Here is a 122,157-nt window from a genome sequence, read left to right as displayed (position 1 = left end):
GGGGGGGGGGCGGGGGGAGTCACAGATGAGCGCTGCAATTGGTTCCCAGCCTAAAGAAAGATGCTTAATCCTTAAAGAAATGCCAAAGTTGGGAGGGGGAGGGAAGTCAGTTACAGGAGGTTACCAGACTAGCACAATAAAATGCAGATTTAAGTCCTTGCCTTTGGTATGGATTAAGAGTTTCTGGAGAGAAGGTCATCTCCTTTCTTCTTCGTGGTACAGAGAGGGAGGCACCTTTTACAGATAGAGATTTACCTTACAAATGTAAACGTGTCCTGACAAAGGGCAAGTTGCATTCCTCAGAGCCTCCTTCCCTGTCCCAGTTTATCAAAAGCAATCAACCTCAAATAATCCTGATGCCAAAGAGACATATCTTGGGGTGGCCAATTCCAGGTCCCCACACATGTAATACTTTCATTATATCTGGCATTGTTCAAATCATTACTGCGAGAGGAAAGTGAATTCAGAATTGCTGGCCACCAGTCCACCAATTACTGCACTAAGCAAAGCAGTTTTTAAAAAAATAGTCCTAGTAGGCATTTATTGTTCCTTTTTTTACAGATGGGAAAGTTAAGGATCACAGGGATTCAATGGCTACAGCCACACAGATAATTGGTTAGTAAGAGAGCTAAGACTGGAGCTCAGCCTCCTGACTCTACATTCAGGGCACTTGTTGCTCCATCACTGATGTAGACACTCCAGGATGGCTCTGGGCCATAGATCAGATGTGTCTGTCCCTAGCATCATGAAATGGCATGTTATTTGTTAAGCCCTCACAGGCTTGAGATGCCAGGAAATGGATACTTTTCCTTGATGTCATAGACTGTCCATCAAGCAATATTTTTAAACTCTTTACTATTGTGCTAGTACTGATTTTAGATCTTAAGGTCCAAGCTTATTTCATTATAAACATACACTGTCCAAGTGCTATGTATTCATTAGCAAATAAAATGCCTCCACTTTCATGGATCTTATGGTCTTACCACTTACAATCTATCTGATATTTTCCCCTTGGTTACCAATTTATTGCTTAATTATGGCTTTAGACTATTGCATTAATGAAAAGCAATAAGATGCCTTAAGACTCAATTACTTAACCTTTGAACTTTTGTAAGGTTTCCTTTCTTATTTTTTAAAGTTAGATCCCCAGATGGATGAGTAATTAGATCAAGGTTCAGAATTACATAGAGAGATAAGGTAATTGCAAACAATATCTCCCCCCTTTGAAAGAGATTTTATTTTGATCTTTCTCCTAATGTGACTTCTTTCTACTGAAAGAGGTTTGACTGAAGTAGCTGGCTAAGCTAATGGAGGAAAAATCAACCATGAAATATAGGAGTTTCATAAGATTGTGACATAACCCAATTTATACAGCCATTATATAATCAATGGCAAAACAGCAGGGCATCCAACATAATTTATACTTCACTTTAGGAATGAAATGAACTTGCTATTTTGCTGTCTTTGCAGATTTAAGGTCCCAATTATTGACCATTTTGTTTTGATGACTTCAATTAGTTTTCATTTCTTCCACACTGACTAATTGAAAGTGGTAAGAAAGGATGGTCAGAGGCATGCTATATGGCAAAAAGAAGTCACTCCAGACTTTAGAAATTTGCTCCAGGAAGCTCATCAGAAAGATAAACAGTATCATAGAAAGGCCACAGGAGAATATATGAGAATTAGCGTATAAACAAACTTATTTTTCAAGGAAAGAGTGACAATGGCAAAAAGTTCCAAAGGCTGTTTCACTGACAATAGATCAGGAAGGAGTCATGTTTTTGAGATGTTTGGAAGGTGTAAGGGTTGAGTAGGGTGGAATGGGGAATGGAGGAAACCTGGGAAAAGATTTATCCATTTATGCACATAACAGCGCTTTCTGAGCACTTACATGTGAGTCACTGGCTGGGCTCTGGGCCACAAGTATGAAATAGACATGGTACTTGCCCTCAAGGCACTTACAGTTTAGTTTAGTCAGAGAAACAGAAAGGGCAAAGGAACTGAGGGTAATCAGGGTAAATGAAGGACCAAATCATGAGCCTTCCTGGGAGGGCTCACTAACTCATATTGATAAGTCAGAGAAGATTTCCTGGAAGATTTCCCTAAAGCTGAGATTTGAAGGATGAGAGAGACCAAAAAAGAGGAGAAAAGTGTGTTCCTAAGGGAAAACTGTATGGGTAAAAATCTCAGAGGCAGGAGAGAGTAAGCATGAAGTATTTAAGGAAAAGAAAATAGTCAGTGTACAGGTAGGGGGTTGGGGGATAGTGATGGGAAGTAAGGGGTAGGGATCCTCTGAATCTGGTTAAGAACTTTGAGCTTTAACCCGAGGGCAAGGGAGTGGTGTGATCAATCTTTATATTAAAAAGAAAACCGGCTACGGAGTTGTGGGAAGCTGTTGTCATCCAGGTGGCAGAAAATGGTGGGCTGGACTCAGAAAGTTGCAGTGAGGATGGAGAGAATTAAGAGAGAGTCAATAGATCTTTAAGAGAAAGAAGCAGAGGAGGGGATTTGATTATTGATGGGTATGGGACACGCTGACAAAGGAGGAGAAACAGTTTCTGGTTTTGGCAACTAAATGAGCCAACTCACTGAGACAGGAGACACTGAGATAGGAGCAGGTTGATTGGAGGTGGTGGAAGATTGAGTTCAAGATGGCTGGAGGATATGTTGACTTGAATCTCAGGAGGAGACGAGGCTTAGAGATTTGGGAGTCATCTGCAGAGAAGGGAGAAGAGAAGAAGATTCAAGACAGAACCCTGGGAGAGGCCCACAACAAAGAGAAAGAAGATTTAGATGGAAATTTGAGAGAGGAAAGAGAAAAATCATAAAGAAATGGTATCAGGGAAACCCAGGAACATGACTTTCTAGAAGGAAGGAGTGATCAACAATGTTCAACTTTATTGGGAACCAGGTGGAAGCAACAGACAAACTCAAACTGAGGGACAGTCTACAAAATAACTGACTTGTACTCTTCAAAAATGTCACTGCCAAGAAATACACAGAAAGATTGAGAAATGGGGATGAAAGGGAACCAAGGAGATAAGAAAACTGAGAATGCAATGCATGATCTGGTATTTTCTTTTGCTATATCTTTTATCATTTTTATTAGTTGCATAATAATCCAGATAATTTTATTCAATTATATTTGAGTTTGTCATTTTCTGAAACAAATAGGAAAGTAACTTAATGTCATTCTAGACTTTTTCTAATCAGAATCTATCAAATTACTCTGAAAGAGTGTTTTTATGAGATATATGACATGAAAAAAGGTGAAAATCAAAATTATACACTTTGATAAGCAATGCACAATGCTGGAAGAGAAAACGAAACTTACAGTTGCTGTGTTAGGTTTGTCTGAATGTGAAAGAAAGTTAGTTTTACTTCTAATTGTACCTTTAAATTGGCCTCCAAAAGGTCACTACATCTCCCAGGGTGTCTTAAGCTCACAGTATCTGGCATGTAGTTGGCCAAACCTCAGCTAGTATTATTTAAAATATTCATCTCAAGTCCAGAACTCCTAATTTATAGGGACCTCTCCCAATCCTCCTCATAGGTGGCTGTGAGTGTATGAGACTCTTTCAAGAAGACAGAGAGATGGGACAATAACCCTCAGTCTCTTTTCTTTGGACCTGCAATTCTGGCAGTTGTGTACAGCTACCTGCACGCAACACAGTAAAATATTGTCATTCTTTCTGTTAATATATCTGTCTACTTTCTATGGTTTTTTAAATGTAGACATTTACATTTAAAAAAATTTTTTCAATATTTTTCCTGTTTCAGTTAGTGTCCACCAAGCGCATTTTCCCACAGGCCTCCTGTAGGAATCGCCCAAACTAGCCATGTGCGAAAAGCTTCGACGGCCGCGCAAATGCCCTCAGTCAACATGGCCGCGACTACCTTCCATTGCCCTTGCCTGACCTCAGCAAAGATGGTTCCGATGACTTCTTTTCATACCTCGCCTTTCCCATAACAAATATGGCACTTGCGCTTCCGCTTCCGGATTCCGGGGCGCTGCTTTCGCGGGGCGGTGAGTGTAATTGGCAGCTGCCGAGTTTTCTCGGCCAGTTGTCTCTGTCGACTCAGGAGTGCCTTTGGTTTGGAAGTAGGGAGGGCATTTCAGCAACGTATCAGATCGTTGTCTCACAGTTGGGAAGTTATGGAGGCTTCCCCTGGTGCATTCCCACTTTCCCGCCCTCATACCCCCTTCCCTTCCCCCACCCCCCCAATATATGGCCTTGGCTGCCTCAGCAGCCTCTGCTTTGGGGAATCCTTGGAATTTGCAGGCAGTATGTCTGAATGAGCTTCGAATCTTTTTCTTCCATTTAAACAGCTCTGGTGAGATATAATTCACATACCATAATATTCATCTATTTAAAATGTAAAACTCAGTGGCTTTTCATATATTCCCAGAATTGTGCATTCATCTCCGTAGTCTAGTTATCATCACCCCAAAGAAAAACCCTGTACCCATTAGCAGTCGCTCTCCATTCACCATGACCTCCCAGTCCTAGGCAATTACTGGTTTACTTATCTAGTCTACTAATCTACTATAGATCTGTCAATTTGGACATTTGATATAAATGGAGTCATAAAATATGTGGTCTGTCTTGACTGGTGTTAAAAGATAAAGTGAGATATATTAAAAGTTTTAGGAGTTTATTTTAGCAAAAATCCCTTCTAATCAGGTAGCATCCAGTCTAGTAGACAGAAAGGAGCTCAGAGGCACTGTACAAATGAAAGATTTTTATAGGCAGAAAGGAGCAGGAACAAAGAAGTTATACTAGGCCAAAAATTGGGTTGGTTATTGCGAGGTTACTTTCCTTTAGTGAATAGCAGGGGTCTGTCAGGCGGGTTACCTAACTAGTTCTAATCAGGTGATTGTTGATTGATTGGTTTAAGATTCTGTTTCTGGGAGAGCCCAAACTGTGATTAAGTTAGGTCTCAGTTGTGGGGTTTGGTATAAGCAACTCCATTTGGGGCCTGTTGTTTTGTTTTTTAGCACCAGCTTCTTTCACTAAGTATAATGTTTTCAAAGTTTATCCTTGTTGTAGCATGTATTAGAACTTCTTTCCTTTATTGCTGAAAAATATTCCGTGTATGTATATATCACATTTTATTCATCCATTCAGCAGTTGATGGACATTTGGATTGTTTCCATTTTTTGTCTATTATGAATAAAGCTGCTATGAGCATTTGTGTAAAGTTTGTGTGGACATATGTTTTTATTTCTCTTGAGCATATATGCCTAGGAGTGGATTGCCTGGTCAAAGTGTAACTGTGTTTAACCTTTTGGGTAACTGCCAAACTGTTTTCCAGTGTGCCTGCACCATTTTACATTTTTGAATGTGGATGTCCAGTTGTCTCAGAGTTGAAAAGACTGTCTTTCCTCTGTGCAATTGTCTTGGCACCCTGTGGAAAATCAATTGATCATAAATGTAAGGTTTTACTTCTGGCCTCTCAGTTCTATTCCATTGATCTATGTGTCTATCCTTTTGCCAGTACTACAGAGTCTTGATTACTGTGGCTTTGTAGGAAGTTTTGAATTTGGAAAGTATAAGTGTTCTATCTTTTGTTCTTTTTCAACATTGTTTTGGCTACTCTGGGTCCCTCGCATTTCCATATGAATTTTGGAAACAGTTTAGTCGAGTATCTGCAAAAAAAGAAAAGCCAATTGAGATTTTGATAAGAATTACAATGATCTGTAGATCAATATTGCCATCTTAAAAAATTGTCTTCCATTCTGTGAACATAGGATGTGTTTCCATTCCTTTAGATCTTCAGTTTCTTTCAACATTTTTTTTGTAGTTTTCAGTGTCCACGCCCTACGCTTTTTTTTTTTTTTTGCTGAGGACAGTTCGCCCTGAGCTAACATCTGTGCCAGTCTTCCCCTATTTTGTATGTGGGTTGCTGCCACAGCATAGCCACCAACAAGTGGTGTAAGTTCATGTCCAGGAACTAAACCCAGGCCACAGAAGCAGAGCACATTGAACTTAACCTCTAGGCCATGGGGCTGGCCCCCTACACATTTTTTATTAAATGTATTCCTAAGCATTTTATTCTTTTTGATGCTATTATAAATGGCATTATGTTCCTAATTTCAATTTAAGTATTTATTGCTAGTGTATATAAATATTTACACAATATTTATAAATACTATTTGTAAATGTGTATAATATATTTATTATTATATAATATACATAAATATTTATTGCTAGTGTAAAATCATTTCTATATGGTTTTACTTATTGATCTTGTATTCTGCAACCTTGTTTAACTTGTTTAATTGTTCTACTGGTTTTTTAAGTGGATTCCTTAGGATTTTCTATACATGAAATCATGTCTTCTGCTAATAGAAATAGTTTTACTTGTCTCTTTCCAATATGGAAGCCTTTTATTTTATTTTCTTGCCTAAATTGTGCTGACTAAAACCTCCAGCACGATGTCGAATCGAAGTGGTTAGAGCAGATGTCATTATCTTGTCCTGATCTTAGGGGGAAAGCCTTCAGTCTTTCACCTCAAATATGATGCTAGCTATAGGTTTTAAAAAAAATGCCCTTTATCAAAGTGAGGAAGTTCCTTTCTATTCCTAGTTTGTTGTGTGTTTTGATTATAAATGAATGTTTGACTTTGTCAAATGCTTGTGTGTGTATGTGTGTGTGTGTGTGTGTTGTTTTTGTCCTTTGTTCTAATATAGCGTATTACATTGATTGATTTTCTGACGTTAAGACCACTTTGCATTCCTGGGATAAGTTCCACTTGGTCATGAAGTATAATCCTTTTTATATGTTGCTGGGTTCAGTTTGCTAGTATTTTGTCAAGGATTTCTGTATTCATAATATTGGTCTGTAGTTTTCTTGTGATGTCTTTTTCTGGTTTTAATGTCAGAATAATACTGGGCTCATAGAGCAAATTGGGAAGTGTTCCCTCCCCTTCCATTTTTTTAGAAGAGTTATCCAAGAGAGGGAAAGACAAGTGCAGTGGGAGGCAGCAGGGCTTTTTGGAGAACCTGAAGGAAAACCATTATGCCTGAAGCATGGAAAGCAAGGGGACCTGATGTTGGGAGATTTGGGCTAGACAGGAATTTCTGGGCAATAATTGATGTCGCAGAGGAGGAAAGAAGAGGAGAGAGCCTTGGGCTAAGCCTTGAGGAAGTCCATTTGGAGATGGAGGGCGAGCAGCAGGCAGGAAGGAACAAAGGCAAAAAGATGGGAGGACAAGCAGGAGAGTGACTTCCCGAAAAGCGAAGAAAGAATGTCAGAAGAAGGAGTTTTTAGAAGTTCTATGGTAGGGTGATGGAGCTGGTGGAGCTGAGGAAATGTTTGTAGAGGGAACTGGAGACTGGCCGTGAGGAGGGAAGGTGTTAAAGGTTTTCCTTTTGCTTTTTTTTTTTTCTTTATTGAGAAATTTTATATTGATATAATTTTATACCTTCAAAAAATTACGAGACTAGTACAAGAAACTCCCAAATAACATTTTCCATATTCACCAATTGTCTACCCTTGCCTCATACATTTACTTTAACATTCTCTCATGTGTGTGTATATATATATATATATATATGTTTTCTGTATAATGTGTGTGTATACACATATATATATACACACACATTTTTAGTATGTTGCAGACATCATATCCCCCTACCACTAAATATTTGAGTAGCATTTACAGAGAACAAAGACATTCTCTTACACACCAAGTTTTGTTGAAAAATGGGAGCAATTTGGGCATATTGAAAAGCCTAAGTGAAGGTCTGGTGGAGCAGAAGCGAGAGAAGCTGAAGGCTTCCAGAAAGGTCCAGAGAGTGGGATCTAAAGCCCAGGTGGAGGGTTTGGCCTTTGCCGCAGGAGCGACAACTCCTCTGTTGTAAGGAGAGGTGAAGAGAGGTGAACCAGTGTGCAGATGTGGGAGCCTTTGCTATGTTTGATAGGGGAGTTGGAGAAGTTTCTCTCTGCTGGATTCTGTTTCCTTTGTCCATTAGCAAGTGAGATGATGTGTTGGAAAGAGGAAGGTGTGTGAGTGATGGGGTGGGTCTGAGTTGAAGAAGAGTGGATAAAACATGAAAGAGTCAAGGGGAGGGGGAGAGGGAGTTATGATATAGACATCTCAGGATTCATTTGGTCAGATAGCCCATTCTAGGCTGGTGCTCATTCATTTAGAGTGAAACAGTTTGCTGTTATGTGACTCTCATGTCCAGCACATGGAGAGTGGATAGATAGTTGAGTTCATCCAGGCTGGGGTTTTGCCAAAGGGGTGTGATAAAAAGACAGAATGGGCAGGGAAGGGTATTAACAAGATTGTGAACTAGGTAGGGATGAACGAAGCAAGATGGCTACCAGATGGGAAATAGAGAGGCACATGTACTGGAGGTAGGCTGGGAAGATAGGAGCCCGTAATGTGTTTTTTATTTCTTACTATTTTACTTATTGGAGCTTGACATTATCGAGCATGGATCCTGGAGTAAGTATTTTATTTGCATTAATTTCATATAATTCCTATGACAACCCTGTGAGGTAAGTACTGTTATCAAGCCATTTTTATAGATGAGGAAACTGAGGTTAAGTGACTTGCCCAAGGTGACACAACTAAAAAGTGATAGCAGGGGTTCAAACCTGGGTCTCTCCAACTCCAGAGACCCTGCACCTCTCCAGACATTTCTGTCGAGCTTCCTGGCTGTGTTCCCTGCTTCGTGGTTAACCTCCTCTGCCTCATGCTTCATTCGCCTAACAGAGTGAGTGTTTGAAAAGGCAAACTGATCTTATCACACCCCAGCTCAGGAGGTTTCATTAAATTAAAATTTAAATGGAAATATGTATAAAAATAAGATAAATTGATAGATGGGTAGAGAGTTGGATAGATGGTTATCTGATAAAATCATAGTAAAATGTTAATTATGAAATCTAGGCAGTAGCTATATGGATGTTTATTATATAATTCTTTCCACTTTTCTTTTCTTTTCATTTTTTTTGGTGAGGAAGATTCATCCTGAGTTAACATCTGTGTATCTCCCTCTATTTTTTGTATGTGGGATGCCTCCACAGCATGGCTGATGAGTGGAGCAGGTCCATGCCCAGGATCTAAACCTCTGAACTCGGGCAGCTGAAGTGGAGAACTTTAGCCACTCAGCCACGGGGCCGGCCCTCCACTTTTCTTTATGTTTGAAATTTTTCATGTAAAATATTGGAAGGAAAGAGATTTAATTGAAAAAAAGTAAATGAAGTTAAACTACTTCTTTGACATGGACCCTGAGTGCTTGTATGTGTAGGTCTGTAAGACTGTGGGGTAGAGGAATGGCTGCTTCTCTTGGTACGCAGGTGTCTGTGTACTTAGAGACTTGTGCCTGCAACCCCAGGGCATCCTGTACTCTCCGGTCTTGGAAAACAATCTTTAGATTGTGTCATTAAACCAGTTCTGGAGAAGGAAGTTGAACCACATATCGAAAGTTTTGGGGCAAGGGATAACGTTTGCATTCCACTTGCCAGCCGAGGTGGTTTCAGACCATGAGAAGGGTCTCATCTGTCCCTAGTACTCTCTTTCTCCTGTACACACTTGCTGGATCCCAAATAATGTGTTTCACACGCACAGATACTTATTTTATAATATAAAGGAATCTGCCTTTCAGTAGGCATTTTTTCCCTTTTAGGTCGAATGCCTGGTTTGGAATGGATTTGTCACTTAATATAAGTGATCCTAAAAGAAGGGACAGATAGCAGATCAATGTGCTATTTGTTTTCAAAAAGGATTCCTTTCATTTTGGATCACTAAGGACACCCTTGATTGATGGTTGATTTCAAGGCACCTTTCCAGGCAGGCAGGATATGCCAGTGTCATTTGCTGACCTGTGTGTTCCCTTCCAGAAGCCTCCGAGCAGTGTGTGGTAACAGGATGGGAGGAGAAACGGCAGATGCCTGCGGTGGAGGTGGTTGCTGAAACCCCAGGCTTGGTTGGCTAATATAGCATGTGTGAAAAGACAGGATGTTCTTGCTTCTTTGGGAACCTTGATCACTCCACTCCTTTCAGAAGCAATCATCTGACATCTTGGCTGACTCTGAGCAAATGTCCGCAAGAGCGTGTGACTGGGTGTCCTCAAACAAGAAGGATCTCACCAGGCCTCTCTGTTGATTTGTTTTTATACACTTCCTGTCTTTGCCTGATCAGGTAGTTTGGGCGGCAGCATGGAGGCTGTGCAGATGCGGGAGGCTGGGAAGTCTTGGAGCTGGGTTCGTCCCAGCTTGGTACTTTCTAGATGGCTTTCCTTGGGCAAGTTACGCTACGTCTCTGTGTCTAAGTCTGACTGTCTGACTGTAAATGAGGGTAATAGTAGGATTCCCTGCCTCCTAGGGCTGTTGCAGATGAAGCTCTTAGCACAAGGCCTGGCGTCCAACAAGCACTCAATAAATGTTAATTACTCTTATTATTATATTGATCATTTTATTCTGAAATTGCCTCTTTCATTCAAACATATGTCTTTGAGATCTTTCAAGTTCTAATTGTCATTTTAACAGCTAGAAGTATGCCATAATTTGAAATACTTCCTCCTTCCAACCCTATTCCTTCTTCTGTCTTTTCTAACAGTGAGTAATACAGCCAACCGCTGAAGCTGCCGCTCCTCGACTCTCAGTTCCTCTTTAACCCCTTTGTCTATTCACTTAAGTTCTACTCTCATTTCCCTCCTAAGTATGTTCTTAATCTGCCCCCTACTTTTGACCCATAGTGCCATGCTCTCATTCACAAGCTCTTCCTCTCTCACCTGGACCACTGCAGTGAATGAATTCCTGTTGCTTCTGAGATTGCCTGCCACCAGGCTCAGGCCCTACAAACCTACATGCTATCCAGCTGCCACATCTGAAGATCTGACCATGTAACTCCTCTGCATGGTGTGTGGTGGCCCATGGCACACATGACATGTGGCGTTGGCTATAATAAGATTTATTGATGACAACACCTTATGAAGCAGAGAGTAGCAGAGGATCCAGGGTCTCCCCAGGTCCACAGTTATTTTGTAGAGAGGTGGGCAGGGCTGGGTGCATTGCAGAGAGCCCTCTGGTAGAGAACTTAGGCCCCGCAGGTAGACAGAGACCCAGGAGGGGTGAGGAACGCCCCTGCTTTTTAACAGGAAATGTCCAAACCCTGAACCCAGTAAGCCACGTCGCAGTCTCCAGAGCTCAGCTAGAGAGTTTGTGTATCAAGTTGCTGATAGCAGCCAGGCCCTGCTGTCCTTCCCAGAGCTTGCGCAGGAAGAGGAGAGGGCCCCACGGCCATCCAGCCAAGACTCCAGGGTTTGTCCCTCCCCACTTACCCAGTGTGTGACAGTTCCTTGGCTCTCACTTCAAACTCCTGACACCCCATGCCACTTGTGGTTGCCCAAACTGGTTCTTCTGGTCTTCATGCTGGCCCTGGGCCATGGCCTGGCCTGCCCCGTGCTTGGGGATAACCTCCTCCAGAAAGCCCACTGCCCCTGTCTGGGCTCCTTGCTGCCTTGTCATTGTGTTAACAGGATAGGTCTCTGTGTTTGGATCACCCCAAACGGTGAGCAATGTCGGGGAAAGGTCTCTCATGTTCACCTTTGTATCCCCAGCACCTGGCATGGGGCCTGGCATGTTACATAACTGACTGAGTGCATGTTTGAGTATGCAAGGAGGACAATGCAAATCACCTGTCATCTCACTACCCACATAACCCCTGAAATTGATTTTGGGATCTAGCCTTCCAGACTGGTTTTTTCTAGCTATAGATCCATCTATTTCACGTACACACACATCCCACACATGTTTTATTTTATGAAATGTGGATCAAACTCGACTTATGATTTTAAAATATTTTTCTATTTAATATTGTCATGAATAGATTCCTTTCTCACTGAATATTCTTGTAGCCCTGGAATTCTAATGCTGCATTTTTCATCGAGTGGGAGTTCTATGATTGAACCTTTCTCATGTCAGACATGTAGCTTTTTTTTGAGGAAGACTGGCCCTGAGCTAACATCTGTGCCCATCTTCCTCTGCTTTATATGTGGCTTGACAAGCAGTGCATAGGTCCACACCCAGGATCCAAACTGGCGAACTCTGGGCCGCCAAAGCAGAACGTGTGAACTTACCCGCTGCGCCGCTGGGCTGGCTCCCCTCCCCCGCCCCGCCGATGTGGAGCTTTTTTCCCAGCTGAAATCAGTAATGGTTTCTTTCTGTGCTGAGAGTATTTGTTTCTCATGATAAAGAAACACAGTAAACAAATACTAGTTCTGAAGGAAGGACAAGGAAGACCGACAATAACAGGGGAAGGGAAATGATTGTTTCTACTGTTTGGTCCTTAAGATGCTGGGACTTCAGTCTTTCAAGTGGTGACTCTGATGGAGGCTCCTCTTAGGCAGAGCCTCTTGTATTGAATTGTTTTTTTTTTTTTTTCCTGTGGCAGGACTATGGCGGCCGGCGAAGCCACTCCAGGCAGCCTGTCAGAGGAGAGCAGTGCTTTGGACCTGCCGTCAGCTTGTGACTTAAGAGATTACGTGCTGCAGAGACCTGGCCAAGAGCCCAACAGCGAGGCTTTTAGTTCTGTGGAAGCCCTTTCTACTCCTTGCTCTTCTGATGTGGATCCAGGTAAGAAGCAAAGTTTAAAACTAACTAATATTAAAAAAAATCCCCTAACATAGACAGGTATGTGATAGTTTGTTTCTCTTTCTTCTAATAGCAGACCTCTAAGGAGTGATTCATTGTCTCAGGTAGACAAACGTCTTATTTGCAGTGTGGGGAGAGACATCAAAGGACAGCTTCGCTGGTGTGACCACAACAAGGAGCTGTTTCCTGGAGGCCTTTTTTGTCTGAGTCCCTTTCTGATCTCCATCCAAATGCATTCAGAGACAGGGAAACGATTGGTTCAGCAGGGAGAGAGTGGAATTGGTATGTTTTATGTTTTTAAAACTTGGGAAAATAACCATGTGGGCCTGTTATGTGTTACAGGTAATAGTAATAGGGACTTTAGTATTCCTCTTGTGAAGTACACTCTGCATTCAGGTAAGAGCTTTTCTACAAGTTTCCCTGACTGAGTTGCCAAACAGTCTATTATTTGAGCTTAATGATAACTCCTTGACATGGTTAGTGACCATCTCTGGTTCTAAAGCCCACCTGTTCCCTGTCATTGTCCAGTCCAGACCTAGAGGTCCACGGACCTGACTCACAGCTCTCCCACTTACTGGTTGTGTGACTCGGGGCTTGTCTCTTAAGCTCTCTGAGCTCCAGAATCGTCTACAAAGTGATGATTGGAATGCTTGCCTCATGGAGTTAGAGTTAACTCAGGGAACAATGTAAAGTACCTGTTGTGGTGTTTGCCATACATGGGCGCTCAGCCAGTTATTTTTGTGTGTATTATTTGTGTTGTTGTATTTGTGTTGTTTTTATTACTAATATTAAAAAATCCAAATATGTATTTTTTAAATTAATTAATTATTTTTTTTGAGGAAGATTAGCCCTGAGCTATCATCCATGCCCATCTTCCTCTACTTTATATGTGGGACGCCTACTACGGCATGGCTTTTGCCAAGTGGTGCCATGTCTGCACCTGGGATCCGAACTGGTGAACCCTGGGCCGGCGAGAAGCGGAATGTGCGAACTTAACCGCTGCATCACTGGGCCGGCCCCCAAATATGTATTTTTAGAGAACTCAAGTACTAAGAAATGTAGGCCTTAATGATGATGAATGCAGTGTTGGCAGTAAGTAGGGTGTGTCCCAGTCATTGTCTTTGAGAATTCTATGAAACAAAATACTTCTAAATGCCCTTATGATTCTGTTCTCATTTTCAGGACACAGAGTAATCAGATCAGTCAACCTCCTGTTTAATTTAGTTCCTGACCAAGAATTAGATCCTTCTTTATCCTTTTCCTTTCTAGACTCAAAATCTTAGTTTGTTTAACCTTCCATCTTCCCCCTCCTGTCCTGCTGCCTCTGCATTACTTTCCACCCCTCAGACTGATTTGGGTCCTTGTCTCTGGTTATCGCAGCATTTGCTGGAACAAGTGAATGGGTGAACAGGACTTTAGAAGTGTCAGCCTGTTGAAATACTTCAGGGCGATGGTTCTGTTCTTCCAGAGAATTCAGTGTGGACTCAGTTTTTATTTTTTCTTGCCTATTGGGTGAATAGTCCATAGGACAGCAGCTGTCGTTAATTTGAATTGAGTTGACAGTTGTAAAAACAAGAAGCAAGTTGAAATATTTATGTTGGAGTATTTGTTAAAAATCTAGAGATTTCATGCAAAAAAAGTTCTTTTGGAAAGCCTTATAAATATCTCAACATGAGAAGGAGCACTCAAATGCTAAGACAACCATTTTGCATGGTATTGGCAGTGTTGCTGCTGGGCCAGACTGTGGTTTGAATTCTGGTTCTGCTTCTTTTAGTGGTTTGACCTTGGGCGAGTCACTTCGCCTCTCTGCGTTGGTTTTCTCATTTGTAAAATGGAGATAGTAACACCCACCTTGTTGTGGGGGAGTGATAACGAGGATGAATGTGTATGAGGCACAGTGCCTGGCACATGGTTGGCTCTTGGAAATCCACCTCTTCATGGGTCGGTCCACCTGGGCCACTCAACACACCAACGCACTGACCAGGCTCCCTTTAAATTCACGAGCTCCCTCCTCTAGTGAACCCTTCGTGCTGCCCATCCATCGCACAGCATTTTCCTAGTGCATTCACTCTCCCTCCCTCCTGGATGACTGTGTTGTATCTTCTCTCTTTGCAAACCTCCATTACCTCCTTGGCAACCTCTGTCTCAGCTGATAATCTTGTCTCCTCTTCCATCAAGAAAACAAAAACAATCAGAAGAGAATGATGACGCACTCACACTCCACATCCAGCAGCTTCCTTCCCTCCTGGTTCCTTCACTCCCACGCCACATCCCATCTGCTCTCCCCTACTCAAGGTCATCACTCTGGCAATCTCCTGCATCATTGATTCCGCCTCTATTGGCCATTCTCATGATTGTATAAACACACTGTAATATCTCCTATCTTGAAAAAATGCCCACCCTGGACCCCAAATCCCCCTCTAGTTACAGTCTCATTTCTCTGTTTTCTTCTACAGAATCATCCACACCTACTGTCTCCAATTCCTTTCCTCCAAGTTCCTCCTAAAACCCTCCAACCTGGCTTCTATCTCCATCACTCCATGGAAATAGCTGTTGTCAAGATCACTGATCACCTCCACATTGTTAAATCCAGTGGTCACATCTTAAGCCTTATCCTTCTTGGTCCATCGGCAGCATTTACACAGTTGAATTTCTCCCTGAATTCTTTCTTCACTGGGCTTTCTGGGAAATAGCCTCTCTTGGTTCTCTTCTCACTTTGCTGTCTATTTGTTCTCAGTCTCCTTTGCTGGTTCCTTCTGGCCTCTCTAGCTTTTTAATGTTGGAGAGCCCCAGGGCTGAGTCATCACATCTCTTCTCTGTTATCACTCGCTTCCTAAGTGATCACATCCAGTCTTGGAGCCTTAAATGCCCTCAGTATGCCGTTCAGTCCCAAATTTCTCTCTCCAGCTTGGATCTCTAGCTTGACATTTAGAGCATCTGTGTACTTGACGTCATCACTTACATTTCTATTAGACTTCTTAAATTTCATATATCCTAAACCAAAGTCCTAATTCTTCTACCCCCCCAGTCCCTCCCCCTTCATATACACACATATACCTGTTCTTTGAGGCTTTCTCGTCTCAAAAAATGTTTCCATCCTTCTGTTCAGTTCAGCAAAAACCTAGGTGTCATCCTCAACTTCTCTCTTTCTCTTAAACCCCACATCCAGTCCATCAGCAAATCCTGTCAACTCTACCTTCAGAATAAGTCTAGAACCTAAACAGTTTCTGCCATCTCCACTGCCACCACCCTGGGCTAAACCACTATCATCTGTCTTCTGGATTATTGTTACAGTGTCCTAACTAGTTTTTTCAGCATCAGCCCTTATCCTCCTACAATCCCTTCTCACCACAGCCACGAGAAGGATTCTTTTAAAATATAAATCAGATCATGTTCTTGGTGCAAAACTCCTATGACTTCTCATCTGACTCAGAGCAAAAGCCAAAGTCCTTACTAGCCCCTCTGGGCTCTGGGCCTGCTGTCTCTCTGACCTCATCTCCTACCGTTCTCCCTGCCCCCACTGGACTGGGCCTTTCCCACACCAGGCGTGGGCCTCTACCCTAGATCCTCACCCTTAAAGGTTTGCCTTGCCTCCTTTGTCTAAGAGCCAGCTCCTGCTAACACTGCCTCGTATCCTTCCCAGAGTTATTCTTCTCCACAGCACTGCTGTATCAGGCACTCTGTGTATTTGATTTATTTATTTGTCTTCCCCCACTGGAATATAAATTCCAGGAGAGCAGGTACTCAATAAATACTTGTATGACGAATGAATGAGTGAATGTTAACTTCTTTTATTATGTCATTAAGAGACATGCCTGTATGGATTTAGGGCTGAAATTGATAGCAACATAGAACATCTCCATTTTCCTCCTCCTTCCCCATGCACACACATAGCTTAAGGCTGCTTATGGATAACTGGAAAGTTCCATGTTTAAGGAGTAGAAGCCTGAATTTAGCCCCATAGCATGATCAGTGTTGGAAGAGGAGATTGGCAGATTTCCTCTGCCTCCTCTGTCACCATGTGTAACTGATGGAGACATGGCGGAACTGTCAGCCATTGAACGTGTGCAGAGTCAGTTGTAAACTGCTGTTCAGTGGCATAAACTCTGGGTCATTTCTGTCAAGATAGAACACAAGAGGTGTGTAATGTGCGCCCCACACACAGGTGAGTCACTCCTGTGTCCTTTGGAGCCCAAGTTCTTCTCACTTTCTCTTCTTCTCTCTGCTTGGGCCTCTGCCCTATCCCTGGGTGCCCAGGTCCTTCATGTGTCATGCATCAAGATCCCTCCAAAAACAATTTGAAACTTACTCAGACTAAAAGATAAATGACTGATTGTAGCTTCAAATGTTAACTTTTCCAGGAAGGTCTTCATTTAAGAATACATAGCCTTAACCTAAAAGAGTGGTTTAATTTCAGGAATCAAGAGCAGGTAGAAGAGAGATTTGGGGGAGGTGCCTCCGTGATGTCCCTCAAAGGCATCCTGTCTCTGTTACCCACCCCGACACATCCTGACACTCTCCTCTCCACCCCGGCCCCCACTTGGCCTTTCCAGATGGAGCCATTCCTCAGTGTCCAGCCTCCTCTCCCATTTCTTCTCTGTGGCCATGTCTGATTGTCCTCCGCAACACGTGTTTAAAACACTCACATTGATTTGCACATGCTACCCCAAAGAGGGTTTGGTGTGTGGCCATTTTTCTCCGCATAACTAGATGCGGGAATGTCTTAGAATACATTAGTAATGATCACTCCTATTTATGGAGGGCTGGCTGCCTGTCAGGTTTGGTGGTGTTGGGCTCCATGATAAGTGTTTCCACTTTTACAAACATTGCCACTTTTAATTCTTAACAAAACCTGAGAAGTGGGAATCAGCCCTCTTTTATCAGTGAGAAAATGGAGGCTTGGAGAAGTTAGGAAACTTACCCAGTGTCACTTAATAAATGGCAGAGCAGGGCTGAATCCAAAGGCAGTGTTTTAAATCATATTTTTATTGGAAAAAAATTACTTTTCCTTACCTGGAAAATAGCCAAGTGGATGATACCAGTGAGACAAGCAACTGCTGGAAATAAATTTCAGCAAGTTTGTTAGCTTGATAGAGCAAACAACTCAGTTTGGGAGGGTGTAATTTTAGGAAGGATATATATTAAGTTTTTGATACTATTTTATTCAGGCTTAAATATTTAAAAACATTTATTTTGCTGGACACTCTGTCATTCTATGGTACTTTTGTATGTTGTGGCATTTATTACTCGTAATACTCATTATGACTATTTTAAAAATGAACCAGGGTCCAGCCTGGTGGCATAGTGGTTAAGTTTGTGCTCTCTGCTTCAGCGGCCCAGGGTTCACAGGCCCGGATCCTGGGCACAGACCTATATACCATTCATCAAGCCATGCTGTGGCAGCATCCCATATACAAAATAGAGGAAGATTGGCACAGATGTTAGCTCAGCAATAATATTCCTCAAGCAAAAAGAGGAAGATTGGCAGCAGATGTTAGCTCAGGGCCAGTCTTCCTCACATACACACACACAAAACATGAATCAGATCCCCCAGAACTTCCCAAGAACTAAGTGAAATGATAACCTCCAGCCATGATGGGAGCAAGGATTACACTGGGATCAAGTGGAGGACAGCCCTCCTGTTTTTTTAATAGCCCTGTATCTGATAGTTTATGTAAGCGCAAGTAAATCGCTCAGGTGTATCCACCACAAAGGGAACTTCGTTCTGATATCACTAGGAGGAATTTACACAGCACGGAAGGCTATTTCTTTTCTTGTAAACATTCCAGAGCTGCCTTTTGTGGGAAAGAGATTTTCTACAAAGTAAATTTACGAAAGGTTGTCACTGGCAGTCTGGCCATTACTGAGCATCCAGCTTGAGGTGGCCCACCCTACGCTCTGAGGGAAATCCCTGCCCCATCTGCCCAGCCTGATTTGCTCTGGTCTGACCATCTTCCACCTCGGAGTTCTCAAAGCTGTCCAGGAGCTCGAGTTTTTCATTTTCTACTTTGAGTTATGTCGCTTCCTTCCCTTCGCTGCACATTTGTAGTTGGCTGTCGTTATGGGGTCTCTCCCCACAGCCCTGCAGCAGACTTCCCCTGCATTTTAATCTAGTTCTGATAACTCTGGATCTGTTGTTTGCTCAGAGACACAGTCTGCCGTTACATTGATCTCTGTTGGTGTTCTGATGGCTACCGTTCTATCTCAGTTCCTTAACACATCCAGTTCCCAAGGCAACTTGCGTTCTTGGTTTGCTTGTTTGCTTGGGTGTTGTTAGGAATTGATCTCCGAGGGATTGGTGAATTACAATCAAAGGTTTCCAGTTGGATAGTCATCCAAGGTAACTTGGCATTAGACTGTATCCACCCTCATACTCACTCACTGTTGGCTGCACTCATGTAGCTTGTGCTTGGCTCAAAATACAGTTGACTATTTCAAGAACTGGCAGAGTATGGCAGGTTGCTTACAGTGGAATGGAGGTCTAAGCGTGAACCTAGGACCTGGCTTCCCCAGCTGCTGGCTGAAATAGGAGCCACGACCTAACCATTAGGATTCAGTCAAATGACCCCAGTGTTAAAACCTCCAGTCAAAATCCAGACACATAATTGGCAGGGGAAGGGGGCGCCAAGTGGTGGCATGGAATAACCAATGGATGATACCCCTGCCCTGCAACAGGTAATGCAGAGAGAGTACTCAGAAATCCAGGCTGGGGCAGGCAGTGTACAGCTGGCTTATCAGTGGGTGGCAAGGTCCCAGCTTCAAGGTTGCAGTCAGCATCACAGTTCTAATCCTGGAAGAGTGGCAGGCAAGATTGTCTCTTGACAATCTGTTTTAGGCAGGGACTACTGCAAAAGCCAGGTTACAAGGACGTGGACCCAGGCTTAAGCCTAACTTTTGTAAAGGATTCCCCGTTTCACTTTGTAGCTGCCTCTGGCTCGGAGCCTATCACTGACCTGCTCTGCCCAGCCAGGCTTTTTGAAGGACTTGTTGTGCCTCATTCTCGGGCACATGACCTCTGCCCCCATTACTCACTTGACTAAGCCTGTCCTGGTTCAGATGCGAGTGAGTGTCCCCAGGAGCTAAACCTAGTGGACACTTCTCTCCCTTATCTTATATGTGCAACAGCCTTATCACTGTTCATGCCCTGGAGGAGGATATTAGGGCCTAGGGACATGAGACTTAAGAGCACTTCCCAAGAAATGAATGGGTTGATAAGAATCTGAGAGTATTAGTCAGAAAAACCTCAAAGCCTTGGTCATTTCAGTCTGGGTACCCAAAAGCAGATGAGGCTGGGCTATATCTGTCTAAATAAACAGAGTTCATCTGTCCTGAAGTGACCGACTAGCCACTTCTCATGAAGTGCTGGTGGAGCAAACAACTTGTCACCTAAGCCAGGCACAGCATTACGAAACTCCCTCCCTCTGCTCTTCCTGGTCGGATCAGGCAGAAGACACACACTGCCACAAAGGTCTTCCCGAAACACCGTTTCCACCACTTTCTCTGTTTCTGTCCCTTTGAGATGTCATCGTACGCTTCCGCTTTCCTGCCAACGCCAGTCAACGCTCCCGTGCCTCATTTTCAGGACTGTGCAATCTGATGTTCAGGGTATTTGTTCAAAATATTTAACAACCAATTCAGCAGTATTGCAATATTTTACCAACTGGCAAGGCTGTACAGGTGCATGCCAGCTGAATACAGGCCCCTGCTGGTATCTAACTATTCATTAACACGGGCCTGCCACTCCTGTTGAGCCTGCTTTTGTGCTGAGTCAGGCCGTAATGCCTCAGCTGCATTGTTCCCCTTCTTGAAACGTGCTCCCTCCTCCCTGGTCAACTCCAATCCACTCCAGAAACTGCTGAATTGAATCCATCAATTAGTCCCGAGTACAGCTTGTTGATGGATAGCAACAATTTGTTGTTAGATACTTGTTTCCTTTCTCCTTTGTTACTGGGCTCAAGGAAAGCATAGTGTAAGCAGAATGGAAGCGCCTGGTGAAGTGGCAAATGGTGTTGGTTAAACCTCTCAATGGCAAAGTCACAAAGGTTTGCTGGAGGCGCAGTCCTGTGTGCACTGCTATGGCTTGATAAACTCTGGGTAGCTTGTGTGGCACAGCTCATTAGCCACCTTTGTCCTGCAGAGCCCCCGAGATGCATTCTAAGGCCAGACAGAGAGTTTCTCTAAAGGTGTTGCTTAGACGTTACAATATGGAGGTGGGAAACCTCAGCCCTGTCCTCAAACTTGAACTTCTCGGTGCAGTTGTTGGGGAAATTGGTTGAATGTGTACAGCAAGTTGGGTGTTAAACACAATAAGTCTTTGATGATTAAAGGCCCTAGCTTACAGGCAGCCCTAAGTTTAAAGTAAATAGTAGCTTAATACTCCCTATTCTTTTGGAGTCTGTCAACATCCCAGTTTCAAAGGCCTGCATATAACCTGTGTATTTAGGCTTTTCATCCAAGGAATTTAATATTTAAGAGTAGATAAATATGTCTTTTTTTCTTTCTGTGATTCATATAGTATCTATTTGTAATTGTAGAAAATTTTATTTCCATAAGAAATTATAAGCTGTTAAATCCAAAATCTCAAAATAGAATTCTATAATAATTATGGAATTCTTTACGTGTTGTTGTCACTTTAAATAGGATTCAAGGCATATTTTAGACGTGTAAATGATGTTTAAGACATTTTCTTTATAGATGCATTGAGTGATATCCAACCTAGTAGCTAATGACCTAGCACCTTCTAAACTGGACCTAAGACACAGTGAGGAAGGGAAAGAAGGAGATTGATGAACCAGTTCTCTGACAAATCGTAGAACAAAATCTAGAACTTCATATCACGTATTCAACTTGATGGGTTTTATTTGGAAAGTTTGAGTATTCTGCATGGCAATGTATCTCTGTATTTGTTACCACTTCCGGGATTGAGTTCTGTAGATTCAGCCGCCTAGACTCAATTTTCAGGTCCAGAACAGGATTTTGAACTCTTTGCTTGCCAGTGTGGGAAGGCAGCAACGTGTCCTAATTGTGTGGCCCAAGCAGTGAAGGATAAAACATGAGTGTATATGGCTAAGGCCCATAGAGTTAGAGAATGTTACAGCCTCTGGGCCTGTGGTTTTCAAACTGTGCTCCAGGCAGCCCTTTAGGAGCTACAAGGTCAAGATGGGGAGGAGGTAGTGAGCTTACGGGGACCCTGGACTCACTCTCCGCTCTTGCTCATCTGTATCAGCTTATTTACCTTGTGGGCTTCCAGATAAGCATTCATTGGAAGAAAGGATTTCAGGGCCCAAAATCGGTTTGAAAACCACCAAGCTCACCTAGTTGTCTCATTTTCTACAAGGGGAAGTCGAACCGCAGCATAATGAAGGAAATCACCCAAAGTCACATAGACACTTGGCAACTCCTATTTCCTTGGTGGCCGTCTGTACAGACAACTTCTAACTGTGACTTTTCTCTCCCTTTTTAAAAAAAATAACAAAATACAATTCTCTATTTTAGACTGCTAAAGTGTAGATAACTTTAAATGGCCATTAGAGATGGCAGTAGTTTAAGAGTAGAATTATAAAGGCTCAAGAATGTTATTTGCCATCTGTGTCATCTCTCATTGCTCCTCGCTTTGGAGTTCCAAGGACACTTGCTCTGGAAGAAGAGACTTGTTTACCTCTGTGTACTCTGCCTGCAGTTACTGCTTTGAAAAGATATCCCAACTGAGTTGAAAAACAGGCTGTGTTCCTGTCTGGAGCCACACCTACAGCCTTTATCTTTTCAGCCCAGCTGCACAGCCGTGACCCCAGAGCTCTCTCAAGGGCTTCTCCAACTGGACATTCACTCATGACTCATCGCTCAGCTGTGTCTTCTTAAAGTATGAGAAAATAACTTGATTAAAATAGGTAAACATACACCATCACTAGTGTCATTCATTGTTATATGTTTGTAGGACAAAGAACACTATACATAATTAAGGGAACATGGAAGGATGAATAGTTTATCATTTATCATACACTTACATTCCAGGCACTGTGCTATACATGTTACACACATTGTTCCTTCTGATTCTCACAACCATCCCAAGGAAGAAATACTATTATGTTCTCCGTGTTACCCATGAGGAAATAGAGCCTTAGATTACCTATTCATATGTTACACAAAGAATGGTGGAAAGCTGAGACAAATCTGAGTCAGGCTGACTTCAAAGGCAGAACTCTAAAGAAATGCAGACATCCAGGTATGAGTAAGTAGTAAGTATTAAGTGTTAATTATTTGCAGTCACCTCCTTCGGTCTCTGCCAGCTTCTTCCTGCCAACTTTGCTGACTCTGACCATCTTCAATATCAGCACCCTCTTGGGGGCGACCAGGACTCTGGTCATTTGACCAGCATTGTGTCCACTGCCTACTGAGCTCCCCTTCCAACCTCTCGTCTTCCCATCGTTGAAGAACTCTAACTACCTGCTGACTAATCCGAGAAAAGGCATTGCCTTCTCAGTTAAATTTCTCCCACCAGGCAGGATCCAGCTTCTTATGTTAAAACCAAAGGAAGAAAAGTCAGGAATTTTAACTTCGTTTGCTGGAATAAATGAAACCCTTGATAACTTTTTCTATCCAGAAGAAATTTTCTCATTTGGCCCAGGAACTCTCCTTATTCTTGGTTCTTTGCCTTTGAAATTGTAAATCATGCTCTTTGTCTGCTGAGTGGCTGCCCTCTACCAACTTGCAGGCTCCCTGGAGTTTTTGATAGAGCTGAGCTTTGCTAACATGCTTGAAATTACAAAAACCCAGCTTATTGGAACGTAACTTTTAAGGGTACGTGCTTTTGAATTCATTCCTGGCTCCCTGAGGCTTGCCTGTCAGGGTTCACGTTTTGCCCTCTCCCTAGTCTAATCACGATGCCTGCGGCTGCCGCCCTCTAAACCCAGGCTCTGCTGTGTGAGCAGAGGATAAGGTGACAGTGCCTGGCACTGAGTAGGTGCTCCGTAAAGGCTAGTTGAATGAATAAATGAAAAACATATATAAGTGAAATTTGTAATATTTGAAAATAGATCACCAGTCTATAGCTTTATCATCAAATTTATACGGGGATTGATTTTATGCATACAGTCATGCATCGCTTAACAATTGGGATACATTCTGAGAAATGCATGGTTAGGTGATTTTGTCATTGTATGAACATCATAGAGTGCACTTACACAAACCTAGATGGGACAGCCTATTACACACCTAGGCTGTATGGTACTAATCTTACAGGACCACCATCATATATGTGATCTGTCATTGACTGAAATGTTATGTGGCACATGACTGCTATAGGACAAGAAAATTTCTAAGTTGAATAGCATATACTTTTACATGAGCCTTGCAGATTTGTTTGACTCTCGTTTAGAAAGCCTTCAGACTAGCCCAAATTCTAAAGCCCCCTGGCTTTTTTCCTTGATAAGAAAGCAGCAGAGAAATGAACATCTGTGAGGAGATATAATGTTACCGAGAGCAGAAAGGCATCACTGCATTTCTCCATCATGAATAAAGTACGTTTCTGGTAGACCCGTTTCTTTATCTTTTTCGGCAAATATCTCTGTAATTACAGTGCATGAGATTATGGTTATGGTTTTAAAGACTTCTTTTTAAAGCTATTTTCTTAAGAAAACCGTATTCCTATCACATTTTATAGCACTGTGAGTTTTTTCCCTGCCTACAAAAAGAATACAAGTGAGTAGAAAATTTAAATAAATTCTAAAAACTAACAAGCAAGCAAAGAGATTTAGCCCCAGTTCTTCACAATATAGTCAATAATTGTCTAGAATTTTCTTTTACAAAGAAATCTTGGAAAATACTAGGGAATGTTAGGCACAATATAAATTAAAAATGAGAAAGTTACCCATGGGCCAATGCCATTTTAGAAGTAAAGTTTGGGGGAGAATGGGTGAAAATAATATCCCATGTTTTTATCCAGTAATACCTAAGCAGCTGCTCTGGCTCTGGAGCCCGGCTGTGCCCGGCAAGCTCTCGCTATGGGGCAGGGTTTGAGTCTACTGCCCTCTAGTGACTACTTTTTGCATATTCCTCAGCCTCGCCAAGAAAAAGAAATTAAATGTACAGGATATGTTAAGCCTTTGTAATTCACTCTTTGCAGAGTTTTGCACCTACTAGACATAAAACTTCAAGTTGTTAGAGATTATTTTACTCAGCTAAAATCTGAGAAGCTAACTTGTCCTAAGGCCACTAATCTTCGGTCTAGTTATTGCACATGCATTATCTAATTTGAGGACATCTTTTCATTTATCTTGCTTGATTGATTGCAGACTAGAATACAAACGTAAAGACTGATGTCTAATTTTTCTTTGCATGTTTGCCAAGTTAAATTGCACTTTTTTCCCCTAAAGATAAGACTAAAGGATTTAAAGGTGGTTTATTTGATGGAATTATAGTAGCTAGTTTGTCCTCCAGAAAAGGGGTGAAAATCACTCTTCCAAGACTCTTCTCAACACTAGCATTGTAATTCTTAAAACTTTGCTAATTATAGGCCCCCAACAAAGGGTTTTTTATTTTAATTTGCATTTATCTGATTACAGTATAAAGAAATGTTTTCTTGAATATTTTTTCTCAATGAATTGGCTGTTTTCTATTAGAATTTTCATCTTTTCTTAGTAATTTTTAAGAGTTCTTTATACATCAAGAAAACTAACTCTTTAGCTTTTTTTGCAATTATTTTTCCCAGTTTTGCCTTTTAATTTTTATACATTCTCTGATTAAAATTTATTGTCTCTAAAGTGACCAAAGTAATATGTACTGTAAAAAAAACGTAAAACAGACCAAAAAGAAGCAAAAAGAGAATGTTCTCTAGTCTCACCCTCCACTTTCTGTTTCCTCATGGTAACCAATAGTGTTATGTGTGTTTGTTGGGGGGGGGGGTCTACCCATAAATGTATCCCAGAATGGGTAAATCTGTGCATGTAAGTGTATGTATTTTAGTACAGTTGTTCATGCATAGCGTTTAACCTGTCAAAAGGTCAAAAAAAAGAAAAACAGAAGTAAAACCAATGAATCACTGAAGGAGTAATTAGTAAAAACTTATTGTGCACACACCAAAAAGTTTGCAAACCAGGAGGACTCAAACCAAAACATGGAACGAGGCTCAGAGGAATATTGTTATAAAGCAGTTTATGCAGTGAGGAGGCAGTGACTGTTAATTCTTCACAGGGATTGGTTACAGGATTAGAATTTTCTTAAATGAAAGGGAACTGGTTAGTGGTTACCTTGTATCAATTTTGGGCAACAATTTAAGTTTTGCTATGATTTTCAGAGCAAGAAGTGACCCATGTCAAGTTAGTGTAGCTTGTCTTGCAAAATAAGCTAAATTAAGCTTTCCTTGTATGACCAAACTGGTTTTGTCTGCTTGGGGAATTTTCAAGTCTGGTCTCTGTTTGTGTTTGATTGTAACAAACCAAAAAATCTCTAGCAAAAACGTGTTGTTCTGCAACTTGCCTTTTAAAATTCTACAGTCGATCACATCATCCTTTAGTTGTTTGTGCCTCAGTCCTTTTAAGGTCTGCGTAGTTTTCTGCAGTACAAATACACTATAATCTTTAAAACTATCCCCCTATTAATCGTTATTAGTTTGTCTCCAGTTTTAGTGGTTACAAGTACATATGTTGGTTTTTTGATGTGTAGAGATTTTAGAGTCTTATATAGTCAATTTTTATTAATCAGTGCTTCTGCTTTGGTGTAATATTTAGAAAATCATTCTCACTCCCAAGATTATATAAATAGGCACCTCCCAGTATTTTTAAAGTTTAGTTTTTTTACTTTGAAATCTTTATTTTGATGTAAGGTACGAGGTGGGGTGATAGCTTTATTGTATTCCAATGGGAGCCAGTTGTCTTTATGCTGTTTATTTAATTGTTTTATTTTTCCCTCTGGTTTTCAATATTCCCATCACTTTTTTAAAGATCATATTCTGCATTCTTACTTTTGGTTTTGGAGCCAGACTAATTTGAGTTTGGCCTTGATTCCATACCTGTTAGCTTTCTGGCCTTGGGCAAGTTGCTACCCTTCACCTTGCTCGGTTTCCACATCTCTAGAATGAGAATGATGATATTGCTGCTTCTGAGGCTGTCATGAGGACTGAGTGAAGTCCCTGGAGCTTAGTACCCTTAGCAAAGGTAGGTGTCATTGCTACCGCTGCTGCTGTAACTAGTAGTGTCCCTGGGGTTGTTTCTAGACTTCCACTTCTTCCTTGTTGAATTCCTTTCAGGAAGAGATCAAGCCTTCTAATTCTTTCTGTTGCTCAGTACTGGCCAAAAATTACTTTGTACTGGGGCAGAGCCTTACAGAGAAGTTATGCTAATGAACACTGACCCAAAGCATCTGTGGAATTATTTCCTAGCATTTTCTATTAGTATATATATTTTCTGCTAACTTTGGGTATAATTATAGGCAAATTATATGATTCTATTCTCATATAATCTCTTCATTGCAAATGTTGTATTTGTCAATGGATGCCTTCTCATTTGCAAAATGCTTTGATTTGTATTTGAAGATGCTCCTATGCAGCATCTACAAATAATTGTATGATGAAGGATCCCAGTTAATTTGAGCTGGCTCTAAGCAGAACGGCGTGTGTGAGGACATGTTATGTGGCGTGTTTGTTCGAGGTCTAACCAGTCAAATGAAACAGTTTTTTATTGTCTTCTTCGTATCAAGCACTATGCTATAGATTGACGGTGATATAGAACAGTGGGAACACGTGAATCCTGTGTGCAAGGAGTTGATGGTCTAGTTGGGAGAATAAGACATGCAAACAAAATAGGAGGGGACAAAATCAGGCAGTGTGAGTTTCAGAGCTGCCCAGAACAAATAGAAATGGACAAACTCATTCAAGAAAAGACCATCTATTCAGGAAGGAGCAGGTGTCTTCTTATTTTCCCATGTTGGAATCCTCTAAGAAAAGAGTAGCTGTTGAAGCTATTGCATTCTGAGTGGTGCTAAAAAATATTCCTTAAGGAATAGAAATTAGCATGTTATTTTACATTTACCAAAGCAGACAAGCCATAATGCAAACTGTAATCGATCTTGAGGAAATATTTTTATAACTGTTTATCCTAGACTTCAGAGTTTTCTTATTGTGAGTACTTTCAAATTACCTGTAGACTTTAAAATTATTTTTTAAAATTGCCCTGTTGGCCCTAGTTATTATTAACATTCTTAAGGTATAGGGAAATAGGCATAATAAAACAGGTAGCCATTAAATTATGATTTAAGGTGATTCCAGTGGAGTTTTTCTTTCGTGGTACATCTGAGAAGTACCCTACACTTTCCCACTGCTTTCTCTTTACTTGTAAACTCTCAGCTATTCCCCAAATTTGAATTTGAGTTACTTTGTAAAGATGAAGAGACCATTGATCTTTGTCGCCAGGTCTAGGGCTAATCGTGATTTCTTCCTTCAAAGAACAGGTGGTTTGAAATGTGATGTCTGCCTCTCAAACTGGGACCTCATGAATATGGATTATGTGATAATTTCCTACAACCGTCTAAGACAATAACAGCCTGAGCAAAAATAGGAATTAGCAGAATTCAGAAATCGGTAAAAGCAAATTTGGAATTGGCTACATGCCGTAAATGAGAATTTTTTTTATACATTCAAGTGAATTTTGTGGGTCAGTATGAACTAATAATATCAGATAATCATACTTTACTTATTCTGTACAGTGAACACAGTTGCCTTACGTTATTTCCACGCATGCACATTGCTGTCTCTGTAATGCTTTTTATTCATCCAGTAAACACTGCATAAGTGCATGCTCTATATTGACTACTATGCCTGGTGTTGAATATCCAGGAACTCTACAGAATGGTGGAAAGTAAATGTCTTTCCTACTACTAGATTGTGGCCACAAGCCTTGCCATTATTGGAAGCTGTTTGTATCTGTCCGGATAGAATCTTCCCACTTGTGATCTGTTTCTAGATTTCGTCTACTGAGGAGGTGACATGGTGTTTCCCCATATGGCAGGCGCTCAGTAAACATTTGCAGGGTGAGTTAGAACCTGGGAGGGGAGTTGAAGGATACTTGATCTCTCCCAATCTTAGACTGTAAACCTGCATATCACTTTTCAGGTATTATCTCAGCCTTCAAAGGCATGAGAAGTTTGAAGTTGTTTACAACCAGCCAGGAAACTAAGAAGGATTATTTAGTGTCTTTCAGCATATTAAGCCCTGGGAAGAAAAACATAAACAGAGCTCTAGATTCTATTTTTGCTCAAAGTAATGACAGGAAGCTTTCTCTCATCTAACAGTGTATTGATGCGATTTAAAAAAATTTTAAACTGCCCTTCTTGATGAAAGAAGGAAGCAGGAAGAGTGGGGAAGGAAAGAGGGTAGGGGGAAAGAGAGACAAGGATGCTTATCTTCCAAGACTTCATCGAGCATGAAGGATAATGTATATAAAGCACAGTATTCACACATAACTAGACACACGGTCAATAGTATCTGCCATGATGATGTTCATGTAAAATTGTGTGTTACAGGGACTAATGTTTGACTGAAGACATGTCTACATTTGTTTGTCACATTGTAATGACTTTGCTACTCGTGAATATCCAATCACTTGATTTCACTGACATCTCTGGGATATTCAGGAATTTCACAGTCCTGGCCATGCAATCCTAGACTCTGTGATTGTCACAGGCCTCTCTGCTCACTATTTTCGCTACATGTCTGTCTTGCGTATACATATGACCCTTCTACTCTCTGTCACCAAGAGAAGTTGTATCTGAGGTCATATTTTGGTTATCTGCTGCTGCCCAACTTCTCCCAAACTTCATGGTGTGAAACAACAACCATTTTGTTAGCTCACAATTTGGTGAGTTGACTTGATTCAGTTGAGTGGTTCTTATGCTCCGTGTGATGTTGGCTGGGAGCTTGAATGGTCTGGAATGTTCAAGATCGCTCATTCGTATGACTGACAGTTGGTGCTAGCCATCAGCTGGGAGCTCAGCTGGCCTGTCAACTGGCGCACGTACACATGGCCTCTCCAATCCCGTGTGGCTCTGGCTTCTCACAACATGGTGGCTGAGTCCCAATAGGGAGAATCCCAAGAATGAACCTTCCAAGAGAGGAAAAGCAGAAACTATCAATCCTCTTAAGGGCTTGCCTTATCTCTCTTGTTTTCTATCCATCAAAGCAGTCACAGACCAGCTCAGATTCAAGGGGATGAAGGAGTTGACTCCACTCTTGATGCAGGAATGGCATGTGCACACTGGGAGGGAAAGTGTTGATTAGTGGCCATCTTACTGTAGGATAAACACCACATTCCTTTAAATTTACCTGACCTGAGTCTAAATCTTCTAAAAGGACACTCACAGGCTCAAGGTTCATGCCCCAGAAGTAATTCTGAAAAAGGTGGTGAGACGTCATTGGTCTAAACATCAGAGCCTGCACTGATTTGTCTTGGATCCAGTTGTGTGGCACTGGAACAACACTTGTGTCAGTACATAAACATGATACCGTCTAATCTCTCGTGAAAGAAAATTGTTATCCAAGTCTATTGGTGATTATAGCTAGAGCAGCAGTTCTCAACTGAAGATGATTTTGTCCCCCAGGGGATGTTTGGCAATGCTGGGGACATTTTTGACTGTCAAAACTGGGGAGATGGGCAGAGCTACTGACATCTATTGGGTAGAGGCCAGAGATGATGCTAAACATCCTACAATGCACAAGACAGCCCTTCCCACAACAAAGAATTTTCTGGGCCAAAATGTCAATAGTTCAGAGGTCGAGAAACCCTGAGCTAGAGCAAAGATTCTTCCCATACTGTCTTGTAAGTTCATATAGAGCATATTGCTTTTTATACTCCAAGACATCATTTGTGTCTCTCATCTCATAGATTTAAAAAAAATCCTTTCATTTGTATATTTCCAGATTTAAATTGTGAGATTTCTCTAAGGTATCTTGAAGCTGCAGCTTCTATTTACTTTTGTATTTAAATAATTTATATACAGAGATTGGATCAGGATGGCTGGTAGGGGACACATTCCATCCTCTTCCTCCCACCTCAAACTCTAAGAAATTACTAGAAAAATTATATCTGTGTCTCTATGTGTCCCTATCTCTATCTAACTCGAGCTGTAGCTCTGTCCCTATGTCTCTGTCTCTATCTCTATCTATCTCCTGGAAAAGAGGAAGTGATCACTGTACATCAGAGATCTTGAGCCTCACTAAAAGACTGTGTCAGTCAGAAGAGGCTAAGTTACACTATGGCAACAAACACCCCCAAATCTAAGCAATTTAAAACTATGCAGTTTTGCCGCCAGCCCAGTGGTACGGTGGTTAAGTGCGCACGTTCCACTTCGGTGGCCTGGGGTTCGCCAGTTCAGATCCCGGGTGCGGACATGGCACCGCTTGACAAGCCATGCTGTGGTAGGCGTCCCACACATAAAGTAGAGGAAGATGGGCACGGATGTTAGCTCAAGGCCAGTCTTCCTCAGCAAAAAGAGGAGGATTGGCAGCAGATGTTAGCTCAAGGCTAGTCTTCCTCAAAAAAACAAACAAACAAAACAAACTGTGCAGTTTATTTCTCACCCACTCTACATGTTAATTTTGGGCTGTTAGCATGGGACCCAGGGACCATCTCAAATATTGCCATTGCCCCGTAGGGGGAAAAAGAGGACTCTGGAGGGCCTCGCATTGGCAGTTCAATGATCCCTCCTGAAAGTGACAAGCATCAAGAATCCCTTTTACTCACATTCCATTGCCCGCGACTATAGACATGACCCCATTTCCACGAAGGAGCCAGGAAGAACAATCCTGGCCTGGAGAGGAGAGAATTGGAAATATTTGGCATATAGCTTTACTGACTCCTTCAAAGGTCAAAGTAGGGGGAATCTGATGGAAGGAAGAAGCCACAGCTAGAAGTGAGCACAGGGAAGAACTGTGGAAGGTATGAGTGACTCTTGAAGATATAGGGAGGAGGAGGGGACCCTGTACAAAAAACCAGTAATGTACTGGAGAACTGTGGTGGGAATAGCCTGGGAAGTTGATACCCACTCGTATTTCAGAGATGGAAGAATTAGGAGTGCTCAATTATAAAATTTAGACTTTTTTTAATGTTTAAAAAATATTCAATGTGCTATGGAAATTACATAAAGTCTTCTGTATAGCCCCTGTGTTCAAAACCATTGTGCCTAGTACAGTGCGTGGTAGATAGTATGTGCTCTGGAAATATTAATTGATTGAATGATGGCTCTAAATTTAACCACAGGAAGAACTGTTTAAAATTATTATTAGTAGTATTATTATCATCATCCCATTATCCTATCTCACAGATAAGGTTGGTTTTGGAAACAAGGTTATGTCTTGAAACAAGTAGATGTCTTGTAAGGTCACTTTAAGGAATTTCTCCTGCTCAGCAAGCTGCCAGAATCCAAATAAAAGGCAGGGGGATTTAGATTCCGACTTCCCTTGTTTTCTGGCTGAGTCCTCGTTTCTCCCTGCAACTTCTTTGGCTCACCCCCATGCCTGCTCGTCTCACCCTCTCAGCTTTGTGAAAGGATGTCCCTGGTCCTCCAGGCCCAGCTCTCCTGTGGGTGGCCTCTGTCTGCGCTGAGTCTCTGGAGACACTAGAAGTTAGGAGCTCTGGAGTCAGACTGCCTGGGTCCAAATCTGCCACGCACACACTCGAGGACTTTGGACAAGTTACTTCATCTTTCTGGACCTCATTTGCAAAATTTGAATAATAGTAGTACCTACGTCATAAGGCATTGTGATGAGTATTAAATGAGATGATGCTGAGAATGTTCTTAGAATGGTGCCTGGCAGTTTTTAAGTACCCGATCTATGGTCTCCATCATCATCATTGCTGTCAGCACCACTGCCCCTCCGAGCTCCATCCACATCCAGCTCCCAGGACTTCTCCCGAAAGAGGCCCCGTCTGTCTGCCCCAGCTTTGCTGACCTGGATGGTGGTTTCTTTGAGTTGGTTTCTTTTGTTTTAAGTCAATGTCCCAATACTCCAGAGTCCCAGGATGTCGTGTTTAGGGCTGGCTTGGGCTCAGGTTATTTCTAGCTTTTAACCTGCATAGCTTCAAAAAGCGTTTAGTGGCTCTGTGCCCTGGTTCCCTTCTCTGGGAAGCAGGAATAATACCTTTTTCTTCCCAATGCCCAGGGATTTGGGGTTTCTTTCTTCCTTGTTCTTCTTCCTCGGCTCTCTATTTTATGCCATCTTGCTTTCGTTTGTGTGTCCTTAAAGCCACCTTCAGCCCTTGATGGGAAAAGGTAGGGGTATAAATAAAGAAAGAAACGCACAAATAAAATAAAGAGTAGTTATGAAAGCACTGGAAGAGGTTCAGAGCATCCTGAATAGACAGACAGTTTTATCCAGGAAGTGTTGTCAGTGGAGAGTTTGGAAAATCCACCTTGTCGTTATGTCTTTTGAGCTTAGAAATGTTCAAATGCTTGTAGACTTCACGTGATATCTGTAGAAAATAGGATATAAGAAAAATGTGGAGGGATAACTTGCTTTGGTCCTTTGAAGATAGAAGTTCTGAAATAGTTAAGTAGCAAAGCTAAGCATAAACTTTTAACACACGTGGCCACAAGTTCTTAAATGGAAGAATTAACACAGGGATCGTGATAAATCTCTCACCCTCAGGAAGTGCTCACTGTAAAGGTCACACCAAAAAATGATTTTAAAGGGAGTATAAAGTCACCTACCGATAGTAGTCATGATAGCTGACATTTATTGAGTGATTACTTGGCCTTATCCCAGTAAGTAAGTGGAGAGATACTGTTTTCATTCTCATTTTACAGTTGAGAAGACTGAGGCCCAGCTAGGTCATTTAACTGAGGCCACACAGGATGGTAGAACTAGGCAGTATAACCAGGTCTTTGTCAGTGACTGCCATTTGCAATGCTGCCCCGTAACCAAGTGGCTCCTTCATTCCGCACCCTGTAAAGCAGCAGTGCTTCTTGAGGTTTCTTCTAATGGTTACACCGTAGAATTCTCTGTCACACACACAACAGGGCCTGGGCCAGTGCCAGGACAAAGTGAAGTGGGTTCCATTTTGCTCTGGCTCCCATCTGGCTTGATGACCAGCCCTGGCCTTCCCTTCTCCCTGTCCTCAGCATATAGTCAAGAAGCCCACACCACACCCCTCAAGAGGGCTGTATTTAAGTAGAAACATTCCTGAAGACTGGACAGCCTTGAAGACATTTGCGCTTCCCCTTGTTTGATTGCAGATCCCTTTGAGAATCTGATAGAAAGAATGAAAGCCTTCCTCAGAAAAAAATGGGCTTCAAATGAGTTATGTGGTTTCAGGGGAAGCACCGAGAAGCCTTGACTTGAACATTTAAAGGAATGAAACAAGAATAACAAAAGGAGGTGGTGGTGGGCTTGCTGTTTGGGAGCTGGGAGCCTGCCTCCTGCCTCTGTAATCAAAAGAGGAAGCTGTCTGTTCCTATGGCTGGATCAATAAAATTAATGCAAAACATTAGTCTAGAGCAAGAAAAAAATAATCTAGCTTACACTGTCTCCTGTGTGTTTTTTACGTGACTTTATGGTCCCTGCAGGCCAGTTTTGTTTGCTCGAGGTCTGTCACATCCTGTAATCTTCCACTATCTTACAGCTGATCTGTGACTCTACAAGGGCGTTTCACTTACAGCCTAACATATCCCAGGAATTCCATGGCAGAAATTGCACTTGGTGAAGGTGTCTGCCTGGAAACACGTACTGGTGCATCCAACAGAAATTTGTGTTGAGAAGCAAGATCTTGGGGCCGGCCCTGTGGCCAAGTGGTTAAGTTCACACACTCTGCTTTGGTGGCCCAGGGTTTCGCCGGTTCGGATCCTGGGCGCAGACATGGCACCGCTCATCAGGTCACTTTGAGGCGGCGTCCCACATGGGACAACCAGAAGGACCTACAGCTAGAATATACCACTATGTACTGGGGGGGGCTTTGGGGAGAAGAAGAAGAAAAAAAGAAAGAAAAAAGAAGATTGGCAACAGATATTAGCTCAGGGGCCAATCTGAAAAAAAGAAAAAGTGAGATCTTATCCAATTTTGCAGGAGATAATTCTTATTGACTTGGAAAACTTGAAGTGTTTGAAGGCAGGGCAAAAAAACCTAATAAACAACCCAAGAGATTCTGCGTGTTGAAAGACTCCTTGTCATTTGTTTACCGCAGAGAGGGCTGTGTGCTGGTGTTGAAATCAAGCCTTTGCCCTGCCTGGGAAATCTTGGTGGAGTCCAGGCAGCAGGAGCCCTGGCAACCTTCCACAGTGGCCAGCTGAGGGAAAAACAGAAATCTGGCAACACTAACCCAAATGCCCTTTCGCCCTCCCAGAAGATAGTGTTGTCTCGACCTGGGAAAGCTGTACCTTAACGCCCAACTCTTGGTCTCACAGTCTTGAAGCTGCGGTAAGACGATTGTGTTTCCCTCTTACTCTCCTTTGTCAGTCAGTGCCCTGATCCCCCTTTTGTTTTCCCCAAATTAAGAAATTCGGTCTTTCTACAGGTGGTACATTTTTCAATTTCTTGAAAAGGGCTGAAAGGTAGATTATTTGGGGCAGACAACAAAGTAAGCATATAAATGCTTGAACTCTGCTAAATTTGTGATCAGACAGACATGGGCCTAACATGGTAGGACTGACGGTGGCTCCTGGTGACCTCTGTTTCTGTGTTGAATGGGGAGAGTACAGCCTTTGGGGTCTGAAGGACTTCATCACTTTTTCCTTGGTGTCTTTAGGCAAGTTAAAGAACTTCGCTGAGCCTCGGGTTTTTCGTCTGTTTTATGGGGGCAATAATACCTACCCAATGGAGTTGGACACACAATAGGTGTCGCAAATGACGGTCCCCACCCCCATGCTTTTAACTCTTGCTTAAGCATCAGGATCAGTGCTCCATAATGTCTGGGTTTATGGATTGTACCTTCTTCCCTGTTGAACATTAGAGCATTTGCTTGTCTCTTTTTCTTCTATCATAGATCCCATCCCTTGTGATGGTTAAGAAGCACTGATCATTTTCCTGTATTACTGTGGAGAAGTGGATTATCTGCAAGAAATGCCTTGTGTCCATTTCTACTCTTACTAGTTAGGCGTGCAGTTTTGATAAACTACCTCTCAACATCTCAGGGAATTAGGTTTAGGCCTAAAAGAAACCATATAATAGAATTTTGATGGAAGTGGAACAGAGGCCCACAGAGTTGTCCCAGGAGCTGTTGAGGTTGCTGGCCACGGACAGAGAGATTCCTGATCACTGTGTCGCTGCAGAATGATGGGAGGGCTGACTTTCATAGTCATCTTGCCTGTCCATGACATGCTGATCAGTTAAGATACCAACGTTCCTTATTTACAACCCGTGTTCTTGTTTGTGTGTGCCCAGGGGATATGAACTGAGTAAGCTGGGGTGGGAGAAGGTGCAGAGTGGTGGCAGTGACATTTGCCAGCCCTCTGTCACCACCTTCTCCACTAGAACACCACACATTGTGTCTTTCCACTGCAAGACTTGCTTTTAGTACCTGAGAGCAAATGAGTGGTCTTATAACCATTACCTGTAGTTTTCTGCCTTGAATAGTCGTTTTGTTCATGATCACGCTGGCTAGCAGCCATGTGCCAGGACGGTGCCCGCAGCTTTCAGCTGGAGCCTTGCAGGGCTGTGCCTCTGTTCAACGGGCCTTTGCCTGGTGTCCCTCTCCTGCGCTGGGCTGAGGGCAGCTCTTGGCCATGTTTGCCTGTGCTTGAATTGTGATTCAAAATTGGCACAATGATATCACTTTGGTTTAAAAATAAGTTAAAATCCAAAAATATACTGTAAATTCGTAACTTCTGAAAATAGTACCCATCCCTATATATATATATAAAACACTGCATTATTTAAAGCAGTTTCATAAGTTAGAGACCTATTTCTGTGGAATGTTCCCAATTTGGCAAGTCAACCTAGGATAATTTTATTTATTTATTTATTTTTAATTTTTTAAAAGATTGGCACCTGAGCTAACAACTGTTGCCAATCTTCTTCTTTTTGTTTTCTGCTTTTTTTCTCCCCAAATCCCCCAAGCACATAGTTGTATATTTCTAGTTGTGGGTAGGTATTATTGCCCCCATAAAACAGACGAAAAACCCGAGGCTCAGCGAAGTTCTTTAACTTGCCTAAAGACACCAAGGAAAAAGTGATGAAGTCCTTCAGACCCCAAAGGCTGTACTCTCCCCATTCAACACAGAAACAGAGGTCACCAGGAGCCACCGTCAGTCCTACCATGTTAGGCCCATGTCTGTCTGATCACAAATTTAGCAGAGTTCAAGCATTTATATGCTTACTTTGTTGTCTGCCCCAAATAATCTACCTTTCAGCCCTTTTCAAGAAATTGAAAAATGTACCACCTGTAGAAAGACCGAATTTCTTAATTTGGGGAAAACAAAAGGGGGATCAGGGCACTGACTGACAAAGGAGAGTAAGAGGGAAACACAATCGTCTTACCGCAGCTTCATGACTGTGAGACCAAGAGTTGGGCGTTATGTCATGTGTGGCATGTGGGACGCCGCCTCAGCGTGGCCTGATGAGCAGTGCCATGTCCACACCCAGGATCCAAACCGGTGAAACCCTGGGCCGCCGCAGCAGAGCACACAAACTTAGCCACTCCACCATGGGGCCCGCCCCTAGGATGATTTTAACATTGCTGGAAAAGAGGGACCCCTTAGACTTCCTTTTTGAGCATATAGTCTTTCTTTGCCAGGCTTCAGGGTGCATGCTCCCTGGAAGCCATTGGTGATTTCAGGCCACGAGCTGGAGAGAATAAATCCGAGCGTATCTTGCTCTTGTTCTAGACTCGCTGCTCCCAGTCTTCGGAGGGAGGGCCTCACTCTGGTATTTGTATGATAGCTATGATATTTGTAATGAAGTCACTGGGCATCCTTTTCTTTAAAAAAAAGTTATGAAAATAAATAGTACTGAAGCGTATGAAATGAAATGTAAAAGTCCTGGGTCTCCCCAGTACTTCTCCTTTGAGGTAATCGTAAATAACTCGTGTATCTTTCCAGATATTTTCTATGCAATTATAAGCATATACATACATACAGCTATACATACATATACCTACATACACACATATATTACACACACACAAATAGAACATATGTTTAGTTTTTAGAAATACAAATGGAGTTTTACCATACATACCATTTTGTATCTTACTCTTTGCACTTAATGCTATATCAAGGCATCTTACCATGTTAGCACATGAAAATCTCAGATTTTTAGTGGCTGCATGCTATTCCTCTGTATGGTTGGGCCATAATTTATTTAATGTGATGTCTGTTGATGGATGTTTAGGTTGTACCCACGCTTTTACTCTCAATCTTGTAGTGGATTTCCTCAGACGTATCTTACCCAATGCATTTGGTAAATGAATAGCTGTATCTTTTTTTTTTTTTTTTTTTGGTGAGGAAGATTGTCTCTGAGCTAACATCTGTGCGAGTCTTCCTGTACTTTGTATGTGGGACACCACCACAGACTGGCTTGACAAGTAGTATGTAGGTCTATGCCCTGGATCCGAACTGGCGAACCCTGGGCCACCAAAGCAGAGTGCGTGAACTTAACCACTATGCAACTGGGCCACCTCCATATATTGCTGTATTTTAAATATTAGTGATTTAGTAGATTTTAGCAGAGAATATTTATAATGTGGCCTAATGACTAACAAAAGATCTCCTTGAAAATGTACAAGAAACACATTTACATATGGTGGAAGTGTTATAGAAGCCAGTTAGGTTAATCTTATTATTTTCTAGGAGTTAATTCATGGTAAAATATGTTTTATAACATCAAATTAATGCGCTATGAAGGGATTTGAGGGGGTGGCATTTTTTAATGAGTTGCCATAGTGCCAGATACTGAGCTGTGGCACATACATCATTAGAATGTACTTCCAGAGGTGGAACTAAAAAAGAATAATTTCTCATAAGAGGAGGTGAGAAATGTTGGGGGTGGATAAACTGTGTTCATAAGTGATTAAAATGACAGCTTTTAAAAAATCACTAAAGAACTAGATGTATGGCTAAATAATAGAAAGGATCTGAAGGTACTTGTTTGCACAAAAATAGACAACCCATTTTAATTCCATGAAATGCGTACTAACTGCTGTTGAGAGTAAATCTTGATAGCATTAACTGACATGGCTCTCCTTAAATGGATCCTTAGAATTAGATACATTTGCTCTGAGTTCAGTTAAATTTGTATTTCCGTTTATGCGCTCATCTCTATATCAGGTGTGTGATTAGTGGCATCTATGTAGGAAAAGCTGTGTGTCTCCCGTGAGGTGGGCCTTAGTGTTACAGTCCAGCTTGTTCCCAAAGGGGCTGCCACTCTGCCACCAAGAATGACCCAGTGTGTTGGCTCTCAGCAGCTCCAGCTTTAGCCCAGGACAAGTTTTCTTCTAGCTATGTTCTTCTTATATCTTATAACACCTGCTTCCATCCTCCTTCATTTGTGTAGACAGCAAGTATTTACAGCAGTTCTCCACTAGGGGTGATTTTGTGCCCCAGGGGATACTTGGCAAGGTTGGGAAACACTTTTGATTGTCATATGCTACTGGCATCTAGGGAGTGGAGGCCAAGAATGTCACTAAACCTGTTACAGTGCACAGAACAGCTTCCTTTGCCCCCAAGAAAAAATTATCCAGCCCGATAGTGTGAGGTTCTGAAACCCTGCTCTACACAGTGATGACTCATACTGAGGTCTCATTGTTATTTCATTTCTCTAGTGTATCTAGTTTATCATGTGCTGCACTTTTGCCAAAAACTGTATTGTTACACATTAAGTAACTAAGGGGACTGATATCAATGGTGGACTGATGTTAGCATTGGGCTAGTTGGGAATCAGGAAATAGGAGTTCTAATATCTCACTATTGCCTCTTTAATTTGCTGTGGGACCTTTGGCAAGCCATTTAATACCTTTTTGTGAAATGAGTGCATTCGTCTGAGTTATCTACAGGGTCTCTCTAAGTGTTAAAATATCCCATTATTCTGCCACTGCAAATAGAACTTTGAAGTGGGGTAAGGATGAGCAGTAGAAACGTAAGATGTTCTTTTAGATATGTCATCCATTGATTCTTTCTTTCCCCTACCACCAGACATACTTCTGTCATACAATCCTTGGCCCACTCTGCAGGCGCCCTGGCTTTTAAGATCCTGGGCTTTGAATCTATCTATCCAATTCTGAGAAGCTCTAATAACATAATAACATTTCAGCCTAGACATTTAGTTGTCTTGTGGCAGTCATATACAGCATTAGTTCATTCATGCAGCTCTCTTTAAATAGATGTTTACTGAGTGGTGATCTGTACAAAGTATTTGCTCCACACAATAAGCCTGAGGGAAAGCAGGAAAGGGCTTATTCTCAAATACAGACAAAGAGACTGCAGCTCAGAGAGATGCCCCAGATCATGTCGCTCCCTCGGTGACAGTGAGTTACAGGATGGATGTCTCCTGGCTTACCTTAATTCTTGGAGGGAGCATCTTCCTTCTCACCAAATCACAGGACAGCAGGACCACAGCCAGTGGCACTGAGAGTTGAAACCTTTACTCATCAAATTGGAAAATGCATGCCCTCCAAATGGTGAAATCTCACAAAACAGACAAAAATCTCAGGAGTTTTAAATCCCTTCTGTTCCAGTTGCCTAAATAAGGTATCTCTAACGTGAAAGGTGTTAGTCCTAATCTGGTCTCTCTTTGGCAGCAGAATGGTAGACAAATGCAATTTGGATCTGGAGACTGGCATCAAATTCTGTCTCCTTCACTTGGCAGCTGTGTGACCCCAGGCAAGTTTCTTTTTCCTCTCAGTCTTCATTTCCTCATCTGTAAAATAGAAATTACTAATCCTTCTCTTACAGGGTTGCTGTGAGCATAAGGTGAGATAATATATGTCCATGAGTCCTAGACTATTCTTCCTTTTCCCGTTTCTCTTCCTTCCCCTCCTCCTTGTCTCTTTTGAGGACCAACGTAATTTAGCCCAACTTTTTATTTTGCCAAGGAAAGATCTATATCACTAACTTCACAAATCTACCATCATTTCGTAAAAGAAAGGATATTTTAATATCCAAAATGGAAGAAAGACTAATCCCAAGATAACAAGCAGCCCTCCCTATTCACCAGTTTCTCACTTGGCCATGGACTGGTGAGAACTTCCTCAGGGCCTAGCGCGAGTCTATAGTCCCGTGCTCAGGACACTTTGACATCCATATCGTATAAAGCACTGCTTCCTGTGCCCTGGTGCTTAATAGGTGACTGGAAAAGGGTAAGAAGTGTTATTGATAACTATTGCTTAGAGATTATGATGCATGAAATTTAAGAGTTGCTACTTCCATTTCTAAAAATTCTGATATCTTTGGACGAGCAAATGAGTGGCCTCTTGTAGGACAACAGGGCTATTCTTTTCTGTGGATTAAATTTTCTCTGGTGGAGAGATTTCTGTAAGGTTTGTGGATCATATTTTTAGTAGATTACACTAAGCTTCAAGCTCAGGTAAATCGTCTCTTTGCCTTATAGAGTAAATCTTACGTTAATGAGAAGTAACTTTGCCCTCTGTATCACTCTCATGAGTATTATGCCTTGCCGACCTGCTGAGTTCTTTTCTGTTTTCTCCATATTGTATCTGGTTGTTTATCTGAACCCCTAATGACTGGATTCTTTAAAATGTAGTAGATGTTGTTCACTCATCCTTTCAAGAAATGATTATTGAGCATCTACCATGAACCAGGCCCTGTGCTTGTCACTGGGGATACCCACTGAACAAAGCCGATATAGACCCTGCCTTCAAGGAGCTTTTATTCTAGGTACTGGGGTCACAGTTGGAGGGGGTATAGAAGGGGTAGCTAGACAATAAAACAAAAAAATAAATAAGATATCAGCTGGTGCTATGAAGAAAAGGAATGCAAGATAGGAGATGGCAGTGTAATTTAAGCACCATGGCCAGGAAAGGCCTTTCTGACAGGTAACATCTGGGAGGATTTTAGTATTAATGGAGTAAATTAATATGTTTTTCTTTTGCTTTTAAAGTTAATTCTGTGATAAAGAGCCTCTTATATACTTTTCTCTGGAGGAGGAGGAAACACAAATATCAGAAAAGAGCAAATAGAGAAAAAGTCATGTATTTACAGCACTATTTCCTCAAATTACAAAGCAAAAAGAAAGAAGCAATAGGAACTGAGTGAAGTGGTTGCTTTGGACTTTATACCAAGAAATGAGCCAACTTTTCTCAAAACATCTATTACTGCTTCTCCTCCATGGCAGTCTGGGTATCGATCCAAAAAGCATCTTTAAAGGTGTTAAATATTTATTAACACTGGAAAAAGTAAGTCTCATCCATGAGATTGTTGTTTGGGACCCAAGAGTCTTGAAGAAAAGTACTGAGCACTCAATGGTGGTTTATTTAGGAATATCTGCATATTTTCTGTTAAATGTTCCTGAATTTAAAATGCTTCTGAGCACAGCCCTATAGAATTAATTCCTTAACATAATTCCAAAGTAAAAAAAGATGAATGAGGGGCCAGCCCAGTGATGAGTGGTAGGTTCACACGCTCTGCTTGGGCAGCCCAGGGTTTCACTGGTTTGGATCCTGGGCACAGACCTAGCACGCTCATCAAGCCATGCTGAGGGGGGCGTCCCACACAGCACAACCAGAAGGACCTGCAACTGGAATATACAGCTATGTACTGGGGGGCTTTTGGGAGAAGAAGAAAAAAAAGAGACTGGTAACAGATGTTAGCTCAGGTGCCAATCTTTAAAAAAAAAAAGATGAATGAGTTATCTACTTTTAGCTAAATATTTACCTTTTGAGGCTAAAATGGTAGCATCCTTTTAAGTAAGTTCTGTATTTCCAAAATGACTTTTCTAATGGCACACACCACCAGAGGACTGGAAGGAGACATCAAGAGTTTGCTCTAAAGTTCCTTTTCCCGACTCATGCTCCTTAGGGGTTTCTGTGGTTCTAGAATCAATTCACCCCTAAGAGGGAGTGGGCCTGGGGGAGCGTTGGGCTGCTGTCTCTACTAGCAGATGAGCTTGCTGGTAAGCTTGATTGTGCTAAGTGAGCCTCTTCAACCTCGATTCTCTACCTTAACTGCACATTGGCATCACCTGGGAGGAACTTTAATGCTATTAATGCCTGGGACCCATTTCCAGAAGCTCTGATTTAATTGGTTTGGCGGGCAGCCTAGGGATCAGGATTTTTTAAAAGCTTCCCAGGTGGTTCTAATATGCAGCTAAGTTTCAAAACCACTGCCTCGGAGCAGTGCATCTCAAAATGTGATGTGCATATCAATCATATGGGGATCCGGTTAAAATTCTGATTCTAATTCAGTAACGTCTGAAATGGAGGCCAATGGTGTTTAAGTAAGACTGTAGAGTAGGGATGGCAGACTATGGCCTATGGACGAAATCTGACCCAAGGCCTGTTTTTGCACAGCCTTCAGGCTAAGAGTGGCTTTTATAGTTTTAAAGAGTTTTTTTAAAAAAAGGAAGGAAGAAAAGAAAGCAAAGAAGAATATGCAACAGAGAACATATGTGGCTCTCAGAGCCTAAAATATTTACTATCAAGTTCTTTACAGAAAATATTTGCCAACCCCTGCTCTAGAAGAAGGACTCTCCCAGAGCTGTTGAAAATCCCTTCTCAGTATTATCCCACTTTATGGGATGCCATGGGTCCCTTCTCTTCCTGTACTTAGGGATTTATTTCTATATAGAAGTAATAGCATAACTGGTAGAATTTGAGGCCCATGAATTTTTTGGTCATGGAATTGAACACAAATGTAAGTATTTTAAAAGAAATTTCTATTCTCTAATTACATTTTTTTTTTTAATTCTTTGGTGATTTTATTGTCAATGTAGTACCACAAAGATACATTTTCCTTGAATAGAAATTTCCTACTTTTACAAAAGGATTCCCAGGGCATGTAGATTCAAGAATCTTCAATGGAAGATTCCTCTTCAGATATAACAAAGTTCTTCTGTGCAAACCCAGGTTTGCCAAATACAATCTGACTGTAAATGAAAGGTTGATTTCAAGTGAAATGCTGAAGAAGTGAAGTCTGTTTCTTCAGGGATCTGTTGTCTGTGGGTAAACAAGAGGTGGTGTGAGTCTAGAAAATGCAAGTGAGGAGCTGAGGACCATAGCAAGATAGTGGCAGAACTGGAGCTGGAACTTGTTCTCCTCATTTGATCCCTAGTTCATACTTTTTTCACATTCTGCTCAAGAACTAATAATTATGACTAAAATGCTTGACAGTATAAAAGGGCCAGTTTAAAAACCATCACAGATATTCCTATTTCTTTTGTCATTGTGTTCATGTTTTCCTTTAAAACCTTGAAGATATTTATAACAGCTGCTTTCAAATCCTTGCCTGCTAATTCCATCATCTCTGTCATTTCAAAGATCTGTTTCTCGTGACTGATTTTTCTCCTGCTTATAGGTTACATTTTCCTACTTGTTCTCATGTCTAGTGATTTTTACTGGATGCTGGACTTCATGATATTACATTGTTGAATGTCTGGATTTTGCTGTCTTTAAAAAGTACTGAAGTTTGATTGAGTAGGCAGTTAAGTTATCTGCTGATGAAGGTGATGGTTTCAAGGCTCTTTTTTTAAGCTCATTAGGGAGATTATGGCTGGTTTAACTTACTACTAAGGTGTGGCCTTTCTGGGTCTTTACTGAACATCCCAGGTGTTCAACAAGGTCCCTCCACTCTGGCATTAGAACAGGCATGTCTCCCAGCCCTGCATGAGCTCTGGGAGTTGCTCAGCTCAGCTCCCTTGCTTTGCCTGGCTTTATGGAGTTTCTCTCTAAGTAGCACAGCTTGGTGTTCAGTGAGACTCAAAAGAGTCCCTGAGCCAATTTCTGGAGCTCTTTCTTTGCGTAGCTCCCTTCCCCTTCTCTCAAGGACTCTGCCTCGCAGATTTCAAGTACCTCAGACTCCGCTCTTGGTCTCCTCAGTGAAGAGACTGCTGCCCTCTGCTTGGATTTCCCTTCCCCACACTGTGGTCTACAAAGTGCCTCAAGGCAGAGAGTTGGGGCAATTGTAGGCACATCTTACTTATTTCCCTTCTCTCAGGGATCAAAGTCCTATACTACCTGTGTCCAATATCTGAAAACAGTTGTTTTATACATTGTCTCCAGTTTTCTAGTTGTTTACAGCAAAAGGGCACATCTGGTACCAGTTACTTTGTCATTGCCAGAGGCTATTTCTTTAGTTCTTTTTCCCCCCAATATTTTTTGGTAGTAAGTAAGGGCAGGGATCTTGTCCCCATTTTGTAGGTTAGGTGACACAGAGTTGCCAAGAGTGAGTAAGAGGCTTGAAATCACATACTGAGTTGGTGGGATGGCAGGAACCCTGGGTCCCATGACCTGGCCCTGCCCCACTTAACAGGATCCCACCTGTAGACCTAAGGACACCAGTGGGTGTTACTGGTTACCCCTGGCAGAGATGAGGGCAGTGGAGCAAAGAAAAGAGAAACTAAATAGGATGGTGGTAGAAGAATGGGGTCAGAGGAAGCTCTGTAGCTGTGTATCAGGAGAGAAATTGGAGCTGCTGTAGTAACCCCAAGAGTCACTTCAGATATCACTAACTGTCACCCATAGTAATATTGAAATAATAGCCAGCATTTACTCTGTCCTTTCCACAGTGGGGAGAGCCTTCAGTGTTTATCTCATTTCATCTTCATTCTCTACCTAAAGAGGACACTATTATCCCTATTTAACAGGTCAGGAAACTGAGGCTTGGAAAGGCAAAGTTATCTGCCCAGAGATGCAGCTAGTATGCCGCAATGCTGAGATTTGGACCCAGATCTGCAGACTCCAGCGCTTGTGCTCTTACTCATTGCGGTTTACCATCAGGGGTTGCCTTTCCCTGACTCATTTTTATTGACTTGCCTAATACTTTTCCCCCTTCCACCTTATTCCACCCCTTCAGGAGTACCATTATTTTCTTCTGACTTTAAATCAAGAGATGCCAGTTATAGGAGAAATTGAAAATACAGAACATTAGAAGGAAAAGAAATAATCTATACTCTTACCCTTATCTATTATTTCCAGTCCCAAACTTTGCTTATTAAAGGTAATGACCATCTTTATAACTGCTTTGCCTTCATCACTTATAGTAAGTACTCAATGAATGTTATTGATTTCAGGCATTGCAGAAACTACATAGAATATTTAAAACATCATGTAACTTGCTAAGACAGTCACACCTTTGTGTTTATGCCTAAAGAACTACTGGGTTCCAGCAGATACAGAAGGAAGACTTGACAGTCTTTGTAAGTCCTTCAGGTATATGCCATGTTAAGTTTCTTGGCCCTTAGAGCTCCTTCTACCTGCTGTACCCATAGGCACTCAGCTGATACCCTTTGATTGATTGAAAGGCCTTCAGAGACCTCTCAGTGCATTTATTCATCAGATTGTTCAGCAAGCAGCTATTATAGGCCAGGCCCTGTGCCAGCTCCTGGGGTGAGGTGTGAGCTGGATGCAGTCTCTGCCCCTTGGAATTTACCATCCAGTGACAGAAAACCTAAGAAACCAGCCTCTGAAATGTTCAGATTGGAAGACATCCTCCCACAGTGATATTTTTACCAGGCCAACTCAGAGTTGTTTGTCATGAGAAGGTTTAAAAAAGAATAGTTGTGAAAGACCAGGTAGAGTTCATAAAGAAAAGAAGGGAAAATGTTACTTCAGGTTGATGTTAAATGGAAACTGAGCCCGCTGCCGTACTGTCTCACAGGGGAAAGCTTTTATTTATGTCTCCTTTGGTCATTTCTTCTCATCTCCAGGTTTGATGTATAACTTTAGCCTGGGCCTTTGATTTACAGTGTCCTGGAGAAAGAAACCAGGGATGACAAAGGCCGTAGCTACAATCCTGATGTATCGTCCTAGATCTGGAGCTTTCTGACAGCTACACAGAGGATTCCAGCAGGCTGGTCAGGGAGAGCCTACCGGGAAGGCAGACACCCTAAAGCCCCATAAAATAAAGAGTTTCCCACTCCTTATTTGAAATACACAATTTGCTTGGGTATTGGAGGTTATGGCAGCAATTTTTAGTCCTTTGAAAAATCTTTTACTATCTGAGTTTCATCAACTGAGAAAATAAAAAATATGGATCCTTCAATTATAAATATATTGAATAAAGGGCTTTAAAATTATGTGGAAGTCTGTGACCAACATTTTTGATCCTCTACAATATAGTTTGGTAAAAACTTTGTTATAGCATACTGGATATTGAAGGATACGGAGCTTAGTTATCTATTGAGAGTAATAACAAATTACCCAAAAATTCAGTGGCTTAAAACAACATTTATTGTCTCACCGTTTCTGGGAGTCATAAATCTGGAAGTGGCTTAGCTGGGGAGTTCTGGCTCAAGGTCTCTCATGAGGTTGCAGTCAAGCTGAAGCCTTGACTGGAGCCAGATGCAGTGCTTCCAAGAAGATTCACTCATGTGACTCTTGTCCGGAGTCTTTAGTTCCTCTCCACAGGGCTGCTGGGTATCCTTAAGACACGGCAGTTGACTTCCCCCAGAGTGAGTGATGAGACAGAGAGCAAAACAGAAGCTCACTGTCTTTTTATAGCCTAGTCTCAGAAGTGACAGACATCACTTCTGCAGTATTCTATGGGTCACCCTGACCAACCCTGGTACAGTGTGGAAGGAGACTACACAAGGATGTGAATACCAGGAGATGGGGATCCCTGGGGGCCATCTTGGAGGATGGTTGCCACGTGGGCTATTAGTCAGGCAAAATTTCATTTAAAAGTTCATCATGTTGGCTTAGGAGAGCTGATATTTACTGCTTTTGTTGTCCATTTTCTTGCGAAATACAGGGTGACAACCTAGCACTATGGGGCTGTGTGTATGTCTCTTAGTCCCAGCAATGAGGTCAATTGGATAGTTCCTTATCATACTATAAGGCCAAAGAGCTGACACCTGAGAGGCAAGGATCGATCACCAAGAGGACTTTTTTTTTTAAATATGAATGAATTCTTTTTTTTTTTTTTTTTAAGATTTTATTTTTCCTTTTTCTCCCCAAAGACCCCTGGTACATAGTTGTGTATTTTTAGTTGTGGGTCTTTCTAGTTGTGGCATGTGGGATGCCGCCTCAGCATGGCTTGATGAGCCATGCCATGTCCGCACCCAGGATTCAAAGTGACGAAACCCTGGGCCGCCGAAGCAGAGCACGTGAACTTTACCGCTCGGCCATGGGGCTGGCCCCCAAGAAGACTTTTAAGTTTGGATGAACAAATGTCAACCTGAACAAGACCAGGGATCCAGGTACATGGGAAAAGCCTCTTCTTTGTCCAATGAAGGGGGCACTGGCTGGGCTCAAGGTACAGGAAATCTGAGGAGGGACATCAGTGGAACATCCTGGGAACACCTCAAAGCTGTGGTCTGGGGCACCTTTGAATCCTCATTTTCCAAAAAGGGAGAGAAAGGGATCCAGTGCTAGGCTCCTGGGAAGGCCCTTCCTTTATTCTCCCCCATAGCAGACCTGGGGTCTGGTCTTGAGCAAGTCAAATGCTTGCTCTGGACCTTAAATTCCTCATCAGTAACAAAGTGACTGGGCTAGAAAGAAAGGGGATCAGCACAGTCCTTCCTTGGTCATGTTGCGACTGCTGTCTTCCTCTGAGGAGTCACCTGGGCATTCAAATGGAAAAGCTGCTGGTTCCCAAATGTCATTTGTATTTCAACTCAGAGCTCTACAACTAGCCTGTCCTATGGCGTGCGAGTGGAGGTGCCTGACAATCCCACAGTTTCTTCTGTAACAAGTGCATCATCAGAGGGAGTTACCAAAGTCCCCTGGACATAATGAGCAGTGGGCGATTTGCTTATTTGCATTCAGTACTGCGCTTTGAAAAGGCTTGTGGTTGTTATAAGGTTAATAGGTTATCAGTGGAAAAGCTAGAAGAACTTAAAGAAGAAAGTGGATAAAGAAGAAACTCTAGGAGGAAAAGGGTGGAAAGAAGTTAGGATGGTCTTCAAATAACTACCGATTTATTTTCTTACAGCTGTTAACATGTGTTAGCTTTGGTTGGTGGCTACATGGGGGTTTACTGTATTTGCTTTTGTGTGTTTGAATGTTTCATAGTATTTAAAGGATGCTGAGAAGAAAACAGTCTCCTTTTTAAAACCTGGCGATAATCATTAATTTTTACCGCTTTTGTGATTTACTTTGAGCTATTTTGTTTAACCAAATAAGGATCATACTCTATGTGTAATTTTGCATGCTGCTTGTCTTCCCTTTGTAGGATAGGTTCCTATAAATGGAACTTCTGTGTCAAAGGGCCTGCACATTCCCAAATTTGTGAGGTAACTGCTGATAACACTCCAAAAGGCTGTACCAAAAGTGTCTAAAACTGCCTGTTTTCCCACATTCTTGCTGACGTGGGTGAAAAACAAGAACTCATTGTTCTGGTTTGTGTTCCTCTGATTATTAGTAAGCTTGAGCATCACCCTATGCTTTCATTAGACATCTTTATTTATTCTCCCATGAATTACCTGTCCATATTGTTAGCTCTTTTTTTTATTGGTTTAGTTGCTTTTCTACAAAATTATACTCTCCACCCAGATTCTCTCGTTGTTACCATTTTAGCATATTTGCTTCATCATCTTCTCTCTGTTTATTATTTTTCTCTCTTACTCGTTTCAGTCACTGTAGACATAATGCTCCTTTACCTGTAAATACTTTAGTACAGTGTATATTTGCTAAAAACAGGGACCTTCTCTTATGTAAGTACAGTACTGTTATCAAAATCAGGATCAACCAACCTTTATACAGAACTATTATCTGATCCACAGACCTGATTCAGTTTTTGCCAATTGTCTCAATTTTATTTAAATATTATACTGTGAGCCTTTTCTTATATCATTTAAATTTTTAAAAAGTCATTTTTAGTGGCTGAAAACCATTCCGTTATATAGATGTGCCATAATTTATTAATCGTTTTTGCTGGCTATTATTATTTTTACTCTTATACATAATGCCGCTGTGACCATAGATGTCTCACAGGTTTTGTGTTGCATTTTGCTGACACACACACCAGAGCTGGCAACTCTGAGAAGATGCATATTTATTGTGTGTGTTGGGCGGGTACTGTCTCAACTCTTCGGATCCCTTTAAATAATATCCAGACCGACCGCCTCCTCTCCTTACCCCACTTTTTCTCCTTCCAGCTTCTCCTGCTTCTCATGGTAGGATCATTTCCGATTTCTGCTGGGAAACTCATTTTTCGTGTGCCATCTTCTTTCAGCCAGGCAGGGTGTGGGTGCCCGCACTGTTGGGTTTCACACTCTGTCTTGCCTTTGTACCTTCCAGACGTTCCTCCAAGTTGTCATCCGCTGATGGCGCCCTCTCAGCCTTCCAGCAGGTAGTGGATTCCTATGTACACACTTAGATATTCTGAGCCTGCCTGCTGATTCTTTCTTTAGAATAGACTCCTGACAGATAAATTACAGAGTCAAAGTATTTGAGTCCCTTGGCCCTCTAGGAAAATGACACCTGTTTATCTTCCACCCACCAGGCTGGGAGGGGGCTCATCTCCCTGCATCCTGGCAACATGCACTCATTCCACAGGAATGGAAACTCACTGCGGGTCCTCACTGAGGATATAGTATGGGTACGAAGTGTCATCTCATTGTTTTAATTTGCATTTCTTTGCCAATGAAATGCATTATTTTTTAATTTGTGGTAAAACACACATAACATAAAATTTATCATTTTAACTATTTTTAAGTTTACAGTTCAATGGCATTAAGTACATTCGCCTGTTGTGTAGCGATCATCACCATCCATCTCTAGAACGTTTTTATCTTCCCAAACTGAAACTTTGTACCCGTGAAACACGAGCTCACCATTTCCCTCTTCCCCCAGCCCCGGCAACCACCGTTCTGCTTTCTGACTCTATGGATGATATGCAATACTTTTTTAGATGTATTGGCCTCTCACGTTTCTTTACCTATGAATTCTTTGAAAATGTCCTTAGCCTATTTTTCCTATTGGGGCATTAGTAATTTTCTCAGTGAGTAGGAAGTGTTCACTAGGGAAATTTTGAGTGAATGGATCAAGGATTTTTAGTTTTTTAAGCATGGTTAAAAGGTTAGTAGTTTTACTCTCCCTGGTCTTGATTCCTGAGAATTTTCTTTTGCTCCTTCCTGGCTGCTAGGTCAGGTTTCCCAACTATTTCCTCTCCTTAGAAATGGGCTTGACATTTTTAATAGCTTTATTGAGGAATAAATGACAAACATAATTGTCTATATTTAAAGTGTGCAATGTGATGATTTGATATACACGTACATTGTGAAATGATTATCAAGATCACAGTAATTAACACATCCATCACCCCTCATAGTTAACTGTTTGTGTGTATGTTGGTATTTGTTGAGAACACTTAAGATCAAAAAATGCCTTTGGCTTATGGTGTTTATACAATTATAAAACCAAAACAATAAACAATAAAACTAATAAATTAACAGCATTAATTTAATGTTATGCACTATATCGTTTTGCTGAAACTCACAACAAACTTCAGCTCACAACATGACTATGAACCTGCAATGGCAATAGATGAATAAATAAATCACTAAAAGAGAGAGGGAGAAAGAGAGAAGGAAAGAAAAAGAAAAGGGCTCAGCAGTTCTTGGCCTGGGAGCGGGGCGGCCCGGTGGACTTTGGCGCCCCCACTGGTCCAGCCTGAGGCTGTTGTTGCCGGGTCTAGAGGAAGCAGGGTCTTATCTGCCTCTTCTAAGGATCACTCTATGAGCCCATAACTTTACTTCTTGCTTCTTATTTTACTGAGAAAAGCCAAACAAGAGAAAAAAAGCTTTCTCATCCTTGACCACCTACCTTGGTCCCCAGGTGCCCCCATCTGTTAGAGTGGGTGAATTGTCTTTGCTCCTGTTTAAGGCCAGTCCCTCCACTTGTGGGCAATCCCTGTCTCCTCTCTCCTGGTCACGGGCATCACACTTCCAGTTATCTCCTCTCTCCTGCATTATTGATTGTTCCCTCTCGACTTGTTCATTCTTAGCAACATAAAACGTACTGTAATATCTCCCATCTCAAAAAAGAAATCCTCCCTTGACTCACATTGCTCTTCAGCTACAGCTCCATTTCTCTCTTCCTTTTTATAGCAAAGGGCCGTGAAAAATACATCTAACTTGGCTAGACCCGCTGTCTCCATTCTTCCCTTCCCAATTTCTCTCCAAACCACTCCAGCCAGGCTTTTGCCTCTCCTCCCACCCACCCTCTACTCACCCCTCCACACACTTACCACTGCACTTGTTATGGGCTTAGTCATATGGCCACACCTGGCAGCAAGGGAGGCTGGCAAAGGCAGCCTAGCTGTGTGCTCATGGAAGAGGCGATCAGATTTGGGGGGACAGGTAGTGCAATGTGAAGGAAAAAAGGGAGACACTCTCAGAGCTACTACTTGCAGTAGAATGGAGCAGGATGTCAATGTACCCTCTCCTCTGTGTCAGCCATAACTGAGGAATTTCAGGAATCACAGGCAGTTCTGAATAACACAGGCCCTGCCCACAGGGGCAAGCTGCCCTTTGTAGAGTCAGCGTGGAGGAATAGACCAGAAAGCACGCGTCCTGCAGGCAGCCGGCTCCCAACCTTGTCTTTAGAAGACGAAGGTTGCGTTTTTTTTTCATGTAAAGAATTGAATTCTTTATTGTGAAATCCATAAATGTTGCTATTCTATATTCCTATCCAGGAAGGCAATTTTCTCCTATATCATTGTTTTGTTTTGTTTTAATGAATAATTTGAATTCTATTGCATGAAAGGTCTACAAATGGACATTTGTTAACCAAGCAGAATACATAGATACCTGCTTTAAAACTTGCACTTAAGATACCAGTGTTACTGCACAAAATTGGGACTCTCTTGCCCAATGCACATAAAGAGCCAATTATTATGGCACCAGCTTTTGGGAAAAGGAAACAGCTCTGTTGCAAAATCAATCTACAAGGAGACAGGAGGCATGAGCCCTCAGATCTGTCTCCCTGATCCAGGGCTTGGGGCACAATTTATGGGATGAAAGGCAGGGCCGTCTGAAGTGTGGAGATAGATGACTGGAGGAAAGAAGTGAGGTAATTGATGATCTGCACAAGTGTAATCAAGCTTCACGGCTCCTCACAGGACGCATGTTCACAAATGGCGGTGTTGGTGTGATCTGAGGGTGGAGCTTTCAGCCCCTTGATGTCAAAAGGGTCACTTGTCGGGCATTTGCACAGGCCCAGTTGATGGATTGGTGGTCTCAACCGGCCTGAACTGGACAAGGGGGGGACTCTCAGTTCCTGAAAGACAGCTCTTAATTACTCTGTTGATAAGGTGAGGTCAGATGAACTGCTCCTAGTAGGCCCATGGTTACACCAGTACACGTAGCTGGTTCATTAGTAATCATGAAGATTGCATCTTTAAGGGGAAAAGGTACCCATGGAACAATTTTATGGTGAAATCTCCAATTTTCTACAATGTGCATTGACGTTTGTGTCTTCTCAATTTTATTTGAAGATGCTAAAATTTAGGTTGCCTTTTCCAAATCCTAATGTTCGGATTGCGCTTTTCACGTCTAAGGATGTGGATCAATTCTTGTGGCCCGTATACATACCTTGACTACCACAGTCATCAGAGGCCCTCACTTCCTTTTCAAAACCACTGGATGGTTGAGTGTGTGTATATGGGGGAGTAAATCCCCCTTGTGGAGTCTTTAAAGATGATTGCAACAGAGCCACAGAAATTGCACTTGGAGAGGCATATGAAAGGAAAGGATTTATTATGTTTACAGGTCTTAGAGGAGGCAGGCCACGCAGGGGGCCACAGGGGAGGAGTACCCGGGGAGCAGACTCAACCAAGCAAGCAGGGAACCGAGAGAGCGTGAGCACCTGCAGCAAGTGCCTTTACTGGGGTCAGGCCCTATCCCCACACAGGCAAAAGGCATGAGAAGATTTTATTGATGTATCTGAATGTCACTCGGTCACAGTCAGGGGCGGGCCAGAAGGAAGCTTGTAGCAGGGACCAGCTTTATCACAGCCGTGCACCTGGTCGCCCACAGCCTGTTTGTGGGGATGCCGAGGCATCAGGGAAATAGGAAATTTTTAAAACTGACAATACACCTAGCTAAACCACATCCCTTCTAAAGTACTTTATTGAATCTCTCCTGGTAAACTCCAAAGAGAGGGTGTATGCCTTTAAAACAAATTAAGAGTTTGAACCTGAAAGGATAAGTATTTGCCATAGTTTCAGCTTTTCTTGGCTCCTGTTAATGTGAATGTAGGGAACATCACTGATTAACAAGTGTCATCCACCAGCTGCCACGTCTTGCATGGAAAAGCTGCGTGTACACGTAATCATGGCAACCTGCCTCTGATATCAGGGGAACAACTGCAGAAATGGACCATTCTCTATAGCCCCGTCTTTACTGCGCATGGGACCCAGCATGGGCATATTCAGGAAGAACAGAATAAGGCAGAGGCTGGTCAATACGGTCAGTAGCTATTATCGAACGCCCGCTGTGTGGCTGCAGGCCCCCAAATGACGTTTGTAAGAGCTTGTTATTGGATTGCTCATTGTAGCCTCGGCTAGGTTGGCATGCTTGACAGCCCCCAGTGCAAGTGAAGAATATTTGAGTCTGACTAGGGAATATTTTCCCTTCCTCTCTTTCTCCTTAAGGAAAGGGAAATGATTGCTATGGGAGTTATTTCTGATATTAACAGGAATGTGTTGGCATTGGCCTGCTGGCCGAAGGAAGACAGCCTGAGTTACAATGGTGAGATGCCATTTAGGATGTCATGAGACATGCCATGCAGTTGTTACATGTCTCTGGCACTCTCAGAGCACTTTCTAGAGCATTGTTGTGTTCATGGTCTGGTCTGCTGAAAGAGACCTGAAACAAACATTATTGAGCAATATTTTCCTTATGGTATAAGTTTGCATTCCCAGAACTGGTTATTATGCATTTGACTATGTGGGAAGCACAATTTGCATTTTCTGGATCACTAGGGGTTGTCATGTGAGTGCCATCAGAGACAATCCTGAGCCTGGAGGACAGAAGCATCTGCCCGCAGAGCGCAGGGGAGCGTTGCTGCCCTGTGTGAGTGGCCGGAGGCCAGGTGGCATCAAGGGCTTTTCTTTACCTACAGTGGGTGTGAACTTGGCTGCAGGTTATTTTTCTCTGCTGTTCAGGTTTTGCTTTGGTTCTCTTTTGTTGGTCTGTGATCAAGCCATTTATTATTTTTTGATGGTAACAAAATATAATTAAACTTTATTGTCAAAGTTCCTACAGGAAAAATTATCTAATTTTATCAACTCGAACCACAATCCTCCTTTTCTCATGTTGAAATAACTATTTATATGATATGCTTTTTGATAATGTGAGGTTTCTTAGGAACATAATTATGGTTTGATGGTTTGATAGCAGAAACAACTGTAATTTATTTGGACATGGTCAGTTTTTTGGGAAAGTTCTGCCATTCTGATACCTGCACAAGATTCAGCATTGTCACTGAGCAGAGTTTGTATAGGGCAGCAAGATTTTCTCCAAGTAGCCTTACTTCAGCAATCTACACAGATGATTTTCTGAGAGTTGTCATCACCAGGGCCTTGCCGCCTCCAAGATCTTGAATTCTGAAGTCCCCTTCTGTGCCCCTGCCAGAGCGGTCAGTCCTGCACAGAGGTTGAGAATGTGACTCTGTCCTAGACATCCCTGGATTTGAATCCGAGCTTCATCGCTTTCTAGCTTAGGACCTTGAGCAAGTCATTCAGCCTCTCTGTGCCTCATTTTCCTCATCTGTTAAGTGGGATGCCTCATAAGGCATCTTTTTTAAGGTTATTAAACGTCATTTGTGACCTTTTGCTGTAAGAGTCAAATGAGCTATGTTAAAGCCTGTGGAATAGTGCCTGGCCCATGGTGGGTTTCACATAAGTGCTGTGGTCTGTGGCTAGGCTGTTGTTCCATCTTCCCCCTCTCCCTACTCTTCACTGTCATCATGACCGTCTGTCCCCTAGTCCCCGCCTGCTCCCATAGGCATCTCTCTCTTTGCATTTGCCTCTAATAGCTTCATTAGCCGCCCCCTGATGTCCTTGCTGCATGACTGTATTAATGCAGGTGCTGGTGGGAAACAGGTAACACAGTCGAGCCACGTAATTGGAGGAAGGCTTAATGAGAGATTGTGTACGAAGGTGTGGGCAGGTGTGAGGGAACCACAGGGGGAAGCACAGTAGTCTACAGGCCTAGCACTACCAAGAGAGCACGCTCACAGGAGCCGTGATGAGTGGGCTGCCTGACAGGAGCTGTGAGCTTGGTGGAGGTGCAGGGATGTAGCCAGCCCATGGCAACTACCCAAGAAGGGAGCCAGGGAAGTAAATAGTCCAATCTCACCTTTCTCCCTCCTTGCATCTCCTGCCAGCCCTCCCCGTAGTTCCCAACTCCAACACAGAGGGCAAGGTGCTCATCGATGCAGTCTATTTAATCAGCCTCCCAGGGCAGAGCAGGGTGGATCTAGACCAGAGGGTAGGTGGAAAACATCTGCACAGTGCCCTGGGTACTGCTGGTCTGCAGCCCCCTCAGCCTTGAGACATGATGGCTTTTGGTCTGGCCCACGCCCGTAGGCCCTTCTGCCTCTGCCCCCATGATGCTCTGGTCTCCTCCCCTGCCACTCAGCCAGTCTGTAGGCTGCTCATCAAACACACCGTGACCTTTATGCCTCTTTTCAACTTTTCATGCCCATTCCCTTCCCCAGGAGTTCCCTTCTCTCCTTCTAGGCCTGGAGAAGTACTACAGATTCACAGGATCCAGCCCAAATACGCTTGTTCTCTGCAGTCTTACCCTGCCTCCAGTTAGATTTCCTTACAGACTCATTACGGTGCGCTTCATGTTGTGGTCTGGAGGGTGGTTTCGGGGACTGCCTCCTCTGCAGACTAGATCATCCACTCTTTGAGGATTGGAGACCACACCATACTCATCTCTGCATTCCTTTGTGAAGCTTCCAAATGGTTGAAATAAAAACAAGCACTCAAAAAAATTAGTTGTATTGACATGGCTAATGGAAAGATATGATAAATATCACTTACCTGGCTAAAGATGGCGTTAGTTATGAACAATGGATTGAGCATATTTAACATTGGTGAACTCTATCACATGTTGTACATAACCAAGTCAGTCCCTGACCCCTTCCCCCACATCCAGATTTAGTTGCTGTCATATTCTCTGCAGGCACCCTATACGTCACTCTTTAGAATTTATCTGTGGAGTTATTTATTCCTCGTTTTACCTCCTCTTCTAGATCTTTAGCTCCATGAGGACAGGGACCATATCTGTGTTGTTCATCACAGAGTCTCCAGACCTTAGAACAGTCTATGGTACATCATAGATCCTTCACAAAGATATGTTGAATGAATAAACATATTGATCACAATGCTCCATGACATGTCATGACCTCAGCAGGCCAGCAGAGTGGGGATTTTAGGTGCCATGGAAGGGCCTATGAATTCCCTTTGCATGCCCCTCAAGTCATTCCTTACTGCTTGAAGGAGTCATTTCTTTATGTCCCCACTCTCCTGTTGGCAGAGCAGCCACCCTTTCCACTTGTATGGGAGCAGGTCTTATACCAAGAACAAATCCCCTTTTCCTTCAGTCTCCATAGAGAATATAATATTTGGAGAATTATCATTTTTCTGAAGTTATTCTCTTTCTCATTTCTCTTTCCTCATTGTGTTTATTTGTAGTTTCTTAACCTGCTGGTGCCAAGTAAAATGTATTCAATTGTTATTTGGACCATTTCAAACCTATTCAGTAATTTTAAAAATGTGTATTAGGCACTACCAGGTCTTAGAATTGAAAACTGGCGTCATTTTATATTGTTCAGTATTGTGATAGTCTAACCATCTTTTACTATGAATGAATGACTTCAGGGAGTTCTTTTTAAAGGTCACAAATGATGTTTAATAACCTTAAAAAAGATTACTTTTTGGAAACAGGAAGTCGCAACACAGCCTGGAAGCCTTGATTTATTTAAGACCCACCGTTGCTCAATGATCTTTTCATCTGCTGTTTTTCTGAGGCTTAATATTCTGGAAAAAAAAGTTCTGGAAAGGAAATTAAACTTGGGGTTTGAGATAACAGGGCTCTTGTGAAGCTTACATACTGGAGACATTAGGAAAAGATCCTGATCAAAAAAAAGAGGAAAGAGCAATTAGTTTGGAGGGACGGTCTAAGTAGGATTGCCTAAAGTGAAAACCTGAAAAAATTGGACAGATGGACTTCATAAACTAGAGAAGATTAATTCTGGGGCCACGTTGTAACAGGTTTTTACTGACGCATCTGTTGCAAACTAATTGCCTCTTCTCTGCCTGATAACCAAAGTTTAGGTTTAGAGGTTTTGCATTAGAAGCAATTAAAAGCTCAACACTGTCATGCTTTTCATTAATTTTCCAGGGAGTGGTTGAGTTTATATGGATAATTTGATTTATTTTGAAGATAATTGTAATTATAAGTTGTGTTTTACCAGACAGCTTGTCCTTTATAATATAATTTGCCTTTAACTACAATATAATTTCTTCTGCCCTTTGTGGTTAAAAGCCTCTTCTTTAGGAAAAAAATAAGCATAGGCAATATCTATGAAGATAATATTTTTCAGGTAAATGAAAATAGAATGGTTTGGGAGCTCTTAATCTTGGATGATAGAAGATGAGACTTGGGGCAGGCCTGATACAGGACACCAACATTAGAGCTTGGAACAGGCAAAAACAGAGATGGGCCCTTCATTCTCAGAAAAGCTATGCCACCTATTTGCAATGTTTCTAAGAGCTGAACATTTGTCTATCCCACAACCCAGCAGTTCTACTCCCAGATACGTACCCAACAGAAATGCATCCGGATGTTAGTGGAAAGACAAAGACTGAATAGTCATAGCAGCACTAATGGTAACAGCCCTAACTAGAAATTCCCAAATGCTCATCATCAGCAGAATGGATAAATAAATGGTCATGTGTTCATACAATGGAATACCATACACCATTGAAAATGAACCAACTGCTGCTCTACACAACAACAGGAATGAGTCTCACAAACATGAGGTTGAGTGAAAGAAGCCAGATACCAAAGGGCACCTAGTGTATAATTCCATTTATGTGCAGTATTAAAGAGACGAAGCAATCTAGGTGTTAGAAGTGGGAATGACAGTAACCTTGAGAAGGGTAGTCACTGGAAGCGGGGACAAGAAGGGCTCTGCAGTCCTGATGCTGTTCTGTGTCTTGATCTGGGTGTTGGTTATACTGGGTGTGTTCAGTTTGTGAAATTAATAGAGCTGTGATTTAGGCACTTTCCTATACATATATTATAACTTAATACAAAGTTAAAAATATATTAATTTGGAAATAAGACGCCACTATAATTTTCAGGCTGACTCATTAGAAAAGGCAGAAGTTTACAATGATGCTTTGACAGAAGGTTCAAGGGCACACAAGCACTGCCCCGTCTTTAAGCTGAACCATATTACCTACCAAGAGAGACCACGGAGATGCTTCAACCCAGCCGTGACCTTTTTGTGGAGAACCATGGGAGCTTTATCCAAATCCCCTTTTCCTTTAGGCACCAGCTCTGTTTTCCTGGTTCAGTGAAATCTTTATGGCAGCTCTGACCTCTGTTCTCTATCAGCTCTGATAACATCCATCATCAAAAGAATTTAGCAGTTCATAGTGCTCTAGGGGTTTTATTTCTTTTGATTCTTTCTTGACTGCAAGTTTGTCAAGACCAACAGCCCCACCTTTCATCTATCCATCCAGGGTCAGGCACTTGGTGGACATATAATAACTATTTGACAAATGACTGTCACCCTTGAAGAAATAGGAAGGTGAACAGAGGCCCTGCCTGAGGCAGAGCAGGCTTTTGCTTTTAAGTGGCAATAGTTTGTGTGGCTTCCTTTGAGTAGTCTCAATTAGATTTCTCTAATCCCTTTGGTATCTCTCTCTCTCTTGAAAAATTTTCTTGTTTACATGTTTATTGCAGAAGATTGGGAAATATGAAAAAGCACAGAGAAGAAAAAGATAACCACCCATAATCCTTCCACTCAGAGAGAAACTCTTTTACTATTATACTATATTTTCTTTTGCTTTTCTTATAATGCCTTTGCTTTCATGCTCCCTGCCCTTCTCTGCCCTTTTTCGTCATTTCTTAATGGTAATGGAAGTGAGTCTAGGAGAGAAACTTCTCCATAGTTTTAAAGGATTCTTGGGTAGGGTAGAAACTGTGCATGTTTCGGTTTTCTGCTCGGTTTTCTTTACTCTCCATATGTGAAGTGTAATTTAGATTAAGAACTGGGCTTTCATGCTTTGCTACAGAATAGTCTGACAGAATATGTAACTCAAGCTTGTCTTATCCACTGCTTAAATTTTTGAGATTAGCTTGGCTGGTGGATACATTATACTTTTTTAATACTAAAAAAGACTTGGAGCTCTTCCAGGATAGAACCATTCTGCTTACTAATATTATTGTCCTCAATCTCATCCTGAAGGCAGGATGAGGTCTTTTGATCTCTTAGACTTTAACATCTTTTAGACTTTAAAATCCCATTAATCCTGGTTCCCTGCCTAAGAATCTTAACAGAAGATTTGCCCCTCCTGGTAGAGATTTCTAGGCTGTCCAAGGCTGTGCTGCTCTTTACGTTCCTGGAACGACGTGCTAATCACCTTCCCTTCACCACTGCTATGTGGCTGATGTGTCTGTCCTCCTTGTCGTGGCCTGGAGCTCCAGCTCTGTGGTGCTCCTGGGTGCACACGCCATACGGTATTTGTATTCTTGCTTCCTCCTCCTGAAATAGTCCTAAAACAGACTCCTATTCTTCTCTCCTTCTGGACTTTCTTTAGTTTTTTTCCTCCAGACTCCTCTGAGCTTTGTCTCTAGTCTCTCCTTAGACTCCTGAAGTATTTAATTGATACTTGTTTAAATGAGATTATTCATTGTCAAGAAGAAAAATCACCCCTGTCGCCCTGACAGATTGTTTCTCTTGACCTTTAAAATACCTTAATGGGTACATTGTTTTGTTTGTTCAGCTCTCCTCTGGTTGAGGGCTCTGTGACATTTGCGTTATCTCTAGGCCTCTGCTTAACTGTGTCGCTATAAATAATTGTCCTGAACAGAGTCCCTCTAAAGTGAGTCCCCTGCTCTGTGTGTGTGTGTGTGTGTGTGTGTGTGTGTGTGTGTGTGTGTGTGTGTGACAGAGAGAGGGAGACAGAGAGAAAGAGAATAGTTGTCTGGAAAAGAGAAAAGGGATTGAGTTTGGATCCATATCTTTATCATTTCTGTTTTGTCTAACCCTTGGCCTATGTCTGACCCTAACCTAACCCTATGGCCTGATGTGGTCCCATAATCCTCTCTCCTGGAACCCCATTCACCTAAGATGTGCCTGCTGTCCTCGGCATTGAGGAGACAAAACTTCACATGTGTTTACATTTGATTCCCTTCAAGTTTGTGATGCTTGGAATGCAGATAGCTGCTGAAGGGTGAGTTTATAGATGTGATGTGTATGTTACCATTATCAGGAAGGCAGTGCTCAGTTTTTGGGAAAGCAGGTTGGGAGCCACCATTCATGTCCCGGCCTTCTGGAGGCCGGGAACACAGCTGCCTGCCAGGAGGAAGGTTTAGGGTAGAGCCTTCCTGCCTCCAGGTGAGTGGGTCTCCTATTCTGTGAGTCCTTTTCTTCAAATATTACATTTCAAAGTTAAACAAATTTTTTGATAGAGAAATTAACAGGGTGTGACTTTTATGCAGAGGAAGAACGAGGAAAGGGATAATTTCTATGATAATACAGGAAAAAAATGTTACAAACTCATCCAGCTGGGCTGCATTCTAATTTGACTAATTCTTTTAGTAAAATAGCTTTACATTTTTCAAATTAATCTACATTATGAAAAAAATCGACAGAGTATAGACAGATGAGAAGAGTCACAGTGATGAAAACAGCAACTAGCATTTATCAAGCACTCAGTAGGGCTTCGCCTGTCTAGTTTCATTCCGTCCTCCTCCAGTTCTGTAAGCAAGATGCCATTGTGCAAAGGTCTACGGTAAAAAGACCTGGTTAATGTTTTTAACCCCCCATCATCTTGAATTTATTGAAAAATCGAATCCCCTTTTTCGTGGAACACCTGCTGCCATCTCTCAGGACACAGGTGGTGTGCTGCAGTCACAGTTTGGAAAATGAGAGAGGTTCAGTAGTCACACAGCCAGCTCGGGCCTGACCAGACACATTTGCCTCCCTCTACCCATCACCAGCTTTCCGGATTCTTCCCACTAGTTGTACTGATTGTGATTTGGGATTGTCCTTCAGCATTAAAAGCTACAGTGCTATATTAATTCATTCTATCTTATTCACAAAAGCATTCCTTCAGCACTGTGCTAGGCACTGGTGTCCCATTATAGATGAGATGGTTCCTGTCTCTAGGAAGTCACATTAAAACGAGAAAGCAGCCATGCCCAGACTTTCAGTAGGATGGATGAGCTGCTGGATACCATATACTGGGCGCTGTGGGACCAGGAGTGGGGGCCGCCAACTTGGCCTAGGGAATTGGCAAGGCGTCATAGAGGAGGGGCATGTGCACGGGGTCCCCAAGGAGCAGTGGACTCTCCAGGGGGAGAAAACTGGCCAGGGGAGTCGAGATGGTGTTTGGCAGCCTGCGAGTGGCAGGGCTTTTAGCAGGGTGGCTGGTGGAGGAGCACAGATGGTGTTGAAAGCCAGCTCTGAGTCATTCTCTGAAATTACAGAAACTCAAGGAGAAGGATCTGGAAACTCTCCAGCAAGGTATTTGACCTTCTAATCTCTCAGTAACCATTTGGTGTCTGGCTCCTAAGTGGAAGTTCTCTGTAAAATTGTGTCATCCAAGAAAAGCCGCAGAATAATTTCAAGTAGAGAAAATAGTCCTTATGCCTTAGCCTGTGAACCATCGGGTTCACTTTCACTCTCTGAAGGGCTTTTTCCCAGCTGGTTGCCCCACTGCTCAGCTTAGACAAAGGCCCTGGGCTGCGGATTCTCCATTCATGCCCCATCTCCAGACACCACTGACTGAAGGTTAAATAAAACTTCCATAGCAGAGCCAGAGGATACTCAGCTTCTGAATGTGACAGTGCTTCAGGTGGAAACTATATTTTCTGTGTAACTTTTTTTCTTGTTGCCTTGGCAACTGGTTGGGTTTTTTTTTTAAGCTTTTGATTTTTCTCAACAACATGAGCTGCTGCCTTTGATTGAACTCAGATGTTGTACAGATTTATATCTTATTCAGAGAGTCTCTAGTGTAAGTGTTTATGAGGTATAGACTTGATTTTTCAGAATCTTCACAAGGTTAAACAGGGATAGATAATTTCACCTAACTGTTCGTCTGCCTGATTAACCAAACAAAGGCAAGCCATCGTGGTTTTTTCTTTGTCTAATGTCAAACGCTGTAGCAATGATTCAGATCCACTTTTAGGAAATATCACTAAAGATTTTAATATTTGGCTTGTTAATGTCTCTGACAAGGTCTGCGTGAAAATTGTTTCCATGAATTATAAATGCTTACCGTTCCTTCTGTCTCCTCCTTGCCCACTCTGCTGTAGCGACAGTGGCCTCCTGGCTCATCCTCACAGGGGCTCTGCATTTGCCATTTTCTATTTGCAACCCACCTGCCCCAGATATTCCCATTGTTTCCTCCCTCTTTAAATTTAGGACTTCCTAGACCTTTCCATCTAAAACAGCATCCTCACTTATCACTCTCTGACCAGTTAGGAGAGGAGAGGATGCATCTCGGGAAAATCTGAATGAATACCACACAGCTCCGTCACCCTGTATGAAGCTCACCCGTCTGTAAGCCCTACCCATGGCAAGAGCTTCCAGTTGGCTTTTTAATGCCTCCCCCTGACATTCTGAACTCACAGCCAGAGATCACCAGATATTTGAGGAAATTGTCCATCACGAAATACAGAGACCAAGACTACTAAGAAATAAAGAACTTGGAAGAAACAGAGACAATGATGGAACAGAAGAAATCTGCAAAAAACAAAACAGAAAATGGGGCAGAGGAAGTTACTGCAGAAATAATACAAGAAATTTAGGAGGACAACCAAAGGGAGCCCCCAGTCAACAGCTGTGGAGCCTGGAGAGTAGCCAGGCTGAGTGGAGCAAGAGGGTGGAAGGCTCTCAGGGGAAGTGCCCAGGAGGGCTAGGGAATGAAGAGTTTATCCTGTCAAATTTGATGTGTGGAAAATTCTCCTGAGAGGCTGTTGGAGGGGTGGGTAGAGTTAGAGATGGTTATAAAGCAAAGCAAGCAAATGCTAAAAAGAAATAGTGATTAACCATAGAAACAATAATATCGTACAATAAAGGAAACGTATTCTTAGTGCATTTTGCAGTGATCGACTTTATATAGATACAGTAATATAAACAATGAATATTGCTTTCATAGGAAATCAACATAAATGTGTTTAGAGAATGGGGGAAGGTAAGCCTCTGTGTACATGTACATATACGAGTGTGTGTCCCTAAGGGCTAAGGATATCAACATATATTGTCTAAAACTGATAAATTATCATATGTGACCATATTAATTAGACATATTTAAAAACCAGAAGGACCAGCAAGTGGCAATGTAGACTGAGGAGAGGGAAGGAGGATGGAGGAACCAGGGAACTGCTGTTGTTCATTTTAAGACTTTTAGCCTCATCTGACTTTTGAAAGCTCTGAGCATATATATTACTTTGATAAACATAAAAATTAGTTAGGAAATAAAATACAAGTTTTAAGCAGCCCTTCTTCTGTGCACATGTCACTGATACAGTTCGATGTGCGCTTGATCAGTATGAAATTTAGTCCGGCATGTGGTTGATCTCCTTGGCTGGCAGGCTCGTTTGTTTAACCAGATCCATTTTCACTTGCACACAGAGTAATTAACTCAGACTCGCTTTGTTGGAAGTCACGCTGAAGACGTTTATCATTTCCTTCTCCACCATGGAGACAGATTGGACTATGGCTCATAAATGGTTGTTGAGGCTGTCTGCTCATTAAAAATGGAGTCGATGCACGTGATACTAAATTGAGTTTTTAATTACTTTCGATTTAATGACGTACCTTTGCCATGTGCTTAATCTTCAGCAAATATTTATCCTTCCAAAACTGGCAGATTGGCAATTTATAACTTGTCACATCAAGGGAAGTATTTTCTCCTTCTCCCACCACATGAAGGATCTCTGTTCAAAATTATAGTCTCTTAATAATAGCTACCATATTCTTCTTTGTGGGGAACTTTCAACATTTTCATCCTATGATTTGGAACTGGCCCTTCTCACTCTTTTCAGCCTTAGTCTGTACGTATTGATGTATTTATTTTGGATACAGTTTAATGTTTTTATTCTGCTATCTGGGTCATTCTCATAGAAAGATGGATGGGTGGGTGGGTGGATGGATGATAGATGGATAGAGATAGATAGATAGATAGATAGATAGATAGATAGATAGATAGATAGATAGGCAGGGAGGCCGACAGGCAGACTGACAGACCGAACTGTACTAAGGATGTGTGGAAATACAGTGTAAGGTAACAGAGAATACATCATAAGCTTTAGTCTCAAGGTTTTCAGTCCATAAAAGCTGTATAATGGTCTGCTTTCTAAACAGAGGCTAAAGAACCATCATTCTACTATATACAAAATAGTTTCCCAAACTTTTCGATGAAAGTGGAATCAGTAAGATGTTCCATTAGAAAGTCCTAAAATAACGTCAGGATACTTTTAAATGTTCTTTTAATTTGTTCTGTGAAACTAATGAGAGGAGCTGGAGTTGGAGGCCATTATGGTGTGGATGTCTTCAGTCACTGTTTGGTGATAGAAACTTCTTCAGTTTTCTCCACCCCCCACAAACTCCCAACACCCTGAAACACTTGAGAACACTTACTAGATCAAAACCAAATGGATCAAGTAAATTGATACATTTTTGAATTTTGAAGACGAGAAACTACAAGACATAAAATTCTAAGCTGATGTAAGAATTAATGAGTACAGTAAATTGAAAGTTGCTCTTCATGACCACAAAAGTTTGTATGTCAGGACTGGTCACCTCACTCCCATGAGCTTGCCTGTTCATTCTATTATTATTCTCTTATGTGCCTTATGAGTCTTTGGGGCCATACTTCCTGAGTCTCAATCCTGACCCTGCCACTTACTAGCTATGTGTCTTTGAGCAAGTTTCTTAATCTCTGCACCTTGGTTTCATGATCGGTGAGTCAATCAATTAGCCCACTCAATGCCTAGTCCAGCCTCCTCCTAGCATGATTTCTTGTCTTATAGAGGGTGGAAGTTTCTATTTCCAGAATCTCTTGCAGCTAGTGTTCTGGATGTGAGTTAGAACTGCTAATCAAGCGCATCCCCGGCAACCTTTGAATTCAGACCTAGATTGTGTGGATAGAGAGATGGGACATGGGATGTTCATTTTTAGCTGGTGTGGGTAATGGCAGAGGCAGCATAGTTCTGGAACTGTAATGATAGCTTCCTGATTCAACAGGCAGCTTCCTGACTAGGGAACATCCAGATTATAGCAGAAACAATGTCAATGTGGGGCAGCATCTGGAGCAGCAACTTCCTAATTCTTTAGGTTCCTAATAGTGAGAGAGTCAGCAGCCCCTTTGACTGTCCAGTTCTGCTTAGTGATTTGAGGAATAATTCTTACAGTCTCAGCTAACAGTCTGTTTCTGTGCTCTCCCAACAATGGTGTGAACTGTGTAATACTTCTTCATACCTCTCTTTCTGCTTAAAGTGGCGAAGTGAGTTATGTTGGCTGCAACTAAAGACCGAACAGTCAACTAACTCACAGAATTGTTGTGTGAGTTAATAAGATAAGACATTTAAAGGGCTTAAAACATTATCTGGCTTTTAAAAAATATATTCTTAAGGCTTTTTCTGGCCTTTGTCAATGATATACCTACAACCATGAATAACATAGTTATTAGTTTGTTGGCCCATTCATTGATTTGTTCATTCATCCATTCATTGGAACAAATGTTTGCTGAATGTCTGTTCTGATCAAGACCTATTCTAGTTGCTTTGGGGTAGTGGTTGCCAGCCTAAGTGACCATTAGAACCATCTGGAAATCTTTTTTAAAAAACTTAATTTGAGTGCCACCTCTAAGACTTACTGAAGACAGGGAGTGTGTGTGTGTAGATATTTTTTAATTGAGATACCGTTTTCATACAGTAAAGTACACACATCTAATGTGTTATAGCTTGGTGGATTTTTACATATGTGTATAACCAATTAATCACTAGCCAGATCAAGATATAGAAAAACAGGAATGTGCATGAAAGATTTATTGTGTGCTTGGGTTTTTTGTGCTCCTTTTAGGAGCTAAAGTTTCAAATGCATTTGAGGTTGTTGCCACTCAGAGGTCAAAAATATTTAGTCATCTGGAATAACCAGTACAATTAGGTCATTTTTCTATTTTTTCTTCTTCACACTCCCCTAAAAATTTTATTCTTTTCTAGATTTATGCAAGAAAACTGTATTATTTATATGTGACATGAAATGATAAGGAGGACCTTAGGTAACAGAAAATTCCAGAATATCAATAAGGTGATAAAGGTTACCAGTAATAACTTGTGAGTCATAATCTCTGACTCTGTTTGTCTTCTTACGATTTACATAGTTTATTGGATGAAAGAAAGTTTAACTACTTTCTTAACACTAAGCTATACAGCTTCTTTCATGAGATCTCTTCAAAGAGAGTGACTATCATGAAAGGGTAAAAATAATTCATTTCCGTTTTTTCCTAAAGAGTGTTTGGGCCACCTATCTTATTCCGTGGGCCACTGGCTGCATAACTAGTACTGCAATGGTGAGGGCACTGGAACAGCAGGCATGAGCTGAGTTAGGAAGACAAAGTTATTATTTGAAAAGCAAATGGAAATAGTTGATTACAGAGAAAATGACATCTGATAAACATTAAGATCATCTACATTTTTTATAAAACCAACTAGAACAACTTTGAAGTTGAATGATTTTACATAATTGGCTTATTACAGAATGAAACTTACAGAAACAGGGGCCAGCCCTGTGGCCGAGTGGTTAAGTTCACGCGCTCTGCTTCAGCGGCCCAGGGTTTTGTGGGTTAGAATCCTGGGCGTGGACATGGCACCGCTCATCAGGCCATGCTGAGGCGGTGTCCCACACAGCACAACCAGAGGCACTCACAACTAGAATCTACAGCCATGTTCTGGGGGGCTTTGGGGAGAAGGAGGAGAAGGGGAAGGAGAAGAAGAAGAAGAAAAGATTGGCAACAGATGTCAGCCCAAGTGCCAACCTTTAAAAGAAAGAAACTTACAGAAACAAAATGTAGGGTGGACGTGAACTACACTTCTAAGATGATCACATGTGATTTGAGGTCAAAGTCTGGCATTGGAATACTGTTTCAAGGATGACTGGACCATATTAGTGAATTAAGCAGACTCACATTACCAAAGGAATAGAAAACATGAAAACTCTATGTAGCTCATTCCTCTGCCTTCAGACAAAATCTCCATAATATGAGATGAAGTGAATATTGTCCCTTTTAAGCACTCTCAGAGAATGAGCTTTGGATAGAAGGGCAATCTGGCTATGACATTTATCATTTTGCTGATCTGGTCAGTTAAGAGATTGATATCTTAATTTCCTCACCATTTCCTGAGTGGCCCTAGGTTGGAAGGTCTTTTCTCTGAGAACTTTGAAGGTATTATTCCACTGCCTTCATGCTTACATTGCCGCTATTGAGACATCAATAGTCAGCTTAATCAACATTCATTTATAGGTAATCTGCCTTTTCTTCCTGAGTGCTTTTAGGATTTTTATTTTTGCCTTTGATAGTCTGGAGTTTTATCTTGTGCCTTATCATAGAGTTCTTTTTATTTATTTGCTTGCAAAACATTGTGTTTGCTAAATTTGAGAATTCATGCTTTCATCAGTTCTGGGAAATTCTCACCCATTAACTCATCATGCATGACCTTTCCCCATTCTCTCTATTATTTTTTTCTGCAATGCCAATTAGATGCATGTTAGACTGCCTCCCTGTGACTTATATATCTCTTAATTTTTTTGTCTTCTTTTCTCTATCTCTGTCTCTCTGTGCTAAATTCTGAGTAATATCTAAAAATCTTATTTCTATTTTCTCATTCTCTTTCTAGCAGTGTCTAATCTTCTGTTTTACCCATCTACTGAGGTATAAAAACCCATTATTATAATTTTTCTAAGTAATTTTTTCTTTTTCTAATGTATCTGTTCATTTTTTGTAGTCTCTTGTTCCTTACTCAAACTTTCTATTTACTATTTTATTTCTTTAACGTATTAAGCATATTTCTTTTATATTCTGTGTCCATGAACTCCAATATCTAAAATTTCTGAGTCTCACTCTGGTGCTGGTTCTTTTGGTTTTCTCCCTCTCAGTAAAGGTCATTTTTTTCAGTATGTATTTTGTGAGTATTGTTTTTCTTGTGAGCTCATGTTCAATGGAACTTTATGTGTAGAGTTTCTTTTGAGATTTGGGTTGACAGTATATTCCTCTAAAGAGGATTTGCTTTTGCTTTCTCTAAGCATAGGAGGACACATCAATCTGGAACCATATTAAAATAAATAGCTGGCTTGGAGGTTTTTAGACCACAAAAATAGTCTCAAATCAGGCCACAAACATGTGAGGTCTGGATCACAGTTAAATCTCAGGAGGTGTTTTTTTTTTTTTCCTCCACCCAGAGTCAAAGCCAAGACAAATAAGTTTTCTTACTGCTGCCTTTTGCAAGGCATAATTTTTTTCTAGTTCATCTTTTCTCTCAGGGCTTTCAGTTTTATACAGTGATGTCCCTTCAAACACCCCATCCTACCATGACTCTAGACTTTGTGTCCTGAACCCTATGGGGCCATTAAAGCTGATGTGTGAGGTCTAGACACCAGCTCAGGATTCACTCACCTCTTAGAATGCCTTCTCTCATTTTGCTTTTGTTCTCTAAGGACATTATTTTATTTCAGCTCAGTCATGCATTTTTAAATATTTTAAAAAATATTTTACCCAGTATCTTTAGACATTTGGTAACAGGGAGGATTTTCCTAATAACTTATCCACCATATTCTTTTGTCAAAAATATAAAACTATCTCTGCAGTCCTATTAAAGGTGTCCTTGTAAAGGTGGAAATTTAATTCTATATTTGCACCCACTTCTAGCCCATAATAATCAGAATTAGAAACATTTTTAACACAAATACATCCTAAACCTCATCTCATATTTTCTGTCATTCACTGAGCCCCAGCTTCACTTAGCTGCTGTCTATAGGCCTTTTCTGCATAGGTTGTATTATATTATGCTATTTTTAAATTTTGTTTGTGGCTTTTTTTCAGTTTCTCTGAGTTTTCTGTGTTCTCTGAAGTTATTTGCTCCAGAAGAGAAGGCTCAAAGCTTTGCCTATCTTCAGATTCAACTGTAAATGGGGAGGGGAGAGGGCAGGAGATTAGCAATTATCTCCTATAACTGTTCTCATTATATTTCCCAGTCTCATCTTGCCTTTTAAAATTTACCTCAGCACTGCAATTCTGACTCAGCTGGCACTCATTATGTGAACCCTAGATCTTTTCTGCCTAATCTCTCATCAGTCTTTTTAATTTAATGCAGCCTATTTCTCCACCTTCCATGTATTTACTAACCTAAACTTTTCCCTGAAGCTGTTCTCTTGACTTATAGTTTCCATTGACTTCCAAGAGCTACCACCGCCTCAGGCTCCCTGGAGGTTGAGTCATTCCAATGCCACCTACACTCTGGTGCTGGTCCCCCTTGAAGGGACGTGTTGGGGACAGCTGGAGGCCTCCACCAGCCTGGGCTTCTGTGTTTGACACTCCCCCACACTGAAGTACCTGCTGCTTCCACCCACACTGGGAGTGTGTTTGCTTTGCAGAGCGTGCACTTGGGACCTCGCTGTAGTCATAGTCCTACTGCTGTGAGATGGATAATGTTCATTATGATTCATCCCACCAGCTCTGATGCCAGGTTGGGCAGTAGCTATTGGTAGAGGTGATGTTCCTTCCAGTCAGAGTGAATGCTTGTTCATCTGGACTTTCCTTATGAGAGGCCCCTATCACTACAGACTAGACATACAGGAGCATTTACAATTCACTATTAAAAATCCCAGATGTCAAACCACAAATACCTTAATACTTATATGTAACAACCCTGTTGCTGGTACTACCCTTGTCAGTATGATAATAATTATAAAGTAGCTTTTATTTATTGAGTGCTAATCATGTGCTAGGCTTTCTGCTAACAAATCATTTAATTCTTAGAACAGTCCTATGAGGTAGGAGCTGTTATTATCCCCATTTTACAGATAAGGACATGGAGGTTCAGAGATGTGAGGTAACTTGCCCAAGGTCACATAGCCAGTAAGTGACCATGCTGGGACTCAAATTCAAGCCTTCTAAATCCAAAGTCCACACTCATGAGCATCTCGTCTGTCAGGACAGAAAGATGCAGATTTCTGATCTAGGACTGTGAGCTTTTTCACAAAGGCCAGAACTTAAATCCACTTTGTCTCCTTCAGGGTAGCAAATTTGAAGGTATGTATACATTGAAACCATGCTGCCTGCCATTGTGCAGAACTGATTTTGGAATTCCTTTGTGAGAACTGCTTTTAGAACCAGCATGGGAAACATAGAAAAACAGTCTCCTTTTGGAGATAAACCTTTCTTTTTATCCCATGCCGTGTTACACTGCTTGATCACCTACGTTATTTATCAGAATTCACTCCTAATGTCTCTTGACAGTTTCCAAAAAGGTAAGTCTGTCCTCTGAGGATGGAGATTTGCCGCTGAAGAGGACATTCAGAAGAGCCTTCTAGAGGGAGTGGAAACACTTCCTAAGAGCCTCTGACATGTTCTCAGCAATGTCAGCGCTTTAAAAATAAGAGCTTGGCCCCCATGGTGATTACTTTGAAGGGGGGGCACTCGGCTATATATTTACATTCTGGTGTATTGGTTTACAATTCAATCTGTTGCTTCATAGCTATACTTGACCCTGATTGGACGTGATGTGAAATCTGTTTATACAAGTATGCATCTAACAAAAATGCTACTGTGCATAGAAAAATATCAGACTTTTCCTGTCTATCACAGTCTCCGAAAGCCTTACTGCTGATGTCAGCATTGGAACTGGCTCTGTTTTGTTAGGAATTCGGTTCTGTTCCTCTTTAAATCTTAAAATTAGGAAATATTGACTTGTGGATTTGCACAGATTGTGAGTAGGCTCTGTTCCTCTTCAAGGAAAAAGGATCAAGTTTCTGCTTCCCCAGCAGAGGGAAATGATCTCCCTGCTAAATGTGTCTCCAGCAACACTTCAAGCATCATTTTTAAAGTGCTTATTTTTTTCTAACAGTAAAGGTTAAGGTTAAAGTTTCAGGCATCGTCTTAATCAGCTGCTCACATTTAGCTTCACTCTGCTGAAGTAAACAGTCGTATTCGAAATAGCAGTGTTGCCATAGCAACCTAGATCCGAATCATTTGCTTTTCCATTCTGCTCACAAGTGTTCCTTACTATCTAGGCCAGGATATGAAACAAATCTGAAGGCTCCCACGTAAAATGAGGTTTAAAAAACCAATTGGGGGAAAAACGTTGAAAATGATTGCGCTCAGTGTCACAGTGAAGCTCCTAATTCCGAATGGCTCCTGAGGGAACTTCTCTCTCCGGGCTCAGAGGATCGTAGTTCGTATTCCAACTCTATCTGTAAGGTTCTGGTCAAGAAAGTGAGAGAGTTGAACCAGATACTTGCCTATGGCTTTTCTAGCTAGAAAGGGGTCAGGTTCTGATGCTTTAACTTGGTTACTACTTAACAAAATGCAAAACCAAGCTGTTTTATATCAAGCCTCAATCTCATCATAAGAAGAGAGTTGTTAAGCATTTTTAGGATCTAAGTCTGTGCTTCCTAAACTTCTATTATCTGAATCACGTAGGGAGGCCTCAGACTGCCCTGCTTCATCGCCAGCATGTCGAGCTCTCACTATCCTCATTATGGCAAGTGACAGCCATGTGAAGATCATTTTATTAAGAAAATTAATGAGCAGATTGGCCTTCTATGTTCTATCTCCTACCCCTTCATCCAGTGATTCTGGAGACTTGGTCCTTCTCTCAATTTTCTTGTCTAGAAAATGAGACTTGGAAAGCCGGATGTTTTCCCCGCCCCCAAGTCCCGCGTGGTACATGATGTTTTTATTAAACAGAAGCACAGTATCACTTTTGGTAGTGATAAGGTGACACTGATTGCCTTGTGAAAAAAACAAAACTTGAGGCTTCTCATGAAGTCTTTTTTTCACCCTCACATTCTTTTTATCCCCTTCAGACTAATCTACTTGTGAGATGAACCGAAGAAAAGTCAGGCAAAGATATTGTTTTCTTTGTCATTCATTTGTCATGCCATTAAAAAGAAGATAGAAAAGAGACAAAAACCCAATAGAAAAATAGTCAAGAATGTGAGTAGACAGCTCACAGTATAGGAAACCCACATGGCCGGTTAAGTATAAGGAGCAGCTTAGCCCTCCGAGTAATCAGGGAAATGCGAGGCCAAATAAGGAGACACCATTTAAAATGTCTGACAATATCAGGGTTTGGCAAAGCTGTGGAGAAACAGGAAGACTGGACCCTGCTGGTGGGAGTGTAAATGTTACAACCACCTGGAGAGCGATTTGGCAGGACCTAGTGGAACTGACACACACATTCCCTTCAACTCAGCGACTCCACTTCCGGATGTATTTCCAGAGACAGTCTGGCTCAAGTGCACAAGGAAGTATGTACCTGAGGCCTTGTTTGTGATAGTGAAAAATTAGATGCAGCCTACATGTCTATCAACAAGAGAGTGGATGAAAAGTAATACGGCACATTCCTATATTAGAATACTATGAAGCCGATCCCTATATGTCAGCAATGGCTAGAAGTAAAAGATCATAAAGTTGAGTGAAAAAAAGCAAAACTTGGTTTATTGAAAATAAGTTTAAAATGACCACCACACACAAAGCAACACTCTATTCCTTATATCCCTTTATAAAAACGGGCTGGGAGGAACAAATTTCTATGTAGAACTAGTCAACTTTGATTGAAATGTTTCTTTCTTCTTTAATAAGAAAAAAGACTTGAAGAAAATGTGGCAATATGTGAATTGTCAATTTGGACTGTTGTGAACTTGGATATTATAGTTCTCTATAATTTTCAGAACACTTTAATTTCTTAAGAAGAATATAAAATGCCACGGTAGAAGCAAGATAGCTTGCCAATCAGACCATAGAGACTAGCCTGATTAGTTGCCTGGGCACCTGATCTTCTGGTTATTCACTGATCACACGTATTTGGGGGTTTTCCAGCATTCATTTTATTTCTCAGCAGTTGCCTTTTAGAAGACCCTGTCCTCTACCCATCGCATCTGTTTATCCTTAGGATGAAAGGTGACAGCATATGCCACCTCCCCTCTGGGAGAATCATCCAGTGTTAGCTTTCAGATGTAAACACGTGTAGACTGAGACCGTAGTTTCAAAAGCACCTGACCAGACCATTCATCCTTTGAAGAGTTAATTTGGATTAAATCTCTTGACGTCCACACCCTGCCCCCTACCTTTGTGAGTATGTGGGTTTTGTCCTTTAAAGGAACAGTTGCAAATTCTAAATTGTATAAACCATGGGTGGTGGGGGTACTATCAGGCAAAAGGAAGCTTAAGCTTATTGATTTTTTTGTCATTAATTTTATGTTATTAATAAGACAGTAAGTAAGTGCCTTAGAACTCCAGTGCTGGTGCTGTTATGCAGCAGGGGAAAGCTGGACGAAACCAGAAGGAGGAACTGAAGCGAGTTGCTGAAGGGGTGGAGTGAATGAAGGTACTTTCCTTGCAGGGCAGAAACCGAAAGGTTCTTGACAGCAAGGGGGTAGGAGAAGTGCCAGTTGTGTAAAAAGAAGTGAAAGGAAAGGAGGATTGTCTTGGAGTGCTGTAGAACAAAGCCAGAGAAGGTTTAGCAACAAACAAAACAAACAAAAGTCTGTAGACACCTTATTATTTATTTAAACCACAGTATGGGATCATTTCTGGTAGCAAAAATCAGCCCCCCCAGACATAGGGATGTATGGCGGGAACTTCTCACTGTTAACACAGACATATCTGCCCTACCCCTCCACCGTCAGCCGATATATGTAGTACATCGTGATACATGTGTACACTCAATGAATCATGTAATCCAGTGCCCCTTTGCAAGTGAAAGAGGATGCCATTAATAATTAATTGAGACAACAGGCATAGACTGGAGTCGTCCTGGGCAAACCTCCCAGTCACCCTAGTAAGTACTGGTCACCCTAGTAATAGCACACATTTATATGTTCATTTGAAAATGAAACTCAACAAATGAAACAAAACATCAAAATTTTAAAAATATATCCACCATGTGCCAGCACTGTTTTAGGCCCTGGAGCTACAACAAGTAGAAAGAGAGACAAAAATCCTTGAGTAGGAGAAGCTAGATGATAAACAAACAGATCATATATATCATTAGATGCTATTAGATTTATGTAGAAATAGAAGGCAGACAAGAGAGATAGGTAGAGCCAGAGCCTAGGGGAGTGAGGGAAATGCAGTTTTAAATAGTGTGATCAGGGAAGTTTGGTAAACTGGATTATTGTTCACCAATACTCTCTGCCTCTCCCTACAGAGGAATTTTTCATACTCATCCTCTTGAAATCAGGCTTGGCTGTATGACTTATCATTGGCCTGTGATATGTGAACAGAAGTGACCGAGCTTTCCCGGTGACTGCCTGCTTCACCATGCTCTTTTTCCTCTGCTGCAGTCACTAAGCAATGTTGAGATAGTGGCTGCCCCATTGGCCTGGGTTCAAGGGTAAGGGCAAGGATGATACAGATCTACTTGTAGTATGACTCAGAGCTGCAAGTAGTGAAAATAATCCTTCGTTGTTTTATGCCCCTGAGATTTGGGGCTTGCTTGTTGTGTAGCATTACCTAGCCCATCCTGACTGATACAGAAGGCCTCACTGAGAAGGTAACATCTGAGCAGAGACCCGAAGGAGGTGAGGAAACCAGTCCTGCAGATATGTGGAGAAAGCATGTTCCACACAGAGGAACAGCAAGAGCAAAGGCTCTGAAGAGGGAGCTTCCTTGATGCATTCGAGGATCAGAAATAAAGCGAGATTTCAGACATTCATGTGGCCTATAGGCCTGGAGATAGGCCTTAATCTTGTTCATCCAGTGATCCTGTTCACTCTCATTTACCTCCACAGAGTATGGAGTGGGGTGGCAGGAGTGAGAGAAATAGAAGAGGGTAGGAAGGAAAAGAAAGTGAGATCTGGAGCAGCATGATACAGCCTAGCAGAGCAGGGCCTCAGATCCATGGGCCACAGCTCCTAATATACTAAAAATGATAGTCATCCATGTAGAGAACCTTGAGGCCTCTGAAGTCTGACTGCTGTTATAAAGGAGACGAGTCACTGCATGCAAAGTGTGCTAGGTGACCACTGATGACCAGGACATGCCCCCTCCCCATTCACCCTGTTCTCCTCCCGTGACTTTCTTAGTGCCGCACAGAACCCAAGGAGCCTCCAACAGACAAACCAAGGCAGCCGGGCCACAAGTAGGAGCACCACACAGTGCCCTGAGAAAGGGGCTGCTTCCCCTGCGGGCCACACAGTAGGAGACCATGCAAGCCACATATTTCTTCCTTCCTTAAGTCCTGATAACTCTCCATATTTTTTTATTAAGTCTTAGATTTCTTTTGGCTCTGTACAGCCTTGAAATCACAGATCCTCCTCATTACCAATTGCTAGTAAAAGAAACTCTGGACAAATAAGGCCGAGAGGGTGGCTATTGATCCTGATGCATGGAGGAGACAGAATTCTAAATATCAAGTTTAGATTATCTAAATATCAAATTATTAAATATCAAATTCTAAATGTCAAAACCCTTTGGAGGAGACCTGTTAAAGTTGAAGGCTAAAATGTTTCAGAGATAAAATCCTGCTGTACATTTATTAACCAGAGAAGTAGCATGGAAGATTCTCTGGAAGACACCCCCGTTAAACATCTGGGTTTCTAAAAGCTAATGGCATCTCACAGAACACAACCATTGATCTCAAATGCTCCATGCTAATCGATTGTCTTGGATCACTGACTCAAATTAGCGTCTATAACTCCTAAATGTATAAAAATATTTTTAGGTTGATAAGGATCTCAAACACCTATGTATTCTCTCTTCTGTCTTTGGTCAAAAGAAAATTTAAGAAATGGATGCTCTGGTAGATAGGTGACCTCATTGAAACAATGCACGTGAAAGCATTGCCACATCAAGCCTGGTGCTTTTCTTCTTATCAATTCCTAAAGACATTCTATTCAGGATAGAAAGCATATTGAAATAAAAAGGGAATTCCACCCAATTTAGATAATGCCAGAATCATTGGGACTAGGGCCCTTGCTGAGAGAAAAAAAAAAAAAAACGCCATCTCAAGGTGTGAGAAGGCAAGAATGCATGGCACACATGGGTGCCAGCGAGAGGGGCACTGAGCAGGGATCGATAGTAAAGGTGCCTTGGGGAGCTCAAGGCAAATCAATATATTACAGTGCGGTGGGATTCACCATTCATGTCCCACTCCTTCCAGAATCCATCCTTTGAACCAGTCTTCCTCTGGAGGGAGTGGGGGTTACTACTGGCATTTCAGGGAAGGATGATTCTTTGTTGTGTGGGACTATCCTGTACCATGTAGGATATTTACATCCTTGATCCCACTCACTAAATGCAAGTAGCACTTTCCAGTCACTGACGTAAAAATGATTAGAGTAGACACTACTGTCCTCAGTTGAGAGCCCTACAATTCTGGGCTATATCAACAGGTAGAATAAGGAGGTGGGGTGGGGGAGTCTTGGACACAGCTGTGAAGAGGCACCACTGAGCAGGAACTGACCAAGTTATCAAAGATCCATCATTCTGTCCACATGTAGGTGCATCAGGAAAAGAAGTAATTAACTTTATATACTGGCCAAGAAGCAGTGACATCCAGAAGGCCACAATAGCTACATGATTAGCGAGATGGCCTTGTACTTGGTTGTAAAGCAAATCTTAAAAGCAAATCAGACTGAAATGAACTGGAGGCAGGGTTCGAAAGAACTGACGCAGTAAATGACTCAACCCACATTGTCATCACTCTTCCGGAAAGGGGAGGGAGGGGTACTTTGAAGATGAGTTGCAGTCTGCTTGACATTTGTATGAAAAACAGAGCAGACTGGCTAGTTTTTTAGGATCTTTTGTGGATACAGAATTTCAAAAATTAAATGAAATATAAAGATGAAACTCAGATGAAAATTTAAAATCCTGCATATCAGAGTTACTGACCAGTTCCTTAATGAGTACATGCCCTGCTACTTGGCGTGTTCTGTGTAAGTGGCTGCCTCGGGTGGGCAGTTTCAGGAATTCTCCAGCTTTCCCAGCATTACTGCTGAGTATCTCCCTTCTCTCTTCCACTCTTCTCATTGACCCTTCTCAGCCCCTGTCTCCCTGTCTTGCCACCCCAGGACCAGATCATCTGTGAAGAAGGTGGGAAGGAACACCGCTTCCTGCCATTGTAAGACCCCTTCCCTTCTCCCTTCTCTCCCTGGCTCTCTCAGAGCAGTACCATTTGTCAAGCCCTGAGCTAAGGCTTTGTTCGTTTGTTTTAATATTAAAGTAGGCCACCAAAGGAAATTTTAACAATTATCCCTTCAAAGGTTTATTTAATTTTTTTTCTTGGAATAATATCAAACTCATAGAAAACCTGCAAGTACAATATAGATAACTTTTTTTCATGGATTATTTGAGAGTAAGTTGCCAACCAGATTCTCACCACCCCTGGTTTTCCCAGAAACAAGGACGTTCTCCTTCATAACCCAATGAAACCATCAAAATCAGGAAATTAAAAGCGATTGAATCCTCAGACATCTATTCCTCAGACCCATTCAAGGGTCCCAACAATGTTCTTTATAGCAAAAACGATCCACTTGAAAATCACATGTGTGTTTAGTTGTCGTGTCTCTCTAGTCTCCTTCAGTCTGGAACAGTTGCTCAGTCTTTTTTTGGTTTTCATGACCTTGGCCCTTCTGAAGAGCGCAGGCCAGTCACTTTGTAGAATGTCCCTCGATTTGGTTTTGTCTGACTCTTCCTCATGATTGGGTTCAGGTGACGCACCTTTGGCAAGACTATCAGTGAAGTGGTGCGGGTCTTCCTGTTGCATCTATCTGGTCAGGTGGCACGTGATCTCCATTTGTCCCATTACTGATGGTGCTCACTCAAATCACTTGATTAAGGTGATATTTGCCCGGCTTCTCCACTATAAAGTTATTCTTTTCCCCTTTGTAATTAGTAAGTATTTTAGAGGGAAGTACTCTGAGACTGTGAATATTCTGTTCCTCATTAAACTTTTAACTCTTTTGTGGATTTGCGGTTTTCTGTTTTAATAAACGGGTTATAATCTGTTACTCTCGTTATTTGTTTTGATGATCAAGTTGTTCTAGCTTTGGCCAGGGGATCCCTTTCGAGCTGGCTCTCCTCCCCGTAAGTGCTTTGTTGTTAGGCTAATTGTGTGTTGAATCAATGAATGCTTGTCCCTGTGGGGCCTACATGTGTTGCACGGAACGTCTGTCCACATTTTTTCTGAATGCTCTAATGCTTTGGATTATCTACGTCTCTGTTCCCTGTATTACCATTGACGTTCTAGAAGAGAGATCTCTTAGTAAAACTCTTGCTTTGTAGATAAGGAAGCTGAAGCTCAGAAAGGTGGTATGACTTGTTCGAGGTGACATATCTAGCTGGGAGCAAAACTAGAGTCAAAACTCCAAGTCTCAGCTCCTTTTCCAAAACTCCACTCACTGCATCACGCACTCTCTTCATCATTAGCAAGCACAAATATTTTTATTATAACTACTAATTGAGTTTGCAAGGAGGATGTGGAATTAAAGCTGATAATTTATTAAAGCTTATATCAGAGCAAAAAAAGGAAAATACGCTATTTTCACTTAAAGTATAAATTTTAAAGAATAAAACTGGTGGCTATATAAGGAATTCTGCAACTTACAAATTAATTATTTGTGTAAAACCTTTTCTAGAACACATTGATAGGAAAGTTCTTTGTTTCAAAAGACCTACGAGATTCCTACGTTAAGGATTAGGGTGCCCAGACAGGTGCAGAAAGTTTGAGCAAGAACGAGGATTTCGCTCCAGTTCTGGTTTCTTATAGTCTATCATTAAATCACTTCGTTTATTTGTTACTCTGCCTTAAAAAAAAACAAAGATGGTGCTTTTAATTTGGAGATAAAGAGTCTATTGGATTATAGTAGGGAGTAGAGGAAGAATATATCTGAACTGTGTGAATGCCCAGAACCGTCTGCATTTGGGGTCCTCCCCGTGTTCGTGCCACAAATCCCTTTGGCGTCTGGTGAAGCCCATCAACCTCTTCTCAGAACAAAATTTTTAAATCCATAAAGCAGAATATACAGGATTATCAATGAAAAAATATTGAAATGTATTTATTGAAATATCTAAAGAACAAATGTATGATATTGTAATGAATATATGCTTTTTAAATTAATGCTTAAATAATAAGATCCAGTGTCAGGAGTAATAACTATGGTGATTTCGAGGTAGTGTATCTTCGTCTACTTGGGCTGCCATAACCAAACGCCATAAACTAGGTGGCGTAAACCACAGAAGTTTACGTTCTCACGGTTCTGGAGGCTGGAAGTCTAGATCAGGGTGCCAGCGTGGTTGGGTTCTGGTGAGGACTATTCTTGGCTTACAGACAGCTGGCTGCTCTCGGTGTCCTCGCACGGCCTCTCCCTAGTGTGTGCGCATGGAGAGAGATATCTTTTCCTCTTCTTATAAGGTCACCAATCCTCTCCTGTTAAGGTCCCACCCTTATGACCTCATTTAACATTAATAGCCTCCTAAAAAGCCCATCTCCAAATATAGTCACATTAGGGATTAGGGCTTCAATGTATGAATTTTGGAGAAACACAGTTCAGTCCGTAGCATAGTGATAGGCATAAATGATATTTCAAAACATCTGCCATAAACTATAATGTGATATGAAAATTCCTGTGATCTCTTGATGACAAAAATCACAGGTGCTGCTGCTAAGAGGCTCCTTGCCTACATTCATCATGGAAGAAAATGCGTAATTTCAGGTAGATGTTAGTGAAAATAAAGATAGGATTTTTTTTTTCCATCCAAGTTCACAGCCACCCTGAGCAAGGTCCTATACAAGGACCCCAGGTTAAGAACCCCTGAAACATGCCAGTAAGATGTTCTTGTTTTGTGCAAACAAGTAGCATAACCCCAGGGTGATGGGAAAGATTCTGAAATCAGCTGATTCTGCCCACTGCCGGTTTCCCAGGAGCAGTAAGTATGTTGAATTGAAAAGAGACGTGCTCTGCTCTTTGCTGGCTTTCTGATATTTTTGAACGTGCGTTCGAGTATTGAAATATGTTTTCTCTTGCAGACAGCAGTAACTTCCATACTGCACAAGATGATTCCTGGACGTCTGAGAACTTCTGGCTTGACCCTTCTGTAAAGGGCCAGCTGGAGACCAAGGAAGAGGATGACAGACTGCGGCAATCCCTGGATAGATTCTACGAAATGTTTAGCCATCCACAGCCAGCCTTTGGAAATCCACTCTCCGCATCTGTCAGCCAGTGTCTGTCTCAGAAAATCAATGAACTGAAGGGCCAGGAGAACCAGAGGTATGCCCTCCGCAGTTTTCAAATGGCCCGGGTCATCCTCAATCGGGATGGCTGCTCAGTCTTACGGAAGCATTCCAGGGACGCCCACTTCTACGCACCAGGAGAAGGAAGTGTGTCTCTAGAGGATGAAAAGCCAACACCAGGGCTTTCAAAAGATGTTCTTCATTTCCTCTTGCAGCAGAACGTGATGAAAGATCCATAACTGGTGCCTGGTGGTTAGAGCAGACACTATGGAGGGTGCACCACCCAGATCCCCTCAGGTCTCTCTTGCCAGCTCTGTGTGCCCAGCCCCCAGTGACCCAGTGCTGGAGGCAGTTCCGCCCATATGGAGAGCCAGCAGGGTCTGGGGGTTTTATAGCCCCCACGGTCACCCCACCTCCCACCCCTCTACCACTTCCTACCCTCTACCTACCCTCTACCACTGACCTAAGGCCAGTGACTGACTGGTTTGGGAGTCCAGAAGCCCACCTTCCTTGGCTCAAGGAAGACATGCTCTGAGGCATAATTTACTCCGCAGAGCTCCCCTCTGGATCAGGCCAAGGCTGGGATGTAACTTGAAATTACACTCTTGCTTGGCTCCTTCCTTTTCCCTGTCCTCCTTCCCACCTTCATTTACTGGTGTCTCCTGGGAACCTTTCCTTAATAGATCTCTTATACCTGAATCCTTGACTCAGGGTGTACTTGTGGGAGAACCCGACCTACAAGAACAGGCTTACATCAGATGAGTTTTTTGAAGAGTACAAAGCCTTATGCTGAATCACATACAAGAATTGTACCAGGTTGTAAAACTGAGACCATGTGATGGAGAACATATGTTCTAAAATAATATGAAGATTTAAATACAGATTCCGAAAGTACATCACATCTTAATCACAGCTTTCTCTCTCCAAAGCCAGAACGCCCTATTTTGTAATACTAACTGGGTGTGGAAGGAACATTCGGACTCTAAAATAACAGCTAAGATCCACAAATTCTTAAAAAAAGGAAAGTCTCTTCATCTTCATCAGATTGCAAATGGGAAAGATGAGAAGAAAACAAATGTGCACCACCCCCAACGTATGCGTAAGCTCAATTGTGTGCTAGGCTGACACGATGCAGCCTTGTCAGTCTGTGGTAGAAGAGAAACAGCAATCTTCTGCCCAAGTCGACTCCTTCCTCGTTATTTTTGCCTTCTGCCTGCCTGCTGCCAGCACCCTGTGTCACCCTCTGAATGGTTGGCCCCTCGCCCCGATCCTGCTCTTGCTTCTGACACCCTGAGCTCCATCTGCAAACGTTTGCCAGGAACAGGTGCTCCTTGCCATCCTGCCCCTGCCCTTTAGGCCTGAGCTCTGCCTCGCCAGGGAGAGGCTTTAAATAGCCGGTGCCGGCTCGCACTGGCAGATGCTCTGCTCCCCGGCCGTGTCCTGAGCCCCCGTTTGAGACTCGGTTGGTAAGATGACATCACCTGGCACCAAGCTCTCTGAAACTGTGATTGGAGGCCTCGTACTCATCCCGACCTCGACAGTTCTTCAAACCAGTTACATTGACGGAAAGGGTTATAGCATTTGTTTGGGGGAGCAAGAAGAGAAGCTGGCAAGGCTGTGCAATTCGATTTTAAGAAACTTTAGGTGAAATTTAATTGGCATAAGACTCCATAAGCTTTCCAGAAAGCTGATTATGCAAATAGATCAGCCTATAAGTGTACATTAAGAGTGAGTGTGGGGCCAGCCCCATGGCCGAGTGGTTAAGTTCGTGCACTCCTTCAGCGGCCCAGGGTTCGCTGGTTCGGATCCTGGGCACGCACCTACGTACCGCTCATCAAGCCATGCTGTGGCAGCATTCCACATAGAGGAACTAGAATGACTTGCAACTAGGATATACAACTACATACTGGGGCTTTGGGGAGAGAAAAAAAAAAAATAGGAAGATTGGCAACAGGTGTTAGCCCAGGGCCAATCTTCCTTAAAAAAAAGAAAAAAAAAAAGAGCCAGTGTGCCCTCCCACACTGGTCTCTTGGGGACTCTTGGATGGCGAGATAAGCCTTTTAAAGGCCAGGCTTCCAGTTCTGGGAAGATCAGAGGTAAGAAACAGTGTTCCACGCTGAAGTGCAGAGGCACCGCCGCCGGCAGGAGACCTGCATGGTAGGAAACAGGAAATGAGTGGGTCCTTGAGAGACACTTGAGAAAAACAAGACTCCGGGTTTTCCTCTGACAAGCGATTGTCTGCGTCTTTCTCCATGAGCTTCTCCTATTCAGCTGGCCCCCCAAATAATTGTGAAGCCAGGGAGACTTATAACTGAAAACCTACAGGTTGAATTTTAAGGTCACTAGTTTGATTGGTTTTTAATCTGAAGCAAATTAATAGATGCCCTTGGAGAATGCTGTCCTTTTGAGTATCGTGCAGTCACTGAAATATTGGAGATTAGTTTCCATGGCTACCAACGGAGGGAAACTGGATTATTTTATACTGTTTTTAGAGGACAAAAGATGCGAGCTCTTTGAATCTCCATGCAGGGAAGCAGCAGCTTCTCTTTGGCAGTGAGATTTTCGTATCAGGAATTTTGTAACCTTTATTAACATCAGTGCTGAAGGTGCCCAGCAAGAGGTAGACTCTGAAACCAGAGAATTTAGAAGTCTAAAAGCCAGAATCCCCGCAGGGACAGAAAAGAGCGTGGTGTGTGTTTGGTTGTATCTAAGTAAGTGCTTGTGACAGGTCAGCACAAGATATTTGATTCTCTGCAATCTTGCTCCTTAATTTGATCTTCATGAGGTTAGGATGGTATTTTCCATTTATCTCTGTTTACCTTTAATAAAGACGAAGAGATAAGGATATTGAGGCCCTGGCCTTTGCCATTATCATCTAATTCTGCCCTACAGATCACTCTACCAATATCTTATCCTATGAACGCTCTGACAGGCCAGCATATCATCTGTCGCCCTTTTCAGGGATCTGTGTGAGGATGGATTTGCTTCAGGAACCTCAGAACTCCAAAGAAGAGGACTGCTCCCAGCGTTTTAAATTCATGTAACTTACTTTGTTAGTCTATTTCTTTGCATGGCCTGCATAAGAGCACATGTAAGAGATCTTACTGCTGGTAATTAGCACAAAACAAGACAGCAATACTTTTAAAAACTTTTGAAAGCTCACCTTTGAAACATTTTATTGGATTATAATAATCACACAGAAAAGTGCTTATAAGTGAACATCTCAGTGATTTTCACAAACTGAACCTGCCTGTGCCCCCAGCATCCAGTTTGAGCAACAGAGTACCAGCCAGCCCAAGTGGCTGAGTGGAGATTTTCATCTGGAGAGCTGATCAGAATGGTTTGCTCAAACCGGTGTTTCTCAAACTGCTGGTAGCACACAAAATAATTTTAGGCACCTCATGGACAAACAATGTTTATTTTCATTGTCATCTATTTAGTTTAATATGTTAGAAAAGAATATAACCTCTACATCTAATCCATACTTGTACAGATATTACATAGGATAAGCCTAATATAAGTATTTAAAATTTAAAAGTGAGTTGAATTAGTGAAAAAGTTAAATTAATAATAGCACAGGCAACATGCAGATATGTCAAACATTATAAAAATGCTTTGCCTGAAAATGACTGAAATTTGCAATATAATGGGATAGATAATCCATTCTCCCTGGTAGTCTCCCACTGTCTCTCTTGGAATCCTGCCAGAAACTTCCATCAGGTCAACCCACATCTCCCTTTGCCCCTCTTTACCCTGCAGCCGTAGTGCAAACCCTTTTAAAAAGCAAAACATACATGAGTAGCCAACAAATTAAAGAGAAGGGACTAGCCTTGTCAAACATGAAAACAGTTTTAACTCTACAGTAACTAAAGCAGCAATAAAACAGAAGTAGACAAATCAAAGAAAAAGAATTAAGTCCATAAATAGGTATAAATGCACATGGAAACTGAGTATTTGATGAAGGGAGCATTTCAAATCCATAAGGAAAAGGTGGGGTTTTTAGGAAAAGGTGGAGTTTTTAGCAAAATGGTCTTAGAATAATTGGCCACACATTGGGGGAGGAGAGTAAAAAAGGCTAGATTCTTCACCTCACTCCTGACAGCAAAATGATTTCTAGGTGGATCAAAGGTTTGAAAGTAAAAAACCCAATCATAAAAATACTGGAATAGGAAATGAGTGACATAGATACACACATAGACAGAGATATCTAGAGATCTTGGACTAGGGGTGATCTAAGAATGACACAAAACGTGAAAATCATAAAGGAAAAATTTGATAAAATTGAATTCCTGGAAATATTAAACTTCTGTGGGCAAAGAATATTTAAGATTACAAACAAGGTCAAAACTAGGAAAAATACTGGGAACACAGTATAAGACACTTTCTCTTCAACAAACAGAATTTTACAAATCGTTAGAAAAACAATCAAATAGAAAAATTGTCAAAGAACATGAATAGTTAAGAAAAAAATATATATATATAAATGGCTAATAAGCATGAAATTATGTACAACTGCACTCAAACATAAAGAATTGCAATTTGTGAGAGTAAATAAACTTCAATTTACTTAAATAAGATACTCTTTGGTGTTTGGGGTTTGTTTTTATTTCTTGATTTGTGTGTTTTGGAGCGTGGTAAAAAGTTGGAAGGAGCGTGGTGCTGGCGAGGGTGCCAGAGGTGAGCGCTCTGATTGACTCTCAGCAGGAAGGTAAGTCGACGTAGCCTTTCTCAGGGCAATTTGGCAACCTTCTCAAAATTGTGAAAGTTTATCTTCTTTGCCCCAACGACTCATCCATTCTCCAACTGAGACTGAGCATCGCCTACAACTGGGGCTACAGTAGTGAACCAGAGGTGGGGGGTCTCCTGCTCTCACAGTGCTCTCGGCTAGTGAGGGTGACAGGCAGACAAGGTAATTGCAAATAGTGAGAAGTGCTCTGGGGTAATAAAGGATGACGTGCTAGTGCCTGGGGTGGGCGCTCGAGACTGGGTGGTCTGAGAAAGACTCTGAAGAAGCGGCATTTGAGCTGAGAGCTGCAGGATTCACAAGAACCAGCCGCACAAAGGAGCATCCAGGCAAACGGATCAGCATGTGCAAAATTAGTGCCAAACAGCCTGGAATGAGCTCGTAGTGTCCGGGCAGAAGGAAGTCCCACGAGCCCGGAGCACAGTGCACGGAGGGCCGGGGTGGGTGAATTTCAGACGCAGGCTGAGGCCTTTTAAGCCGGGATAAGGAAGTTGAATTTTATTCTAAAAGCAATGGAAAATGATAGGGAGGATTCCAAGCAAGAGAATAAGAAGATATTCATGGAAATTTAGTGTGTATTCAAAACACTGGTAAACATCGAATTACCTAAATATTTAATAAATAGTGAGATTCCCCACTTCACACTATAACAAGTATAAATTGCAGATGGATTAAAGAACTAAATGTGAAAAATAAGACTATAAAAGTTGCAGATAACAATTTTGGTAAGTATTGCTATAATCTTTGCATGCGGAAAGCCTTCCTAAAATAGTAATGCAAAACAATAAAAGATTGAGTTTTGACTACATGCAAATAAAATACTTAGAGTGAGAGATATCATAAATATGTGATAATGGCATTGTGGTTTTGTAAGAGAATGTCTTTATTTTTTAGAGATGTATACTGAAGAATTTAGGGTAAAATGTCTTAATGTCTGTAATTGACTTTAAAATACTTCAACAGAAACAAGATAAAGTGGATATGACAAAATGTTAAAGTTACCAAAAATCTAGTTGATGAGTATATGGAAGATCACCATTCTTTCTACTTTTCTATGTATGAGATTTTTATAATAAAAAAAATTTCTAAAAGAAAGAAAAAACAATGTTGAAAGATAGCAGACAAATTTGAAGGAAAATTTGCTCAGATATTAACAAACGAGAGTTTAACATCATCATATATGAAGAGCTTCTGTAAATGAAAGCTAAAATGACGAATAGGAAAGTGAGCTAAGAGTATGCACAGGTATCTCACAAAAGAAATGTAAATTGTCAATAAATATGAATAGCCACTCGAAGTATGTCATACAGAAATGCAGTTTTTAAAAGGTGTCGCCATTTTTCTTTTCTTTTTTTTGAGGAAGACTAGCCCTGACTAACATCTGCTGCCAATCCTCCTCTTTTTGCTGAGGAAGACTGGCCCTGAGCTGCCATCTGTGCCCATCTTCCTCTACTTTATATGTGGGATGCCTACCACAGCATGGCTTGCCAAGCGGTGCCATGTCCGCACCCGGGATCTGAACCGTTGAACCCTGGGCCACCGAAGCAGAACGTGCACACTTAGCCACTGTGCCACTGGGCCGGCCCCGGTGTCACCATTTTTAAATTTATATGATTTGCCAAAAATTGAAACGATCAATCCTGTCTAGTGATGACAAAGATGTGGGGACACGGACACTCTAAAATGAAAGCATGGGACCAGCCCTGTGGCCGAGTGGTTACAGTTCTGCATGCTCTGCTTTGGCGGCCCAGGTTTTCGGGTTTGGATCCCAGGTGCAGACCCACTCCACTCATCAGCCACACTGTGGAGGCGTCCCACATACAAAGTAGAGGAAGACTGGCACAGATGTTAGCTCAGGGCTGATCTTCCTCAAGCGAAAAAAAAAAAGAGGAGGGTTGGCAACAAATGTTAGCTCAGGGCAAACCTTCCTCATAACAAATAAAAATTAAAAAATAAAATAAAAGCATGTATGGCCTTTGTAATTAAATAAATAGCTAAAAAATATATATACCTGAATTTTTCACAATACCCCCTTGCGTGCTTCTCAATGTTCTTGGTCCAGCAGCTGGCCTCTGCTCAGCTCATTGCTTCACCCTGACTCTCTTTGCTGCAGCCACAGTGGCTTCTCAGTTGCTCAACCTGCCACCTCCTTAACCAACATGTTTTAAGGTAGGATTGTGGAGTCCTTAATAAGTGTCAACCATCATTTCAAACACCACTGTTTGAAACAAACACTGTTACTGACCCCATTTTACAGATGGAGAAACCAAGGCACAGAGGGCTAATAAGTAATGGAGGTGGTGCCAGAGCCCATACTTAAACCCAACCTATCATTCTCCATTCCCTGCTCTTGGATGCTGTCCTTCCTCCCACCCCAGGGCCATCCCACAGGGCGCCTTCCTCAGAGAGACCTTTCGAGACTCTCCACTCCATACTTTCCCTCCACCTCCCACTACAGCTGGGGTTCTCCGTTTTTTATACTCCGACAGCACTGCGAACTTCACCTTAATTACACCAAACAAATGTCATAACGTAGTGCATGGTTTGCCTCCCCCCACCTCCCATCCTCTACCCCTGCCAAAGGAAGGTGAGCTCTGTCTTGGTCATCCATGCCTAGCACATCCAGGCTGGTAAACACAGATGCTCAAACATTTATATTTATCAAACAAAAGGTAGGAAACTGTCCGTATTGTTTAGAGATGTATACTGAAGGATTCAGCAGTACAATGTCTTAATGACTGTAATTTACTTTAAAATACTTCAGTGGAAGCAAGACGAAGCAGATACGATAAATTTCATTTATATGTTGGTTTCTGTACATCCAAATAAATGACAAACCAGCTTGCTTTTTGTTACATTTTGACTCAATACCTTTTTTTCCTTTTCCTCTCTCTATTCCTGTTCTTTCAGGTCACATGGCAAGTGTTTGGGTCTCTCAGACTCTACTTTCTTCTCCTGGGGGAAAGTCACCTTCCCGAGGTGTCAGAACTCAGTCTTCACGAGCAAGTTCACGTTCAGAGAAAGAACCTGTTCAGGTGATCCCAGTGAGAGCCCTTGGGGGTAAATGATTCTCTCGGCAAATAGGCTTGTGGACCAGAGTTAGGCTTGTTTACCTGTTTGCAACCCACTGGCCTTATTCTCTCATTGCCTTTTTCTTAAACACCTGAGAGCTGTGCTTCAGAGATAGTGGTTTTACCACAGCTGAGCCAAGAATTCTCCAAATCCAGCCAAGTGCGTCCTTTCCATCCGCCGTCTCACTGGGCGGTGCATTCACAGAAGACACGAGATTTAGGACCCCTCCGCTCTCTGTTATTTTTTCCTCTGCCTCCTTCAACATTTGCATTTAATGTCAGATGCCTTAAGCATGTTTTATTATTTCATGAGAATATAATTTGTGTATATTTGAACAGTGAAAGCGTTCTGATTGTCTTTGCAAGATTCCCCTGGGATCCTGGTTAATGGTTGCCACCTTCTTGACTCTAGAGGTACCTGGCCCATCCGGGTGGAAGGTGTGGAATTCTTGGCAGCAAAGATGCAATGCTTAACCCTTCCCTGATTTTCACATTCTCTCCCCACTGTCTTGTATCCTCAGCTCTCTCCCATTTCCTCTCCCTTTTCCATCATGTATTTACAGGACTCCTTTATTTTTAAAAACAATTGCACACACACACATGTATACCCATGCACAAAAAAGCCTTCATTTAGTTTCTATCCAGCTCCTCCTCTTCCCTTTGCTCCCGTCTTCTGGACCCAGGAAATAGCTAAGACCCAAGATGCTGGAATTTGGAGACAGAGACCTTGAGATCTGTCTTTGCTACTGTGCACCCCAAGGCATGTCACTCAACCCCGCTGGGCCTGAATTTACTTATCTGCAAATTGTAGACAATAGGTGATTGTTACATCTCAGAGTCTTTATGAGGCTCTCATAAGTTAGTGACTATTCAATATATATGTACACAAAATGTGCATGAAAATGCTTTGTAAATTATGGAGCTCAGTGAAATTGCGAGGTGGCCCCAATTGTTCCACGCTCACTAGTTCCTTATCCCTTTCCAGTCTGGCCTCCGCGGCCACTGCTCCTCAGCTAGGACTGTGACTAGCCATCACCTCCCTTAAAAATAGGCCTTTCTCAGTCACCCCCTCAAATCTTGGCATGGCCTTTACTGTCCGACAAGAAGGAGTGGTTAGTCGAATTATGGCATATCCACATTACGGACTACTATGCAGCTGTAAGAAGAACGAGGAAGTTCTTTTTATTTTGATGTGGAAATATCTCCCAACTATTTTATTAATTGGAAAAAAAAAACAAGGAGAAAAACAGTATATGTAGTAAATTACCATTTGTGTGGGGGGAAATGGAGGCAAAAGAGAAATGTTTGTGTATGCATCAAATATCTTTGCAGAGAGACAGAAGAGCTGTAATTCTTGCTGCTTCTGTGGAGGAGAGCTGGGGGGCTGAGGGACAAAAGTGTCTCCATTTTCTATGGCTAAGTGACAAACCAACACAAGAATGTAGTGGATACGGTAGGCAGAAGACTGGCCCCAAATATGTCCACGTCCTAATCCCCAAAACCTGGGAATATGTCACCTTACATGGCAAAAAGGACTTTGCAGATGTGATCAAGTTAAGGATCTTGAAATGGAAAGAACATCGCAAGGGTTCGTCTAAGGGGGAGGCAGGAGTGTCAGATCAGAGAGGGAACTGTCAGTGGCAGCAGAGGTCTGAGTGATGCCATTGCTGGAAGGGGACCACAGATAAAGAGCACAGATAACATTGCTTGGCAGTGGCTTCTCCCCCAGAGCCTCAGAGGAACGCAGCCCTGCCAGTACCTTGATTTTCCCCGCCAGACTCGTTATTGGATTTCTGACCTCCAGACCGAAAGATAAATTTGTGTTTTTGTTTCGTAAGCCACTAAGTTTGCGGTAATTTATTACAGCAGCAATCCGCAACTAATACAATGGCTTAAACAAGTAAACATTTGCTCAAAATCCTGAGGCTGTTCCAGTTCCAGGAGAAGAGGTATAGACTCACTTTTCCTGGCCTCTCTCCTTTAAATACAACTAAAGATCATGGAAAGAATTCAACAGATAATCAGATAAGGGCTCTTAAAGGTGGAAAGAAGAAAGTGGACAGGCTAGGGACCTCAGGACTTGAAGAACAACACCATGGTGAGTTCCCTGGGTTTTCTTGGTATCTTCCATATATCCTGGGCACCAGCCAGCCTGCAACCTGAACCAACAACAGACAGAGAGAGAAAGAGAGAAGAAAGAAGGAAGGAAGGAAGAAGAGAGGGAGAGGGGAAGGAAAGAAGGAAAAGAAAAGAGCCTGCCCTCTCTGGCTGAAGGACCAGGAAAGGAGAATCCCAGCAGGGACTTAGTGGGGAGACACACCCAGCGGCAGCAGTAGGTCCAAACTGCTCACAGCAGCAGCAACAGGCAGAAATGTTTCCAAGCCATTCCCCACCCCACAGCCACAGGCAGCAGCAGACCGACCCGCCCACAGCAGTGGCAACAGCAAGACGCAGGTGGGCCAACCCATCACACACCCTACCCCACCAGCAGCAGTGGGCTCAATCTGCCCACATCAGTGGTAACAGTGAAACCCAGGTACCAAGTTCAGCCACTGCCCGACACCGGGGTACAGCAGGCAGGCCCTTCCCCCTGCACCAGTAATGCCAGCAGGCCCGGTGTCTCCCAGCCTTCCACGCAGTCGCAGAAGGTGACCCAGGGCATCCCCCTACACCTACCTAATAATACTAGGAAGCCCAGGGCAGCACCTTCACCCATGTAGACATCACATGTTGGGCTCCAGTGGGAGCTTAAGCAGAGCCAGAAGAATAAAGTAGACCAGAACAGCATTGCCAGAGCTCAGAAAACTCAACTGTCATTGAAACTATAGCCTACAAAAGAAAATCTTAAAAAAAAAAACCTAAATAGGGTAGCTGCCTACTAAAATAGAAGATTTATGTAAGATCAAGAGTCTCCTAACAAAATAAGCAAAATGTCCAGGACGCAATGAAAAATCTCTTGTCATGACAACAACCAGGAAAATCACAACTTGAGTGAGAAAAGATAATCAACTGACACCAATAGTGAGATGAATCAGATGTTGGAACTATCTGGCAAAGATTTTATTTTATTTATTTTATTTTTTAAGATTGGCACCTGAGCTAACAACTGTTGCCAATTTTCTTTTTTTTTTTCTGCTTTATCTCCCCAAATCCCCCTGTACATAGTTGTATATCTTAGTTGCAACTCCTCCTAGTTGTGGCATGTGGGATGCTGCCTCAACGTGGCCTGATGAGTGGTGCCATGTCCGCAACCAGGATCCGAACCAGTGAAACCCTGGGCCGCCACAGCAGAGTGCGCGAACTTAACCACTTGGCCATGGAGCCAGCCCCCTGGCAGAGATTTTAAAGTAGCCACCATAAAATGGTTGCAGCACGTAATTATGAAATCCTTTGAAACCTATGAAAAAATAGAAAAATCTCAGCAAAGAAACAGAAGTTACAAAAAAGAACCAAGTGGAAATTATAAAACTGAAAAGTACAACTACCAAAATAAAAAAAATGCCTGGATGGGCTCCATGGTAGAATGGAGATGACAAAAGATGGAATCACTAAACTTGAAGACAATTCAATCACATTTACTCAATGTTAAAAACCGAGAAGAAAGAGACAAAGGGGAACAAAAGGGACCTGTGGAACACTAACGAAAGATCTAACATCTATATCATCAGAATCCCAGGAAATTAGAAAGATTATGGGGCTAAACAAATATTCAAAGGGATCATGGCTGAAAACTTCCATTTGGTGAAAGACAGAAACTTACAGATTCAAGAGCTAAGTGAACCTGACATAGGAGAAATCTAAAGAAGTTCTCATCAAAACACATCGTAATTAAACTTCTGAAAACTAAAGGAAAAATCTTCAGAGCAACCAGGGAGAAATGATGCATTACTTATAGGCAAATACCAATTCAAACAACAGCAGATTTGTCCTCTGAAATCACGGAGGCCACAATGAAATGGCACAACATTTTTCAAGTGCTGAAAAGAAAGAACTCTCAATCATGTCTTTCCCAAGCTCCTGTCCTATATATAGTTCTAATTTCCCATGGGATGTTCTACTCAGAGGTATCTTTGTCACCTTAAGCGAAATGTATAACAAACCGAGTGTATCCTCTTTCCCACAGACTAATATTCTCATTTGATGTCTCTAATCCGTCAATGGCGTTAGCATTTTCTAACTCACTCAGGCTTGAAAAAGTGTGGATTCATTATGACGTTTACTTTTAAACATCCACTATTGCATGCAGTGGTGCTTAACAGCTGAGACCTGGGAGCCAGGCTACTTGGATGTGAATCTTGACTCTACCATTTATTAGCGTGTCTCCTTGGACATGTTACTTAAGCTTACTGTGCCTCAATTTCCTCATCTGTAAAACAGAAATAACAATATTACCGAATTCAGGATGCTCGAATGAGTTCACACATGTCTTTTGTTTAGAACAGCACCTGGCTCACAGTCTTGGTTTGGAGGTTTCTTGGGCTTTTTTGCTTAAAAATAAAAATTCTTACATCTGCCTTTTCTTTCTCATCCCACTGCCATCACCTGCTCCAAGCTTTCTTCTCCTTCGGGCCGTCCTTAAGGCTCTCCCTGCTGCCAGCATCTCCCACACACTGTTGCTACTATATTGGTCTTCCTAAATCCAGTCGCTACTGGATCCCACCCTGTCCCTGACAGAAACCCTCCAAGCTCCTTAACACCAACAGGGCGAGGCACACACCCAGGTCCACGCTATTCTAAGCCAGGTGTTGGGTTCTCTCTTCAGTCCTCAGACCTTACGCCCAAGCTCTGTGGCCTCCAAAACATTCCATTGCCTCTCCTGTCTCCACGACTCAACCCAATACTCATTTATGCCTTAATCCTACACAGCAGGACCATCCTCTGTTAACATGCGTACATCTTCCTTCCCCAAATAGATGCAGAGTTTCTGAAGGGCAGAGAGTTTATCTTACCGGGCTAGGCACAGGCCAGGACGGGTAAACACTGATCAGATGTGAACTTGTTCTGTAGTCACGCCTCCTATTGAGCCTCCTGGTGGAGCCAGCTTGACAACTTCTCTCTCTTTCCTACAACTGAACCATATAATTCTAAACCAGGAGCAAGGTTGGGGGGATGGGAGGTGGGTTGTACCTTCTGAGAAACCTCATGGCAGAAGGAAGAGCAGTTGTAGGCGTCAGAGGCAACGACGCTGCCATTAGCAAGCCGGATGTGCAGCGAGGCTCATCCACCTCCTCCGGGCCTCATTCCATCTGCAAAATGAGGACATTAGCAGAGCTCCTAGTCCCCTCAGGCTCAAGCGTTCTGTGACAAATCTCCGTGAGGGTGGATTCGGGAAACTGATTTTCAAATTGATTGAGCCTTGTGGCATTATTGCATGGCAAATTAAACTACTGTTCATAACAATTCATTTCCTGAGTTTAGCCCATCAGCCGGTGTTTATGAAGCACCATTTACTCTGCAGTGGCCTGGGCTGAGTGCTCTGGAGACACAGCAGCGGACTCTCACAGGATTGTCGGCCTCAAGGAGTTTATTATATAATCAGAATTTATTACATGATAAAAGCTCACCAAGCTCAGGATCCAGCAAATTACTTCCTATTTGTTTACCCAACTTGTTTTGTAAAATTAAGTTTTCCTTGAATCATTACATATAATCCCTACATGAACTACATATTGTGTGTGTCATTTCTATGTTATTTTACTTGAAACACACGCATATTCTATATATACTGTATGTTTAGATGTAAATATAGGCATTGAAAATGTATGTATGCAAAATATCTCTTGACAGGCTGGTTTGTTTTTTTTTAACTTCTTAGTAAACCAAATTATTAGATTGTCAAACTTTCACAAAAGTAGACAGAATTGTGCTATATACCCATCACCTAGCTTCAATAGCTGTCAGCTTTCTGCCATTCTTTGTCATCAACTCCCTCCCCCCCCGCCCCCTGCATTTTGTGTATGTGCTAAGCATTGCTTCTTAGGCTGTCAGGGGTGAAGGACCCTTTCACTTAATTTCCAATGTGTCATGGACCAATGCCAGTGCACAGCTCATGCCCATACCGCACACAGCTCGCCATGCAAGTTCGACAACACCCTACTGGGCTCTACCCTGGTCAACGAGACAAGTCCACTAAAGGCTGCTCGGATGCCATGGCCATGCAAAGTGCCGTAACAGTTTCCAGACACTTACTGTCAACGTCTCCACTTATCACAGACCAACCGCACACAGTTTGCAAAGTGGCACTGATCCGCAGACCCCACTTTGAGTAGTACTATGCTAGAGTATTTTACAGCAAATCCAAGGAATTCTTTTCCTTCCCCTGTAAATTCAGCATGTATCTTTAATGGATAAGGACTTAAGAAAAGCCCCACCACAATACTGCTAAGACCCCTAAGAAAATTATCAATACTTCCTTAACATCATCTGATACTCAATCCATGTTTGATTTTCCCCAACTGTCTCAAAAATGCCTTCTCCTTTTTTAGGAAGATTAGCCCTGAGCTAACATCTGCTGCCAATCTTCCTCTTTTTGCTGAGGAAGACTGGCCCTGAGCTCACATCCTTGCCCATCTTCCTCTACTTTATATGTGGGATGCCTGCCACAGCATGGCTCGCCAAGCAGTGCCATGTCCGCACCTGGGATCCGAACTGGCTAACCCCGGGCCGCCAAAGTGGAATGTGCGAATTTAACTGCTGCGCCACTGGGCCAGACCTCAAAAATGCCTTCTTACAGTGGTTTTGTTTGAATTAGAATTTAAACAAGGATCTACCATTACATTTGGTTGACTTACGGCTTAAGCCTCTTTCAATCTAGAATTTCCTCTCTCCCATTTGAAAACTGTTTTTGAGCCACTCTCCAAATGCATTGTTTTACTATTAACTATAAAAGCTTTCCTGACCCATAATATTTCAAGTGGGTTTTTCCTATTTGCTATCATGTGACCATTGGAAGGCCTTAAAAACAAAAGATCCCTGTTCTCCCTAAAAGACTCCATGATGTATGCATGTTACGACCACATTTCCCACTCCCCAAACTTGTTTTCATGGCTGCAAAACTATTTAGGGTACTGAGTATGTAAAAGCTCCAGACACTCTCACTGTCTTATTATCTCTGATTCTCTTTTTCTCCAACGGGACCATTCAGATAGCAGACACCTGTGAATATTGTTAAATGAACTATGGGTTTTCTTGGCCTTGACATGCCCAAAGCCGTGTTTACCAGATACAGCCACTTCTTTGGGGACCTATGCACACATATAATGTTTGGAGACACTCTGTTTACTTCAGTGACTTAAGACACTCTGGTTATTTGATTTGGACCAAATCCATCGGTGGGCTTCATACAATGACATCTTTTTCTGTAAACCTTCTTCTTGTCACTAAGGATATAGAAACTTAAGTAGCTTTGAGTCTTCACTTAATAGAAGGATAATGGGTGGCTAACAGAATTGATTAGAAGGCTGGATAACCAGGTTTTGAGAACAGGCAGAGTCTAGGGAGGCTGGGCAATAGGAACACTGCTAAAGCCACACTGCAGGGACAGTCTGGTTAGGATGTCCCTAACTCTGGCCCTGCTGCCATTCTGGCTGTTGAGCACCACCACAGCTGAGCCCAGGAGCCCAGGTGTCGCTGCTGCCATGGGATTCTCCACCATCCCTGAGTCTAAATTAAAAGCCCTGGGTGGGAGGGTCTGGTTTGCTGAGGCTGGATCATATGCCTGTCCTCTAGCAGCCAACGGTCAGGGAAAGGACCATGTGGCTTGTCTCCCTTCTATAGTAGCAGGGCAATCCTGCTTCTCACCATGACAAACATCATAAAGGAAAGAGCGTTAAGGATGCTAAGCTCCCCACCAACAAAGGCAAATGACCACCCCATCCCCCCACTCTAACATCTGTTAGCAAATAGACATAGCCAACAGTAGTTATTTTATTTCTACAAAATATGCTACCATTTCCTACCACCCCCCCAAAATGGATGACACCCCCAGACAAACAGCACTATTCTAAGCATGAAGTTTGCAAAGGTTTTAACCTCACTGAAGGGGAAACAGTTTCTTCTTGTGTCTTGGTGCATCAGTGATCTTCTCCTGGCCTAATTTCTAGGGGAAAAATCAAACCTGTCCTCCTACCTTTTTGCTCAGATGCTCATTATGAGCAGAGTAGCTTCCAGGGGCATTAAAACTTCCTCTCCAAGGGCTCCATTGTGATTAGACTTCATTGCCAGTATTCCATGCAGGTACGTATCAGCCTGGCACAGAGATGAACTGGAACGTAAGGGATGTGTTGAGGCAACAGCCAGGATTCTGCCACTGTTCTCTTTGTGTATTTCTGATGGCTCTCACATTCCATAATAGGAGGTGGGGGTTGTGTGGTTAAGTAATATGAGGCCAGAGCTGACACTGTGACAGCTATTCTCCAAGGCGCAGAATTTCTTTGTTACCAGGAAAAGATGCCCTTGAATCTTCTAGGCTGAGGTAAGAGTGTTTGGCAGATCCTGTCTTCTCTGCTTTCTGACTGCCTGAATGGATTGCAAAATGGAAAATAATGAGCCAAAGGGACATTTGGAGCATTTGTCTACTGCCCATGTCTTAGTTTAGGTTCCCTCAGAAACAGATTTTGTGGCACAAATTCAAGTGCAAGTAGTTTATTTGAATAGGGCAGTGGGGAACTGAGATGGGGAGGGGAGGAAGCCAATAGAAGATGCCTTATCAAGCAAGTTCCCACTGTGGCCAAGTGGAGTTCAGTCTTCCTGGGGAACTCTGGGAACCAGCGCAGAATGTAAGCCTCAGTTATCCTGCACAAGGAGTGACGGAGTGGGGATGTGTAAGCACCAATTCCACCAGTCTTTGGTTGAAGAGTACAACTGGGAGGGCACTGATTCTCCTGTACTTCCTGCTGTGTGTATGGGCAGGGCAGGCTCCGGCCACCGACAAAGCCCTCAGGTAGAGGCAGATGCTCGCAGCTGAAGCCAGCCTGGTGTGTACAAAATGTCAAGGTCCAAGGGGATACAGGCAGGGCACCCACAGCATCTGCTACACTGTGTTCTCTCATCCTCCAGACTTGTGGACAAACTTTCTGTTCCTTACCCATTCAAAGCCCAAAGTAAATCTTCCCAAAATCAAACAGGAGGTGCCCATCCTCTGCCACCCCCAAACCAAATTTTTAATTGGCACAGATGGCTTATTTCTCTATTTACTGCTCAGTAGCTCTCCATCCACGTTACAGGGTCACTCTGAGGTTTAGTCTCTTTCAGCCCTGCCTGGTAGCTTGTTAGCAGCTCACACTTTGACCACAGCCCTGGAATAACTGAATAAATCTTACTGACTGACTAACTCCCATTTCCTTCCATTCAGCAAACGTCCTGGATATTTGGAAATGCCGCAGCCCACAGCCAGGGCACTTTCAGCAGGTCCTTGTCAGCTTTGCTGTTTTGGAGAGATTTACAATTTGCTAAACATGATGCATTTGGGGTATGTAGAGAACTGTGATCTTGAAGGAGTTTAGCATTTCTCATCTCTGGGGGAAGACGGTGGGTTTCTTCAGGACCATGGATAGCATTTGCATAAACTGTAGGTCAGCCAGCTGTGAGTTGGCAACTTGGGAATGTCTGTGAGAAAGGCTGGGAGCTGGGTACAAGCAGAAACATTTCCTCAGTTGTTGTCTGGTGTATGAACATTCTACTAAGGTTTACAAAATGAGCTGAAAGACCATCTGAGGCTTGCCATGTGATCTTATATTAATGAAGGGATGTCTTGAAGTCTGATGTCTTTCTGGTTTTCATTATTTATCATCTTTCAACTTGAGTATTGGCCTTTAGTAGAGACTGAGATATCTCAGAATCAGTTGGCTCTGTCGAAAATAGATCATCTTGGCAGTTCCTCTGCCTTCAGGAAACTTAAACCATTCCTGACGAGATGCTGCTTACCCATGGTCTGAAAACTCTCCCAAAAGAGAGGCGGGAGAAATGCCACAGTCTGCCTATTCTCAGTATCTTACCTTAGTAAACTCTAAGCTTATCCTTGCTTAAATTTTAGCTTCAAATTTTTAACAAATGTCAAGAAGAACTCCTAAATCCTACAGAGATTTATTCTGCAGAACATCCCAGGTGACCTATGACCATCATAAGCAAGAAGGTAGTATGTAATTACATGAAGTTAAAAGTAGTATTTTAGAGATTTATTCTTCTAAGGAATCAATTAAAAACATGTAGGACTTGCTTTGAAACGCATCAACAAATAAGATAGAGGGATGGATGGGTGAATGGTGGGTAGAGAGATAGATATGAGATAAGCAAGTATAGTAAATGTTAATGGTAAAATCTAAGTGGTGGGTATCTAGGTCATATTTGCACATTTTTATCAAGTTTTCTGTATGTTTGAAATTTTTCATAATAAAATGTTGGGAAAATATATGCAGGATATGTTTTGAGCATATTAAATCTTTACCCATGTACATTTATTTATAACTTGGAGTTTTAAATTACCACAAACTTTTCTGAAGACAATCTCTTTTCTTAATAGAAAACATATTTGCAATATGAAAGATAGTTTTTTTGTCTCTTAAGTGGTATAACTAACTAAACAATCAACAGATCATTAATGAATATCTCTAAATTGCTCTGAGAAATATGAATACATAGTCATGGTCCCCACTTGCAAAGAACTTAAATTCAAGTTGGAAAAATTATTTCTATATTAATCCATCTAGATATTTATCTCATTACCTATACATAATATATGTCTGCGTCATTAGCACATACATTTTCCTGCCCAGATCACAAAATTTACATTTATACCATCTACATTATCTATATCAAATATGTCATCTACATCTATGTTTTGAGCTGGATCGTTTATATCTACGCTTCCATCGCCATCGACATCTATATTTGCGTACACTTTATCTACATCTACGTCATCTACACCTGCATTTTCATGTTCATCGTCTGCATCGTCTGCACCTATGTTTATATCTACATCAGTGACGATGCTAAACATCTTACAATGCACAGCACAGTCCCTGACAACAAAGAATTATCCAGCCCAAAATACAATAGTGCTGAGGTTGAGAAACCCTAATCTACATTATCCACATCATCTACATCCATGTTTATAGCTATGCCACGCACATTTGTATCTATATTGACATCTACCGTATCTACATCTTTTTTATTTTTTTTGAGGAAGATTAGCCCTGAGCTCACATCCATGCCCATCTTCCTCTACTTTCTATGTGGGACGCCTACTACAGCATGGCGTGCCAAGCGGTGCCATGTCTGCACCTGGGATCCGAACTGGCGAACCCTGGGCCACCAATGTGGAACAAGTGCACTTAACCACTGCACCACCAGGCTGGCCCATCTACATCTGTTTTTATATCTACATCGTCTACGTTTGCATTTAAATCTATATCATTGACAGCCACCTCTACAGCATCTACAATATCTACATCAACTACATCATCTACTCCAACATCTACGTCATCTATATCAACATCTACATCTATGTGGTCCTCATCTTGTATATCTGCATCTACCTGTATATCTAGTTAGCAGCTCAGAGCATGTTTGTTACATCAGAATGAGTGGTCCATTTAATCTAAAATTTAAATTTAATTTTAATTCTACCCTCCTCCAATCATATTAATTCTGATCACTCAATTCCAGTGTGTGTATGTGTGTGTGGGGTGTCCCCACATCACCAAGCAATTCTGCAACACCAGCCCAGTGTCCTACAACTCAACTCAATTCTGACACTACCTGGAGATAGCATCAGATTCCACAGGTTGGGGGCTCAGTCCCACAGAATTGTCCTCCACTTAAGAAGCCAATCACAAGTCCAGGTTGTTACCTGTGCTTCTGACCAACTAGCTATAAATCAGAGATTCCCACAACCCCCTCCTTGGGTTCAATTAATTTGCTAGAGCAGCTCACAGAACTTAGGAAACCAGTTTACTCACTAGATTGCTGGTTTATTACAAAGGATATTAAAGGAAACAATCAACAGCCAGATGAAGGGATGCATAGGGTGAGGTCCCGAACAAAGGAGCTTCCTCATGGAGTTTGGAGCCTGGCATGGTGGCACATGGAAGCCTTCTGGTTCATCAACCTAGAAGCTCTTCAAACTCTATCCTTTTGGGTTTTTATGGAGGCTTCATTTCATAGGCATGATTGATTAAATCATTGGCCATCATTCAACCTCCAGTCCCTCCCTCCTCTTGGGAGGTTGTGGGGGGACCGAATGAAAGTTCCAACCCTCCAATCACTTGATTGGTTTCCCTGGCAATCAGCCCCATCCTTAGGTGCTTTCCAAAAATCACCTTCTTAACATAAACTCAGATGTAGTTGATAGGGTTTTGTTGTGAATATCAAGACATCTTTATCGCCCTCATCACTTAGGAAATTCCAAGGGTTTTAGGAGCTCTGTGCCAGAAATGGGGACAAAGATCAAATATATATTTCTTATTATGAATCACAATATCACAGGCCACATACAAAAATGAGTGGAACAGAGGTCGACCATTATTGATCACCCTCTCTAAAGTATAAAGGGTGTCAGCTCTTTGCTGGCTTTGTTCTGTCTTCAAAGGACACCTTTGGTTTCTGCTAATGGAAGCCAAAGAGGCTTCCATTTTGGCTTGGATTGAAATCAGAAATTAAGCATGTGCCTGATGAATTTCATTCATGGCCTCTCCATGCTTGCCAACCTCTTAGAACCAGAGGGCATCTGGTGCAGACACAATGATAAAGAATAATTGGTGATAAAGAATAATTTCTTCTCAAAGGAGCAATCACTGCACTTTGAAAACTTTATAAGAATTGATCACATCTTGTTCCACTTGAACTGATCTGGGCTGGAAAACATGCAAGTGGCACATGGGAAGCCATGGATCCTGCTGTCTTGCCCTGGGCACTTGGGGCCTCCAGGTCGTTAAAAGACCTCCCATGCCAGGACCAAAACAGCAGCTCAGGTTGCCACATTGATTTAAGCCTCCTTAGGCATTTGAGCTGACTTGTCAGCCAAGACAAAAGTAAAATGATGTTTCTAGACAAAATCGAGAACGTGAGAGATAAGCAAACAAGAGCAAATCCCTGTGGCTTCTTGAGCCTGTGACATTTACTAAATAACTTCGCTTCCCTATAAAAACCCATGCTTCTTGGAGACCATTATTTTTCCTCCAGGAACAAGATTGGCCCTAGGCAAAGTTTCAAAACAGACTCTCATTCACCTTTTTATATTCTCACTCATTGTAGTGTTTCCAAATGCTCAAAAAATATTAATCTTTGGGACTTGGAAGTGAAAAGTTAAAAATTCTTTACTCATTATTATGGATTTATTAGAATATTTTTAATAAGTCAGAAACACACAGTTTGGTAGTATTTATAAAGTACTGTAGCTTACAGCAAATGTCCAAACATGATAAAATGACAGTGAATATTATTGAGTAGGTTTTGAGTAATCTAGCATTCGAATCTAACCCAGCAAGATTAATAGCACTGCACAAAATTCACAATTCAAAATCACCCGTTTATGGATTTATTTTGCTTCTAAAAGTTATTTTGTGGAATACCTCTCTTAGGATCTGTATAAAGTATACCATAAAAAGTAGAAAGTTATTAATATTTATTTTGTTTGCGACAGTGACTCCCAGCTAGTAGCAGATAGGACCAGGAACACACACTGATAATACGGCAACAGTTACAAGCAGGACAGACGGATGGAACTGTGACGTCTGCTCTGTGACATGCTCCTGCCCGGCTTCCCAGAAATGCTTCCCTTCACCTTCGCCTCTGGGGTTAGCGTTTCCTGATCTTCCTTTCAGTGGCAACATTAATGGATTCCTTTAAACCAGTAGCATCTCTCTGTTGATGACTAAGCTTAAATTCTCATGGGAGAATTGTAATACCTTTCCCTGTTTTCCCAATTTCTCAAGTAATTTTTCTGTTTTCTCAGAATGTGAAATTTGGAAAGTACATAAATTGTCCAAGAATTGCTGGGAAGGAATTCCCTCATGGAAACCCTGCTCAGCAGCTCTCAGCTGGCACTACCTCGCCACCAGCTCCCACCCTCACCCCCCGCCATGCTGCCCAAAGCCCTTTTCTACCTGGTCCCACTAAGCCTGCCCTTTCCCCTACATCATTTAAGCTTCTAAGACACACACTCCCCGCCAGCAAAACTCTAGTTCTCTCTGGGTTGACTTCAGGCTTGAAGAGGAAAGCAATCCAATTGAACAGTTTCATCCTGAGTGTGAAGAACTTGTACATCTCCTGTGGGGATTAGGAGCACAATCAAGACAATGGAAGCATTTCTGCAAGTGTGGGAAAAAGAGCCCAAGGCATTCTTTCCGGGCGTCACAGAGGCAAATGCTTCCCAGGGCCACAGAGGTGGTAATCTATGGGAAGTGGGCTAGATGTGAAGCTAGAAAACCGGAGGAGACTGAACAAGAGAGGGCAAGCCTCAGCTGAGGGCATTCAAACTCAAATGTTTAAAACAACCAAGCAGTACAAGCCGAATATAACCCACCTGAGTGCCAGACTCGGCCAGAGTGCTATCTCTGCACTGACGCTTCAGTGTGGCCTCGTCTGCTTGGGCTAGGCGCTCCCTGCCTGTGCACTCCCACCTCAAAAGAACGCTGAAGCTAGTGTTTTCCCAAAGGTGAGAACATAGAGTCAGTGAAATATAGGCATAGCTTTCTACTAGGTATGGAAACCAATTCCAGTTGCTAGGTCAACTTCAGACCCCAGAGTTAAAAATCACAGATTAAAAGATTCTAATCACAGGGGCCGGCCCGGTGGCACAGTGGTTAAGTGCACACATTCCGTTTCATCAGCCCCGGGTTCGCCAGTTCGGATCCCGGGTACGGACATGGCACCGCTTGGCACGCCATGCTGTGGTAGGTGTCCCACATATAAAGTAGAGGAAGATGGGCACGGATGTTAGCTCAGGGCCAGTCTTCCTCAACGAAAAGAGGAGGATTGGCAGCAGTTAGCTCAGGGCTAATCTTCCTCAAAAAAAAAAAAATGATTCTAATCACAATTTAAAATCATAATAGTAGTTTTTAAAAAACCAAATAGACAAAATGCCAGCAATTTTAATGTTAGATTTTCAATAAATTTAGTAATCAGGTAATAAAATTACCTCTCATATGTAGACTGTGTTTTTATAAACAAGATATCACAGAGAATTCGTTATAATTAACCCTCCACATTCAACTACTGCATCTATGTCAGGAATGTCCCCTTTTATTAGATAATTGGTTGACTATCCTTATCAATATACAAATTCAAATGCAATCCTAATATTATATAACCCAGAACATTTTTATATGAATCTACTGGGGGGGGGGGGAATTGATAAAAGCTTTTTATCAATTAAATATATGTGAATACAGTTGCAATATAAGCACAATTGTTTGATGTGATTCTTCCCTTATAACCTGGTGAGATCATTTTTATTTTCAAGTGAAAGCTTGTCTTATGTGTACAAATATGTAAAACATTGTGTGACTATTTCCTGCTATTCTAGTAGCTAGATCTTTATTCCTTTAACTTCAGACTGTGATGCCAAATAAAAGACACCTTTGGGAAAAAAAAACCCAGAAAGGTTCTAACCAACATAAATGTCAGCTGCTTGAATCTCTGAACGTGATGGTGATTTCCCTCCATATAAAGCATCTTAGTTCCCTTATAGTATTTTTCTTAGTGTGTCTGTGATTATTTGAAATCCATTCTTTAATATGTCTGAATCTTTCTACCAGTCTGAGGTGATCTTCTTTTTCTTTTTTCTTTTTCTTTTTTTTTTTTGCTGAGGAAGATTAGCCCTGAGCTAACATCTGTGCCAATCTTCCTCTACTCTATACGTGGGTTGCCGCCACAGTGTGGCTGACAAGTGGTGTAGGTCCATGCCCGTGATCTGAACCCACAAACCCAGGCCACCAAAGGGGAATGCACAGAACTTAACCACCACACCACGGGGCTGGCCCCAGTTCAATGTGCTCTTTGCAATGCAAAAGGCATTGAACTCCACTCCAGTCCTAAAATCTCCTTGCCCTGCTTCTTTGATGTAGACATTGAGGATTTTAACATCTTATCACTGTCTCTATCATTTGAGACTGTTGAGATGGTTCTTGCCCACCTTGGAGAGAACATCAGTGAGGCAGAGTGTCCCAGGGGAAGGAAGGTGAGTATTAAAAGCCGGACAAGCTTGTTTTAAGTCTCAGTTCTGTCATTAATAGCTGTGTGACTTTGAGAAAGTCACTTAACTTCTCTGAATTTTGGTGTTCTTATCTTCAAAATGAGGATAACGAACTGATAATGAACACTACCTCATAGGATTGATTTAAGGCTTAGCAGAAAAGATGTTTACAACACAGCGAGCACAACATAGGAATGGAGAAGGCATATAAAGGCCCTCAATAAATGACAAAAGTTCTTATTTTTTCTCTCCATCAGGCATCGCCACCTTGTTGTCCATGCAGCCCTGTATTAGTTTCCCAGGACTGTGGTAACGAATTACTATAACCCTGGGGGCTTAAAACAACAGACATTTATTCTCTCCCAGTTCCGGAGCTAGAAGTCCAAAACGAAGGTGTCAGTAGGGCCATGCTGCTTCTGGATCCTATGGGAAAGGATTTTTTCCTTGCCTCTTCCTAATTTCTGGTAGTTGACAGCAACTTCGGCATTCTTTGGCTCGCAGCTGCACCACTCCAATTTCTGCGTCTGTCTTCACATAGCCTTCTTCCCTGGGTCTCCTCTGTCTCTGTATCCAAATTTCCCTCTCCTTTCTCTTATAAAGACACCAGTTATTGGATTTAGGGCCCACCCTACTCCAGTATCACCGCACCTTAACTTAACTATTTACATCTGCAAAGACCCTATTTCCAAAATAAGGTTAAGGTGGCATTCTGAAGTTCCACATGGATGAGAATTTAGAGGGGTTGTTATTTCACCCAGTACATTCACTGTGGCATGTCCAAATCTCACCCTCCATGAAGGCCTAGCTCACGTTCCATCACCTGGGGGTATTGTCCTTGACTGACAGCCACTATGGCCATCCAGTCATATGAGCCGTGGGATCATGTCTGTCCTGTGACCAGAGGTGTGTTCATGAGTGTTTAGTTACCAGCTCTCTTGGGTAGGTGTATGTGGGGGGGAAGGTCTGAGATATATATATATATATATATAGCTGGTTTCTGTGCTGTAAATGCTCCCACCCTGGCTGAGTTCAGGCTACCCATGTGATGTCAACCAACTCTTGAAATCCCTGAAAATTTAATAATCAACTCGCATGAACTGGTACAAGCCAGCTCCAGTACGAGTGGCAAACTGCCTTGTAACTGCTGCTTTGTCTTTAATGTAATTCATCATCCTATGAAATAATAAAGTGCTCTGACATATGTTTACTTAAGGGCCAGCTCAAAATCAGCTCTAGTGGAGGCCTTGAGGGCTCCCCTGCCAACCTTTAGAATTCTTTATATGCCCTACTTTGTATTTTCCTCTACGGAGCACTCAGAATCTTGTATTATAATTATATATTTGCACCTCTGAATTACTGATAGTCTCATTGAAGGCAGTTATGATGTGTTCTAATTGTCCTTGAATCCCAACAACTTGCACAATGTCAGACCCAGGAGGTGCTCAGTTGTCAAGCTGAGTTGAGGGAAGGGATCAGGGGCCTATGTCTTGTTTTGTCTTCTACAGAGCCATGCTCACAGCAGGCACGCAGTGCACCCTTCCCAGAACTACACAATGTCATAGTTTTAATGTCCCCCAAAGTAGACCACCCATGCTCCTGTTGATTGAATGCTCTCCCTAATAATGGTTCCCATATGTAGTTGTGCAGCATTCATTCATTCATTCAACAATATGCACTGAGCAGCCACTTTATGCCAGGAACTGTTCTAGGTGCTGAATGAAGAGGCAAGAACTCCTGCCCTCATGGAGCTTGCACCCTAGTGGAAGGCAGTAAACAAATAAGTAAAACATGTACGTTGTTTTACTAGTATTGAAAACGCATTTGGAGACCAATAAAGCAGGAGAAAGGATAGGGAATGATGGCAAAGGTGGAGGGAGAAGAACCGGGAAGACTTCACTGAAAAGGTGGCATTGATGCAAAGCCCTGAAGGAAGGAGGGAGTGAGTACGTGGATCTCTAGCCCTTTGTGAGGACACAGGAAGTGCAAAGGACCTAAGACAGAAGGATGCTTGGCATGTTTCAGGAATAGCACAGAGACCAGTGCAGCTGGAGCAAGGTGCATGAGAGGGAGCATGGGAGGAGAAGTGAGACAGGTAAAGGAGCCAAATCATAAAGGGCTGGTGGCCAATGTAAGGATTCTGGCTTTGTGAGTGAGATGGGAGCCATTGGAGCATTTTGAACAGAGGAGTGACATGATCTGACTAAACATTTTAGTATACTCTGGCTGCAATATGGAGAATGGACTATAAAGAGATGAGGGCAGAAGCAGGGAGACGGGTGAGGAGGCTAGTCACTGATCTAGCCGAGGGATGATGGTGACTTATAGCAGTGGTGGTAGTTAGGGTTGGAAATCAGCAGTTAGACTCTGGACATAATTTAAAGTTTGATTCTTCATGATTTTCTAAAAGATTAACTATTGGGAATGAGAGAATAGAGGAGTTAAGGATGACTCCAAGATTTGTGGCTGAGCACCTGAAAGTATGAAACTCCATTTAACGGGGTGAGATCCCAAACTCTTAATCATACATGACACAGACTTTGGCTACAGTTGAGGTGGCTGAGAACAGGTCAGAGATGAGTCAGAAGCAAAACTAGTTACAAGAAGTTAGACTCTATCTTGGGCCCAACCACCTAGAAATGTGGCCTGATGCTGAACTCTGTGCATCTCTCCTAAAAGAGGCTAAGGGAGGACCTAAGGATCAGCCAACACTCATACCCCATGGGCACAGGGTAAAGTGTATTAGTTATGGACAGATGAATGGCAGAGGCAGTCAAGCGACACCTCGAGATCAATGCCTTCTTAGCCCACTGAGGTTGGGCCAGATGCTGTCAGGATACAGAGATAAAAAGATACCTGCACCCTCCTCCTATGAGTTATGGAAGGTCTTCTAACCCACCACCCACTTTGCAGTGTTTACAGAAATGTCCACTTGAGCAGGACCTCCACAACCCCAAGAATGTTACCATGGGAGTTATTCTTTCCATGTGGAACAAGAGCAGAGTTGGTCCACTGAGTGGGCCACGACCCACAGGCTATGAGCTGAGGGATCCTGAGAAGGTTCTCAACTGAAATGAGTCCCTGGGAAGTCTGCCTTGTGTCTGAAATTCCACTCAGACTCTCCCCTTGGATGTCTTTAGGAATAAGTTGTTCTGAAGTGGTTCCAAGGGTAATATTGATTTCGAGCCTCCTAGCATTCATTAACGCCTTGTAATAGTACATTTTGCGCAAATTACCTCTTCACTTTTAGACCTGGTATGGTGGGATATTAATCAGGTACCGGAATGACAGACAGTTGATGGAAGCTGGGTCATTTGGATGCTTGCTCTTGAGCAGAATGAAAAGGAGACCAAGCATGGTCCCCGAGTTACTTCCTCCTCACCTCCCAAAGTTCTCTTGGTGTCTCCTTTCATCTGGAGGGATGAGAAGAAATGGAAAAGAGGGTAGGAGGGGCTGACCCCGTGGCCGAGTGGTTAAGTTTGCACACTCTGCTGCAGGCGGCCCAGTGTTTTGTTGGTTCAAATCCTGGGCGCAGACATGGCACTGCTCATCAAACCACACTGAGGCAGCGTCCCACATGCCACAACTAGAAGGACCCACAACGAAGAATATACAACTGTGCACTGGGGGGCTTTGGGGAGGAAAAAAAAAGGAAAAAAATAAAATAAAAAAATCTTTAAAAAAAAAAAAGAGGGTAGGGAAGGAGAGTATTGGGGCCGTTCACCGACTTGGCATTGCAATGCCTGCTCTGAGGCTTGCATTACCTCCTATGTGCCCTTTTCCCTCAAATCAAGAAGTAGCAGCATCCAAGAATACCTGTGTGTGGGTTTGCCTAGAGCAGAGGGGAGCTTGTGTGTACGACACTCTGCCTCTTAGATACTCTCCTTATTTTCTTTCTCCCTCTACATTCCCACTGTCAAAACAGTGTCCAGAGTATCACAATAAAACACTGATTTATTAGGCAAACAAACCATTGCTCTAGCTTTTGAAGAATGCTGTCTATCCATTTCATGGTGTCCTTGGGTAAATTCAGGAATGAGGCAAATTCAGGTTCACTTTTCAGTGCCTAAACCGCTCCCCTTAAGGCAACTCTCTTCTTCCATGTTGCTGTGACCTTTCTTGAATCTCTCCCTGGGCTATATATTCAGTCAGGTCTTTGGGGTGCTCCTTTTCTTCCTCTTCCATCTCTAGTCTATAAACTGACCCATATTCCAGTAGACTTGAGTCTGATGAACGCTGAGACTTCTGCTTTAGTCTGCAGGACCAGAGGTACCACTTTGCCCCTTGGATTATATTCTTGCAAAGTTCATTCTTCTTTCCTAAGTTAGCTATGAAGTCTGCCTCCATTGTACTTCTAGGGGGAAAGAACTAAATCCAGTAAGTCTTCCAATATTTATTTTCATACTTGATAGTATAATATTGCCTTCTAAAAGACAAAAAGATTGAGCTGAGACTGGCTCCTCCATTGGTAATTTACAGTTTTAGGAAGTACCATGGTTATATGGCAGGATAATATTATTTGGTCTTTTCTCAGTTTTGTGAGTGAATGTAAAAGAAAGGAAAGGCAGCTGGAGGAGAGGGAGAACGAGACGGAGGGCCATCTTTTAATAAAATTGATGAGAAGTGGCCCACAATACATATATGTCTTTGTTACCCAGAACAAAACTATGGTCAATTACATCTTGGGAGGTTTTGGACTATGCAAATTTACTTAACAATAATGGCTCCTGGGGGACCATTATGAGTTATTGGGAAATAAAATATTCATAGGTGTTAAACTGAAATTAGCCCACATGGAGTTTTCCTGGAGTTTACATCTACCGAATACATTTTAGAGGCCTGCCTGGGAGTTGGTACACTCTAGTGTTCACCATAAATAATTAAAAATTCAGCATCAGCATAAGAATGCCTCCTCTCAGAACAAAGAGGGCTTATTAAGCCCACCAGATCTCTCAGAATCATGAGGCAGAACCAACTTACATTTCATGACTCCTGAGGATGAGCATAGAGAGAAGGGCCAGGAGAATGCAGCAGGCAGAACATGAGATGGAGACCTCAAAATGATCAGCACAGGACTGCTTCTGATTTCCACTATCAGCCCTGTTGGCCTGAAAGTGGTGTGATTTCAAGGTCACGACCGTCATTTCTGGCTTGGTGCTGGAAATTCCACAAACTGAAATAAATATTTTGGAAAAAGACCAAACTTCAAAAATCCCTAGGAAGAATGCCATATAGAGAAGGCTTTTCCAGGGGAGGAGGAGAAAGAGTCTGTGGGCATCAAGGCATCAGAGATGAAGAGAAGTTGCTACTAAGAGGTGAAAAGAACCCAACAGAACAGGATGCAAGCCCGGACATCTCTGCTACCCAGTGCTTGGCACAGCGTTGGAGGAAGGGAGGGTCACACCACCTGTGTGCCACCCTCAGGTACCCCACTCAAACTCCTTCACAGTTACCCCCAGCTTCCCTCCTGCTTCTGGGCTTGGAGAAAGCCTAAAGCTCCTCTGATCTTTTGCATTAGTCCTTTCTTAGGGGCTGTGATATTTCTCCTTCACTCTGAACCCGTCTGCTTTTATCTTTGGGGAATGCCTCATGATTTCTATTCCAATCAGAGCCTTCCCTCTTACACTGCAGCTCTTATATGTGTAAACAACATGTAAGCATTTTTCAATCCTGTATGACACATATGTCATTGTGAACATGCTGAACTTGGAAGGTACACCCAGGAAACAGCTTCACTCTTCTCTCACAGCTGCCTTCAAGCATGTTCTGTCAAGTCTCCCTGATCCCTGGGCAGTATCTCAGGCAGAAACAACACCTTTTCATTAACTTTGGACAACAGTTCAAACTTCTATTTTTTCACCCAAATGGAAGCTTCTGCAGCCCCCATCTTCTACCTGACCCTGAACTGGTCATGGGGAAGAGGGAAGGGCTGACCCATTCTTTTGTTCCCTTGTTTCTTTCCTTCCCACCCTTTGCCTTCTTCCCCTCAGCTCCTTCTAGTTTGGAACAACATGGAAGATCAGAGAAGACAGAGGGGGAATCAGAGGTCACCATCTCCAGTGTCCTCTCTTGGATACTCAGTGTCGTCTGTTGTGGCACACCTTTAGAGGCTGGCTTGCCCTTTCACAGGGAACTTTTGTCAATTCTTTAAAGTCCTTCATGGCAACCTCCTCACTCCACCAATCCCTGACAGGGGTGATGCTCTCTGTCTGACCTCTCACAACGCCTCTCAGTTATCATCACCAGTATATCCCTGGGGTGCTCTTACTCCATCAATCATGGGCCTTTGGGAATAACTTGAGACCACTTACATTCCCTGGAGTCCACTTGGCCCAAGGAAACACCCTGGACATGCACACTTCAGTCACTGCCCTCTCTCCCCAGCTTGCCATTGCAGGCTGCTCCAACTGACACCCCGCTGACCTCTACCTTCTTCACTTAGCTCTTGGGCTCTTGGGGATACAAATTAAACTGCCCTATGGTCTACTTCCCATTCTCCTCTAGTAGCATTATAGGGAGTGGATGGGTTTCTGCAGCTGAGCAACCATCCAGACAGGAAATGAGGTGTCAGTCTCCCTTCCTGCAGGTAACCTCACATTTATGAGCTGTTTTCCTAGGGCCCCTCACTTGGAAGAGTTAGGAAGGAGCATCATGAAACAGTACAGGGCTCCCTAGAAACTCCCTTCAAACAAATTCTCCAATCAGTCCCTTGGCATTTCTCTTTTACCTTACACAGACGTCATGACAGCCACTGCGCCAGTTCAGCCCCATGTTACTAAGTCTTATAGAGACTGGCTCTTCACTTTGGAATGTGTGGGCACTTAAAATCCATGTTCTCTAGCTCTGAAGCCTCAGCAAAAAGTCAGACGTAACAAGAAAAATTCTATTTAACAGCCTGTTATAGGTTTGTGAATATATGTGTCATAGTTTAATTTCTCCCAGAAGCAGACCCTGAGACAAAGATTTGACTGCAAATAATTCATTTTGGAGATAATTCCAGGAAACTGCAAAATGGAGTGGAGAAGCGAGACAGAGAAGGAAAGGCAGCCATAAAGAGCTTGCTGTCAAGAAAGTTCCCACTGCGGGTAACTAGAGCTCAGTCTCACTGGGAAACTCGCAGCCTGTGGAGAACACACACCTCAGAGGGATGTGGGAATCTGGGGTCTTTGTACACCAACTTCTATCAGTCTTTGGGTGAGGACTGCTCCTGGGACCTTACCTCCTCAGCACTTCCAGCCTGCCATTTGCATAGCACTGTTGGTTCTGGTGACCAAAGAAAGGCGCTAGGTAAAGAAATGGAGGTCTTGCCACTGGAAATCAAGCCAGTGTACTCCAAAGTGATAAGGATGAGGGAAATGAGAGAAGTGAGCAGGGAACCAGCAGCATCTACTGCAAAGTGTGTGAGTGTGTGTGTGCATGTGTGTATGTTTGTATGTTTGTGTGTGTGTTGGAGGAGGAATAGATGAGAGACCAGCAAGCATCCTCCATCCTATATCCTTACCATGTGATATGTTGCTAACTGTAGTAGATTTGTCAAGAGCCTGATGGTCTTATCAACTCATCAGACCCAACCATAGTTATGGCACCTAGTTCTCAATATCCATTTCTTGCTTTCTGTCCCTTGTATAAACAAATAAGTGAATCTGTTCATCTAATACATCTAATTTTCTGCTAACTCGAATTGAAGAACATGCCCTGTTTAGTCACATCTGAGTGATTGTAGCTCTCTCTCTTGATTTCTTTTGAGAAATGTTAATTTTTATTAATATGCAACTACACGCAAGCTATATAGAGTTACATTACCCACAATTTAGTGGATTAAAAAAATAGTTTCCATCTTCTCTTAAGATAAAGATTTGGTTTATGATTTCTTAATTATGTCAAAGTGAATTAGGAATCTGACCTGACAGAAGAAACCAGGTACTAAATGTATTCTAGGACCAAACCACCTAAGGAAAAGTACTTGGTGCTCTTTATTAGGAAAAATCCTGAAAGTCACAAGAGATAAACATTTGTCCTATGGCCACAAATACAGGGAATTCTGTAGGTGCACATTTGCAGGGCAGCTGTTTCTATGGTAATGCCGTTTTCCTGGCATGCTATGCTCTCTCACCCTCATCTGTAGACTTGGAGCTGTCTACACCCGTGAACTCTGCTGGAGTAGGAGGAGTGCATTTCCTTTTGCCAATAGTGTTGGGATTGACCATGTAATTTGCTGTAGCCAATGGAATACGCATCTACCACAGTGCTTGACACATAGTAAGTGTTTATATTTGCAAATGAAATGACTTCATGAATTTTGAGAGAAAATCTAAATCAGTACTGTACTGCTAGACTCTTTTGATCTATATGCCATTTGTCTGTTTGCTTTTTGATTCCTTCCTCTGTTCTGTATCACTGGAAGGACTGGCCCTTGCAAACTCTATTCCCTAGGCTTCCCTGTCTGTCTTTCCCAGGTACATTCAGCCTCTAAGAGGCACTGGCATTGAAAGAAAGGAGAAGCCAGTGTATTTCTCCCCCTTTCTCCTCTTGGGAGGAGGTGATGCATCTCTAGCACGGGCTGCTTCTCTTCTGCGTTCTAGCTCCCACCAGACAGCCCTTCCTCCATGGCCCCAAATCCTGCTTTCCTAGCCTGCAGAGGCTCCCACTCCTACCAAGTGGCCCGTGTTCTGGGCTCCAGTGAGGTCACATCCTTCCTTTGTCCTTCTGTTCCCTAGGGGTGTAACAGCTGCCTGCAGTTACTGACCTCTGGGTCTCCTGATCTTCCCCTATTTGCTGTTTCAGCTTTTCTAATCCCTGTGTATTACTTCCTGTCTTAATGTCCTTCTAGTGGTTTCATTTTGCTGGCTGGCCCCTGATGGATAACCTATTTCAGGAGCCATGTACAAAACCATGGTTTATTCTAAACACTGGTTTCTAAAGGAGATTTGTCTTCCTCCTTAATTCTTTGAGAGCATTTCTGAGAAATTATCTTCCCTATGGCCTTCTTTTCTTTTCCTGTGGTAATAGTATTTTCTACTACTTGAGTTAAGATTATATCTAGAACATTATCAGCGATCATAAGCCTAAGTCTGCCAATGTTGTAAAGATGTCAGCTGTTCCCAAATTCATCTATAGATTTGATGCAATTCCTATCAGAAGCCTAACATATTTTTTTTCATGGAAACTAACAACTGATTCTAAAATTTATGTGAAAATGCAAAGGGCCAAGAATGACCAATATTCTCCTGAAGAAAAACAAGGTGGGAAGACATTTTCCACTAGATATCAAGACACTAAAAAGCTATGGTGATAGAGCAAGTGTGGTGCTGATCCAAGCATAAACAAATAGACTAATGAAATAGGATGGATCAATATCCTGGAAGAGTCCAGAAGCAGACCCAGGCACGTATGGACTCTAGATTTTTTTTCAAAGTGACACTATAGAGCAAGTGGGAAAGGATGGTCACTTCAATAAAAAAATTCCCAGATCAGTTAAGTGGCAATATGGTAAAACATGTGACCATACCTTATCTCATACCATGTTTATTCTAAGCCATGGTTCCTAAGGAAAATATTGGTTTTCCTCAGTCATCCTGCTTTGAGAGAATTCCTCAGAAATGCTCCTCCCAAAGGCCTTCCTTCTTTCTGGTACATGGAGATCTAAATGTGAAAGGCAAAGTAATAAAAACTTTATAAAATAATGCAAAAAAAGAAAGGTATGACTGAACATAGGAACTGGCTGTGAGCCAATTGGCAATAATGAGAAGACTTTTCTTGAGGAGTAATAAACTCACCCCAAGCCCAGTCTGAGAAGTTGCAAGATGACATGAACATTTTTAATCCTGTGTTTTTCAAGGGAGCAAGAGGAGAGGGAAATTGCTGGAAAATTGGAATGCAGATGCTCCTGGAAAGTGGCGATTTCAAAGTACTATTGGCAATCAGTGCATTTCAAAGAGCAGATGGAAACCTTACATGATTTCAACAGTACAGGAGGAACTTGTCCCAGATCGGTACCCAAGGAAGGGTTCTCACGAACACCTTCTTTTTCTGTACCCAATGCTTTCCAGGGGTTTTAGACAGAATCTTTTGTGCCAAGAACATTTTTTCTGTTTGTGTAAAATGATATCAGATTTAGGAAAAATGCAAAAATAGTGTTAAAAATTCCCATATACTTTTCACCCCAATTTCCCAAATGTGAACATGTTGCTCTGCTTGCCTTAGTATTAGCTCTTTTCCTCTTTTATATTTTTTCTAAAACATTTGAGAGTAAATTGGATATACAGCACTCTTTTACCTCTAGATACGTCAATGTGTATTTCCTAAAAACAAGGACATTCTCTTACATAATCACAGTACAATTCTCAACATCAGGAAATTAACATTGATACAATATCTACTATGTACTCTACAGATCTTACTCAAATTTTACCAATTGTCCCATTAATGTTCTTTTAAGACTCTTCTTTTAAATACTCTCTGGCTGTGATCTTGATAAAGTAATTCTCAGCCTTTTCAGGAAGACGCAGCCATCACTCAGCATAGGCAAAAAGAATTTGAGCCTGAATGATTTTCAGAAGAAGGACAGAGAAACCTCCTTCTAGCTCTGCAGGCAGACATCTGCTCTCCCAGAAAGAGACCCCAAACGAAGGCTCACTCTATTCCCAAAGCCTGTGTTATCAGAGAAGATTCTGGATTGTTTGTCTTCAATGCAGGGCACTTGCCTGCTGCTTTTTCCTGATTCTTCCTTAGGCTAGAGAACCCACATCAAAAATATCCTGGAAGACGTTTTCATCCTTCTCTTGCACATAGTAAGAAACCACTTTCCTATTTCAATTTTAAAGCAAGAAAGGATGCACAGTACCTAGGGAATATACTAGACCCCACAAGGTTATCCTAATACTCGCCCCTGACAGTAGGGCTCTGTGGTAAAGGAATAATTAAAGGCCAAGGGGCAACAACCTAAAAAACTGCCCATCACAAAGAGGACTGGTTAAATAAATTTTAGTTAATACAGTCAAGGTAATATAGTGCAGCCATTCAAAAGAAGATGCAGCTGTATATGTTCCAACATAAATTAAGCCCAAACAACAGAAAGTGGTTAAGTTTTCTGGGCTCTGCAGAGGGCATTTGGGCAACTTGGGGAGATAGAGGTGGAAGAGAGACATTTATAGTAAACCCTTTTGTACCATTTGATTTTTAAAATTTTTACCATGTGTATATGTTATGTGTTCATATCACATGTGAGAGAGAGTCACAAAAGTACATAGGTAGATGGATAGGTGACTGATAGATAGATAGGATGAGTAGGGAGATAGATTTAAAACCGAAAGTTTGAAGGAATAGCAGGTTCCATATTGTCCAGCTGCACCTTTTATTTTTAAAGCCATCATTTTCTTTTCCATTTTTGCCCACCGTTTATTCCTCTCTACGTAGTAGGAGTCTTACCCTCCGCTGGGTAGTGGAGACAAAAAAACAGACTTAGTCGTAGACACATTCTCAACAGAACCGCACACCAAACACAGACTCAAACACACGTTTTTAGATTTGGAGGTGTGGCAGGGAAGGGAGGTGAGGAGCAAGCTTGGGCAGTCTAAGCGGGACCTCCTGCCTCTCCCCGGGTCTCAGATTTGCCCTGCCTCGCCTCACCCTTCTATTCTTTCGTCCGTCTTACGCCCCACCCCCGCTGCAGACCCAGAGCACCCCGGCGAAAGGACTGGCGTAAATTTCCCCTTACTTGCGCCGTCGGCCTCGGGGCCGCTTCGTGACGTCAGGGCTGAGCGAGGGGGTGCCGCCTTCTGGGTGCCCGCCCCTCTCAGCCCTGCGGCCCCGGCTTGCCCTTTAAAAGAGCGGGGCCTGCGCCAACCGCGCCACACCGCGGGGACCAGGACGCAAAGCTGCTTCCTCGGAGCATCTTCATCTCGCCTTCCGTCCGCATCTCACTCACCGGTCCAGCCGCCATCCTCTTCTGCGCGCAGATTCGGGCGAGCCGGGCCATGCAGCCGGCGGTGTTTCTCGGCCTCCTGGGTGCGGCGGTGGTGGCCGGTGAGTGGGTGCGGCGGGCCGTTCAGCACCGCGGACAGCGCTAGCCTCGGTCTTCACAGCCGCTCTGGGCACATAGGCTGGCTGATACTGGGAGAGAGGGGGTAGGGTCCAAGGTTTCTCCCTCTTGCTTGAGGCTCTTAATTTCTTCTCTTCCCTGGGTGTTTCCCTTCAACTCCCCGCCCCATCGTCTGACTTGGAGAAAGCCAGAGGGCTTCCTAGCCCAACCAGAAGAGTCTCAGTCTTTTCATATCTGAGTTTTCCTGTAGATAAAAAGGGAAGGTGCCCGCGCCTCCAGCGAAACCCCACATTTTGTGCTCACGTCTAAAATATCATGCTCTTTCTACTTGTCTAGACGCCGTTATAGTCTTATTCTGCATCTGTATTTAAATATTTGTTAGGCTTTTTAAAGCCAGATGACCACAGAGAGACAGGAGTACATGTATTATGACATTAGTTGGCACCTGCATAATTTCCTTTCTTATTGTTGTTATTTAAATTCAATGAGATGAAAGTAAGTCTGGTATGTATATGATATCTTATATCTTTTTTCTTAACATGTTCATTTATAATATATGTGTATGTGTGTTCATGTATATGCATGTACAGGTTTAGTGGAATATTTTTCTATATTTTGTATTTCTGTCTCTGGGGAGAGGTAATTTCACGCTCAAATGAATCCATTTTTAAGTTATGAATGGAAACTGCAGTAGACATTTTGACTTTTATACTCTAGAAAAATGACAAGTAGAAAATAACCACAAAAATGTTCTTGGAGTAGTAAAAAAAAAGTCATCTTAGTCAATTTGGGAGGATGAAATTTTAGGTAGTAGATATTTGACAATGTCTCTTCATGTGTGGGAGATTGGGGGACTAGTCTTTCAAACTACTCTGGATCTCGAAGAAATGATCTCTGGGGATTTGAAAAAATGTGTGTGTGTGTGTGAGTGTGTGTGTTGAAGTCAAGTCACTCAGAGTATTGAGACCATTGAGAAGTAAATATGGTACCACCAGATTAAACTGGAGGTTTTCTTTGGCTGTTTCATGACCTCATAGAATATTATTCTTATCTGAGATTGAGATTCCTAACTAGAATCGAGGTATTGCCACTCGTGAATATGAAGCTTTCACTGACAGCAATTACTGGATCCCAAAAGTAAAGAGAGAATATGAAAGCCAGTGGTAATTCGTTTTATTGCAAGCTACATACTTTCAGAATTTTCTAAAATTCTTGACGCTGTTACAAATTGCCTATACATGTTCTCAATTTAATTAAAAGAAAACCAAATGAATATTTAGAGTCCTTTCTGGTCAAAAATATTTTCAGAAAGGAGTTGCCTAAAACGCTAAAGCTAGGCTATACATTGTGCTATACTCTATAAAAACAGTGTCATTTGTGAGATCTATTTAACTATAGTGGTAAGATACTTACAGCTCTCTTATGCAAGAGAATATTTTAAGAAGGGTTTATATTTTAATATCAAATATTAAATATCAATATCAAATAAATATTAATATCAAATATTAAAAGGGAGACAGTATTCTTTTTAAAAACTTTTTGTCGAGCTATAATTCACACACCATAAAATCTGTCCTTTTAAAGTGCATGATTCAGTGATTTTTAGTATATTCACAGACTGAATAACCGTTATCAAATTTCAGAACATTTTCCTCACCCCAGAAAGAAACCCCCTACCCATTAGCAGTCCCCATTCCCACCTCCTCCCAATGTCTGGAAATGAGATAAGGTAGCGTTCTAGCAGAGTTTGTTATTTAGCAAAGAATCACAGGGCTGGGGGAAATCTCAGGAAACTATTTGGTTCATTTCCTACCCTTAAGAGCTTCTGAAGGAAGATCCACACCTTTCCATGGTAGCTGCTGTGCACTGTAAAAATTAACATGTGTGAATTAGCTACATGATATCCATATCATACTATGTAAGATGGTTTCTGCATTCAGAAGAGCTTGCTGAACTTATTTTATAGCTGTATTTTCTAGCTGGGATCAAACTTTGATAGTCTTATGAAATATTAATACTTTGGAAGTTATCCTCAGATTTATCATACAATATTATTTAAAATTTTTTTCTACTACTTGACTGCTTCACTTTTATCATTATCATTGGGTTTTCTTTTGTGCCCCCTGAATCTTACTTTATACAAAAATAAGTTAAAGTACTTTAGGGAAATCACCATGTCTCTGGTTATTACCTTTGCTGTCACAGAGTCTATTGGAAGAAATACAATGAAACTGAGACGTCTCACCAAGAAGTGTAATGTTCTTTCATATGGAGCCCTTAGTTCCTTTCTGTCAAAAAGATCACTGAAGAGCCTCAGTCAGAAAAACAGGACTGTTCTATAAAAACAAATATAAGCTAAAAATTGTTTAGAGTAATAAAAGGAAGATATTTCTCTCTCTCCAAATCTGATGACTGGTAATACTTTGGCAATATCAATAGTTAATAAAAGCACCTATTTTACATTTGTGACAAAGAAAAGTTATTAGCAAGAAACTGCATTACCAAAGAAGATTTAGTAAAGCTAGATTTTAAAAAGACACCTTCTAGTTTATTAGAGGAGTAATTCTCTCAGTTGTTTATTTCCAGAGGATTTCACAGATTTCAGGTGGAAAGAGTAAGTGTGAAAGTGGGAATGTTTCCAAGTAACAGCCGTTTGGAGGATAAAATAATGGCCCAGCATATTGGACCTGGGTGCAAAGGTAGGCCACCCGGATCTTATGTGAACTATATTTCAGGAAGATCCTGGGGTCTTCATACCTCTTTGGCCACTTCTCAAACCTCTTACAAGTGATTTTTAACATGCTGGATAACTTTGGGCCTCTTGAAACAATTACAGTAGATCCCAGGCCTGCTTTGAAAAGGAAGATTCATTAAGGTGAGTAAATGAAATGTGTTTTATTTCTAGATGGAGCCCTATGATATGTAATTGATGGAGGGATGTAAAGAGACTTAGAGAGCAAGCATTGTGGGAGGAAAGGTCAGGTTGCTGGTTATAAATAAACTGCATGTCAGTAGCTTCCATAGCTGATGTCTGAAAGTTTTGCTCTTGCTCCAGCTAGCTCTTCTCTTCTCTCAGGGACCTAGAATTTTTGCACTGAGCTTCTCCAGCCATAATAGCAGTTATCTACTCCAAGGAATGCAGGAGAATTGTGGATATGTGCCTATATGTAAACGCTGTGAGCTTCCCCAATGGAAAGGGCTTAGACAGAACAAAGCCAAAGATAAAAGAATCTAAGCAGCTTTGAAAGAGAAAAAAAAAGTGGCACTTTAATGGAAATTAAAATCACCTGAAGCATTTCCTTAAGATGACAAAGGCACTTCAATTGCTGGTTTAAAATAAGCAGAATCTCATGAAATCTAATTTAAATAAATTAAAATTTTAAATTTTAAAATATCCTCATAAACCAGTTGTTAAACAGCTATTTGCATATGTTATTATGGACTTGATGCTGTACTAATAGAATTATATACCTCCCATGTTCTTTACATGGCTGCATAAACGTGGGAGAAGGGAAATACATCACTGATACAGATGCATAAGCAACCTGTTCAGGCAAAGGCCTGGGGGCAAAAACAAGGTAATTAGTTATGTAAGATAGTCACAACCATGTCTTTGTAAAGGAAGTGAGTTTTGGAGAGGACATTTTCTTGGAGACAGGAAGAGGCAGAGAGGACTACAGTTCTTTACCCATTTGGGGTAGGCAGAAAAGTTGAGAGGGTACTCTGGTTTCATTTAAACTAGGTTTGTTTTAATTTTTTATTGAAGTACAATATTCACATAGAAAACTTCACAGATCATAAGTTTACAGTTTAATGTATTTTTCACTCATTGAGCGCTCCTGTGTAATTAACACCCAGACGCTCCCCTTGTCTGTGATCTGGATTTGATTTATATTGGATATAAGAAAGCATTCATTTCCAAATCATGTTTAAGACATTGCTAAGGAAAACTACTATGTGTGTGTGTGTGTGTGTGTGTGTGTATACAGGCAGCTGAGGCAATTATGGCCCCTGGGGCAATCATCCCCAACTATTTCCATTCTGCTCAGCTCCAACTCTCCCCCTCCCTCCAAGTAATGTGTGGGGAGTGGGGGTGATTTGTGAGTTTGGGTTCACACAGCTTCTAAAAATCAACTCAAGTCATTTCCCATTCTTTTTCTCCTTCAAAGCTGTCAGTTCTATGCCAGCGGATAACAGGAACCGCAATGAAGAAATGGTAAGTTGAAATGGAAGTCTAGAATCTAGACTTACATCAGACTCTAGATTCTCCCACTCCTTGTCATACCAAACCAAACAAATAAAAAACAAAAACAAACAAACAGCAACAATAAAAACACAATGCAGTCCTACAAAGCCAGGTTTTCATCCCTGAGGGAATAGGGGCAAGGGATGCCCTCCTGCCCTGGGCTCTCATCTCCTTCATGGATGTTTTAGTGTCCTGAGGATAGCTGTGTCATCACACCATTCTCCTTCCAATCTGTTCAGAAATGGGTGCTTATTTCTCTTCTCTGGGTAATCTTGACCCAATGCTTTCTTGCACTGCTCTGTGGAGAGGCCTGGGAGGTTTCATTATGGTCCTGTAAATCTACATTCCTGCCCAAGGCTGCTGCATCAGTACAGGGCACATACCAAGCCTCTCTCAACAGTGGCTCTGCTCTGGGTTGAGTAGTCTGTTATCCCAATGACACCAGCTTTTGCCAACTTGCTTTCTGGTTTCCCCCTAGGTGACTCACTGCATCATTGAGGTCCTCTCAAATGCCCTGTCGAAGTC

At 42.1% G+C, this 122,157-nt stretch overlaps 2 protein-coding genes across 7 annotated transcripts in view; both read left to right on the top strand.

The window, feature by feature from the left end:
• Nucleotides 1-3,935: 3,935 nt before the first annotated feature.
• Nucleotides 3,936-89,425, top strand: SHLD1 (shieldin complex subunit 1). Of its 6 annotated transcripts, XM_046679486.1 has the most exons (4): nt 12,115-12,164; nt 12,409-12,590; nt 81,139-81,379; nt 88,997-89,425. In XM_046679486.1, the coding sequence occupies exons 2-4, from the start codon at nt 12,413-12,415 to the stop codon at nt 89,148-89,150; spliced, it is 573 nt and encodes a 190-aa protein (XP_046535442.1). In that variant the 5' UTR covers nt 12,115-12,164; nt 12,409-12,412; the 3' UTR covers nt 89,151-89,425. The 6 variants fall into 6 exon arrangements, 5 of the variants coding, with proteins under 5 accessions (XP_046535440.1, XP_046535441.1, XP_046535442.1 ...); XM_046679484.1 differs by lacking the exons at nt 12,115-12,164; nt 88,997-89,425 and adding an exon at nt 3,936-4,027 and having other exon boundaries at nt 81,139-83,197; XM_046679485.1 differs by lacking the exons at nt 12,115-12,164; nt 88,997-89,425 and adding an exon at nt 10,045-10,155 and having other exon boundaries at nt 81,139-83,197.
• Nucleotides 89,426-117,306: 27,881 nt separating this feature from the next.
• Nucleotides 117,307-122,157, top strand: part of CHGB (chromogranin B) — a 12,675-nt gene continuing 7,824 nt past the window's right edge. Inside the window, exons 1-3 of the mRNA XM_046679645.1 lie at nt 117,307-117,370; nt 121,556-121,602; nt 122,111-122,157. The exon at nt 122,111-122,157 is cut by the window's right edge and continues 47 nt beyond it. Coding sequence (XP_046535601.1) covers nt 117,322-117,370; nt 121,556-121,602; nt 122,111-122,157 — 143 coding nt within the window. The 5' untranslated portion in view covers nt 117,307-117,321. The remainder of the gene's footprint in view (nt 117,371-121,555; nt 121,603-122,110) is intronic.

Source organism: Equus quagga, chromosome 12 (genome assembly GCF_021613505.1).
Source record: "Equus quagga isolate Etosha38 chromosome 12, UCLA_HA_Equagga_1.0, whole genome shotgun sequence".
Taxonomy (NCBI): Eukaryota; Metazoa; Chordata; class Mammalia; order Perissodactyla; family Equidae; genus Equus; species Equus quagga.
Note: the sequence above shows the minus strand (reverse complement) of the source record. Positions and strands in the feature narration are given on the sequence as shown.

Coding starts and splice junctions, on each gene's coding strand:
- SHLD1 (XM_046679484.1), top strand. CDS start 12,413: ATGGCGGCCGGCGAAGCCACTCCAGGCAGCCTGTCAGAGGAGAGCAGT. Junction 12,591..81,138: donor CTCTTCTGATGTGGATCCAG/GTAAGAAGCAAA, acceptor TTTCTCTTGCAG/ACAGCAGTAACTTCCATACT.